The sequence below is a fragment of the Acartia tonsa genome, chromosome 15, assembly GCF_053477335.1.
Source record: "Acartia tonsa isolate MP-2025a chromosome 15, ASM5347733v1, whole genome shotgun sequence".
Taxonomy (NCBI): domain Eukaryota; kingdom Metazoa; phylum Arthropoda; class Copepoda; order Calanoida; family Acartiidae; genus Acartia; species Acartia tonsa.
The window spans coordinates 15,433,815-15,577,993 of NC_137274.1; the positions used below are offsets into that span (position 1 = coordinate 15,433,815).

The 144,179-nt window shown below is 35.9% G+C and overlaps 5 protein-coding genes and 1 long non-coding RNA gene across 23 annotated transcripts in view; 3 read left to right on the forward strand and 3 right to left on the reverse strand.

Annotated features, from left to right (window-relative positions):
* LOC145306763 (uncharacterized) overlaps positions 1-31,222 on the reverse strand; it is a 74,434-nt gene extending 43,212 nt beyond the window's left edge. The window contains exons 1-8 of one of the 2 annotated variants that reach the window (XM_080149058.1): positions 31,170-31,222; positions 15,427-15,526; positions 14,950-15,039; positions 9,294-9,343; positions 8,976-9,030; positions 4,242-4,373; positions 3,883-4,068; positions 3,328-3,555 (exon numbers count right to left, since the gene is read on the reverse strand). In XM_080149058.1, coding sequence (XP_080005184.1) covers positions 3,328-3,555; positions 3,883-4,068; positions 4,242-4,373; positions 8,976-9,030; positions 9,294-9,343; positions 14,950-15,039; positions 15,427-15,526 — 841 coding nt within the window. In that variant the 5' untranslated portion in view covers positions 31,170-31,222. Of the gene's footprint in view, positions 1-3,327; positions 3,556-3,882; positions 4,069-4,241; positions 4,374-8,975; positions 9,031-9,290; positions 9,344-14,949; positions 15,040-15,426; positions 15,527-31,169 lie in introns of both variants that reach the window. The other variant, XM_080149059.1, reaches the window with a different exon arrangement.
* A 17,002-nt stretch (positions 31,223-48,224) lies between these two features.
* LOC145306796 (transformer-2 protein homolog beta-like) lies at positions 48,225-64,775 on the reverse strand. 2 transcript variants are annotated; one of them, XM_080149094.1, is made up of 10 exons: positions 64,641-64,775; positions 62,973-63,020; positions 61,829-61,917; positions 61,179-61,250; positions 60,733-60,779; positions 52,312-52,337; positions 52,151-52,221; positions 50,562-50,633; positions 49,413-49,506; positions 48,225-49,087 (listed from the first exon to the last, which is right to left on the reverse strand). In XM_080149094.1, the coding sequence occupies exons 1-10, from the start codon at positions 64,679-64,681 to the stop codon at positions 48,934-48,936; spliced, it is 714 nt and encodes a 237-aa protein (XP_080005220.1). In that variant the 5' UTR covers positions 64,682-64,775; the 3' UTR covers positions 48,225-48,933. The 2 variants fall into 2 exon arrangements, with proteins under 2 accessions (XP_080005220.1, XP_080005219.1); XM_080149093.1 differs by lacking the exon at positions 52,312-52,337 and having other exon boundaries at positions 52,151-52,247; positions 64,641-64,774.
* Positions 64,776-67,663: 2,888 nt separating this feature from the next.
* Positions 67,664-105,704, forward strand: LOC145307623 (uncharacterized). 14 transcript variants are annotated; one of them, XM_080150089.1, is made up of 24 exons: positions 67,664-67,770; positions 68,722-68,787; positions 69,751-69,840; positions 70,932-70,995; positions 72,669-72,707; positions 73,375-73,434; positions 74,237-74,269; positions 74,719-74,811; positions 75,345-75,392; positions 76,115-76,205; positions 77,257-77,332; positions 78,121-78,260; positions 79,485-79,588; positions 83,248-83,352; positions 84,056-84,117; positions 84,815-84,919; positions 85,742-85,793; positions 86,342-86,409; positions 96,128-96,145; positions 96,240-96,293; positions 97,715-97,758; positions 99,170-99,246; positions 104,714-104,761; positions 105,535-105,704. In XM_080150089.1, the coding sequence occupies exons 1-24, from the start codon at positions 67,714-67,716 to the stop codon at positions 105,687-105,689; spliced, it is 1,749 nt and encodes a 582-aa protein (XP_080006215.1). In that variant the 5' UTR covers positions 67,664-67,713; the 3' UTR covers positions 105,690-105,704. The 14 variants fall into 14 exon arrangements, with proteins under 14 accessions (XP_080006215.1, XP_080006216.1, XP_080006217.1 ...); XM_080150090.1 differs by lacking the exon at positions 97,715-97,758 and adding an exon at positions 97,880-97,923; XM_080150091.1 differs by lacking the exons at positions 96,128-96,145; positions 97,715-97,758 and adding an exon at positions 82,158-82,210 and having other exon boundaries at positions 83,301-83,352; positions 96,222-96,293; positions 99,126-99,246.
* An 876-nt stretch (positions 105,705-106,580) lies between these two features.
* LOC145307248 (uncharacterized) lies at positions 106,581-107,604 on the forward strand. The gene is made up of 2 exons (XR_013875366.1): positions 106,581-106,635; positions 107,218-107,604. It is a non-coding gene; the product is annotated as an uncharacterized LOC145307248 (long non-coding RNA).
* Positions 107,605-108,898: 1,294 nt separating this feature from the next.
* LOC145307083 (uncharacterized) lies at positions 108,899-112,668 on the reverse strand. Of its 3 annotated transcripts, XR_013875293.1 has the most exons (8): positions 112,299-112,668; positions 112,003-112,059; positions 111,525-111,565; positions 111,050-111,187; positions 110,586-110,669; positions 110,108-110,192; positions 109,856-109,921; positions 108,899-109,034 (listed from the first exon to the last, which is right to left on the reverse strand). XR_013875293.1 is itself a non-coding variant. In XM_080149420.1 (6 exons), exons 1-5 carry the CDS (start codon positions 112,486-112,488, stop codon positions 110,610-110,612), a joined length of 486 nt encoding a protein of 161 aa, XP_080005546.1. In that variant the 5' UTR covers positions 112,489-112,668; the 3' UTR covers positions 109,025-110,192; positions 110,586-110,609. The 3 variants fall into 3 exon arrangements, 1 of the variants encoding a protein (XP_080005546.1); XR_013875292.1 differs by having other exon boundaries at positions 109,025-109,921; XM_080149420.1 differs by having other exon boundaries at positions 109,025-110,192.
* Positions 112,669-136,004: 23,336 nt separating this feature from the next.
* Positions 136,005-144,179, forward strand: part of LOC145306938 (octopamine receptor beta-2R-like) — a 28,320-nt gene continuing 20,145 nt past the window's right edge. The window contains exons 1-6 of the mRNA XM_080149277.1: positions 136,005-136,086; positions 137,287-137,385; positions 141,125-141,185; positions 141,735-141,823; positions 143,141-143,240; positions 143,860-143,975. Coding sequence (XP_080005403.1) covers positions 136,049-136,086; positions 137,287-137,385; positions 141,125-141,185; positions 141,735-141,823; positions 143,141-143,240; positions 143,860-143,975 — 503 coding nt within the window. The 5' untranslated portion in view covers positions 136,005-136,048. The remainder of the gene's footprint in view (positions 136,087-137,286; positions 137,386-141,124; positions 141,186-141,734; positions 141,824-143,140; positions 143,241-143,859; positions 143,976-144,179) is intronic.

Consider the following 144,179-nt stretch of genomic DNA (forward strand, 5'->3'; position numbering starts at 1 on the left):
TCCATCAAAATGATCACAGCAACATATAAAATTTATTTTTAAATCCCCCAAAAAAAGTTTATTGGGGACTTAATTCAAATTTGGGCTCTGCAGTCTGATTCTACTGGTGTCATAGTATATTTTTGATATATGATAAAAAAAATAGGTTAAAAACAGTTTAAGTAAGGAATTTGTAGCAAAAATGAAAGATATAAGTATGATATCAATCACAAAAATGGCTTGTTTAATTAAGGATTTTGTAGCAAAAATGGAAGATATAAGTAGGATATTAATCACAAAAATGGCTTATTTAAGTAAGGAATTTGTAGCAAAAATTGAAGATATAAGTAGGATATTAATTACAAAAATGGCTTATTTAAGTAAGGATTTTGTAGCAAAAATGGATGATTTAAGTAAGTAATCAACCCCAAAAATGGCTTATTTAAGTAAGGATTTTGCAACCAAAATGAATGATTTAAGTAAGTAATCAACCCCAAAAATGGCTTATTTAAGTAAGGATTTTGCAACAAAAATGGATGATTTAAGTAAGCAATCAACCCCAAAAATGGCTTATTTAAGTAAGGATTTTGCAACAATTGAAGATATAAGTAGGATATTAATTACAAAAATGGCTTATTTAAGTAAGGATTTTGTAGCAAAAATGGATGATTTAAGTAAGTAATCAACCCCAAAAATGGCTTATTTAAGTAAGGATTTTGTAGCAAAAATGGATGATTTAAGTAAGTAATTAACCTCAACCCCAAAAATGGCTTATTTAAGTAAGGAATTTGTAGCAAAAATGAAAGATATAAGTAGGATATTAATCACAAAAATGGCTTATTTAAGTAAGGAATTTGTAGCAAAAATTGAAGATATAAGTAGGATATTAATTACAAAAATGGCTTATTTAAGTAAGGATTTTGTAGCAAAAATGGATGATTTAAGTAAGTAATCAACCCCAAAAATGGCTTATTTAAGTAAGGATTTTGTAGCAAAAATGGATGATTTAAGTAAGTAATTAACCTCAAAAATGGCTTATTTAAGTAAGGATTTTGTAGCAAAAATGGATGATTTAAGTAAGCAATCAACCCCAAAAATGGCTTATTTAACCCTTAACGGTCAGAAGGGGGGGGGGGGGTGGGGGGGGGGGCGTTGAACGCCCCCCCATCCGGTTTTTTCTATCTCATTTTCTGTGTGTGAAAGACAAAGAGCCCAAACTGCGTGACTTTTTAAGTTTAGGTATGACACATAACCGAGAGTTGGAATTTTTTGAATATCTCCATCCTGGCGGGCACAGGATGCCAGCAAACCTCTATATTACTCATATTGAATACAGGTGTTCAAGTCAATTTCAGGTTCCAGGTATGATCCTGCAGGTCCTGATCCTCCAGGTCTCCAGAAATCGTTAAATGGCTCCTGTGGCCTCAATTTTTTACTTAGAAACTTCAAATTTAAAACTTAAGCTTTTCTTATATGTCTACATAACGTATTAAAATTTCATAAAGATCCGCCGCCGTTTTCCCGCCGACCGCCGACTGCGGCGGCTGGCAGCTGCCAAGTACAGCTGCGGCCGCTGTAATTTATATTTTGATATTTGAAATATAAAATTTACATAAAGATTAACATTTTCTGCAAAAAAAATTTTATTCTAGCTTTAAAAATTAAAAAATTACAGCCGTTTGAAATTTTTAAGTAAAAAAGGACCTAAAAACAAAGGTTGTTAAATAAAAGGGTGAAGGAAGCGAAAATTGACCTTGACTTACTTAAGGTCGGAAATTCATCATAACACAGGGGACTTACACAAAAATTTTTAGCCCTCTAGCTCTAATAGGAACTGAGATAACATGGGAGATACCCCCCCCCCCCCCCCCCCCCCGACTGATTAAGGTGCGGCAAGGGGCCCGACTGTTAAGGGTCAAGTAAGGATTTTGCAACAAAAATGGATGATTTAAGTAAGTAATAAACCCCAAAAATGGCTTATTTAAGTAAGGATTTGGTAGCAAAAATGGATGATTTAAGTAAGCAATCAACCCCAAAAATGGCTTATTTAAGTAAGGATTTTGCAACAAAAATGGATGTTTTAAGTATGTAATCAACCCCAAAAATGGCTTATTTAAGTAAGGGTTTTGCAGCAAAAATGGAGGATTTAAGTAAGCAATCAACCCCAAAAATGGCTTGTTTAATTAAGGATTTTGTAGCAAAAATGGAAGATATAAGTAGGACATTAATCACAAAAATGGCTTGTTTAAGTAAGGATTTTGTAGCAAAAATGGAAGATATAAGTAGGACATTAATCACAAAAATGGCTTGTTTAAGTAAGGATTTTGTAGCAAAAATGGAAGATATAAGTAAGCAATCAACTACAAATATAGCTGACAAGGGATTAAGTTTGAGGAAAAATAATCCGGATTAAAATCATTCTATATGTTGATGAGGTCTTAAAAGATATACCATGCACAAACCTATTTAATTTTCTTTAAATATCTTCTTAAAATTAAAGGATCTGGTTAGCTTACACTTATTAAAATATTACATGTCAGTTCTTAATTAACAAATATTTGATTACTTTTTAAAAGAGATAATGTTGGAATCTAAAATAATTTTCTTATATGCAGAGTAAAATAAATTAAATTTTAAAACTACCTTACCTGTTTTTTCATTCTTTTTTAACAGAAAGATTTTAGCTGATTCTAATAAGGTTTTAACTGTTACAAAATTCTTAATAAAGAAACCATCTAATAGTTCCTTTTTAATTATGACCAATTTCTTGTCATTTAGTTTTGAAAGAGTTTAGATTTGAAAGAGTTGCCAAAACTTAATTGATGCTTTTGACAAATTATTTTTTTCATCTGAATAATGAATTAATTACTATTTAATCTTTGATTCAGTTATCTAAAATGGAAAATTTTAATTTTGACCTCTGACTGAAAAGGATTGAAATGTTACCATATTTGTGCGGTATGTTTTATAATAGGCCTATTTCAACATACTGAATGATTTTATTATTTAATGATATATCATACTTTTAATTATACTTTAACTTTTGCCCCAAAAATAGCTATTTTTGAAATAAATTGTAATGCATATAAAACTGACTTTATCATTGTATGAAGATTGTCCAAAAGTGTTAGGGTCATGTTCATTGATTCATTTTTACATTCTTGTAACGATTATAGAGTTGCTTTGCTTTCTAAATTGTTCCTAACTATTACAGGAATCACCATGCAAAGTTTGAAATATATAGGACAATTCTAACATGCCTAAATTAACAAAAAAAAAGCTATTCATTACGGACGAACGTACGGATTGGCCCAAATTATAGAAAAGTTTGCTTTTAAAAAGTATTACATGCACAGTATCTTCTTGAACAGCTGGGAACATCAGGTAGCAGATACACAAAGAAACTACCACAGTTGGTCACTTTTCCAGGTTTGTTTGAGACACAGGTGTTGCCTTCGTCATAGCAAAGAGTGATATCCTTAGAGAGTCCAGTAGTTTCAGGAAGAGCAGATGGAGAGAATGCGCCAACATTGGTTCCACATCTACCAGAGCTAGGGACACTTGTTGCCAGTTTTGCTTAAATAACATTGGATTTAATCAATAGATGGTCAATACAACACAATATTTTAAACTTAAAGATGATTTCCTATTAATCTAGTAATATAAGATTCAATCTATTACTATAACGAACAAAAATTTTAATGGTACAATATCCTAAAATCTAGCTTTATCTTAAGAAATGCACAGTTTATGTACGCTTTCTATGTTATAATTTGACTAGTTTGTTCTTCCACTGTTTTCTTAGTCAAAATAGTTAATAAAGCTAATTTTGGACTTTAGAAAAGCAAAAAAAGTTTAAAGAAATGGATTATTGAGATTGGATGAGAAATTTTATGATCATACCTAAGCCTGTTGCTCCAAATCTGTACCATTTTAAATCTCCTTTCCAGTCCAAGCTCTTTTTTGTCCAACTTGGGGCAGTTGTAATATCACAATTGCCAGTTCCACCAGTCTTCGATGTTAATCTACTAGAGATATCAAGAACAGCATAACCATTAGTACCATCACCAGCTAGACATTCTGCAGGACCTATATTTATTTCAATACAATTTTCCATGTTTTATATATAACTCATTCCTATTTTGTGAAATAACTGATATAAAGCAAGAATTTAAAAAGAATGTCATTGTATATGCATATGAAGAATGTATGCTTAAAAAAATACTTGTAAACACCCAAATTATGGCTGTAGATATTCTTACTTGTTGTTAAAGGTGAAGTAGTAGTGGTTGTTGTTGTAGTGGTAGTTGTAGTTGTGGTTGTAGTAGTAGTTGTAGTAGTTGTAGGAGTAGTTGTAGTAATGGTTGTTGTAGTATTGTTTAAAACTTCCTCACCTGCAATGAAAAATACCATATGAAAAAATCTAATATAGTTTCTATTAAAGTTAGAACAAATTAGAAAAGAAGATGTTAAAATTTTTTAAAGATTTTCAATATTGCTTCAAAAACTATTAATATCTGGTGGATTAGAACCAGTTCTCAGCCATTATGTGTAGCATTCTGTGAGAACCAGGCAGACCTGCTATTGGGTAGAAACTGTACACATTTTGGTATGAAAAGCCTTATTTTTTTGTTTCCAATAAAAAAGTCGGCTATAAACAGTAGAATTTCTTAATTAACCCATTAGTGCCGAACCGGGTTTTAAAACCCGGTGCCAGAAAATGTAAAAAAACCGGTTTTCGGCTTCATAATTGCATCATTCTCAGTATGAATCCCCCCTCTACTACCCTGGCTTTCATTTCCCCCTGGAGCAGGTAGTTTTGCTTACTTCCGTTTGCCGGTATAGATCAACAAAGTTTGAAAATCATGAAAATTCAAAATACCCCATCTAACTTTTTTGTTTTTATAGTAAAGTCGCTGATTTTTTTCGTTAAATCTAAAGTTTATTGACAAGTACATCTATTTGTGAATTCGTTTTATTTAAATTATTATTTTTTATATGATTTTTTAATCGTTTTTTTACGCCCTATATAGGCCCGGTTCGGCATTTCCATTTTGAGTCTGAAATTTTTATTACCCGGTTTCACTAATAGATCTTTTTTGACAACAACAACAAAACAGGGTTTTTTTACCCGAAATCGCCGGCTAAACACGAAATTTGAAATAAATCGCTTCGTATTATACTTGTAGCTCTTTAGATTACATGAGGTTGTGTAGTTTTCAATTACGGATCGTATCAAAGTTCTAAAAAGTGTTCATCTCACTTTTGGCGTTCAAAAATTACATTTTTCGATTTTTGGTCAAAATAACCGGGTTTATACAGGTCAACCGGGTTTTAAAACTGGGGGAAAGCACCAAAAACGGGTGTTAATGCCTGGTTGGTATTTATGGCCAAGCCGAACCGGATTTTTTTGCAACTTTCCTGTGCACGCCACTAGAGCAAAACAAAAAAATACAAATTCCGTTTTGACCATTATAAAGCTTCCCTGAAACTTACAGCTCGATCGGCCAATAAAAGTGGCGTTCGGCACTAATGGGTTAAAACCCATAGATCAATTACTATCAATAGTTTTCAAATTTAGTGAGAGATTGATGTTAGTAACACTACTCTTTAGTTTTATTATAGATTTTTATACAATTTAAAAAAATAGAAAAAAATAGGGGAAAAACTATCAAACTTAAATAATAAAAACGAGTCTAATCCCTTTCCATTTTTATAAGTGCAATTTTAATTTTGAAATTAATTTTAAAAAGTGCTTTCAGCATGAAATAAATTTCTTGGATACATCTTTATATAAGTTTTATAAAAAGTATTGAAACTGTGAAGAAAACACGTCATTTCACTTTAAAAAAGCATTTTTCTTAAAAAGTTACTTTTTCCTTAGCCACTTTTTCAAAACTTTAGCTCTAAAAATCTCAGCTGTTAATTGATGTAAAAAAAATTATTTTTATATCTACTTATGTGGTAATCTATAGAGAGCAAGGACATATACATTTTTTAATAATTCATTGAGAAATATGGGCTGCAGATGCTAAAAAATACTTTTTTGAGGGTCAATCTGTAGAAAATGCATCCTCACATCCTGACAAATTAAAAATCTTACAAGAATAGCTTTTATCTTATGGAGAAATTAAGTAAATTAAATAAAGTAGATAAATCGATTGGGGGGGGGGGGGGAATTCCGAACCCTCTTGTTTTGATTTGCTAGATTTGTGCATGAAGAGCAACTAGCAAATTTTACACCCCTTTTAAACTAAAATCAATTAAAGGGTGACTTCTTAGAAAAATCCGAAAATACACACTGACGTAGATGCATGAGTATAAAATTTACGAAAATTCTGATCTCAATATTCACGTTTTTTTTGAAGATGCAACATATAAAAATAGCTATCGAAGCATAACTTTTATCTTATAAGGATTACAATTAAATAAGAAAAATATTTACCATAAGCAATTCGTTATCAAACACCTTATAAAAAAAATGCAAGACATAGCTTTTATTTTAAAGGAAGCCTGCAAGAAATACCACGCTTTAACTGCTGAAAGACTGCCACAAGTAGACCAAATACCCCAAATATGAAGCCTTCAGCTTCTATAACAAAAAAGTTCTAGGCATTTTAAAATGACATTTTATGTACAATGGAAATTTTGAAAGAATTGCAATGCTCATGTTGAAAACTTTAAAATTAAACTACGTGGCCTAGAAACAAAATTATAAGCTTATTTTTGTCATAAATTTAGGTTTCCAGTAACTAAATATATTTTTACAATAAAAATACCCATTTTTATAGTCAAAATCATTAAAAAAAATTAAGTTTTACTTGCGTTGTACCGAATGTACTGTAGCCAATCAGAAGGCTGAATCAGCTTAACAACCAATCACAGCTAAGCTTGTATTAGTTTACCCCTTTGTTTCCGCTATGATTTTTGTTTAAAAATGCAATTTAAATCGAATTTTTTTCATAGATTTTGACTATGAAATGTGGTGTTTTTATTGTAAAAATGTAATCAGTTACAGGCAATCTAAGTTTCTGACAAAGATAAGGTTATAATTTTATGTCTAGGCAACGTAATTTAATATTGTTTTTTCTTTTATGAGCATTGGAAATCTTTCAAAAATTCCATTGTACATAAAATGCTATTTTGAAATGCCTAGAACTTTTTTGTTATTGAAGCTGAAGGCTTATAATTTGGGGTATTGGGTCTTCTTGTGGCAGTCTTTTAGCAGTTAAAGCGTGTTATTTCTTGCAGGCGTCCTTTAAGATAGCCTAGGGGCAACGCCCCCTAGAAGCCTCTAGGTGTTCTTAAGGTGGGAGGGGGATAAGTCAACCGCCCTTCTACTTTTTTAATTTGAGTTTTAATAAGAAATATTAAAAAAAATTGGGGGGGGGGGTTAATTTTAAATTGGGAGGGTGGAGATACGCTCTCTCAAAATAGTTAAAAAACCTTCCCTGTATCTAAAAAAAGCTTAATTGCAAACAGAGGTCATTTTAAAAATTTTGTTATAAAACAAAAATTGGCACATTTGTATAAACACCAGAATGATAAACTTTATGGGGAAAGGAATAAAAGAGAGAGGTTTGAAGAATACTAAAGTATCTAATAACTCCAACTCCTGTCACCAATTAAAGACAACAAGATTGGTGTTATTTTATCAAGTCAGGGGTATAGTGTTGTGTGCTTAAATCAGGATTTTTAATGTAAATTGCCAGAAAAAAAACATGTCTTTTAGTTAAGGGAATGTACACTAACAAATGATGAATATGTTAAAAATACTTATATATTGTTATTCATTTAGTCAGACTTACAGTTTTGAGAAAAAGACTTAGATAAATGTCAAAGCAGTTTGAAATGAAGTTGTAAAATGGCGTGCAAAGCTCGCCAATTTTTTTTCACATAAAGGAACTTTTGGTTTAAATATTTGATGTGTACAAATGTTTTATTTTATAGAAATAACAACAAAACATACCATGTGATGAAAAGCAGAAATTATTTGAAAGTGCATGAAGCGAAATTTTTTTATTCAAATATGCAGGGAGGGTGTGGACTTTGGGCTATTTATTATACTAGTCCCTAAAGTTTCATAAAAACATTTTCTTATTAGTTGGCTAAACAACTTTGGGGACTTTAATTGAATTTTGATTGGTTGGTTCATTTAGTTGAGTTTCCATACGTACCATCAACTAAGTTTAATCTATATAAGGTTTAATTTTGTATATTATCATGGGGGATGTACATCAATTAATCGGCTATTTTCTTATCACTTTAGATCACTGCAAATATGTATCTTCTATTTGGTAAAGTTTATATTTTAAACAAGGAAGACAACATCCAAAGCATAAAAAAATAGTGGATGATTATTTTAGATTTATTTGAGAAAATAAGCACAAAACCCTATTTTGTTTTTTTATGATGACTGTTAGACCGACAGTCAAAGTAAATTACATAATGGATGCTTAGAACAATGGAAAAAATTATTTTGATACTGTCGTCCGAAAAAAGTTTGAAAATTGACACACAGAAAACTGTCCCGAATTTGTATTAATTTTGAGGAACAAGACTCCAGTTACGTCATATTTTTCTTTCCCGAAAAAGGGAAGGGGGAAAGAAAAAAAAGGGAAGGATGGAAGAAAAAAAAGATGGGAGAAAAGGGGGTTTTCCCCATCTCTTTTGAAGAGATTTTCTTCCCCCCTTCCCTTTTTTGGGAAAGAAAAATATGACGTCACTGGAGTCTTGTTCCTCAAAATTAATACAAATTCGGGACAGTTTTCTGTGTGTCTTGAAAATTAGACCAAAACACCAAAGATAAGAGGAAACATGTAAAACATAAAAATAGCCCAAAACCTGCTAAAAGACAGTCCGCACGCCATGGAAGTTTTATAGTATTTTATGCTCCTTGTCTTCTACCTTTTATAGGAGCAGAGAAAATTACGTTTCCCCCTATCCATGTCAAAAATTTTCTACGCTACTAAATTATTTAGGAAAAGAGGACTTACTTTTCTTCAAAACCAACCAAGGATTATTTTCTCCAAGACCAGCAGTGACAAACTTTAGTAATAGTTTTATTAATTCATGGAAAACAAGATAATTGTTAATCAACAAGAGGGTCTGAAGAGTATGCATTTATTCTAATTCAAGACTCCAAGAGGAGTGTTGGGTAGTTTTACACTTATGTGGCCTTTTTAGAAAAATTTGCAAATTCTATTTTTATATAATAAATATATTGAAAATTGCATCTATTAAGAATGTGTATGCCTTATATTGCAAAGATTAATCCAATGAGCAACTTAATTAAATTATCAAAACTATTCCTCATCACAATAAGAAAATACTGTTTCACAAGTTTTCTTATTCTCTGGCCATCCTGAAAAAAAACATATAATGCAATTCAATTACTAATTCATCACATATCATTTTTGGAAAGTAAATACTTTCTTGAAGCCAATCTTAACGAGGAAGGTATTTTTGGAAAGGGGAAAATGTGCATAAAACACCTATGTAAATTAGAAAATCCGCAGAAACCATTTTCAAAAGTTATTTCCAAACATTTGCAATGTTAATTTGCAAAATTAATTTCATGCCTTAAATGACATATTTTGAAATAAATGTTCTTATGAAAGTTTTTATCTATGAGTTTAATACATGTTCAAGACATACATTTTATTTTCAGTGTTAATTTTTTCGCCCTACGTGTGAAAAAGGCATTTCTCACATTTTATTATATAAAATTGCATATAAACACAAAAATAATTTTTTTCTGCAGTAAACATAATAATTGGTATAAAATCTATCATTTTAAATGCAAAAGTCAGATACTGAATCCTTTTTAGAGCGAATATATTGCAAAAAGTTACCAGGGCATTTTAGCAAAGTATGAATATTTAAAGAAATAAATACTTTTTATTTTTAATATACATATTATATAAATGAATAAAAAGAGAGAGAAAAAAAAACTATAAAACAAGGTATATGTTTTTTTCACTCTATCATTGAATAAAATGCACTTTTAGGTTTGATTATAAGCAACGCATCACATAAAAACTCATTTTTTACTGTTATGAAACAAAATCAATGCAATTCTACAATCAAGGTAGTTTTATAAAGCAGTAATCCTTTTTGTAGCTATATTTTTTGCCAAATTTATTCTTTATTTTTATAAATAAACTTAATTAAAATCTAATGATTTAAGATTTCGTAATAAAGAACTTCATATTTTTACTGTTTAGACATATAAATTTCAAAGAAAAAGATTAAATCCTTTAAGTTTGAATAAAACTTTATTCATTTACATAATAAAAACGTTAAAATCATTAAAGAATCTAAAAAAAGAAAAAAATAAGTAATTTTTATAAATGTTTTTGTGTCGTCTTTATAAACTCTTTCCGCTTTTATTATTAGACTGATAGAATTTAAAATTATAAATTACACTTGTTGGGCCTATCCTATTATATAAACTTAGTAAGATATTTTGTCAGTATCTTAAGGTTTGATACTGCTAAACTGATTAAGTTCTCCATTTTAGGGAAACTTTACATTGGTCCCGGTATGGGTTTAAGCTATTTTACGTTCCCTTCTTAACCCTTCAGAAAACAGAGCCCCTAGAGATAAATAAATTGAAATTATTTTAACCTAAACAGTCGGACCCCTTCCAAAGCTTAACCCTTAACAGTTGGGCCTCTTGCCGCACCTTTATCGGCCAGGGGGAGGGGGGGGGGGCGTTCAATGCCTCCCCCCCCCTCTATTATCTCACTTCCTATTAGAGCTAAAAGGCTTAAAATTTTTGTGCATGCCCTCTGTTTGATAATGAATATCCGACTATAAGTGAGTGAAAGTCAATTTTCGCTTCCTTCGCCCTTTTATTTAATAACCTTTGTTTGTAGGTCCTTTTTTACTAAAAAATTTAAAACAGCTGTCATTTTCTTATTTTATCTTTTTCATACAATGTTTATTTTTATGTAAATTTTATAATAGAAATCTCAAAACATAAATTTCGGCAGCTGCAAGCCGCCGAAATCGGCGGTTGGAGATAAAAACCTGGATAACCCTTCCAGGTTTGCTGGCATCCTGTGCCCGCCAGGGTGGAGATATACAAAAAAAATCTAACTCTCAGTTAGGACTGTTAAGAGTTAAGTGGATGGGTTGGGACTTGGGGGGGGGGGGGTTAAAATAACATTATAAAACCTACTAGAGGCTGCACCTCTTGCATCTAGGGGCTCTATAATCGAAGGAATATGAAAGTGCAGAAAAAACAATACCCAGACTTATTTATAAAACTGAAATAGCCTAAAACTATTTCAGGGCATATATTAAGGTTTACTACAAAAAGCTTAGTACTACTTTATGTAATAGGATATAAATGGTTAAATACATACATACATTATTATATGGAAACATAGATATGTTAATAAAGATACAGATATTTTTATATATGTATAAAAAGAAGACAGACTTTTGGTTATAAATAAAACTTTAAATAATTAAAGTAATCAATTTTCCTAAGAATATTCCTTTTATATGTGAAAGGATGAGTAGCTTGCAACAGCTGATAATAGTTTTTGCTGATAACTTTTGCTGTGCACTGGCACTTGAAAATTTTGCCATGTTTTTGAAAAGTCAAAATGAATGGCCATATGATCCAACAAACTATTACATTGTTTTTATCAGGTGGAACTATATTGTATTCAGAGCCATGATCATGGACATCAAAGCTTTTTTATTTGGGTGGGGGAGATAAAAAGACAAAATTCTTTAAAATCCTATTTTATTTGGGGAAGGGAGGGTAAATACTTCCACCAAAATGGTTGTTGGTAAATTTTTTGGTTGGGGGAAGGGGGGGGATGAGTAAAATAACATTTTTTTCTTCTTAAATATACATGGTGCCTATGACATCCCCAAATGCGTTTTGGGTGTGTGTATGTGGGGGGGGGGGGGGGGTAAACAATAAACACACCCTTGGACATACCTGACAAAACAAAGTATTTTCATTTTTAACCTTTTTAGGGTGTCCCAAAGTGAAAAAAAATTATGCATAAATAAGACACAGTTTTAATCAGTAATTAAAGGCCTGTTTTATGTCACTTGGAAACATAGTAATCAAAAATTAAAAATTCTCAGTACAAAAAAAGTTTATCTAACAAGATTTAATACCAAGAAGAAGAATTGGAGAGAGCCAATAAAAATACAGACATAGTATACAGTATTGGAGCCATTACAAATAAGCTGCTGAAAAAATTAAAGGCATTTAATTTTCATAACAATGCTTAGCTACTAAATGAATGACTCTCCCACAAAAAAAACATATTTAATTATTTGGGAATCGTCCCTTTCTTAACATGGCCCCATAAGGGGTGATTCGTCGCATTTTTAAAATGGCTTTTTATAGGTTATTTTAGGTTAGGTTAGGTTATATTTGGTTAGGTGATTTCCCCACAGGGTTAGGTAATTGGCTCCGCAGGGTTAGAGCCTCCCCGCAAGAGCTAGAAATAGGAGATAAGCTACTGTTTTAAATACAAAGAATCGCCCTATAAGGTGCGATGTTACGAAAAGGACTACACCCGATTATTTTTATATTACTATGTCACCTCACTTTTTAATAATTCACTATATTTTTCAAAAACCTTTTTTTCACCCTTATAATTAAAAATTTCTTTTGCCCACAGGGAGAAAATATTTTTTTTTCTTTCTAGGTATATCAAATGGCTGGATTTTTTAATCATTACGACATGCATGTTTAAATATAAAACAGAGACAATGCGGGTTTTTTTAATGTACAAAAGTAATTTTATTACAAGAAAAAAAGAGTATCTTTCATTAGAACTAAAAGAAGCTTTTTGTTCATGTTAAAAATCCTTTTTATGTTTCTCAGAAAAGAATATTATAAAATACATGCATGCCTGAAAATTACTTTTAAAAATTCGTATTAAACAGGAAAAAGAAACTAAGTCGTCGTTATATTTATTGTTTGTTCTTTTTGGTGTAAGGTTTTTTTTAATGAAACTTTTTTGGATCTCGTTAATTCGATTTCTGCGGATTTTCTGGTTGCCAGAAATGAAATCTACGCATCTTTTTTAGCTAGATGGCATTTGTCTGGTTAAGATTGGATAAAAAATTCTTTGGTTGGTTAAATTTAATAAGTGTGTCATATTATATTAACAAATAACCATGAACCCAACTTCATTAATGTTGATTTTAATGCATCAAGAGTTGTTTTTGGTAGATAGGTATTTTGTGTTTGATAAGAATAAAAGGGCGATTTCAAGAGGACAATGGGCTGTTCATTAAGAAATATAAGCTGGAAAGAGGGAGATTTGAAATCCAGGGGCGTCCAAGCTTTTTTGGGGGGGGTAAAAATTTTTTAAGGGGGGAGGGGAAATTCGTTTTTGGGAGGGGTAAAATTTTTTTTATCCCCCCAAAATTTTTACCCTGGGAGTAAAATTTGCTTGGGGGGGGGGGGGTAATTACCCCCCCTGAAATCTGTTAAATTTAGTTTATCCCCCCCAAAATTTACCCCCGGGGTAAAATTTTTGTGGGGTTAAATAAAATTTTATTATTTTTAAAGTATTAAAAATGCGTGCAAAGCGTGCAAAAATATGCTTTATTAGAGATTTTTTATTTCTGGGGAGGTATTTACCCCCCCAAAATTGTTTGGGGGAGGGGGGGTGAATACCCCCTCCTAAATGGTTGTAAATGGATGTTAGGGGTAAATTTTAAATGGGGGTTGGGTAAAATGAAAATAATTTTTTTTTGGGGGGGGGGTAATCGTCCCATTACCCCCCCCCCCTTGGACGTCTATGTTGAAATCTGCAATAAATTATAAGGATTTTTTTATAAAATTCGTTTTTTGTATAATTATTTATCTAAAAGCGGAAATACAATTTAATTAAGTTAATTATTTTTTACATCCATGATAGGTGGATTGAAAACTACCTGCGCTCTAATTGGTTGAATGATGTACGACACTTAAGCTTCTCCAATCAGAGTGCAGATTTTAACTTAAATTGTATTTCTGCTTTTAGATAACAAATTATACAAAAAACAAATTTTATAAAAAATCTGTAGTAGCCGCCGCCGCAGGCAGCTACTGGGCTTCGCATGGAGTTCCCATAGTGTAGTGGTTAGCGTACTACGCTTTGGTTGGGAGAAACCGAGTTCAAGTCCCTCCATAGACTATGCACTTGGTTGACAAATGCTGTCGCAATTTGTCAAATTCACGCAACCTTCCCTGAGATGCCCTAAGGTTGTAAGGGGGGAGATTTGTAGAAAGTTAGGATTCTACATATCAAGCAAATTATATCATGCTTTCCCTCGTCCATGCTCCTCATTCATATGAGAGCGCCATTAATTAGGGTGGCTTAATATGGAACACCTGCCAAAACTCTAGGCCAGGGTGATGTAATAATTGAGTAGCTTCCACGAGAATTGCGGGTCAGCTTATAACGTATCATAGAATACACCCAGCTGTGCGCGAAGCTTACCAATCTATGATTGGCCAAAGGATTCTCACCTCCAATCTCCGTGTGCATCTGAATCCTAACTTCAGAGAATCATGGCTACAAACAAACAACAAACTGGGCTTCGCCCCTCTATACAGGGAAATTACTTGGACGGGCCTAACTAGGAGCGAAGCGACTCTACAGCCAGGGAAAGTAGGGAGGGGATACCACAAATCCTTAAAATTTGATGCAGATTTCAAATCTCCCTCTAACATTAAAATTCTTTCCAACTTATACATCTTACTGTTCATTACATTAGTCCAAAAGTTTTTAATAATATTTTCTTATTCATTAGATTAACTTTAGGTTTTTTAATGAATTTTGATTGGGTGATTCATTTAGTTGAGTGTCCAAACGTTTTAACATATAATTGGATATCTACAGACAAGGGAATTTTGTGTATCATCATTAGGGATGTGCATCCAATTTATCAGTCATTTCTTATCCCTTTAAATCCCTGAAATTCAAATAAACTAACCTGACGCTTCCCAATCTGTACAGGCAAAGAAGTAGTGAGCACAATCATCCATGTCTTTTGGTGGATTTCTTGCCAAGAAGAAGTGCCATCCTACATAATTAATATTGATATTAAAATTATCAAAAAGGCTCCTTAAGTATTCCTTGTTTTTTTCTGAGACTCTGCTAATGTATTCTTTCATCAATTTTAAAAACTATTATGTCTATTAATTTTATTTATCTAAATCTTCAATTTGAAAAAAAGCTTAGCATATCTTTTTCCAAATAATCTAAATCAACTCCTCTTACTACTTTTGACCTTTAATAGTTGTTGAATTTGTTTAAATATTATATTGTAAGAAACAGTTAATTTCAAACTTAGAAGCATGCCAATTTAAAATATATGTCTTTCCAAAAGATCTTTTGATATTATGTTATGAAAATATACAATGTCATTATTTACCTACTGATCATGAAACAATAAATTTTAATTACTAACCTTCCATTTGAAGATTATTTGGCTGTGGCACATAAACTTGAATTTTGGCCTGAGAAGACCCAAGCCCAAGCAAGAGAATAAACACAGAAAATATCTTCATCTAAAATTCAATAATCTGTAGAACCATTTATTTTGTAAAATATCTCCTAGAACATTATAAAAATTTTTTTTTGCAGCCATAGAGAGCCCATTTACTATGATTGTACTGTTTATGCAGTAAATGTATCATAAACCCATAATCCTTACGGGTTCTCCTTTACAGGGTAGCTTCTCATAGGTCCTGAGAAGTTTTATAACTATTTTTGGGGAGGGTACCACTACCCTCCAAAGAGAAATCGCCCGTAGAAAAAATTACCCCCTCAAAAAAAAAATATTTAATTTTTTAACTAAAAATAAATCAGCCCCCCCCCTCCCCCGCCAAAAAAATTTCTCCCTACCAAAATTTTTTTTCTATCTTATATCTAAAATAAAACTTTAAAAAAAATAGTTTTGAAATTTAACTCCCCACGCCTCAAGTGCCCCTAAAGGCCTCTAGGAGCGTAGCTGCTAGTAAAAATATAAGAGTCTATCCAAGATTAAAGATGCAAAGATATACAGGGTGTCCCGCAAAAAAATACATTTTTTCGATTCTAGGAAACAACCACATTCTTTGTAAAAATATGCATTAGGTGTTTTTAATGTCTTTTAAAATAAAAATGCATGTTAGAGGACAAAAAATTAAAAAGGTGAGTGTGTTGCTTTATTCTTGTGGAATTTTGTATTATAAAGTTTAATTAAAACTATTTTTTTGTTCTACTATTTATTTATTTGAAACCAATAATAAGTTTTTCTTTTTGCTTGAATTATGATTCTCAGTTCGTACCTCACAACTCCCCCGGCCCAATACATAATTAATTTCTTAACCCTTAACAGTCGGGACCCTTGTCGAACCTTAATCAGTCGTGGGGGAGGGGCGTTTAACGCCCCCCCCCCCTATTATCTAAGTTCCTAGTAGAGCTAGATTTTTGTGCAAGTCCCCTGATTGATAATGAATTTCCGACCTTAAGTAAGTCAAAGTCAATTTTCGCTTCCATCACCCTTTTATTTAATAACCTTTGTTTTTGGGTACTTTTTTCCTTAAAAATTATAAACGACTGAAATTTTCTTATTTTTGAAGCTAGAAGAACAATATTTTTCAAAAAGTGTTTATCTTTATGTAAATTTTATATTAGTAATATCAAAACATAAATTTCAGCGGTCGCAGCTGTTCTTGGCAGCTGCCAGCCGCCACAGTCGTCGGTCGGCGGGAAAACGGCGGTAGATCTTTATGAAATTTAAATACGTTATGTAGATATGTAAGAAAAGCTTAAGTTTAAAATTTGACGTCTCTAAGGCGGCCACAGGAGCCTTTTAAAGATTTCTGGAGACCTGGAGGATCATACCTGGAACATAAAATTGACTTGAACACCTGTATTTCATATGAGAATGTACTACTAGAGGATATTTTAGTATTTTGGTAAGATAAAATGCTTTGTTTAAGTCAAAAATAGTTTTGCTCTTTACCTGGATGACCCTGCCAGGTTTGCTGGCATCCTGTGCCCGCCAGGATGGAGATATTAAAAAAATTCCAACTCTCAGTTATGTGTCATACCCATACTTAAAAAGTCACGCAGTTTGGGCTCTTTATCTTTCACACACAGAAAATAAGATAGAAAAAACCGGAGGGGTGGGGACGTTCATGGACCCCCCCCCCCCCCCCCCCGACCGTTAACCCTTACAGCTCGGGCCCCAATTCCCACCTTAATAGATCGGGGGGGGGGGGGGCTCCAAGAGCCCCCCCCCTCTATCTCGGCTCCTGTTACAGATAAAGACGTAAAATTTTTTTCTGGTGGTTCATGTGTATTTTTAGAGAAAATTACTTTTTCTAGTCATAGCAGCCAGGCCGCTCCTTAGCCGCTTTTTAGCGGCCAGCCGCTAAATTTTAAAACAGCTGTAGAGCGGCCAATTTTGCAGCTAGGATGACCAAATTTTAGGACGAACTTTTATTTTTCATAACAAAAAAATTCCTTTTTCTGATCATCGCCAAAAAACGGCAAATAACGGAAACAGCCATTTTCGGCGGTTACGGCGGTAAAACGGCGGTTGGCGGCGCTGATTGATATTTTTATCTGTTTGATGTTGCTCAAGGATTTACCAAAAAAATTTATAGGACTCTAGCCGGACAAAAATCGGTCATAAAGTCGGTCAGGGAGCGGTCAAACGGTCATTACACATTTTTTCTCAGAAGGTCATTGATATCTAAGTATTCACCAAAAAAATTTTAGGTTTCTTCTTATACACAAAATTCATAATGTAGAAATTAAGATTTTTTTAGAATTTTTTTCTAATTTTGGTGCTACCCAACCGACTTTGACCGGACACCACGACCGACACAGACCAGATATCCTAATAAAATCAACTCTTGCTGACGTATAATTACTAAACCTAAAAAGTCATGAAGTCACAGCACTCCATCTTACCTACAAAAAAAAATGAGATTGAAAAAACTAGAGGGGGGGGCTCTTGGAGCCCCCCCCCCCCTCCCGATCTGTAAGGGTTAAGGGTTAATAAGCTAAATTCTCAAGAATATAAAAAGTTGTTTGCATGGAGCCCCCCAAAAAATATGGTAAAATCTCAAATGGGACGTTAATTTAACCTTTTAACACTTTAATATTGTACTTATAAACAACTAGCGGCTTCGCCCCTAGCCTCTAGAGACTTTGCCCAAAGAGGTTTAATCAAGACAATTTTTCATATTTTAGATTTAAAAGAAAAATTAAAAATTTTTGGGGGGAGAAATTTTTTGTTTTGTGGGTCGACCCAACTTTTTTAATTTTAGTTTTAAAAAGAAAATTTGTGGGGGGGGTTGAGGGTGTCCCACCCCCAAAAAAATAGTTATAAAACTTCCCGGGACCTATGAGAAGCTACCCTGTAAATGAGAACCCGATCGGTTCAGCGGTTAGGGAGATCCTTCACTACAAACAAACAGACAGACAGACAAACAAACAAACAGAGAGACATCGTTCTACTTTGTATTATAGATATATTTCAAAACAAAATTAATTTTTATCCTTATAATAAAATAAGAGGATGTTTGTTTGCCTGTTTGTCTGGACCTTAGGATCTCGCTAACCGCTGAACCGATCGGGTTCTCCTTAACAGGTTAGCTTCTCATAGGTTCCGGTAAGGTTTATAACTATTTTCTTGGGTGGGACACCCCCAACCCCCAAAAAAATTTTTCTTTTTAAAACTAAAATTAAAATAGTGGGGTCGACTACCCCCCCCCCAAAAAAAAAAAAAACTATTCTGGGGGAGGGTACCACCACCCTCCTAATAGAAATTGAATTTTTTTACGTAGAGACTGGAATGCATATCAAATTAACTATTTGTGCCACTAGAGGCCTCTAAGGGCGTAGCTGCTTTCTAAAAATATAGCATCAGGCATTTTAGTACAGCTGCATTTTTGGAGATATTAAATAATGCTGATGTACACTTTTTTTTTTATAGAATATGGACCTCATTTTTCAACATTTCTTCTTGTTGTTTCTCAAAAAAGGAAAATGTAGTTTTTGGAATCACCCTTTTAATCTTTTTTTTAACACCTAAACTGGAACTTAATAGAATAATTATAGAACAAGGATGACAACATCCATAAAAGCAGGGCACTGAAACAGTAGGACAAACGAACATTAACAAAAGTGTTAGAACTGGATAATCAGTATATAAATGTTTATATAAGAGTCGAAGCAAAATTGTGAGTAAATTTGTTGAAAAATTGCTTAATACAGGATAATTATGGACATACTCACCTTATTAGGACTTGATTATAGAGTTGCTTCGAAGATAATATTGTACTTTGTTGTCAAAGAAATCAATATACCAAAAATCAGATCAATCGAATAATTAGAACACATAAAATTTTTTGGTAATATACTCTTAATTTTTTTTTTCAATTTTGAAAATTTGAGTAACAAAATACAATTTTATAGAAGAAGAAAAAAGTTATTGAAAAAGGAATGTTGGTAGTTATTGTTATATATATGTCTATGTGGTATTCGGCAACCCTGGGCCATGCTTCATGGCAACCCTGATCCCGACTCGTAGGAGGTCCGTGGGACCTCCCTTGAGTAAAGGGGGGATGGGTACACCTGACCCCTCCCCCATGCTTTAAAGGTATTTATAGTTTTTGACAACCCCATTATGGTTAATCTGATTTGCTTGGTTCCCCACCCCTTTCCAGGGATGGGGGATAAATGTTGCCCATGCTGTTTATTGTATGTATATCTATTTTTAACCTTTGATTTAGTATTAATTATTCCAATCTGTGTATTGATTATTTGTTGTATTATAAATCAGTAACCTTTAGACTCTGAATAAAGTAACACCCAATTGAATTCTGTTTGTTATTTGGTGATACATAGAGAAGCCCAGCTTCTCTATAATTATACTTGTCCACGTCTGTTCACACTGCCGTAATACCTGAACTTGGGAAGCGGCTGATAAACTGCGGCCGCTACCACAACTGTTGGTGACAGCTGTGTGAGATTACGGCAAACACAAGTGTAGAGCAGATGTGCAGCTGAGACTAAGGTACTCCCAGCAGTAAACTGGCAAAACTGACACAAGCAATCTGAATTACCCACCCTGGATAGCAGTGTCTAACTCTATATCCGGCAGTTGTGGAAGTTAGAACCTTAGTTACCTGCCCTGGGTAATAGTATCCAGCCGGCAGAAGACGAGCAGAAGGAGACCAAGTGGGCCTCCAGAAACATGTTCACTGACTGGCTGAAGCAAGCCAAATAGCCACGAGCTGTGAATGAAGTTACAAGTATAGTGTATAAGTGAGAGAAAAACCACACTAGCCTTGAGTATCCCGGGAGGCTACAGCGCAGCCGCCCACTGAGAAAAGCAGATATTTTATCAGAATTATGTATTGTCACCTTGGTGTGAGAGACAAACAAAAGATTTAGGGCAGGGACTGGTAAACAATTGCCTGGACTTTTGATAAGCCGAAAATAGAACCCAGGTGCGAGATAACAATGCATTGTTAAAATTGGAGCCACAACCCTGCAGCACGGCAACTACACCGCCCCTACCCCGACAGAAGGGGAGGGACCCCCATAAATTAAAGTGAATATAATCCAATGTGACATTTTGATAAGCCAAGGATTAAGAAGAAGCCCACCTACTTCTCATAACTCAGTCACCTGAGGCCCGCGGCGCCCCCTCCCCCTCTGGGAAAGGGCAGCATCTCCCCGTCCACTCACGCATTCCCCCCCCCCCTTCTCCACGCACTCAGATAATTCTGTCCACTATGCAGAGAGAGAGACCGGGAAAACGGAGCGCATAGCACGGTTTGCGCGGAGAAGCTCGGAACGCAACGAAATCCGTTGGACAAAAAGGCAGAAAACGGACCAATGAGAGAGTGGATTGAGGGATAAGCAAGAGTTTTACCTGTGTGTGCGCGCTCGAACAGTGCATGGGCGCGTTGTGAAGGGGTAGTGCACACACACCCAGGGGGGGAGCTACTCTATAGCACACAAAGGATAGATCACAAGGAATTGTAAAGCTCCACCCCCTGTCTACAGTGTGATAGGGAAAACCAAATCAGTTCCTGACATCAGCTTAGACCCTCAACATCTTCCTAGATCTGCCAGCCTACCTCAAAGCTGAGTGACTAGTAAGAAAATCTATAACAGTGTATACATCTTTATATTCGTGTTCCCAACTATCAACCAAGTGATAAAGGTAGTGATTGTTGGTGGAGTGATTGCAAGCTTAAGTGAAAACAACTAATAGCTCTTGCTTAAATTTGTGACACGGCGCTGAACTTTTGGCCGTATGGAGCAACCACAAGCTCAGGGAGGCAAGCAGCCCCAGGGATGGCTCCAGGATGACCCCCAGCTGAGTACCGCAAGCTGATGCTAAGCAACCTGCCGGAGTACAGGGGGCCGCCCAAGCAGTCCTGGAACTCCCATATAAGGCATCTCGAGATGGCATGGGCAGCCTATAGAGTGCCCGCCCACGATATACTCAATCGCCGCAACGCCCTCCTACTATCCCTGGCAGGACAGGCGGCTGAGATGGCCTCACATCTGTTTGGGGAGGCAGGCCAGGCCTTGACCTACGACCAGGTCAAGGCTGAGTGCGAGATGTTGTTCAGGCTGGCCTATGAATCCCAGACCTTGAAGCAAGCCTTCAAGGATTACAGACAGCACTCGACGGAGCCCATACAGGCCTACATCTCCACTAAGTGCCCCCTCTAAAGGGAGGCCTACAGCCATGAGGACCTTGAACTCCTCATAGACAAGCTGAATCGAGGGATCCACAACGCCAACGTGAAGCGCATTATGATGGGGCACGAGGTCACCTTGGTCCCTGAATACACGCGCCGCGCCATGTTTACCGTGACCATGGTAACCAAGCAGCTGAAGGAGGGAGTGTGCCTGGTGGACGCAACTGATGGACTCACCGGCTCGGCTAGCGTCCAGTTGCCCAACTATGACGACTCTGAGCCCATGGAGACGTTGTATGGGGTGACCCCCGTCGCCGCCACCGAGATACCTGACCCCAGGGATGAGCCCGCAGCCGCAGATGAGGGGGTGACAACCGTCACCCCTAGCCAGCTCGAGCCCCAAGCCAGCAGAGAGTGTCCGCCCCTTGGCCGTCCAGCTGTCCCTCACCCTCAACTGAGTCAGGATAATTTAGAATTAGTAAATATATTGTATCAAACATTTTGTGCCCCCCAAGCTTTGCCTGTGCCCCCTGCACCAGAAGCTGGGGAGATTGAGATTTGTGGGTATCAGGACTCGCCTGTGCCACATGCACCTGAGTTCCTAGGGCTGGGGAGGGATGTAAAACAGGGTGAGCCCGTGCCACCCGCACTAGAGCCCCATGCCACTAGGCATGCACTTGAGGAGGGAATGGCTACTTTGAAGCTAGGGGAGCCGACGCCCCACCAGGCGCCCGTTGCCTGTCAGTCCGTCATTGGGGAGGGTATAGGGAAGCCCCGGGCATCTAAGGATAATCCTCAATGGAAATTAGTAGATAGCCAAGAACAGACAACTAGGTCCCCTCCCCAGGGCACCGCTGTGGCCAGAGACGAGAACCAGGCAGCCGAGAGCCCGCAGCTGCAAGCGATGGGATGGTGGCCGTCCAGCCGGTGCTCCCACTGGTGGATGGTCCTGTGGGGCCTACTGCTGGCTGCTGTGTGGCCCACCGCCAGCTACGTCCTGACAGGGTGGGACTGTGCCAACCCCACTCATGTCACAGCCTTCAACAAGGAGCGGATGTGTAGCCAGGAGCCGCTGCACCAGGAGGTGTCCCTGGGCCATGAGGTACACGTCCTGCAGCAAGTCAAGATCCGGGAGACTACTGGGTACTGCTGCCAGCTCACAGTGTCCCAGTGGACCTTTCGGTGTGGCGTCTGGGGCCACCTGAAGGTGACATCGGTCCCCACCCTCATGCGGCCAACCAAAATTGACCCGGAAACTTGCCGGGACCTAGCTCGGAACCAAGTCTACACCCTGCCAGGCAAAACAAAGCCATTGACATTTCAGCTGAACCACCCCCTGTTTTTCACCCTAGATATGGTGGGGGCGCTGGTAAACAGCTCAGAGGGTGTGGGCTGTGAAGGAGAGGATGTACACTTTGGAGGCCAGCTGTATCGCAATGAGTTGGTGCTCCAGGAGAGAAGGCTGCTAGTCAAGGAGGAGACCTATGTGTGGAAGACGGACGGGTGGAGTCCCAGTCCGACCACCTGACCCTGTCCTGCCCCCAGTCAGAGCTGTCCTGCGTCACCGGAGAGGCCACGTACGTGTGGGACCACCTGGGAAGGGATTGCCCCTTGAGAATGATCCGCAGCCTTCAGCCTAGCCTGGTGTTGGATGCATTCTTAATGGACCATCAAGCACAATTCTTCATTAACATGACTACATCCACCTCTATAGTGAACTGCGACTTTGAGGCCAATGCCACCAACCACCCGGCATTGTTCGTGGCGGCTGACCCGGCCGCGGCGATGCTGCCCAGGGTGTTGGCCAGGGACGTATATGTCCCCCTCCAGGCCCAGATACACTCAGCCTACATCAAGTTCACCCTGGAGACCCGGATGCAGAGCGCAGCTGCCGAAGAGGTGGCTGCCAACTGTTGGAAGCTCCAGCAGCTGGACCCGGCGCACCCGGTGCGCATCCAGGGGAGCACGTTCTCCATCTTGAGGGGAGATGTGTTGCTCCAGCTTAACTGCCAACGAAACAAGTATGTGGTGCGAGAGAGCAACGAGTGCTGGGACAAAGTGCCGGTGGAGCCCACTGGATTTGTAGATGCCGTTACGAAGGTGTACAGCAGCCACGCCACCTAAGAAGAGGCCGCCCCTGCTGGAGATGCCCAAGCAGCTGCTGACCGAGCCCCTGGATGACTTTAGCTCGGGAGGGTTGTATTCCCAGGCTGAGCTGAATGATTGGCAGCAGCTACTGTTGTTCCCAGCGTACAAGGCCGCCATGCTGACCGGCCTCTCGTACGGCTCCTGCGTCCAGCAGGGGAGCTGTGCGGCCACAGGAGACCATGGAATTGTATCCTACAATATAGACAGATTGGCGGAGGAAGGGGAGGAAGCACTGGACCTCTGGGCTGGCTTCAGACAGGCCATCCATGAATGGGGAGATAGCGCAGCCATACTGTGTTTGTTGCTGTTGATCCTCAAGCTACTGGGTGACCTGACAATTATCTCACTGGTGGCAGCACAAGGAGGTGTGCGTGCCGCCCTAAATGCAATGTCCCAAGTGTTCCTGTACCACCCAACCCTCTACCACAAGGACTTGGCCAGGGCCAGGGCCAACCACACCAAATCTCGAGACTTCTCGGTAGACTGGGATGCCATTCCTATTGGCCGGGAAATGGCCGAGGAAATGGTGTCCATGAAATCCTCCAATAGCGGAAATGATCGCCCAGGCAAGCCTGAGCCTAACTCTGGAAATGTGAGTGGAAACCCCCGTGGCCGCTCGGGATGCCAGGCTGCCGCCCAGACGGTTAACCTTGTAGCCAGCGCCACAGCTCACCAGAATGCCCCGTTGCTGACCGGCCCCGTTGCTGGCCTGGCACCCGCTGGCACCGATCTACGGACCCAGCAGAAGCCGACCTCTACCCCACGCTGGGAGCTCATCAACCTTGAGAGCCGCAAACCACCACTAGGATTCCATTGATTTGTTAACCCTTGTAAATAACTGTCCCTACACCCCTGAGGCCGATAAGGCCACCCTTCCATGAACACCTCCCCCCCCCCACTGTTAGGGTGGGGGAGCCGTTCCCCCCAAGGAGACCCCACTTGTTGTACAGGGAAAGCTGATGGCCTCAACCACTGTCGGAAGTATGGCGGTGCAGAAAACCCCCAGCCTTCCGAGGGGAGAGTTGTGGTATTCGGCAACCCTGGGCCATGCTTCATGGCAACCCTGACCCGGACTCGTAGGAGTTCCGAGGGATCTCCCTTGAGTAAAGGGGGGATGGGTACACCTGACCCCTCTCCCATGCTTTAAAGGTATTTATAGTTTTTGACAACCCCATTATGGTTAATCTGATTTGCTTGGTTCCCCATCCCTGGAAATCTTGCCCATTCTGTTTATTGTATGTATATCTATTTTTAACCTTTGATTTAGTATTAATTATTCCAATCTGTGTATTGATTATTTGTTGTATTATAAATCAGTAACCTTTAGACTCTGAATAAAGTAACACCCAATTGAATTTTGTTTGTTATTTGGTGATACATAGAGAAGCCCAGCTTCTCTATAATTATACTTGTCCACGTCTGTTCACACTGCTGTAATACCTGAACTTGGGAAGCGGCTGATAAACTGCGGCCGCTACCACATCTATACTATAGATTTATTGGCAAATTTTTTGGTTCAAAATAAATTTCTGTTTCGATATAATTCTATTGTTAAGAGTTGTAGAAAAGTTGAGTTAAAAGGATAACTATTTAACCCTTACAGATCGGGCCCCAATTCCCACCTTAAAGGAATCCTGCAAGAAATACCACGCTTTAATTGCTAAAAGACTGCCACAATTAGACCAAATACCCCAAATTTGAAGCCTTCAGCTTCTATAACAAAAAAGTTCTAGGCATTTTAAAATGACATTTTATGTACAATGGAAATTTTGAAAGAATTGCATTGCTCATGTTGAAAACTTTAAAATTAAACTACGTGGCCTAGAAACAAAATTATAAGCTTATTTTTGTCATAAATTTAGGTTTCCAGTAACTAATTATATTTTTACAATAAAAATGCCAATTTTTATAGTCAAAATCATTAAAAAAAATTAAGTTTTACTTGCATTGTACCGAATGTACTGTAGCCAATCAGAAGGCTGAATCAGCTTAACAACCAATCACAGCTAAGCTTGTATTAGTTTACCCCTTTGTTTCCGCTATGATTTTCGTTTAAAAATGCAATTTAAATCGAATTTTTTTCATAGATTTTGACTATGAAATGTGGTGTTTTTATTGTAAAAATGTAATCAGTTACAGGCAATCTGAGTTTCTGACAAAGATAAGGTTATAATTTTATGTCTAGGCAACGTAATTTAATATTGTTTTTTCTTTTATGAGCATTGGAAATCTTTCAAAAATTCCATTGTACATAAAATGCTATTTTGAAATGCCTAGAACTTTTTTGTTATTGAAGCTGAAGGCTTATAATTTGGGGTATTGGGTCTTCTTGTGGCAGTCTTTCAGCAGTTAAAGCGTGTTATTTCTTGCAGGCGTCCTTTAATAGATCGGGCAGGGGGGGGGGGGGCTAATTTGATCCCCCTCTATATCGGCTCCTGTTACAGTTAGAGACATAAAATTTTTCTGGTGGTTCATGTCCATATTGAGAGAAAATTACTCTTTCTAATCATAGCAGTCAGACCGCTCCTTAGCCGCTTTTTAGTGGCCAGCCGCTAAATATTAAAACAGCTGTAGAGCGGCCAATTTTGAAGCTAGGATCACCAAATTTTATAGCAAAAAAATACTTTTTCTGACCGAAAAACGGCAAATAACGGAAACTGCCATTTTCGGCAGTTAAGGCAATAAAACGGGGGTTGGCGGCACCAATTAATATTTCTATCTGTTTCTGATCACAATAAAAGACTATATAAATTATTTGTTTGGTCTATAGCTGTTTTGAAATTCGGCGGCTGGCAGCTTACAAACGGCAAAATTACAGGTAGGAAATAGAAAATCGGTCAATAATCGGTCAAGGAGTGGTCAAACGGTCATGACCTTTCTATTCACGGAAGTTTATTATTGCTCAAGGATGTACCACATAATGTTTTAGGTCTCTAGCTGTAATAGAAGCCACGATATACATGATATAAGTCCATATTAAAAGCAGGACACAAAATCGGTCAAACGGTCATAACACCACTATTCTCAGATGTTCATTGATATCCCAGTATTCACCAAACAAATTTAGGTCTCCATCTTATACACAAAAGTAATAATGAAAAAATTAAGATTTATTTAAAAATTTTTCTAATTTTGGTGCCACCTTACCGACTTTGACCGGTCGCCATGACCGACACAGACGAGATATCCTTATAAGATCAACTCTTGCCGACGTGTAATTACTAAACTTAAAAAATCATGAAGTCACAGCCCTCTATATTATCTACAAAAAAAATGGCATTGTAAAAAATAGAGGGTGGGGGCTGATTTAGCCCCCCCCCCCCCCCAATCTGAAAATGTTTATCTTTATGTAATTTTTATATTAGAAATCTCGAATTATAAATTTCAGCATCTGCAGCTGTACTTGGTAGCTGCCAGCTGCAGAAGTCGGCGGGGAAAGTTCAGCGGATTTGTGTAAAATTTCACACGACCTGTGGACATGTTAGAACAGCTTATAATTAAAATTTCAAGTATCTATGTCAAAAAATTTAAGTATCAAAAATTGTGGTCACAGAAGCCTTTTAAAGATTTCTGGATAAAACCTGGAACCTGAAATTGACTTTTTACAGACCAACCAACCAACTAATTATATAAAAGCTTGGATTATTTACAAATTTATCATAAAAAAAGCTAAAGATTATAGACGCACAGCCTTTCTGGTAAAGATTATAGATTTGCTACGGTTTCTTAATCGTTCCTAACTAAAACTTGTGTGAACTTTTTATAATTCCTTTACATTTCAAAATGATATGTTAAATATTCATTTCAAAAGCGCCGCTTTCCTATAATTAGGGTCCGTAGCTTTTTTTGTTAATTTAGGCATGTTAGAATTAAATTATCATCATAAAATTTTTATGGTGATTCCTTTAGTAGTTATGTATGATTTAGAAAGCGTAGCAACTTTATAATCATCACCAGAATGTCAGTACTTCCATTTTAAACATGTTGTTTTTAAACTTTTTTAACAACAAATTATTATATGATAAAATTATCCGATTGGTCTGATTTTTGAAATGCTATTTCCTAGGACAACACAGTACAATGTATTAAGCGAAGCATTTCTATAATCAAGTCGTTAAGATGTAAGCATGTCCTTAACCCTTAACGGTTGGGGGGGGCCTTCCAGTTTTTTCTATCTCATTTTCTTTGTGTGAAAGATAAAGAGCCCAAACTGTGTGACTTTTTAAGTATGGGTATGACACACAACTGAGAGTTGGAATTGTTTGAATATCTCCATCCTGGCGGGCACAAGTTGCCAGCAAAACTGGCAGGGTCATTCAGGTAAAGAGCAAAAATATTTTTTTTACTAAAACAAAGCATTTTATCATACCAAAATACTAAAATATCCTCTAGTAGTACATCCTTATATGAAATACAGGTGTTCAAGTCACTTTCAGGTTCCAGGTATGATCCTGCAGGTCCTGATCCTCCAGGTCTCCAGAAATCTTTAAAAGGCTCTTGTGGCCGCAATTTTTGACTTAGAGACTTTAAAGACTTAGAGAATTTTAAACATAAGCTTTTCTGACATGTCTACATAACGTATTAAATTTTCATAAAGATCCGCCGCCGTTTTCCCGCTGAACACCGACTGCGGCGGCTTCCGGCTGCAAAGTTCAGCTGCGGCCGCTGAAATTTATATTTTGATATTTCTAATGTAAAATTTACATAAAGATAATCATTTTCTGAAAAAAAATTGTTGTTTCGACCAATTAAGGTGCCCGACTGTAAAGGGTTAAACACTATCATCTATTAGTGCAGTTTTTCAACAAATTTACAATTTTATACATTTATTTCTGATTAGGCTCATTATTTATGAAAAAAACATTTTTCTGCATGAGGTGTCAGATTTTGATAAAAACTTCCAGTCTCCTTCATTTGGTCATAAAACTAAGGGCTGGATGATTTTAAAACTTTTTAATCCATTAAAAGTCCGATTTTTAGGGCATTTTCTCACTGTGGTGTTTTTACAATGAAAAAAGGCATTTTTTCGTGATTTTAAAGTTTAAAATTTTTACATAAATTTTCAACTTACAGACATGTTTGATATATCAAATTAATCCCCCAGATGGGTACAATATAGAAATTTTCTTAAAAATCACAAAAATCAAGAATTACAGGGTGTCCCAACTAAAATGTCAAAACATGTTTTTTGAACTTTTTACACTAACACACAAAATATTTTGCCCATTTTTCGCCTTGAGAGTGAATATCATCTATTTTAGAATACAAATGAAGTAAATTTGGCGTGGGCACTCCATATTTGGACATTTTACCAATTTTTGAAACACCCTATAAAAGTGATTTTTGTGTCTGTAGAGCTAAAATTGGTCCAAATTGATTATTTTTTTTCAAATTAGTCTACAAAGTATCTAAGTATGTTAGGCCATAGTGTTTTCTGACCAGATTAAAATTTTTATATTTTTTGGACACTCTGTATTTTCAAAAAAAAGAGAAATTTTTTTTTGTTTCTTTAAATCTTTTATTCTTTTTTTAAGTTACCTAAAACTGTCATATAGATACAGATATTGACTAATGACAATAATATTTGCCTATTTTACAAATTTATACACTTTTGGGACACCCTGTGCATGTTTTTAAAAAATGGTGGTTTTTGCCCCTTTTTTGGGGGAAGGAGTCGTTTTAGGGCAATAGACTATTTCTTCATTTTTGTATAACTTTTTAAGGCACATCATTTGTTATTTATACATTAACCGCCTTCGGCGATCCCTTTTGCCGTTTTTCACCGCCAAAGGCAGAATTTTTGACGTTTTTTGCCGTTCGAAAGGTTTTAATGGGCATTATTGGTAAGAAGGCGTTGATTTATCAAAATCACACTCAAGTACTTTTATTTAGGTAATTTAGTTTACTAACTTTCATGTGAATTAAAAATTTTTGTGCATCTAACCGTTTTTCGTCAAGATGGATTTCAATTGTTAAAACAAGAAATGAAGTGAATATAATATATTGATAATTGATATAACATACATACATAGTAATAAAAGAAACATAAATCACGTCCATTTGAAATTCTTTTTGACAAAAATCGGTTAGATGCACAAAAAATTTTACTTCACATGAAATTTAATAAATTAAATTACCTAACTAAAAGTACTTCAGAGTGATTTTGATAAATCAACGCAATCTTACCAATAATGCCCATTAAAACCTCTGGAACGGCCAAAAACATAAAAAATTCTGCCTTTGGCGGTGAAAATCGGCAAAAGGGATCGCCGGAGGCGGTTAATGTATAAATAACAAAAGATGTGCCTTGAAAAGTTATACAAAAATGAAGAAATAGTCTATTGCCCTAAAACGACTCCTTCCCCCAAAAAAGAGGCAAACACCACCATTTTTTGAAAACATGCACAGGGTGTCCCAAAAGTATGTAAATTTGTAAAATAGGCAAATATTATTGTTATTAGTCAAAATCTGTATCTATATGACAGTTTTAGGTCACTTAGAAATAGAAAAAAAAATTAAAAAAACAAAAAAAAAATTCCCATTTTTTTGAAAATACAGGGTGTCCAAAAATATAAAAATTTTAATCTGGTCAGAAAACACTATGGCCTAACATACTTAGATACTTTGTATTCTAATTTGAAAAAAAATAATCAATTTGGACCATTTTTTAGCTCTACAGACACAAAAATCACTTTTATAGGGTGTTTTAAAAATTGGTAAAGTGTCCAATTATGGAGTGCCCACACCAAATTTACTTCATCTGTATTCTAAAATAGATGATATTCACTCTCAATGCGAAAAATGGGCAAAATATTTTGTGTGGTAGTGTCAAAAGTTCAAAAACATGTTTTGACATTTTTGTTGGGACACCCTGTGATTCTTGATTTTTGTGATTTTAAGAAAATTTCTATATTGTACCCATCTGGGGGATTAATTTGATATATGAAACATGTCTGTAAGTTAAAAATTAATCTAAAAATTTTGAACTTGAAAATCACGAAAAAACGCCTTGTTTTCATTGTGAAAACACCACAGTGAGAAAATGCGCGAAAAATCGGACTTTAAATGGATTAAAAAGTTTAAAAATCACCCAGCCCTTAGTTTTATGACCAAATGAAGGGGACTGGAAGTTTTTATCAAAATCTGAGACCTCATGCAGAAAAATGTTTTTTCGTAAATAATGAGCCATTATTCAGTTTTGTAACTCTACAAATGTTAATGTTTATTTGACATACTATTTCAGAGCTTCGCTTTTATGGATGTTGTCATCCTTGTTTTCATATACCTTCATACTAGAAAAATATCTAAATTATTGTTAGTACAATTCTTTTTAAATAAATACCTTGGTGTTCTATCCCATATCCTTTTAGAACGAGGGGCAAAACCAAACTGAGGTAATAATTTTCTTCCTTTTAATTAATTAGCTTTTAGAAAGTTTATGCAGTGATGAGTAATTAATAAATTCTGAAAGGAGTTAGGAATACGTTTTTTGCAAATTTACTCACATTATGCTAAGAAACAAAATAAGTTAACTGTTAAAATAAGGAGCAATTATAGTGTAATTTTTTTGATAAAAATATTATTTTATGACTTGTCTTATGTATTTTTCTACCCTTTTCTTTAGAGTGGGTCATGATATTCATGTGAAAAGAATAATTTCAAAATTTTCAGACTTTTTTTTCAAAATCTCAACAATTTGGGGAGGGGGAAAGATGGCACACGAAGCAAGCTGAATTCCTTTTACCCTCTAGATTTAGGTTGATATTTGCCTGAAAGGGTAATTAACCTTTAAAATCTGTTAAAGGGGGTAATTTACTCTGTAGAGGGAGTGATGACGTAAAAATGTACCTCCATAATAATAAAGTTGGTATTAAATAAATAGAAGTATCTCATTCATACACATGAAAACACTTAAATTAACTCAAAAAAAGGTGTCCTAACTTTTTTTTTTTTTTTTTTAAATAGCAAGTCCATGTTTTTAATAAGCAGTAGATGTAAAATGATCCATAGAATTTAGATATGCAATCGTTTTTTTGTAGTTCCATTATTTTTGAAGTAATTTAAGTTTTTAAAAAATTAAGCTGGTTTTAGGGTATTAAAGCGCAACAAAAAGAAAAAGAAAATTGTCATTATGAACAAAAATAGTAAGATCTTTAATTTGGCACCTTACTTTTTGAATTCTGTTTAGTAATTATTGAAAATATCTATTTTGCTGAACCCTGTTCACTGTGTTCCAGAAAAGCCAAAAAATGACAAAAAATCATAGAGAGTGTATATTTTAAAATTTTTATGAGATTTTATTTAAATAGCAATAAGTATCCATATATCTTTCAATGTAATGGCGAAATTTTAAATATCTCCATCCTGGCTGGCACAGGATGCCAGCAAACCTGGCAGGGTCATACAGGTAAAGAGCAAACATATTTTGTTTGCCTCAAACTAAGCATTTTAAGTTACCAAATACTAAAATATTCTATACCAGTACATAACAATATCAAATTTAAGTGTTTAAGTCAATTTTAGGGTCTAGGTATGATCCTGCAGGTCCTGATCCCTCAGAAATCTTTAAACAGCTCTTGAGACCACAATTTTTGACCTATAGACTTCAAATTTTAAACATAAGCTTTTCTAACAAGTATGTATGACCTACTGAAATCATATGAAAATCTGCCGCCGTTTTTCCGCCGACCGCCGCCGACGAAATTTATATTTTGAGATTTCTAATCTAAAGTTGACATACAGATGAGCCTATTTCTTATCTATTTTCTGTGTGTATATGTAGGGAGGGAGGGGACAATGGGCTGTTTATTATAATAGTCCCCAAATTCACCAAATAGCGTTTTCTTATTTGTAGGCATAACAATTTGCTGGACTTTTATTGAATTTTTATTGGTTTGTTTATTAGTTGAGTGTCTAAACGTTTCAATCACTAATTTATAGAAGGGGCAATTTTGTACATTAGCATTGGGAATGTACATTAATTTCTCGGCCATTGTCTAATCCCTGTAAATCTCTGATATGTAAGACTTTAATTTTATTTTCAATTTACTTGAAAGGAAGCATTTTCTTTCTTAAACAATACAAATTCTACTTGTCTTTTTTTAATAAGTATGAAAGCACCTTTGGAAAAAGGTTGCTTAATAAAAGGGTGAAGGGAGTAAATAATGCTAACGAATTAAATAAGAATATATATTTAAACTAGGAAACAACATAACAAATTTTAAACTTCTAGCTTTAATGGGTTTAGATGTGGATATAAGTGGGGCATCCCCCCCCCCCCCCAATAAAAAGGTAAAATGGTTCCTATAAGAGCCTAGACATTTAGGGATAATCTTTATTTAATACTTTTCTGTACTTTTAGTTTAAATGAATATGTGTTTAAAATAAGTAGAAAATAAATTACTTTTATATCTTAAAAAAATGTTATTTTTTGATAGACCCAGTACCTTTAGGGCTTAAAAAAACATACTTCGCATACTTTCGCATACACAGGGTAAAGTTCTCTGATATTATACATACATCTAATATCACCATGTAAGAGGATTTGCTTGCGCTCTTTTGCGCTTAAGAGATCTGGAACCAAACGTAAAATTTTCATTAGAAGAAAATTGTCTATTTTACAGAAATCGGGTATGCTAAGAAAACCATCTACAATTACAACAAAAAATGGAGATTTGACTTCTTTTAAAGGCTAAACGTATAAATTATTACATACTGATTCCAAAAATGTATAATACTTAAAAATAGCTTTAAAAATAAAGGGTCCACACTGATTTGAAATGTAGTTTAGTTGACCTTAAAAATAGTTGTTAACAATGATGAAAAGGAACTTAATTCCATACCTCTGGTATAATTACACATAAAATTCTTATTTTTCATAGTAAAGAGCTAATTCTTTCGACTTTATTTCCAAAAACTTGTGTGTATTACTAAACAATTTTTTAAAAGTGTATTTTCTAAAATGTAAAAAACGATTATTTGTCACTCGCTGGAACATAGTGAGCTGTTGAACAAAACTTTGAACTTTGGGAGCTCGTCGCGAATGGGTTAAAAAAAAAAGTTAGGACACGTTCTTTAGATGATGGGCATGGCAATTATAATAAAAGTATTTATATAAAAATAACAGGATCTATATGTGTCTGTACTAAATGATTTTGTGCTGAACTTTTATGGTTCTGCTTTTTTTGTCCATTTTGGGGGAGGCTACCACAAAGCCCCACAAAAAAATATTTTTAATCGCTAAATTTAAAACAAACATAGAAAAGTAGACAGGGGGGTGGGTCTCTAACTCAACCCCCCCACTACATAAAGTGCCTGTAGAGGTGTAGCCACTAGTAGATAAAGTTAAATAATAAGTATTGGTAATAATTACTAATAAGCACATGCAAAGCAAAAATTTTAAATCATTCCTATTTAAAAGTAGGAGGATTTCTATCTGAATGATTATGATTCTCCATTAAAGTTTAGCTTCTCATAGGTCTTGTGAAGGTTTATAGCTAGTTTGGGCAGGGTATCACCACTCTGTCAACCTCCCAAGAAGAATCAACCCTAGAAAAATGCTCAGCCCCCCCACTTCCAAAAAACTACTTAAAAATATGTTAAATAAAAGTGGGAATTGAGCAAAATATAACTATGATTGAAACATAGTCGGAAACTCTATGTCAAAGAAAGGACATGCACAAAAAAATCAGCCCTCTACCTTTAATGGGAACTAAGATATTTATTGAGGATGTTCAGCCCCCCCCCCCTTTCAACCCATTACGGTCTGGAAGGGGTACTTACTGTTGATATACACTAAAAATATTTAACCTAAAACTTTTATGATTTCTAGCATAGTGTTTTCCTAAATAGGTAAGCACGCAAAAGAGACCTTATTTATGCATATATTAACATCATTTTAGCAGAGTTGTAATTAATGCATATATTAAACATGGAGCTAGTATTGGCTTACAAAACTTTTGTTTGACTAGAAAAAAAAGATGTTATATGCTTTAACCTTATTCCAATTTAAAGTTATTCTACTACATGCTTAAATTTAAGAATTTCAAAAAAAAGTCGGTGGCTGATAGGGTGGGTAGATTTTAGAATTGGAAAGTGCTACCTGAAAAAACATCATATAAGAAACCCATAAATGAAAAATAATAACTTTCGGTCAGGGGGTGGGCGCACCCATGCATTTCAATTTATTGGAGAAATCCTCTGTCTAGGATTCATATTTTTAAAAATGATTCGATCCTCATTCTTCTTGTCAAGAAAATTTGGGAGGGTGCATAAAACTATACCCTGTCCCTCAAAGTATGCCATTTTCGAGTTTTTGGTATTATCTTCTTATTACTTTTTACTTTAAAGATTGAAAATTAATATACCCCCCCCCCCCAGAATGTAATGAGGCGGCCAGCTCCTCTTGCCAGCGGGCTACCATTCCTGTAGATGCGTTGAGTGACTTCATTTGCAGCAGGGCAGAGGAGTCCGTGTTAATCTGGAAACTACAGTAGGACAAGATCCCAGGGAACTTGCGGATCCCGTACATGATGGCAGCCGTTTCTCCCTTCCAGGACGGGTACCTTGTCTCAGGGTCGGTTGTCTTGTGTCCCACGGCGGCAATGAGCCTTTCTTTCCCATCCTGGCACTGGCTGAGAATGGCGGAGATGGCCTGGCACTGGCTGAGAATGGCAGAGATGGCCTGGCTGCTGTAGTCGGTGGTTAGCTGGAACACAGCCGGCAGGTCGAACCGGGGGGGGGGGGGGCCGGAATGGGGCTTGGCGAAACTCATCCTTGAGCTGCGCCAGCTGGGCATACATCTCGGCAGTCCACGTTAGTTCCTTGGCCGTCTTTTGCCTATTCATGTTATAGGTTAAGTCAGCGTACTCAGGAATAAACAGCCTATAGTAGCCGAAAAACCCCAAGAGGGCCAGCAGGTCCTTGGGGGTACTGGGGGCTGGCCAATCTAGGATGCGATTGATGTAGTCCTCCTGCATCGCTATGCCCTCGCGGCTGAGGGTGTGGCCCAGATAGTCGACTTTAGCCCAAAATAGCTTGGTTTTGGCGGGCTTGAGGTGAATCCCTCCCTGACGGTGGGCTTCCAGTACTTTACATAGCCTGGCCAGGTGGGCCCAGGTGGACCCAGGTAGGACTGAAGGTTTGCTGTGCCCAGGGGGTTGAGGACCCCGGCAATGAATCTGGAGTAGACAGAGGGGGCAGTGGCTAGGCCGAAGGGCATCCGCTTCCATTGGTACAGGGACGGCTATCCTTGGCTACCCGGATGGCATAATAAGCGGTCACCGTGTCTAGAGCGCTGTATAGGCGGTATCCGCCAGATCGCTCTACTAGCTGCTGGATCTTGGGTAGAGGGTAGCTGTCTAACTCTAGGCACTTGTTGAGGGCCGGTAGTCAACAGCCCAGCGGGTGCTCCTATCCTTCTTCTTGATGGGGACCAGGGGGCTGCTCCAGGCTGAGTCAGAGGGCTCAATCACTCCTTCCTTCAGCCAAGTCTCCAGCTGGGCTTCTAGCTCGGCTTTCTGCCGAGGATTGAGATCGCGAAATTTCTGCCTGATAGGCTGGGTACTGGGCTTCAAGCGGAGCTGTAATTCCACGATGTCGATCCAGCCTGGGGTAGAGTTGGAGAAGACATCCCTGTATTCTGATATCAACTTCCAGACTTCCTTCTTGAGTAAAGGGTCCTTCCGTAGGAACTCGTTCTCCTCCAGCTCAAGATCTGTCCACAGCTGCTGCATGTCTGGGGGTTCGACAGGGTCTTGGATTGAGTGCATGCTAGGGGGAGGCTCATCAGATACCTCCATGACATAAGGTTTCACCAGCTCCCCCGCCACGTGGAGGCTGGCGTCCAGCAGGAGGGGCTGCTCCCCCTTGTTCACCACCAGCACATGGAAAACGCTGGTGGAGCCGGGCCGATGCGCGTACAGGCCTTCCAGGATGATGAGATACTCCCCAAACCGCTGGATGGTGGCCTTCGTGCGCTGCCCAACCAACTCGACGGGCACTGCTATGATGCTGCGGCCAGGTAGTGCCACCTGCTTGGCCGTTCTGAGTTGGGCCAGCTGTCCGTCGGTTGGGGTGACCGCGTTCAGAGTATAGGTGGCCGGCCACGACTTGACGGGCTTGGACCCGGCACCAGGGGCATCCGGCCGTGACTTGATGGGCTCGGGCCTGGCACCGGGGGCGTCCGGCTGTGACTTGATGGGCTCGGTCTCGGAGTTAGCCGGCCGCAACTTGATGGGCTCAGCATCCGGGGGCCCCCCTTGGATGGGGCCGGGAGGACATAGCTGCCCGTTGATGAATGTGTCTGTGGAAAAGATGGCCTCTGGCGGGCAGGCAATCTCCAGGAACATGGTTGGCAGCTCAGGCAGGGTTACCTCTGGCACTGGGGGCAAATCCATGGCCAACAAGTTGGTCCCCTTGTGGGCATTCAGGGCCGCATCCACAACTCGCGGAAGTTCGGGCAGGGGGCCCGGCAGCGGCCACTCGTAACTTAGTTCTCGCTGGGCGGTCTCGCTGTTTACTGGGATGCCACGGAGGGGGATAAACTCCCCACGCACCCACAGATAGGGGTCTGCATGTCAAAACAAAGCCTAGTTCCGAACTCACGCAGAAAGTAACCCCCCCAAGTTCAGTGGGTGCAAGAGATTGCGGACCACAGTCATGTGGTACAAATGTAAGATTAACGTATGGCTGACTGCCATATAGAGCTCGTGCAGTTTGCCGATTACCTGGAGGGGCTGCCCCTCTTCTTTGGCAGTCATGATGTGCGTACGTGTGAGAACTAGTACACGGTTACTGGAGTCTATGTGTCGACCTGCACATGCTCGGCAGGGTCGCGGGTGGGGAACTGGACTCTGATGTGGCAAGGGAAATGTAAATCCTGACCACTAGAGAGGGGGTTCTTGTCTTCCGCCGTGGGGCAGAACTGCGATGGCGGTCGGGCCGCAGCTATGGTGCCCTCGCATACCATGGTGAGGGGGCACAGGGCTCCAGGGGCTGGACTGGAGGAGGTGGCTGCAGGGGAAACTCATCCTACAAGCCAGATGGCAGGTGCGAAGCGGCGCCATGGGTTCGTGTCCTGGGGCTTGTTCCCAGCTACATGACAACACAGGGGGACCAGCTGCTCAGCTGTCCGTCGAAGGGGGGCACGTTGCGTGCATACTCGTTTGTGTCCTGGGGGCTCATGCCCAGCTACACACTAACTCAGGGGGACCAGCTACTGGAAGTGCCCCACTGTTGGGTCCTACCTTCGCTGGCCTAGACGCTAAGGCATTCAGCAAGTCTAGGATGAATCCGCAAAGCGGCTTGTACGGTCACTAAGGGTGCCGTGTGTTGCATTCAGCAGGAAAAATTGCCCGCAGCAGGTAAAAATACCCGTGTTGTGCGTTCAAAATGATGGAATAGTTGCCTAAAAAGGCAATCTCTCTTGTCAGTTGGCTTCTTGAAGTCTTGTTGGGTGTCAGTTGACTGTCCCTTACTTGCAAATGGGTCCAATCTCTAGGCCAGGAGTGCTTCTCAGGTTGTCAGTTGACTGTCCCCTTACTTGCAAAAGGGTCCAATCCCTCGGCCAGAGATAGAATTGGCTATTTTAGTGGGGCTCGATTGAAACACGCTGACACCAGATTTGTAATAGGGGTGAAGCAGTTCAAGCTCTATTTGGTGAGTCCGGCAAAAGAGCCCCTAGTCTTAATGATTCTATCAATAAAATACTCCAAGTAGTTACAGTTTGAAGATTTATTTAGAACTGATTACACATAACAAAATAATCGCTTTATATACAACAGATTATAGATATTGGGTTAGGTAGCAAATAGGTGTGGAGAGAATGGGGAAGTGCAGGCCAGGTGAATGGCAGAAGGGCAGGCTCGTGTGGGGGTAAGGCTGGCGTCCCCCAGAAAAGGGTAGGTTATCTGGAACATGAGGGGGGAGGGGCAATCCCTTTCCCCGTCAGCCGCTGGTAGAGTTGACCGCATTAAGCTAGCGGTCAACAAAAGAAAAAGGGTTTGCTGAGGAATGTGATGGGTAGGGATTAAACACCTGTGTGTTTTATCATTTCTGAGTTAATCATATAAAGTTTTAACACTAGATGTTGGTAGCACATCCAAAATGAAAAAAAACCTACCACCTTCCTGTAGAATCAACTGCAGATTTTTTGTTAAATATTTTTTTTATCACCAGAGGGTGAGAACAAAATATTTTCCATTCATTATTAAGTCCATATTATTTTTAATTGTGACTCAGGGAGAAAGGGAAATTTTTAAAAAATAACTCTTTTTTCCACAACAATATTTATAATGAAAAATTAAAGACAGTATGGAAGAATATTATTTTTTTTTTAACCTATCACTATCACCTTGATTTCAAAGACCAGATTGAAAATGTCTTAACTCTTATCATTTTGTTGTTCAAAAATGCATGAATATTGGCTTAACGAGTTTAAATAAAACAAGAATGATGATTTTCAAAAGTATGAATGCATAAAATCGTAAATAACATAGACTATTAAAATGCGTGTTTTGCTTGTTTCAAATATTAAAGCAACATAAAACTTCCTCTTTAAAGCTAATAAGTATTATGATGTTTGTATGCATGTATGTATGTCTAAAAGATATAAAGTTTTAGCAAAAGAAAGTCCAAGTATAAGTTTGTGGCTATTTGCCAAAAAGCAAGTATTTCATGCTCTACCCTCCCTCTGAAACAAATGGTCAAATGTAAAAATTGCAACCACCCTTGAATAATTTGCAAATATAAGTTGTTGATTATAGATTAGAGTTGCTAGTTTTAGTTTAATATTAGTAAATGAATTCAATTTCCTACAGGGATGGAACAATGGATATCAAATTTTATCTTTAGCATACCTATAGAGTGAAAATATTTCCTTTGGTATGGGTTGCTTATTTGGATGAAGAAATGGTTGTAGATTAATTTTCCTTGTCCCCTTCCTCCCTGCCTCATGTCAGACTAATTAAACATTGCTCTGATTAACACTTAATAAGCACAAGCAGACATCTAAAGGGATAAGACAATGACCGATAAAATTGTGTACACCCCCAATGATGATAAACAAATTTACCCATTCTGTAGAATAAAACTAGTGGTTGAAAAGTTTGAACACTCAACTTTGTGAACAAACCAATCAAAATTCACGTAAGTTTTAAATCCAATGAAAAAGAAAACGTTATAAAACTTTGGGAACTAGTGTAATAAACAGCCCATTGTCCCCTCCCTCCCTGCTTAACCAGGGGTTCGGCATCCTATCATATCAAGTTTGTGTAGATTAAGATTTCAATAACTACTTAGACAATTGAAATATATATTTTACGGAAGCTTTACATAAGTCCGTTGATGTTTCTTTGCAATCTAATTTGTAAATTTAAGTCTTGAAATGGTTTTAGGCTACAAATCTGCTTTCCCTATCTCTAGCACAGTCGCTATAATATAAAGTAGTAAAATATTTTTATATCGTGGGATGGTTTTACGCTATTTTTCTGACCTCTCCCTGGGGGGGGGGGGGGAGGGGATCAACTAGTATCTTTATAAAAAGTTTTAATAAAATTATAATGTTGCTGAATCAATGTTAATAATACACTAGCTACTCTATAATTCTGGTATGTCTGTAATCTGTATATTTCGTTTGATTGTTAGAATTGATATAACAAGGATGGTGGCTGTGGATCGGTATGACAAACAAACATTAACTTGTAGAGTGTCATAACTGAATTGTAAATATTTTTTTAAACTACAGGATATTGTTAAGGACATACTTACATTTTTATGACTCGATTATACAGATGCTTAGCCTGTAACACTCAGAAAATTGTTGTAAAAAAAGTTTCAAAATCAACATGTTTTAAATGGAGATGTACGAACTTTCTGGTAACATTTGCTAAATTGTACCAAACTGTTACAGAAATCAACATTCAAAGTTTGAAATCGATAGGACAATTCTGGCATGTCTAAATTAACGAAAGGATCTAACCGTTACACTAGCTTATGGACGGACGGACTGACCCTATTTATATAAAAGCTTCGCTTTTAAAACTTAACTAATATCAGTATTTTGTGCAATATACTTGCAATCATGGCTCAACACGTAGCGAATTCGCTCGTCGTCGAGAAGGTGATAGGTTCGAATCTCGGGCTGACACCGCGTCATAACTAAAGACGTTAAAAATGGTTCCTACTGATGTTATGTTAGGTGCGCGACATATATAGGGGGGAATGCCTTGGCCCATAAACAGGCGCAGCTCACTACCATGCACAGTTAGGACTTATCAGAAAAAGATCTTGCAATCAAAGGGTTGGTAGTATGATGGATGTTACTTAACGTAATATTCTTGGGTGTAAGAGTATCTCATCTCTTTTCAAGTGGATGGTGCTCTGAGTTGGATCTTTAAATGTGTAGCCGTTGCCGCTGCCAGAGGTACAGCCAATAACCTAAAAGCTATCTTTAAATCAAATTGGCTACTCGTAGCCGTGGCCAAATAAAATTAAATTTAAAGAAAAAAAAAATTATTTTTGGGTGGGCTCTAGAAGATTTTAGAGATCCATATTTCTCGGATAACTGGCATTGCTGTAAAATCTTTTAAAAATCCATGTTATATTTGCAGCACTGGCGACAGCTACGGCAGCGGCTACACATTTAAAGATCTAGCTCTGGATTCTCTAGATGATCACTTAAATCAAAGGAGAATCCCGCCCTTATGAGGAAATGGTAATAATGTTGTGCAAATACTCACAGCATTTGTTTAAGAAAATTATTTGACAAAAGCCATCGTATTATAGACAGCTTTCTGCGGATAATAAAATAAAGTATTAAAAAGATTACAACCAGTTATGTTAACCGCCCCGGGCCTTTGGCCCCTCAGCTCTAAGAAAACTGGTTTTGATTTTTATTTTATTTTTCGTTGAAAATTGTCTTAAATAAATGATTTTTCAGTGTGGCTGAGAATTGATTTCTAGGCCATACTGGATAATAATTTACACACGACTTAGATAAACAAAATTAACCCCACTTAGATTAAAGTCCTGACTCCCTCCCTGGCTGTCACTCAACAATTGTTTATGTTCGTTTGTCCTTCATCTTTGAGCTTCGCATTTATGGATGTTATCATCCTTGTTAATTAATCTATTTTACCTTAGTTAATTCTTATTACATTTCCATTTTTCAGATATTAAAAACTAAACTTTAATCTTTAAAGTTCAAGGATTTTTCATCTTAAATTTGACGGATTTTTTAACAAAAATAAAATCAATTAAAGGGATACATTTTTTAAATGATCATGTATAATGTATATTTAATAATTAAATGTATCTATTGCATTAGTTAATAAATTCTATTCTAAATCAAATTTTTTAAACCTTTCTAGTCTTTCATCACTATTTTATATCAAATTTTGTCCAAAACTATCCTCCAATTAACACTATATTTGTTAAAAACGAAACGTTCTATAAATGTTGTTTGTACGTTCGTCCTTCCGTAACGGTTAGGTCTTGCCTAAATTTAGAATTGTCCTATCAATTTAAAACTTTGGATGATGATTCCTGCAACAGTTAGGTACGATTCTATTCGTCTTCTATTTTTGAAAAAATAATTCCTAGGACAACAATATTTTAACATCTCTATAATCAAACTTTTTTTTTTATACAATTTTGTTTAAAACTTTATATTGATATGCTTATTAGACTATAAAAGTTGGAAAGATTTTTAATCAATATAATAGATTTGAAATCTGCATAAAATTTTAAGGATTTTTTATAAAATTAATTTTTTACATAATTCTTTATTTAAAGGCGCAAATACAAATTAAGTTAAATAATTTTGAGATCTGTGATTGGTGGATTGAAAACTATCTGCGCTCTGATTGGAGAAGCTTAAGTGACGTACACCATTCAACCAATTAGAGCGTAGGTAGTTTCCAATCCAGCTATCCTATTGGTCAAAATTTATTAACTTAAATCGTATTTGCGCCTTTAAATAAAGAATTATATAAAAAACGAATTTTATAAAAAATCCTTAAAATTTTATGCAGATTTCAAATCTATTATATTGATTAAAAATCTTTCCAACTTTTATAGTCTAATGCTTATAAAGTTTCGACACACTATAGGTGTTCATGTTCGTTTGTTCTATCGTCTGATTTAAGGGCTTTACTTATACACTAGCGGCTGCGTCCCTAGTATCTAGGGATATTAGAAGGGACATGAAAGTGCAGAAAAATAACTTAAAACCTTACAACGACTTTTTTGTTAAAATTAAACAGCCTAAAACCGCCCTGGGACCTATAAGAAGCTTCACTCTAAAGGAGAACCATATCGGTTCAGCGGATAGCGAGATCCTTCGCTACAGACAAAAAAGGTTACTACTTTATATAATAGGATATGTTATCATCCTTGTCTTGTCTAGACAAGAATATCGAGTTACAAAAATTTTGAACAATTATCACCACAGGAATCAAAATTTAAACAAGGATGACAACATCCATAAAAGCGAAGCTTTGAAACTGTATGACAGACGAACTTCAACTCTTGTAGAGTGTCAAAACTGAATATACAAAATATAAATATATAAGTTTTGACAAAATTATACATAGGTAAATTTGTTGCAATACAGAATACTGTTTAAGGACATACTGACATTTTTAGGACTTGATTATAGAGATGTTTCGCTTATAAAATTGTACCTTATTGTAATAGGAATCAGTACTCCTAAAATTAGATAAATCGGATGATTATATCACATGAAAAATTGTATTAAAAAGTTAAAAATCAACATGTTTAAAATGGACGAATGGACATTCTGGTAATGATTATAGAGTTGCTATGCTTCAAAAACGTACCGTACTACTACAGGAATTATCATGCAAAGTTTGAAATCGATAGGATAATTCTACCATGCCTAAATTAATGAAAAAAGCTATCCATTACGGACGGACCAACCCTAATTAAAGAAAAGCTTCGCTTTAAAAAAAGTTATTTTTGTCTAATGTAAGCGAGTTATGAGCTGAGCATAAGGTATCAGGGATATAAAGAGACTAGAAATGCCTGGATGTACCATCCAGGTTTAGATAAATTGGTGAAAATAATTGTTTCCTTCTGTTATGATACATTATTGATATTGATTCTTATAAAAATCATCATCCTGAAACATTAATTTTAACAAAAAAAAGGGTTTTAGCTTTTTTGTTTAATTTCTTCTATGGTTGATTTGAAATCTGAATTTGCGTCACCCTTCAACATTGAATATGACTGCGTATGACTTAGAGAACGACATCTATAAAATCCATCATAAAATATAAATATTAACATATTCATAGAAAAACATATTTTCTGTATATCCTATTATATAAAGTAATGTTTTTTTGGTCTGAAGCTTAATGGATCAATAACTACTGAACCGATTGAGTTCTCCATTTGAGGAAAGTTTCACAGAGGGTTTAGGATGGTTATAGGCTAATGTAATTATTAGTTTTAAGATATGGGATGGTTTTTGGCTACTTATAAGATATTCCAATAGAAAGCCTCTAGATGCTAGTGCATGAAAAAGCATTTTACTTCCAAGCTTTTGTATTAAATTTTCTTAATTATTAGCTTAAAATTTGAGTGAAAAATCCTTTCCTAAATAGCGCATGGGTTAACACGCTGGTTTGTCATCCTTAAAATCCAGGTTCTAGTCTTGCTTGGTTACACATTTTTTATCCAAAATTCCGTTGACAACAAATTATTCTTTCCTTATTACATATCAATTTCACGAATCGATTAATTCATTTATGAATCAAAAATATTTCAAGGGGGTTGGAGAGGGGGGAGTAATATAATAGTTATTTAGCATCGTATCATTAACTATTATTATATAACACTGGCTTTAATCTCAAATGATTGTACATTTTTATATTCATAGAAAACTGGATATAATACGATGCATATATATATTTTTCAGTATGGCTAAGAACCGGTTCTAATTCGGATTCGAAGCAATACTGGAATATTAAAGTGAGAATGTATTTAGGGTCAGGGAATATCAAATACAAATTTTATTATATATTATTAAAAAATTGCACTGAAATATGTATCCTGCATGTCTTAGTGTTTTACACTCTAGCTTGCCATTTCTAAATTCCAGGTTCTAATCTGACTGGAAATCCACGAAAAATTTTCTCAAAATTATTTTTTTTTAAAAGTAAGAACTCACTCAGGAATCGATCCTAAATATTCTCAGCCATAGACAAACACGTTACCTCTGTGCCACGAACGCTGTTTAGAGGCCTATTAAAAATTCGTGAGTATATAACAGTCCATTGTCTGAATATCAACCTTTTTCTTCTATTGTCCTTACCTGAGAGAGAGAGAGAGAGAGAGAGAGAGAGAAAAAGAGAGAAAGTGAAAAAAAATTTCATAACATTCACCGAGATTTTAACATGCTATATTCATATTTAAAAGCAAATATGATAACCATCATACCAAGAATGCCGGTATAAATTGTGTAAAATTAATTATTAATTATACAAATTAAGAGAGAGAGAGAGAGAGGAGAGAGAGAGAGGAGAGAGAGAGAGAGAGAGAGAGAGAGAGAGAGAGAGAGAGAGAGAGAGAGAGAGAGAGAGAGAGAGAGAGAAAAAGAAAGTGAAAAAGAGAAAGAGAGAGAAAAAGAGAGAAAGTGAAAAAGAGAGAGAGAAAGTGAAAACAAAATTTACAGAATATTTGCCAAGAATTGAACCCGATATCTTCACATTAAGAAGCAAGTGCGATAACCACCCTACCAAGAACACCAGCAAGAATTATATAAAAATTAAGGAGGTGGGGGGAGGAGATATAAGGAGGAAATAGGGAAGGAAGAACATATGAAGTTGGATAAAAAGGGAGAGAGGGGGTAACATTTATTTCTTTATCACGAAACCTCCGTATCTAAAATATTTGTATTTAGTAGATTTAAAATTTTTTTTCAATTTGATTCTTTAGGCCATAAATTGCTTTTTTTGTGCAAAAACTTGTCTAAATTTTTAAATCTTCAAAATACATATACCCCAAAAAACAGGGAGGTTTGGTGAGAGTTTGGTGAGAAAATGAAATTGATTTATTCTATTGTCTTTTTTTCTTTACTGTTTTTTGATGTAAATTGTTAAAAGAATATCGTTTTTAGGATTATTATATGTGCATGTACATTAGATATAATGTTTTATCTGTTTTTAAATAGTTTTAAGTAATATTGCTTAATTTATACGAAATATTGCTAAATCTTTTACAGAGGAAATTTTGTCCATGTACTTTTCGACCAGGAAGAACATATGAAGTGGGATAAAAAGGGAGAGAGGGGGGGAACATTTATTTCTTTATCACGAAACCTCCGTATCTAAAATATTTTTATTTTGTAGATTAAAATTTTTTTTTTTTGATTTGATTTTTTAGGCCATATATTGCTTTTTTTGTGCAAAAACTTGTTTAAATTTTTAAATCTTCAAAATACATATACCCCAAAAAACAGGGAGGTTTGGTGAGAGTTTATGAAAAAAACTTCGAGGTTTGGTGAATAATACTTTTTTTAAATACATTTTCTTTTTTTACAATACATCTTTGAAGTTTCGTGTAGCTCAGTATATAGAACGCGAGTCTTCTTACCCGGTTGTCCCGAGTTCGAACCTGTCCGAGAGGGCCAGGGATTTTGTACATGTTAAAAATTGGAAGATTTCATTAAATAAAAGTTGTTGCAAATATAGGTATTAAATAATACAATGGCCGATAAATTGATGTACATCACCAATGATGATACACAAAAAAATACCCCAACTGTAGATAACAATTATTGGTCGAAACGTTTGGACACTCAAAATAATCAAAATTCCAAAAGTATCCAAGGTTGTTAAACCAACGAATAAGACATCTTGCTTATAAAACTTTGGGGACTAGTATAATAAACAGCCCATTGTCCCCTCCCTCCCTGGACTTTAAGTCCCCTACCTCTCTGAATTTAGTTAGTTCAAACTAAAAAAAATAAAGGTTTCGTGATTTAAAACTGAAGATTTATCACATATTCCTTCTTTCTTTTTTGAGTCAACTGAGGTGGATTCTTAAAAAAAAATTGCCCAACTAATCGCTTAGTGGGGCAAAATTGTTTTCGTGAAAATGACAGTGAGAATTAGGGTTGGCAATCCGAATCCGCCCAATTTTGGAATCCAGAATCCGTTTTTTAATTGCGGATTCGGATTATTAATTGTTAAGACTAAAATTAGCTTTTTGAGTTTTTTTTGGTCCGATTATATGTATATTTTAATTTTTAACAAAGTCATTTTGGCCGCTGTAGGGTCTAGAAATAGGAGAAAAACAACTGTGAAAATATGAAAAAACGCAGTACCCGGTAATCTCTTTTATTTATTTTTTTAAAAAGACTTTTAAATTATTGCTAGAATCCGTCAAAAAATAAGAATCCGGAATCCGCAGAGAATCCGTTTTATTTTTGGACGGATTCTTGTAAGAATCCGAATCCGGTACAAAAATTAGACAGATTGCCAACCCTAGTTAGAATATTATAGACTGACCGACGGACAAAGTTAAATTTCTTTTTAATTTAGCCACACTAGCATCTTCGCTTCTAGTTTATTTTGTTAGGGAGGGGGGGATGAAATAAATAACTATTAACATAACTAAAATAAAGAAAAGAGCAGTGAGTGAGGAGACATTGGGATGTTTATTACTAGTTTAATAGTAACGTTTCCTTATTCGTTAGTCAACCAATTTTGGGGATATCTTATTTATTTTTGATCAGTTTGTTCATTAAGTTTAGTGCCCAAACGTTTCAATTACTATTTGTAATCTACAGAAGGGGTAGTTTTATTTATCATCATTACGGATGTACACTGTGCGTCTATTTATCGGCCATTGTCTTATCCCTTTAGATCCCTGCCCTGATCAGAAAAAGCATCCCATTACAGACAAACCAAGTGAATTATAGAGTAGCCAAGCTAATAAAGAAAAACCCGCGACCGTGGCTCAACACGTAGCGCACTTGCTCGTCGTCGGGGAGGTGATAGGTTCGAATCTCGGCTCAACACTGCGTCATAACTAAAGACGTTAAAAATTGTTCCTACTGCTACTATGTCAGGTGTGCGACATTAATAATTAGAGTAGGGGGAATGCCTTGCCCAAAACAGGCGCAACTCGTTACCATGCACAGTTGGGACTTCTCAGACAAAGGTCGTGCATCACAGAGAGTTGGTTGTCTGTTGGATGTTACTTAACCTAATATCCTTGGGTGTTTGGACAGAGAAGGGTGTGTACCAGTCATCCTTAGTTATCCTGGATTGCTGGACCAGAACCTGGACGGTACATCAAGTCGATAAGGTCCTTGACTGCAATCCCGCCCGTACGAGGTAATTAAAGGTAAGAGGTAATAAAGAAAATACACTTACATTTTAATTTTATTACGTTTATTGAAAATTATCCTTTAAGTCAAACAAAAAAATTATGAATAAAGTACATAATCTGAAATAGTTCAAATCCAAATGATGCACATGGAGCGCTTGGCTAAGGAAAATGTGTGAAAAAGACGAACATAATGCTAAGAGGGAGGGGACGTTGATTTTTGTATAAATCTTGTAACTTTAGCATAATAAAATTACAAAAAAAAACATGAATAAGGTACCTATAGCCATCGAGCGAAATAAATCTAAATTGATATTTGGGGGCATACAAAAAGGTCGTCAATTTTACCCCCTCCCTTTCTAAATATTTTTTTCAATATTTAAATTGCAATATAATATGCTTACGTTTGGGTTCTAGAGTCTTTTTTATTGCTTCAAAATTAGAAAATTAGAAATAAGAATTCAAAGATTTTAAAAAAAAAATTTGAAGATTTTTTCTTTAAATTGGCCAAAAAACAGAAACATCACTAATATTAATTTGATAAGAAACCGTATTAATAATTCTTAGGTTAGGTAAAGTATGGTTTGGGCGAGCCTTGTAGCATTTAAAATAGCACTCCGCAGGGAAAAACAATGTGCAAAAACTTCTGCATGTAACATTATTAAAACCGTAATGCCAAACAGGGCAAAAAACATAGGTATGATCTAATGGACAAAAAGTTTAATTTAGATTGTTGTTGCAAAACTGTAGGTTTAATATCTTCGTGGGGAGTAGGATCTTTCACGTCGGCGGGGGGAGTAGTCGCCCCCTCCCCTGCGTGGCGGGGGAGAGTGGTCCCGGCGCCCCCCTCCCCGAGAATTTGACCTTGAGCGGGATCTGTAGCTTCTCCTCCCACCACCTCCACCCCTGAAATATATTTGGAATTTAGTATTTTTTTTTCTTGGATGAAAGGAGGTTGACCTAGAGAGAGAGAGAAAAGAGAGGGAGAAAAGGGGTGAGAAAAAAGAAAGAGAGAGAGAGGGAAAGAGAAAAAGAAAAAGAGAGAAATTGAGAGAAAGAAAAAGTGAGAAAAAAGAGAGAGGGAAAGAAAGAGAGAGAGGGAAAGAAATAAAGACAGATAAAGAGAGAGAGAAAGAGGGAGAGAGAGAAAGCAAATTAAAAAGGCGAAAGCGAGAGAGAAATAGAGAGAGAATGATGGAAAGCAAATTAAAAAGATAATAAAATCCATTACCTATAAGGACTATTGCTCCGCCTACTGTCTCTGTCTCTGGAGCTACCTCTTCTAGAGTTCCTGGATCCTGTTGTTGGTCTACCCATGTACATACCTACACAAACACAAATACATATGGCATTGTTCAAGACCTCCAGGTTCAGGAGCTACAGGCCTCAAGGTTTAGTAGCTGCATACCTCCAGGTAGTCTCTGGACAGGTAATTTTTTTTAAGAATTAGAAGTCACCTAATAAAACAAAATAATTACCTATACATCTTTATGTATGTAATTTACATATTTGAAAAAAAGATGCATATTTTGTTTTATAAGTTGACCTGTAATTCTTAAACTTTTTTTTACCTATCCAGAGACCAAATGAAGGCCTATCAAAAATCCTTAAAACAAGGGAAAATTAATCATATAACAATGATTTTATCTTCAATAACCTATCCTCTCAGCCCAAAGATAAAGCCTATAATCACTGTTAACGCAAAAGTGTCAAACCTCCCCCCCCCCTCCTCTTGTATTCACGAGAAAAGCAAGAATGTCCAAGTTTTTTTTAAATCTGGATAGGTATGGAAATTTTCATTGAAAGGGTAAAGTGGCGCGAGAAACGGGGAGGTAGGTTGTGCAAAAATTCCATAAAAGGTGTGAGTTTTAAGGCTTGAAAACAGTAGAATAATAATATTCACTAAATATAAATACATAAATTTTTGGTCTACCTATGGTTCTATTCAATAAGGAATACACTTATTTAATAAATATTATCGTCATAATATTGTTGTTAAGCCTAAAAACTCACCCCTTTACAGAATTTTAGCACAACCTACCTTCCCTTTTTAAAGTATATATTCTAGTTGCTACGCACTCTAGGGCCTCTAACTAAATTCATTTTTATCATAAAAAGAAGACAAACTTTTTCTTAAAGGGGTAAAATTACCTTCTTAAGATTTGATCTCAGATGGGGTATGGTTTTCTAAATTTCTTTTAGGGACCCTCTCCAATATAGTTATAAACCTTCCTTGGACATATAAGAAGCTTCGCTGTAAAGTAGAACCATTTCGGTCCAGTGATTAACAAGTTAAATCTTAAACTACAGACACACACAAGACAAGACATCCTGTAACTTTTCCAGCCATTTCCGAGATCCTACTAAACAATGCCATTGCCTGGAGTAGGGGTGTGGGCTCTCTTTGTGATGGAAAAATCAACTCGAATCTTCTTGCCATCCAGATCTGTACCTGAATTAGAAATTTTTCTACAAATCCGATGCATATCCGCTGGATTAAAACAGGTTGTCAGCCCCATGCTAGCCGCGGACAAATGTCTGTGATACGATGAAACGATGTATTTTGTGGCTCAGTTATTGTTCTTTGAATGAGAAATATTTTTACTAGCGAAGCTACTCTATAATTAACTTAGTCTGTCCGTACGTAACGCTACAGTTAAAATGTGATATTCTCAGCTGCATTTTAAGATAGAGAGCTGAATTTTACAAATGAGAAAATCCAATACCTATAGAATTATTTTTCACTCAGTCTATCGGCCATGCTTTACAAGACATAATGTTTTTTTTATATAAAGGTTCCGTGTTTATAATATTGTATATATCGTTTATAATATCCAGGGATCTAAAGGGATAAGACAATAGCCAATAAATTGATGTACAATGTACATCCCCAATAATAATAGACAAAATTACCCCCCCCTCCTGTAGTTAAAAATAGTGGTTGAAGCGTGTGGACACTTAACTGGATGAACAAACCAATAAAAGGGGGGGGGGGGGGGGAAATGTGGTGACTCGTCACACGATATACCAGCAATTTTATTTTGGGTGCTACTCCCTTAGTTTTAGAGATAATTGGATGAAATCTTTTTGATTGTGTCACAGATTTTTCCCCTTACAAGCACCCCTGCCCCCCCGCAAAAAAGGGGAAAATTTTTGAAAAAAATAACATGGTCTCAAATGATTCCAAATTGCCTAATTCGGCGAGAAATGCAATAAAAAAAATTGTTTGGTGGCGGCGGAAAACGGCGGCGGCCGGCGGGAGCGGCGGTCCCGCCGCCGTTTTTTTTAAGATACCAAAACTTGGGGTAATTAGTGACACAATCAAAAAGATTTCACCCAATTATCTCTAAAACTAAGGGAGTAGCACCCAAAATAAAATTGCTGTTATGTCGTGTGACGAGTCACCACATTCCCCCCCCCCCCTTTCTATAAAAGCTTTTAAGATAATGAATAAGATCATTATGTACTTTGGAGACTAGCGTAATGACCATCAAATGTTTTGTTGAGTTCAAAGGTTTATATTAAATAATACGCCAAAACCTAATCAAATACTGTAAATAACGAAAGTACACTAATAAAACTGTTTAAAATATTACAAGTTACCATCCCTTTTTCTAAATAATATATTTCATTGAAAAAGTTTACTTTTGTGTCACAGCAGTTTGAACTCCGTAGTAAAAAAATGCCTAACATTTCAAAGTTTTTTTCATATAAAACTTATTTCCTAAATTGATAATACGATATTAAACATAAACCTAGTTATTCACAAAAAAACATTTAAAATCACTGCTGGAAGGTGCTTAGAATCACTTGCTCTCGTTCGTGCATACTCCCCTACCTATGAGAAGCTACCATGTTATGGAGAACCCGATCGATTCAGCGGTTAGCGAGATCCTTCGGTACAAACATTCAAACACACACACATCCTGTTACTTTATTATAAGGATTTGATGTCTATCTTCTGCATACCTGTCATCTTATTTCTCGCCTCTGTAGCATCCTCTATATCCTCGTAGTAGATGAATGCAAAACCACGTGACCTCCCAGAGTGACCGTCAAGCACCACCTAGATAGATAGATAGAATAAATAGATAGATACATTGTAGTAAATAAATGCAAAGCCACGTGACCTGCCAGAGTGTCCGTCTAGCACAACCTAGATAGATAGGATAGATAGATAGAATAGATAGATAGAAAGGATAGATAGATATCCTCGTAATAGATTAATTCAAAGCCACATGACCTGCCAGAGTGTCCGTCAACCATACCTGCATTACTTGGGTTTTCGCCACCCAAGTGCCACCGAAGACTGGCCATTGATAAACGTGACACGCGATCATAAGCGTAGCAATAAACATTTTTCACCATAAATATTAGATTCTCAGATAGCAAAGTATTCACTTATTTTATCATTTAAATCATAAAATAATACTTATTATATCTTAATTTTACTTCATGGAAAATCTATAGTTCTAATCTGTAAAATATTTTAAATCTTGTTCATTTTTCAAGCACGTATCTTCAGTTTAAAAGCGTATATCTTCATTTTTTAGCATGGATCTTCATTTTTTATACGTCAATCTTCATTTTTTTAGCACCAATCTTCATTGTTTTAGCGCAAATCTTCATTTTAAAAGCATGGATTTTCATTTTTTAAGCAGGAATCTTCATTTTAAAGCGTCAATCTTCATTTTTTAAGCGTGTATCTTTATTTTTTAAGTGTCAATCTTCATTTTATTTGCGCCAATCTTCATTTCAAAAGCCTGGGTCTTCATTTTTTAAGCACGTATCTTCATTTTTTAAGTGTGTATCTTCAATTTTAAGCATGTATCTTCATTTTTTACGCGTCAATCTTCATTTTTTAAGTGTTAATCTTCATTTATTTAGCATCAATCTTCATTTAATAGCGCCAATCTTCATTTAAAAGCATGGATCTTCATTTTTTAAGCATGGATCTTCATTTTTTAAGCATGTATCTTCAATTTTTAAGCATGGATCTTCATTTTTTAAGCGTGGATCTTCATTTTTAAAGCAGGAATCTTCATTTTTAAGTGTCAATCATCATTTTTTAAGCTTATTTCTTCATTTTTAACACGTCAATCTTCTTTTTTTTAGCTCCAATCTTCATTTTAAAATTTTAAAATCTTATTTTTTATGCGTGGATCTTAATTTTTTAAGCATGTATCTTCATTTTTTAAGCGTGGATCTTCATGTTTTAAGCGCCAATCTTCATTCTTTAAGCGTCAATCTTCATTTTTTTAGCATCAATCTTTATTTTGAAAGCATGTATCTTGATTTTTTAAGCATGTATCTTTATTTTTAAGCGTGGATCTTCATTTTTTAAGCGTGGATCTTCATTTTTTAAGCGTGGATCTTTAGTTTTTAAGCATCAATCTTCATTTTTTAAGCGTCAATCTTCATTTTTTAAGCGTCAATCTTCATTTTTTAGCGAGTATCTTGATTTTTTAAAGCATCAATCTTCATTTTTGAGCGTCAATCTTCATTTTAAAAGCTTGCAACTTCATTTTTTAAGCATTGATCTTCATTTTTTAGCGTGGATCATCATTTTTTAACCGTCAATCTACATTTTATAAGCATGGATCTTCGTTTTTAAAGCTTAAATCTTCATTCTTTTAGCGTGTATCTTCATTTTTAAAGCGTGTATCTTCATTTTCTAAGGGTTGATCTTCATTTTTTAGCGTGGATTTTCATTTTTTAAGCATAAATCTTCATTTTTTTTAGCATGGATCAACATTTTTTAAGCTTCAATCTTCATTTTAAATGCATGAATCTTCATTTTTTAAGCGCTAATCTTCATTTTTTAGGCATCAATCTTCATATTCTTAGCAGCAATCTTTATTTTTTAAGCATGTATCTTCATTTTTTAAGCATGTATTTTCATTTTTTAAGCATTAATCTTCATTTGAAAAACTTGGATCTTCATTTTTAAAGCGTGGATCTACATTTTTAAAGCGCCAATCTTCATTTTTTAGCGTGGATCTTCATTTTAAAGCATGGATCTTTATTTTTAAAGCGTGGATCTTCATGTTTTAAGCGTGTATATTCATTTGAAAGGCATGTATCTTCATTTTTTAAGCTTTTATCTTCATTTTTAAAGCATGGATCTTCATATTTTAAGCGTGGATTTTCTAAAGATATTAAAAAAATTTCTGACACAAATTGAGAATTTTACTGATTACAATTACAGATTTGCCATGAAGTAAAATTAATATATAAAAAGATTATTTATTAATTTAAATGATAATGCAAATGAATACATTTTTTATCTCTGAACATGATATTCAAGGTGTAAAAAGTTTATTGCAATGATTATGATAGCCTGTCAGTTTAATCTTTGGCCACAACTTCAGAGGTTGTATTACAAGCTGTATCTTTTCTATTACAAGCTTTGTCTTTTCTCTTGAAAGTTGTGTCTTTTGTGAGGCCAGAATTCACAAAAGACAGAGCTTGTAAGAGAAAAGACACGACTTGCAATCACAAAAGATAGAGGTTGTATTACAAGCAGTGTCTTTTGTCTTACAAGCTCTGTCTTTTCTCTCTCAGCGCCTTGATACCCTGGTGAAGACTAGACGTCAATATCTCAACCCTTACTCCCATAGTAGAGCGCCAAAGACGAGGAACCAGCACAAGCTTGAGTGTCAAACACTTTACAGTAGTCAAGAGCAAGAAAAGTGGTGGCGAGGGTTGACAAAACGGGTCCAGTTCAGGCCACAGATGTGCTACAGAAATTCTTTTGGTGTCTATGGATTCGTTTTGAGATTCTACTAGCAGTCACCATTTGAACCCATAGTTTTAAGTCACTCCAAAGACAGGCAACCTTAACCGGCAGAAGGAGTGACCCAATCTGAAACAGTTATTAATAAAAGATGCTCTAAATGCTGTCAAGAATGTTCACACCAAGTTTGGTGTTGATATCTTAACCCTACCTCTGCTAGTAGTACGCCAAAGAGGGTATACCGGAGCGAGTATACGGTAGTCTACTTGACTAAGGAATGGTGTACGAAAGAGCAAAAAAAGTGTCTAAAATGTCTACACTAAGTTTGTTTTGATATCTCAACCCTAGCTCTGCTGGTAGACTGCAAAAGACGAGGAACTGGAGTGAGTATATGGGTAAGTCAGTTTGACTACTGTGTAGCGTTTAACACTAGCGCTCATATTGATACCTCGACTTTGGGAGTCTACCAGGCAGCCTAGAGAAAACTAAGCTTAACCAAACTTGGTACAGGGCACCATTAGGTATCAGAGAGCATATCACATATCATAGAGCACTTAGGGCGCCCTGAACTGTGGTACTCCAAAACTTGGACTCCGGTATCTCGACTTCAACCAATCACAGCTGAGATTGTATTAGTTTCCCCCTTTGTTTCCGCTATGATTTTTGTTTAACCCATTAGTGCTGAGCGCCACTTTTATGGGCCGATTGAGCTGAAAATCTCAGGGAAGCTTTATAATGGTAAAAACGGAAATCCAATTTTTTTGTTTTGCTCTAGTGGCATGCACAGGAAAGTTGCAAAAAACCCGTTTCGGCCTGGCCATAAATACCAACCAGGCATCATGACCCCTTTTGGGCGGTTTCCCCGGGCATTAAAACCCGGTTTTGTAGTAAAAACCTGTTTTTTTCGACCAAAAATCGAAAAATATAATTTTTGAACGCCCAAAGTGAGATGAACACTTTTTAGAACTTTGATACAATCCGTAATTGAAAACTACACAACCTCATGTAATCTATAGAGCTACAAGTAATATACAAAGCGATTTATTTCAAATTTAGTGTTTTGGCTATAGGTACCACCCTTTTCGGTTAAAAAAACTCGGTTTAAAAGACACACACTACAAAAAAAGAACATATAAAATTTGGGTGTTACATATCAGAAAACGAGCATAAAACTATTGGGTGACACATATAGAGATTACTAGGGTTATTAGGGTGGCTCAAACCCTTACTAATGACGTAAACTGTTACTTTATTGGTTGAAAGTTAAAACCGGGTAATAAAAATCGGTAATTAAAACTGTCGGGTATTTATGGCCAAGCCGAATTGGGTCATAATAGGGTGTAAAAAAACGATAAAAAATCATATAAAAAATGATAGTTTGAATAAAACGAATTCACAAATAGATGTACTTGTCAATAAACATTAGATATCATGAAAAAAATCAGCGACTTTACTATAAAAACAAAAAAGTTTAGATTTTCAAATTTGTGAGCTATACCAGCAAACGGAAGTAAGCTAAACTGCCTGCTCCAGGGGGAAATGAAAGCCAGAGTAGTAGAGGGGGGATTCATACTGAGAATGATGCAATTATGAAGCCGGAAACAGTTATTTTTTTCCATTTTTCAGAACCGGGTTTTAATGCCTGGTTCGGTACTAATGGGTTAAAAATGCAATTTAAATCAAATTATTTTCATCGATTTTGACTATGAAATGTGGTGTTTTTTTTGTAAAAATGTAATCAGTTACCAGCAATCTAAGTTTCTGACAAAGATAAGGTTATTAAGGGGGGGGTTTTTAATGCAACCATCTCGTAATCAATGTATAAATGGCACTTAGAATTCGAATTTTTATCTGAAATTTTGTATGAATAATCCTTGGTAGGTCTATTTTCCCTAAATCGAACAAAAAGTTGGAAAAGTCAGACTACAGTTGAGATATAGACCTCTAGTCTTTTGTATAGTGTCTGTTAGGCATCTGACTATCATCTCCTAGCTTGGTAAAGTCATATCTCAAATAAAAAAAAATTGATCAGGCCAAAGGCATTAAATTTTAGTTTTGGGTCCATTGAGATGATTTATGATGATTTTTAGGACAAAATAATTTTTGATGAAAATCAATGATTTTTTCATTTTTTTTTGCCAAAAATGGCCATTATGGAGGGTTTTTGTAAAAGTGCTGTAAAACATTTTAAAGTTGAGATAATGACTTCAAATTTGATACAGATACTCTTGGGCATTTGTCTGAGCACCTCCTAGCTCAGACACAGCTCAGCTTGGAAAGTCTCTAGTCCAACTTTCAAGGGGAGGGTGCCCCCCCCCCCCCCAAAGTCAGAGACTAAAAATCTCAAAATCTGGGTTTTGGGTCAAAATTTTGACATCGCAATTTTTTTTATCTAATATGAACCAGCATAGTTCCCTGACACCAAAAACACTTGAGAAGTGGTTTTGGTTGCCTAGAACTGATTTTATGGGCAAAAATATTCATAAAAGAACTCAAGTTTCGAAAATTTCTCGGTTCTTGTCTTGGGGGTCACTAACCCCCCTAAGGAGTCAAAAATTGTCCAAAAGGCTTTTATAAAAGTTGTTTAGCTTGCCATGCTGAGCATTTAGAGTACTTAAAAGTTACCATTTGAACCCATAGTCTAATGTCACTCTAAACTGCCCTTAGGGTACCCTGAAAATGGTAGGCTGACACCAGTATTTCCAAGATTTCAGCTTAGAGTCCTCGGTTTGACTACAGTTGTCTGAGAGGGCACTTTACTTCGACGTGATAATATCTATGATGCCTTGAGATACCACATACAAAGTTTGGATAAGCTGAGTCTACTATAGGCAGCCTAGTAGACTCCCAAAGACGAGGAACTGGAGCAAGCATACTAGTAGTCACATTGACTACGAAATGGTGTTCAATAGTGTTCAAGTGGCTAGGGTTGACAAAACGGGTCTAGCTCAGGCTACAGATGACATACAGAGATCGTTTTGGTGTCTACGGAGAGCTTATAGAATTCTACTAGCACACAAGAATGTCCACACCAAGTTTGGTGTTGATATCTCAACCCTACCTCTGCTGGTAGAGCTTAAGGACGAGGTACTGGAGCAAGTACGGTATAGTGGTTGTGTATACAGGGGAAAAGGTAGGGAGCGAAAAAAGTGCTACCAAGGGTTGACAAAACAGGTCTAGCTCAGGCCACAGATGAGATACAGAAATTCTTTTGGTGTCTATGAATTCTTTATGAGATTCTACTAGTAGTTACCATTTGAACATATAGTCACTCTAAAGTCACTCTTAGTACTCGTATGGGTGCCCCAAAGTCAGGCAACCTTAACTGGTAGAAAGAGTGGACCCAGCTTAAGCTTGCTTTAATAAAAGATGCTCTAAATGCCGTTAAGAATTATCTCAACCCTACCTCCGCTGGTAGAGCACCGAAGACGAGGAATCGGAGCGAGTACTGTATAGGGGTTGCGTATATGGGGGATAGGGTTGGGAGTGAGAAAAGCGCTACCGAGGGTTGACAAAACAGGTCGAGCTCAGGCCACAGATGAGATACAGAAATTATTTTGATGTCTAATGTCTATGGATACCATTTAAACCCAAAGTCTAAAGTCACTCTAAGTACTCATACGAGTGCCCCAAAGTCAGACAACCTTAACCGGTAGAAGGAGTGGACCCAGCTCAAACTTGCTTTAATAAAAGATGCTCTAAATGCCATCAAGAATGATCACACAAAGTTATATCTCAACCCTAGCTCCGCTAGTATTCTGCCAAAGACGAGATACCAGAGCGAGTATACAGGTAGTCTGACTTACAGTCAGATTGACTACTGTATCAGATTTGACACTAGCACTAGTGCTGGTACCTTGTCTTTGGTGCTCTTCTACGGGAGTAAGGGTTGAGATATCAATGTCTAGTCTTCGCCAGGGTGTCAGTCAGGCATCTGGTAGTACTCTCCTTGCTTGGGGTGCCGGTATTTAAACTATCAAGACACAGAGAGAAAAGACAGAGCTTGTAAGACAAAAGACAAAGGTTGTATTATAAGCTGTGTCTTTTCTCTTGCAAGTTTTGTTTTTCTAATACAAGCTCTGTCTTTAGTGGATTCTGGCCTCACAAAAGACACGACTTGTGAGAGAAAAGACAGAGGTTGTATTACTAGCTGTGTCTTTTCTCTTGCAAGTTTTGTCTTTTCTATTACAAGCTCTGTCTTTTGTGGATTCTGGCCTCACACGACTTGCAAGAGAAAAGGCTTGTTATAGAAAAGACACAGCTTGTAAGAGAAAAGACAGAACTTGCAAAAACAGGTTCATTTGTGGTCCTGTCTTTTCTTACAATCTCTGTCTTTTCTCTTGCAAGTTGTCTATTTTGAGAGGCCAAAATCCTCAAAAGAAAGAGCTTGTAATAGAAAAGACACGAAAAGATTGTATTACAAGCTGTGGGTTTTCTCTTGCAAGTTTTGTCTTTTCTATTACAAGCTCCGTCTATTGTGGATTCTGGCCTCACAAAAGACATGAACCTGTTTTTGCAAGTTCTGTCTTTTCTATTACAAGCTCTGTCTTGTACTGACATTGAAAAGACACAGCATGTATGTGAAAAGACAGAACTTGCAAAAACAGGTCCTGTCTTTTCTTACAAGCTGTGTCTTTTATCTTGCAAGTTTTGTCTTTTGAGAAGCCAAAATCTACAAAAGACAGAGCTTGTAAGAGAAAATGACACAACTTGCAATCACTAAAGACAGAGGTTGTATTACAAGCTGTGTCTTTCTTTTGCAAGTTTTGTCTTTTGAGAGGCCAAAATCCGCATAAGACTGAGCTTGTAAGAGAAAAGACAACTTGCAATCACAAAAGACAGAGGTTTTATTACAAGCTCTTAGAAGTTTTGTCTTTTCTATTACAAGGTCTGTCTTTTGTGAATTTTGGCCTTTTAAAAGACAAAACTTGCAAAGAAAAGACACAGCTTGTAAGAGAAAAGACAGAACTTGTAAAAACAGGTTCATTTGCAGCCTGTCTTTTCTTACAAGCTCTGTCTTTTCTCTTGCAAGTTGTGTCTTTTGTAAGGCCAGAATCCACAAAAGACAGAGCTTGTAAGAGAAAAGACACAGCTTGTAAAAGACACTACTTGCAAAAGACAGAGCTTCCTAGGGGTAGTGGAACTACACCCCCATTATACAATCATAAACAGGGTTATTTAAGTTGAGTGTTGAGTTGTAATCAAATAATCTTATTAAGTTATTTTTCTTAATGATAACCCATTGTATAATAATGAAATGGTCCATGATTAAGAACAGCTTGACTTAATAAGAGCATTTGAATACAACATCTACCTATGACCTTTTTTTTGTACGCGAAAAAAATTACCCTTATATACGCGGAAAAAAATGAAGATCAAGGTCTTCATGAAGATCTTATTATTTTGGTGCCACTGAAGATTTTGAAAAGTAATGCAGGTATGAGCACAACCTACAGAAATCACAATGATACGATTATCAAATTTTAATACTTTAAAAACTACATGGTAGAAAATTGAAATTCTTTCAAATATATGCCCTATAAATGTAGTTTACATAATATTCATCGCATCGTATTATAAAACAGCTTTCCGCGGATATTAAAATGTACAATAAGATAAAAATAAGTTTTTCAGCCCCGAGATGCCGAAGGCATGGGCTAACAAAACTGTTTTTATTCCTATGATTATACATTTTAATATTCATATAAAAATGGATGTAAAACGATACAATAAATGATTTTTCTTTATGGCTTAGAACAGGTTCTAATCCAGAGGATATTGATCGGTTTGGAAGCTAATACTGGATGAAACATACCTGGACTTTTTCCATGGGACCAAACCTGCCAAACTCTTTTTCCAACTCTAATACAATCAATCAATAATCATTCTGGTAGTGTCCAATATTTTCAACCAATATAAATCTTATAAGAAAAGTCTCGCCAGTTGCCACCGGGTGGTAACAAGAAACTCAATGGCCCATAAATTTGCATCCTCAATATTGATACACAAAATTATCCTTTTTTTAGAAGATTACAATTAGTGGTTGAAACATTAGTACACTCAACTTGATCAGGGTGGGGAAAAACCCAGGGTTTTTTCAAAAAGCCCAACCCAACCCAAAAACCCTTAAAAACTCAACCCAAAAACCCTTAAAAACCCAGGGTTTTAAGGGTTTTTATGGGGGTTTTATTGAAAAACCCTGGGTGGTTTTTTTGGGTGGGTTTTTTGTATGCCCACCCTGAACTTGATGATTATGAATTCCTTTTTCAGTTGTGTAGAGACTGAGACCAAATATTCCCAGACAACGACTTGGTGTTGGGTTGTCACGATTTCCTGAAAAATATAATCTATAATACAAAGTATAACGATGTTTGTCTGTCCGCCCGTTCGTCTGTCCCTTAAGATCTTGGTAACTACTGAACCGCTCGGATTCTACTCTTCAGGGTATATACCTATTAATCCTCTGGTGTTTTTAAGCTATTTTCTTAGGGGGTGGGACAGCCCCAACCCCCCAAACATGAAAATCCCACCCCCCCAAAAAAAAATATTTTTAGGCAGTTACTTCACAATAAATGGCAGCACCAGAAACTTATTTTTTTTCTAAATCACCTATTGGGGAAAAAGCCTCTAGAGGCTAGGGGCGAAGCCGCTAGTATTATAATAAAGTAACAGGATGTTTGTACCAAAAGATCTCGCTAACTACTTAACTGATCGGGTTCTCTATTTTAGATAGGATTCACATAGGTCCCTTGGTGGTTTAAGGCTATCTAATTTTTAGATTTAAGTTTAATAAACAGCCCAACCACTAATTTTATGCTAAGGAAGGGGTAATTTTGTTTATAAGCATTCGGTTTGTACATCAATTTATCGACCATTGTCCTATCCCTTTAGATCCCTGGATGCTTGCTTACCAGTATGTCTGCGGCGGGATGACATTGGGGAGTATCCCCTCCTTCCTCCGCCTCCACCCCCACGAGACCGGGATCTGGATCTGGTCCGCCTGCAAATAATCGTATTATAGACAACTTTCCGCGGATAGTATAACTAAGAACAAGTTTTAAACCAGCGGATATTACTCGGTTTCAAAGCCATATTGGAAACAATGATGGTAATATCCATTAGTTGCGATTATTTCTGATGCGCCAGTAATAATCAATCATGTTATAGACAGCTTTCCGCGAATATTAAAATGATAAGTTTACAACCAGTTTTGTTAGACAGAGGCCCGGGCTAATGAAACTGGTAGGTATTAATTGTATGATTTTTATTTTAATATTCGTGGGAAATTGTCTGTAATACGATGCTATACATGATTTTTAGGTATATTGCCTAGAACGGTTCCAATCCAGCGGATATTAATCGGTTTCAAAGCCATACTTGAATAGTTATATATCGCATCGTATTATAAACAGCTTTCCGCGGATATTAAAATGAAAACTCTTCCAACATTTAACAATGTATCACGAAAATACTATAAATAACTATTCCAGTATGGCTTCGAAACCGATTAATATTCGCTGGATTAGAACTGGTTCTCAGCCATACTGTATATCTTGTATAACTTCATATTACAGGCAATTTTCCACGGAAATAAAAATTAAAAGTTCAATTAAATCTAATTTTGTTATCTACTAAGGGCCGAAGGCCCGGGCTAATAAAACTGGTATTAATTTCATATTTGTGGAAAATTGTCTAAAATATGTTGCTTTACATGATTTTTCCAGATTGATGAGAACCGGTTCTAATCTAGCGGATATCAATCGGTTTCGAAGCCATACTGGAAATGTGTATAGCGGCTACAATCCTCTTCTAGATAGTTGTATAGAGGTGGACTCCTATGGGAATTACTGTGTTGTGTACCCAAATAATCATAATAATAATTTTTAAAGCTTACGATTAACGAGATACCTAGTGGTAATAAAAATATGGGTAGTAGTTCTTTTTATATTTCATTGTATCCTCCCTCAAATCATAATACAGATGTTAGAGTAACTTGGTGCCTGACTGTCTATCCTTAATTTCAAATGTTCATATGTATGTCCCGTCTAAAGATACCTGGAACGGCTGCGAGACCTGGAAGACCTGCGGGATCGGGACCGAGACCTAAAAAACAACTAAGATTAGATTTCATGTGAAAATAAATGAAACTCTCTTAGAAGGTTTTAGACTATTTTCTCGGGAAACTTTTAAATCTACCTACCCCCAACCCTAGGTAGTAAAATTCTGACTTCATTGATGACTAATATTAAAAGTAAAATCAAATGTAAGGGGCTTGAGACGAGGCCAAAAATTGCTTATAAAGGGGGGGGGCGAAAGTGACACTTTTTGAAACCAAAACTAAAAGTCAAAGGAACTCAACTAAAAAAAAGAGTTACAGGTCTGACATTTTGCATGGCAGTTGCTTTATAGGGGTACAATATGGAACTGTGAAGAAACGGCGGCGCAACCGCCGAAAACCGCCGAGAAAAGGAAACAAAAATTACGGCGGGAAACGGCGGTTTTCGGCGGTTGCGCCGCCGTTTCTTCACAGTTCCATATTGTACCCCTATAAAGCAACTGCCATGCAAAATCTCAGACCTGTAACCCTTTTTTTAGTTGAGTTCCTTTGTTGACTCTTAGTTTTGGTTTCTAAAAGTGTCACTTTCGCCCCCCCCCCCCCCTTTATTATTAACCACCCCCCCCCCTCCCCCGAAAAAATAATGAAATCTCTCTCCCACCATTTCTTACACCATTCTATATAGAAAATATCTTTCCCTTCTACCTCCTCAAAAGAAAAGGGAGGTGGAGATTTTGTAAAAATATACCTACAGTCTACACCCCAGAAAAAAATAACCAAAAAGTTCATACATTTCTCTGCATGTCCGTATGTCTTTCCCTGACTAATACTTAAGATAGGTAGGTAGGTACTATATGAATTTTAGACAAAAGTCATAAAATCAAAGGGTTGGTTGTCTGATAGGTAAGTTTTAACCTCATATGGTGATAAACAATGTCTTTGGAAGGCGAAAATAGAGAAAAACTTTAGGAAGTGACAATATTTCATAGGATGATGAAAGGGTCAATAACTATTTTTTTTCTTTGGTGGGGGGGGGGGGGGGGTCGTCAAGGCCCTTAAAAGAAGATTCTGTTCAAACCATTTTACTCAAGGACAGGCAAGCTTTTTTGAATTGAGGGGGGGGGGGGGGGGGTTAAGTTTTCAACGGTAGAAAGAGGTAATTTCGATGTTTGAGGGGTGATAAAAATCCCGTTGGACGGCTATGCTTATATTAAAGAACTGACGGACATGTTATGTAAAGATTAGCATCTAGCGAATTTCCCTAGGTATGACAAACTAAAATTGACTCTTGTATGTATAGTGGTCATAACTGAATAAGCAGAAGATAAATGTATAAGTCTAAACAAAATTGTAAGTAAAATTTGTTGCAAAACTATTTATATACAGGATACTGTTTATGGACACACTAACATTTTTAAGGACTTTATTATAGAGATGCTTTGCTTACAACTACCTAGTTTCAATAGGAATTATTCAAAAAATTAAATGAATAGGTACCTAACTGTTGTTAATAAACAGCAAGTTTTAAATGTATAGACATACAGACGTTGTGGTAACGATTATAGACTTGGTACTCTTTCTAAATCGTGCCTTACCATTACAGGAATCACCATATATGCAAGGTTTGAAATGGATAGGACAATTCTAACATGCCTAAATTTGCTTACCTTGATCTCTCACGTGTGCGACTGCGGCTATGTGACCGCATAATTTAGCTCTGAAGTTAATAGTTTATAATATCCGCGCGCGGCTGACAGATAGACAGATGGATAGATACATAGAGATATATAGACACAAATAAACAGAAAGATAGACAATTAGATTATCATACAGATTGATAGATGAACAGAGACAGATTGACAGACACATGGATAGATAGACGCACATATCATACAGACAGAAATATATATTCAGTTTTCACAGTTGCTTTTGTAAAGATTGTTGTAGGTAAGGTTAAGTCAGGTAAGGTGATTGCCGGCATGGGCTAGAAAAATAGGAGAAATGCTACTGTGAATATATCATGACGAAACCCACAACTTCGTTTCCTTCACGCGACCCAAATATACTCGATCTCATTCTTAAGCGTGTGGACTCTTAAGAAAGTGTTGTTTAAATTTTTCAATTAACAATTTAAATATATATAAAAAACGTAGTTTACATCAACTTATCGTCCATTGTCTTACCCCTTATTAGCCCTGGTAAGATAATTAATAACAGCAAATATAAAAAAAATTACCGGCTTCATTAAAAGGAAAGAAAATTTTGTCGACATTTTGAAAACTTCTTTTAGATTTTCTTTATTAAACATCTTTATTTATATAAATAAATAAAACACGATACTGATAATTTTCTAAATTTTGGACAAAAACTGATAAAAATAAGTCATTTTATCACTTAAAAGCACTAAATAATAAATATTATTTTTTCAAGCACATTCCGCTCATAATTAATGGCAAATGCTAAGAACAACACGCGCCATTAAAAATATTGTTTTTGTTTTGACAGGCTTTTAGTAAAATTTGAAATTGTATCATAAATTTTATTTATTTTGTGATGTTATTTGTTCCTAGTTTACTTTAAGCCGAATAGAAAGTGTACACAAAATCTTCGAATTTTTTCAAACTTCGTGGATTTTTTTAAAGGCAACTTTGTGTAAATAGAAATTATTTTCCAGTACGGCTTCGAAACCGATTATTATCCGCTGGATTTAAACCAGACCTCAGACAAACTGAAAAATCATGTATAGCAGTAAGGCAAAGGTCCCCAACAATAAGTTGTCTGGGTTATTCATCTATCCTATTACATAAAGTTGTAAGCTTTTTTATTGTCTGTAGCGAAGGATTTCGTCTATAATACAAAGTATTACGATGTCCGTCTGTCTGCCTGAAGCTTAAAATCTAAGTAACCACTGAACCGATTGGACTCTACTCTGCAGGGAATATACCTACTGGTCCTGTGATGGTTTTAAGCTATTTTCTAGGGGGATGAGACAGCCCCACCACCCCCCCCCAACCAATTATTTTTTTTAAACTAAAATTTAAAAAGGGGGGTCGACTACCCACCCCCTCGGGCCCTCCCCCCCCCCCAAAAAAAAAAAAAACAATTTACTTTTCTTTTAAAATCTAAATAACACAAAATTAGGTTGATCAAACCTCTTAGAGCAAAGCCCCTAGAGGCTAGGGGAAGAGCTAGCAGACGAAATTGGTCCCCAACAGTAAGTTATATACCTATATTTATACATTTAATGATTAAACAATAAATTAAAGAAAAAAGCTGACTCTTGTACTTTTGTAAAATACTGACTGCAGTGAAAACAAAAAACACAGTTCATAATATACAGGTCGAGAAAATCAAAACAAAAACATTGAAAATTTAATTTCAAAATTAATTTTAAACTTTTTAAAATAATTTACAAAATAAATTAAAAGCTAAAGTAGCGAAGCTACTCAAAATGTTGATTGTCTGTCCGTCTATGTTGTCAAAATTTGATTAAGGATCGCACAATTCAGATTCTGATATGTACGTTTAGGAATGACCGATTGAATTTTGATATTAAAAATATTGATGGAAATATTTTTTATTATTCTAACATCTACTTTATAAATAACTATGTCCGTCTGTCTGTCGGTCATTAACATTTTTATATACTATATTTTGCCCATGCCTGTGACATAATGTACAAAAATATCTTATTGCTTAGTAGTATATAAGGTATTTTTTTGTCTGTAGCGAAGGATCTAGCTAACCGCTAAACCGATCGGGTTCTCCTTAACAGGGTAGCTTCTCATAGGTCCTGGGAAGGTTTATAACTATTTGGGGGGAGGGTACCACCTCTCTCCGAAGAGAAATCGTCCCTAGAAACAAATCCCCCCCCCCCCCCCTTGGGATTTAACCCTCATCAAGTGCCCCCTAGAGGCCTCTAGGGGCGTAGCCGCTAGTATACTATATTATGCCGCACCTGTGGTCTAACGTACAATAAAAAAATAGTGAAGCTATTTTTTGTCTCTGTATCTTATTAAGGATCTCGCTAACTGATGAACCATTATGTTTCTCGATCTTTTACAGAAAAGCTTCTTACACGTCCTTCGAAATGGTTTTAGTCTATTTTATTTAGATAAATAAGTCTGAATATGGTTTTAGGTTAGCAAATACATATAAACTAGTAAGGGTTTTAATTTTATGTCTAGCTTAAGGTTTCAATTAATAACCACTTGACTGATCAATTTCTCCTGTTAAGGGATGCCCTCGGGTTGGTTTTTCATATTTAGATTTAGGCCTTGAGATTGTTCTAGGCTTTTTTTCAACATTCATCACCATTGCACAGTGTGTTAGGACTTACAGACAAAAGTGGTGTAATCAAAGGGTTGGCAGTCTGCAAGGTTTTAGACCAAGTAATTATTTGGTTCAAAGATATCTCGTGGTGTACATATATACCTATGGGCTAAGGGGTTTAGAAAAATAGCTTAAAACCTGCCTCAGTAGTGTATTATGAAATTTAAAACACCCTTATGAATCTAATTTGGCCAAGTGGTTAGCAAGATCTTAATGGACTTATAAAAACCTTTGATTATACGTTTTACAATACATATTGTTTGGAATGTTGACAATTAGTTTCAGCCTTCTATCTTAAATAGGCTCAAAGAAAATCGCGTTTCCCCCAATTCGTGTTAATGTTATAATCATTATTCTATTCATTTTCAGATTACATATGTGGTTGAAAAGTTTAAACACATCTTTATAATGAATTTTGATAATTGGAGCCGAAATAATATTTTTAAAGACATCTACAAAGAACAGGTTTGTACTTTGTATAATATCCTTATAATAAAGTAACAGGATGTCTGTTTGTCTATGTGTTTGTATGTTTGTGCCGAAGGATCTCGCTAACCGCTGAACCGATCGGGTTCTCCTTAACAGGGTAGATTCTCATAGGTCCCGGGAAGGTTTATAACTATTTGGGGGAGGGCACCACCACCCTCCCAAGAGAAATCATAAAAAAATCGAATTCGTTTTTTACCTATCAGAGACTTGAACGCAACATTGCAAGGTATCGTAGAGACTTGAATTGTATTATTAAAAAGATATATTCTAGAGGCCTCTAGGGGCGTATCCGCTAGTATATATTTATCCTACCTAACATTTACAGGAATCACCATCTAAAGTTTAATATATATCGGACAATTCAAACATGCTCAAATTAACGAAAATACCATACGGACGTACGTACGTTATTATAGAAAAGCTTCGCTCTACTTTGGTAGGGAGGGAGGGAGGGGACCTTAGCTGTTTATTACACTGGTCCCCAAATTTTTGTAATAAAGTTTTCTTATTCTTCGACTTAATAACTTTTGCGACTATGGAATTTGATTGGTTATTTCTTTAAGTTGAGTGCTCCATCTACAAAAGGGTTGTTTTTATATATCATCATTGGTGATGTACATCATTTTATCGGCCATTGTCTTATCCTCACACATACCTGGATATAACAATTGTATACCTAGTATAATTGTTATTTCTAATCGACATAGAATTTACCATTTTAAACTTCAATAAATTATTTAGGTATGTTTTATCTACCTACGAATTATAAATAGCATTGAACCTTCCCTGAAAATTGTAAAATGAACAAGCCAGCGGTTTAAGAGACCTTAGCAAACAAAGATCATGATACTATAGTATATATTATACAGGAGTCTTGATGCAAAGTTTAAAGTGAAAAGAACGATTTTAACATATATTTTTCCATAGGTTTGGTTGAGTATCTGTTCCGAACTTGAGAATGATTTGTATCATGATACAACAATTCAGTGTAAAGTAAGTCGTAACTACCTTTGTCTGTCTGTCTGTCCGTCTGTCTATCTTTCTTTCTATCCGTCTGTCTGTCCGTCGTCTGTATCTCTGTGCTTGTGTGTCCGTCTGTCTGTCTGTCTGTCTGTCCGTTCGTCCGTATAAAGTAAGTCTCTCTGTCTGTCTGTTTCTCTATCTGGCTATCTATTCTATACTATGCTGTACAATTTCATTCAGTGTAATGTAAGTAGTAACTACCTTTGTTTGTCTGTCCATCTATCTATCTTTCTGTCTATCCGTCTGTCTGTCCGTCGTCTGTATCTCTGTGCTTGTGTGTCTGTCTGTCTGCCAGTCTGTCTGTTCTTCCGTATAAAGTAAGTCTCTCTCTGTCTGTCTCTCTCTGTTTTTGTCTGCCTGTCTGTCTGGCTGTCCTTCCGTCTTTACATTGCTGTACAATTACATTCAGTGTAAAGTAAGTCGTATGTCCGTCAGGAAATCGGTGTAAATTAACTAAAAATTTCCATCTGTATGTCTGTTTGTGCGTTTTTCGGGCCGTTTGTATGTTTGTCTGCAAATAAATATATTATAGGTACCTACTTAAATATCTTTTTTATTATTTGTGGCAGAAAAAATCCTCCAACAAATGTTTCATAAATCTTTGAACATATTTTCAAGCAACATTTCTTAAGAAGCGAAGCTACTCTATAATATACCTTGGTTGTTAGGCCAACGAATAAGAAATCGTTAGCTTAAGAATTTGGGGACAAGTGTAATAATCAACCAAATTCATATGCGTTGGCTAAACATCTTTCGTGACTTTAATTGAGTTTTGATTGGTTGGTTAATTTAGTTGAGTGTCCAAACGTTTCAAACATTAATTTTAACATACAGAAGAAGTAATTTTATGTATCATCATTTGGGATGTACATTAACTATAGGTTATTGTCTTATCCCTTTAGATCCCTGATAACTAATATTATTATAATTAAGGATGGAGAGAGAGTTAGAGTTTCTTCCTTCCTTCTGGCCACATTATCTCCGTACTTACACAGCATACTAAGAACTTTGGGCACATCAGAGGTACCTCATTAATTACCTCATACGGGCTGGGATGCTGTCCATAACACTCAAACGCCATGGTCCAACAGCCCAGGATAACTAAGGGGGGTCAAATGTCTCCTTTTCTGTCTAAAAACACGAGGTATTAGGTTAATTAACACCCTTCAGACAACCAACTCTGATTACACAACCTTTTTTATGATTTCTTTTTGGTGGGTGGTGGAGCCCTCCCTCAAAATAGTTTGTTATAAACCTTCCCGGGACCTATGAGAAGCTACCCTTTTAGGGATAACCCGATCGGTTCAGCGGTTAGCGAAATCCTTCGGTACAAACATACAAACACAAAGACAAACAGATATCCTGTTACTTTACTACAAGGATATTTGCATTTTGTCCGTCCATCCGTCCGTTTGTAACACTACGGGGGAAATGCGTTTCATGACTGACATTGAAGACAAACGGCTGAAATTTTAAGTGAAGATTTTTATTTTTTATGAACATCTGCACTATTCATTTTTTGTCCGTCTGTCTGTTGGTCATACTTGAAAAGACAAAAACCTTATCATTTCAGTTCAAAAAGGCATAAGTTTTTATGAAAACTATTGAGGGGGGCACCGTAGCTCTGTGGTAACGCACTGAGTTACGGTGATGAGAATTCGAGTTTAAACCCAATGTGTTGCAATCACAACATATTGTCTCAAATTCTCCTATCAATTCACGCAACCTCTTACCCTAGTTGCGGTAGAAGGGATATTGTTGGGTAGTTTGGATGCTTAATTATCTATAATAAAAAGTAGCATTACCTCTTGGGGCAAAGCCCCTAGAGGCTAGGGGCGAAGCCGCTGGTCAAATATATAATACCAACACATCCCTTTATCCCAGGCTTCTCTGAGGAGAGTGTTATTCATTACGGTGACTTAATCTGGGACACCTGCCATACTCAAAATCGGCGAGGGTGAGGTAAAAGAGACAGCGTGTTAAGTTATACTAGAACGTGGAGCTTAAGCTGGCCCTTTTGGCTATACAAAAGTGTCTCAATATACACCAGGAGTCTTAGCTCTAAACTCTAAGAAACTATGGCTAATCAAAGAAATTAACTATTATTGTTTTAGGATTATTACTTGGTGCTGCTGGATATTGACTCGGAACAAGTGAAAGAGATGCTGAACCTTACTTTTAGGAAAAATATAATCAGTAATTAGCCAGGCGGGGAGGGGACATGGGGCTGTTTAAATTATTATACTGGTCCCCAAATCTTATAATTACGTTTTCTTATTGTTGGTTGGCTTAACAACCTTGGAGACTATTATTGAATTTTGATTGGTAACAGGATCTGTTTTTGTGTGTGTACCGAAGGATCTCGCTAACCACTGAACCGATATAATTCTCCTTAAAAGCCAGGGGCGTCCAAGCTTTTTATTTTGGGGGGGGTAAAATTTTTTTAGGGGGGGGGTAATTCGTGTTTGGGGGGGGGTAAAATGGCGCGCGAAGCGCGCCGCAAATTTTTTTAACCCCTCCAAAATTTTTACCCCGGGGGTAAAATTTGCTTGGGGGGGGGGGGGGTAATTACCCCCCCTGAAATCTGTTGGCAGGGATAAATTTAGTTTACCCCCCCCAAAATTTACCCCCGGGGTAAAATTTTTAGGGGGGGTAATCTAAATTTTATTAAATATATAGTGTTAATATGCGCGCAAAGCGCGCAAATTTTTTTTTTATTAGAGATTTTTTATTTTGGGGGGGGTATTTACCCCCCAAAATTGTTTGGGGGGGTAAATACCCCCTCCTATATGGTTGGGGGTGCCTACGGCTACCCCAGGGTAGGGGTAAATTTTGATTGGTAACAGGATCTGTTTTTGTGTGTGTACCGAAGGATCTCGCTAACCACTGAACCGATATAATTCTCCTTAAAAGCCAGGGGCGTCCAAGCTTTTTATTTTGGGGGGGGTAAAATTTTTTTAGGGGGGGGGTATTTACCCCCCAAAATTGTTTGGGGGGGTAAATACCCCCTCCTATATGGTTGGGGGTGCCTACGGCTACCCCAGGGTAGGGGTAAATTTTGATTGGTAACAGGATCTGTTTTTGTGTGTGTACCGAAGGATCTCGCTAACCACTGAACCGATATAATTCTCCTTAAAAGCCAGGGGCGTCCAAGCTTTTTATTTTGGGGGGGGTAAAATTTTTTTAGGGGGGGGGTAATTCGTGTTTGGGGGGGGGTGCTACGGCACCCCCAAAATCGTTTGGGCAACCCCATCCCAAGAGAAATAAGGAAGGGTCGAATTCAACCCCTCACACTCCAACTTCAAGTGGCGTAGCCGCTTGAATGTTTGAAAGTTTTCTTAATTTAAATTTTCGTTTTTTAAAATCATTAGGTACCTATTTACAAAAGAAATCTTCCAAAATATTTGTAAAAATCCTTTAAATCTTATATTAATTTTTAACTTTAGTTTCACATTGACATCTGAAGAGAACAAACATAAGCGAAACTTGGCCTGGGGGACATTTTTTTTCGCGTATTTTCCGTTTTTTAAGACCATAAAACAGGGATAGAACTCTGATATTTGGCATGGCAGTTTCTTTAATATGGAACTGTGAAGAAACGGCGGCAAAACCGGCGCTGTCGCTGAAAACCAGTATATATCCCGCCATTTTTTTTTGCTTCTTGCTAAATTATACATTCCTAATTAAAACATTTAGGACAAGCAAGTTGACCTTTCATTTGCTCTTGACACTGGTGATTTTTTAGGATTTTAATTTTAAAACATGTCCCAGCCAACGCTACCTACAGATATTGTCATCCTTTTTTATTATTTACCTAAACTTGAGCTATCATCTGATTATTTTGAACTTTGTTAGAACTTTGAGAGGTGAATGGGGCTTAGAGACGAAAGGTAAGGCAAATGTATTAGTAACACCCAACAGACAATCAACCCTTTGATTGCAAGGCCTGTGCCTGGAAGTCCTAACTGTGCGTGCTTATAAGTTATGGGCCAAGGCATTTCCCCTTTCATGGATATCTCGTTCTCGTGTGACTGACATAGCAGCAGTTCATAACATTTTTACATCCCCTACATACCTTGGTGTGGACTCGAACCCGAAACCTTGTACTTTCAATATAAAAAAAAGGGTTTAAAAAATTTGGGGCACATTTTTCTCACATTTGGATGACGATGTATCCTCCCCAAAAATAGTTATTAACCTCCCCAGGACCCATAAGAAGCTACCTTGTAAAGGAGAATCATATCTGTCGAGCTGTTTTGAGATCTTAAGCTATAGACATACAGACAATGACATCCTGATACTTTTATATTAAGATAGAGGTTGCATATTAGGTTCTTATATCAATGTAACTAGCGGCTACGCCCCTAGGGGTGTTTTCTCTTGAGAGTGTGGATGTATTCTTCCCCAAAATAGTTAAAGTCCTCCCATGACCTATAAGAAACTTCACTGTAAAGGAGAAACATTTTGGTTTCAGCATTTAGCGAGATCCTTCGGTACAAACAAAAAGACAAATACACAGACAGACATCCTTTTACTTTACTATATGTAATATTTCAGGTATAAATGATCTGGAGGACCTGTTTGCTCATATTGCAGTATTGAGAGGGGATAAAACAGGTCAATTCTTAGTAACTAGCGGCTACGCCTCAAGGGGCACTTTTGTTGTGTGTAAGGGGGGGGGGGGAGAGAGTTTGGAACCCCTACCATCTATATTTAATCTTGATTTTAAAACGGAAAAGTAAATTTTTACTTTGAGGATCATTTTTCTATAGAGACGATATCTCTTTGAAAGGTGGTGTTACCCGTCCCTAAAATAGTTGTAAACCTTCCGAAGACATAGGAGAAGCTATATTTTAAAGGAGAACCATATTGGTTTAGCAGTTAGCAAGATCCTTTGGTGCAAACAGACAGACATACAAACTGATAGACATCCATTTATTTTTATATAAAGATTCCTTATAATAATAAAGGATGTCTGTGAGTCTGTCCGGCTGTTTGTACCAAAGGATCTTGCTAACCGCTGGACCAATCTGGTTCTCCTTTACAATGTAGCTTTTCCAATTATTTGCTTTCGTTAGTGCATAGTTCCCTTTACGATCAAAGAGTATAAAACCAAATATAATAAATTAATAATCATTCACTTTTTCCAATATTGCTTCGAATCTGATCAAAATCCGGTGGATTAAAACCGGATCTAAGCCATACCAAAAAATCATGTTTAGCGTAGAATTACAGACAATTTTTTGAATATTAAAATAAAAATCATAAATTTAATACCTACCAGTCTTGATTGCTCGGGCGTTTGGCCACTCAAAGCTAACAAAACTGGCTTTAATCTTAAAACTTTTTATTTTAATATCCGCGAAAATCTGTCTATAACACGATGAGATATATAACTAACAATTGTTTTTATTTTCAGATTTGAAAGAAGAAGTAAACTTGTATGTAAAAGGTAATTTTTTCTCTCCCTAGTATGGCCCCGAAACCTAATAATATCCGCTGGATTAAAACCGGCTCTTAGCCATACCTAAAATCACGTATCGCACTGTAAATTGGAAATCTTTCAGGGCCAGCAAAACTGGAATTATTCTTGATTATTTCATTTTACGGAAAGTTGTTTAATACCTGACATGAAGTTTGAAACGTGATTTTTAACTAACCTAAAACTGTGACAATTTTTTCATCGCAGAACTTTTTATTTTCAAAAATTACAAAATTATAACTGGAAGACAAATGAAGGGTGTGGGATTGGATATTGGACAGTAAATTCTCATGGACCTGGCGGGTACCCAAAGTTTATTTAAGCATCTATTATTACTTGGCCCGAATGTTAAATCTTGATCAGCTGGTTAAATCTTCAAGTGTCCCAACTTTTCAACCAATAATTTAAATTATGTTTAGCTGAAGTGGATGAAGACTGCCTGGTACCTGAATCCCTGGACAACAACTATTCCAGAAACGAGACCTCATCTCCGGCACATAATCAAAGCCAAGGTGGGTCAAATGCTCAGAGACCCCAAGGGATAAGACAAATAATGACATACATCCCCATTGATGTTTAACAATATTACCCTCTTCTGTACATTAAATTATAGGTTGAAAAGTTTGGACACTACTTTGTAGTTTCATTTGTAACCAACCAATAAAATCAAATGCAAGCACCCTTTGTTTTTTGAAAGGGTAATTTTTTGTATTATAATTGGGGATGTACTGTACATCAATTTAACGTCCATTGGCTTATCCCTTTAGATCCCTGACTATTATGTATGAGGATAAGATACAGCCCGGGGAGGGAGGGAGGGACATTGAGCTGTTTATTACACTGGTCCCAAAAGTTTTATGATAATGTTTTCTTATTCGTTCGTTTAACAATATGGGGACTTTTGTCAAATTTTGATTGGTTGGTTCATTAAGTTAAGTCTCCAAACATTATAACCACTAAATGTTAAATACGGAAGAGGTTTACTGTTCGTTTGTCTTTCCTTCTGATTTTATTGATGTTTTCATCCTTGTTTTTATATTTTTAGATGAAAAGTGTGATTTAGAGGATAAAAAGTTTATACATGATATTGAGGGTAAGCAAGTATTAATAATTATATAGGTGGTATAGGATTGGCAATCCGTCCAATTTTCGGACCGGATCGGATTCTTACAAAAATCCACAAAAAAAACCGGATTAATCCGTGCATTCCGATTTTTTGACGGATTTCGGATTTTTGGTTCCGGATTTCGGATTTTTGGTTCCGGATTCTAGCAGTATTTTAAAAAGCCTTTTTTAAAATGAATTACTTAAGGGATTATAGTTTACCGGGTACTGGTAAGAATCTAAAGCTGCGTTTTTTCATATTTTCACAGTAACTTTTCTCCTTTTTCGACCGTACATCCGTCTCTAAGAAACCGTCAGGGGAAATCGTGAATTTTTTTGGCTATTATTCAAGATAGATAGCTAAAATTTGCTATGGAGAATCCATGGCGCTTTATCTATCAGCTTTCAGTAAAAAAATTGGGTATAGTCCCTTTCGTGACAACGCCTTTTGGGCGTTTCGTCGTATTTTCAAAGAAGCTTTTGTAGGTTAGGTTAGGTGAATACCCAGCAGGGTTAGAGCCCCTCGCATTGGCTAGAAATAGGAAAAAAACAACTGTGAAAATACGAAAAAACGCCCTTTAAGAGGTGTTGTCACGATAGGGACTATACCCAAATAATTTACTTGCTCCGTCAGTCTTTCGGTCATGCTTCAAAAGACAAATACATATATTATACAAATAGGTTTCGTGATTTTAATTTTTTTTTTTTTAGAAACTGAAGCTAAATCTGGTTTAAATGGTTCCTTACAGAAGCTATCTACTTCTAACGAGACTGACCATGATACCTGTACCAACAAGAAGGGGTGAGTTAACATGGCTACGAAACTGATTAATATCCGCTGGATTAGAACCGGTTCTAAGCCACACTGAAAAATCATGTATCGTATTATATCCAGTTTTCTATGAATATAAAAATGTACAGTCATAAGATTAAAATCAGTTTTGTTAGCCCGTTCATTCGGCATCTCGGGTTTAGCAAAACTGGTTTCAATTTTATAAATTGTAAATTTTTATATCCGCGGAAAGCTGTTTTTAATACTATGTGATAAATAACTAGGTATTAAGAAGTTGTGTTATTAAAGTAAAAGAATAGATAGAGGGGTAGTGAGCTATATATATAACTCTGCTCACAACAAGATAGCATATCCGCTCGTCGTCGTGGAGGTGATAGGTTAGAATCTCGACTTAACGCACGTTAAAAAGGGTTCCCTACTGCTTATATGTCCGCTATTTCTCTCTCTTTCTCTCTTTTTCGCTGTCCATCTCTCTGTCTCCCTCTCTCTCTCTCTCTCTCTCTCTCTTTCTTTCCTTCATTCTCTCTCTCTCTGTCTTTTTCTAACTCTCTCTTTCTCTCAATCTCTTTTTAGTAGCGCAGCTTCTCTATAATTAACTGTTTGTCTGTAAGTTCGTAACTTTATGATTTTCTTTATTATTCAACAAAGACGACTGAAACTTTTATCAATATTCCCTATACTATGATCTTCTAGTATTTAATTTACTTTATCCGTTGATCTGTCAGTTATGCCACAAAAATATAAATATTAAAATATATGTGAAAGGTTTCGTGAATTTCATTCACGATATTTTATGCTTCGCTATCTATGGACGTTGTCATCCTTGTATATTGTCTCAGAGAGAGAGAGAGAGGACAATGGGCTGTTTATTACACTAGTCCCCAAAGTTTTATAATAATATTTTCTTATTCGTTGGCTCATTAAGTTGAATGTCTAAATGTTTTAACCACTAATTTTAATCTACAGAAGGGACAATTTTGTGTCTCATCATTGGTTATGTACATCAATTTATCGGCCATTGTCTTATCCCTTTAGATACCTGATATTGTCTTCTATTTAGAATATTCTCAGAAGGAGAGAAGAAAGTGAATGGAAAGATTGCTTCGAAATTGAAATCAAAAAAGAAACTAAAAAAGGTATTTCTTTAAAAATAATAGAAGCTTACTATCAAATTCAAACTTAGCATTAGGGTTGGGCCGGATACTTTTTTGGCCGGATAACCGGATATCCGGAGTCAAAAATCAGCCGGATATCATGTTAGCTGATAGTTTTAATATCCGGTATCCGGCCGGATATCCGGCCCAACCCTATTTAGCATAATGATTTATGTATCAGTAGGGTAGAGTAAGGCGATGCGAAGTCGGTAATTTTTGCGGTTTTTATTTTTTTAAAAAGGGGGAATGGTTTTAGGCTATTTCCTTAGTAATTTAGCCTTTTAGACTTTTTTTCTTAGTATTTTAACATTTTAAGTTTAATCTCGGATAGTTTTAGTCTATTTTTCTACCTCCCCTAAGGAGATTAATTTGACATATTAAGTGGATGAATTTATGCTATTTTTCTTTGTAATTCAGCATTTCAGGTTTATGGTTTTAGGCTATTTTCCTTAGTAATTTAGCTTTAAAGTTTAACCTTGGATGGTTTTATGCTATTTTCTTTAGTAATTTAGCATTTTGAGTATAACCCTGGAAAGTTTTAGGCTATTTTTCTAAGTAATTTAACATTTTAAGTCTAAACTTGGATAGTTTTAGTCTATTTTTCTGCCTCCCTTAAGGAGATTAATTTGACATTTTAAGTAGATGGTTTTATGCTATTTTCTTAGTAGTTTAGCCTTTAATTTTAACCTTGGATGGTTTTAGGCTGTTTTTCTTGGGTTTTTAGCGTTATGAGGTATTTTCTTGAATGGTTTTATGCTATTTTTCCTTAGATCCCCGGCAAAGCTGGAGCCGGAGCAGGCTGGCCGAAGGGAACCTTCCCCAAGGGAACTTTTCGCAAGAAAACCCGGCACTTTTGTGATCAATGCGACTCCAGCTATACAAAAATACACGACCTCAAAATGCACATAAGGTCAACTATTTTTAAAAGCGAAGCTTATCTATAATTAGGATAGGTCCGTCCGTCTGGATCGGATGGCTTTTTTCGTAAATTTAGGCGTGTTAGAATAGTCCCATCGATTTCAAACCAGTGTGACTCTAGCTATACAAAAATACATGACCTCAAAATGCACATAAGGTCAACTATTTTTAAAAGCGAAGCTTATCTATAATTAGGATAGGTCCGTCCGTCTGGATCGGATGGCTTTTTTCGTAAATTTAGGCGTGTTAGATTAGTCCCATCGATTTCAAACCAGTGTGACTCTAGCTATACAAAAATACACGACCTCAAAATGCATATTCGGTGAGCTATTTTTGAAAGCGAAGCTTTTCTATAATTAGAATCGGTCCGTCCGTCTGGATCGGATAGCTTTTTCGTTAATTTAGGCATGTTAGAATTGTCCCATCGATTTCAAACCAGTGCGACTCTAGCTATACAAAAATAGACACCTCAAAATGCATAGGTATTCGGTGAGCTATTTTTGAAAGCGAAGCTTTTCTATAAATTGGGTCGGACTGTCTGTCCATACGTCCGTCCGGAACAGGTAGCTTTTTTGTTAATTTAGGCATGTTAGAATAGTCTTATCGATTTCAAACTTTGCATGGTGATTCCTTTAGTAGTTAGGTACGATTTAAAAAGCGTATCAACTGTATAACTTTTACCAGAATGTCCTTACGTCTATTTTGATAGATTGATTTTTTACTTTTTTAACAAGAAATTTTTATGTGATATTATTATCCGATTGATCTCATTTTTAGAATACTAATTCCCAGGACAACAAAGTACAAAAGTATAAGCGAAGCATCTCTATAATCAAGTTTTAAAAATGTACGCATGTCATTAAATATTATCCAGTATTTTTTCAACAAATTTTGTTTCGACTTTTTAACATTTATTTCCTGATAGTTCTGACACTATAATTGTTAATGTTTGCTTGTCCTATCGTTTCAGAGCTTCGCTTATATGGATGTTGTTATACTTGTTTAGTAACGAAACTACTAAATAATTCACTATGTCTGTCAGTCCGTCAGTTAGTCTGTAACATTACTGAGAGAATTACGATTTTCTCAGCTAATATTCAAGATAGACGGCTGATTTCTTAGTAAAGATTCACCAATACCAATGAGCATCAGGATTAAAACCGGTTCATAGCCCTACTCTCCGTGGTAAACTGTCTATAATCCTTGTTATTGTTAGGATAAAACATGACGGGGAACGATTCAGCTGTGACGTGTCAAGCTGTAGTTACACAGCCTCCAGACCTTACCTGGTTCAGGAACACAAGATGGCGGAACATAAAGGTACAAATTAGGGTTGGGACGGATATCTGGCAAATTACCGCATATCCGGCAAATTATCGGAACCTTTAACACCAAGGCACAAATATTTTTTGATGAAAAATCTTGTAGGTAATTTTAAAATATATTATAATGTAAAAATTCATAAAAATCCGCCAAAAAATAACAAAAAAAATCATGATGAAACTCAGCGTTACACTCAATCGTGTTTGGTTCGCTTCTTGACCACACCGTTTATATACTATATGTATCTGTCTACATATGCACATATGTATCTGTCTACATATGCACCCATATATATGTCTACATATGCACATATGTATGTATCTGTCTACATATGCACATTGTATCTGTCTACATATGCACACATATATATGTCTACATATGCACATATGTATCTGTCTACATATGCACATATGTATCTGTCTACATATGCACATACATATCTGTCTACAAATGCACATATGTATCTGTCTACATATGCACATATGTATCTGTCTACATATGCACATATGTATCTGTCTACATATGCACATATGTATCTGTCTACATATGCTCATCTGTATCTGTCTACATATGCACATATGTATCTGTCTACATATGCACATACATATCTGTCTACATATGCTCATCTGTATCTGTCTACATATGCACATACGTATCTGTCTACATATGCACATATGTATCTGTCTACATATGCACATATGTATCTGTCTACATATGCACATATGTATCTGTCTACATATGCACATATGTATCTGTCTACATATGCTCATCTGTATCTGTCTACATATGCACATATGTATCTGTCTACATATGCACATACGTATCTGTCTACATATGCACATATGTATCTGTCTACATATGCACATATGTATCTGTCTACATATGCACATATGTATCTGTCTACATATGCACATATGTATCTGTCTACATATGCTCATCTGTATCTGTCTACATATGCACATATGTATCTGTCTACATATGCACATACATATCTGTCTACATATGCTCATCTGTATCTGTCTACATATGCACATACGTATCTGTCTACATATGCACATAAGTATCTGTCTTCATATGCATGTGACATATGTATCTGTCTACTTATTCACATATGTATCTGTCTTTATATGCACACATGTATCTGTCTACTTATGCACATACGTATCTGTCTACATATGCACATACATATCTGTCTACATATGCACATATGTATCTGTTTACATATGCAGATATGTATCTGTCTACATATGCACATACATATCTGTCTACATATGCTCATCTGTATCTGTCTACATATGCACATACGTATCTGTCTACATATGCACATATGTATCTGTCTACATATGCACATATGTATCTGTCTACATATGCACATATGTATCTGTCTACATATGCACATATGTATCTGTCTACATATGCTCATCTGTATCTGTCTACATATGCACATATGTATCTGTCTACATATGCACATACATATCTGTCTACATATGCTCATCTGTATCTGTCTACATATGCACATACGTATCTGTCTACATATGCACATATGTATCTGTCTACATATGCACATATGTATCTGTCTACATATGCACATATGTATCTGTCTACATATGCACATATGTATCTGTCTACATATGCTCATCTGTATCTGTCTACATATGCACATATGTATCTGTCTACATATGCACATACATATCTGTCTACATATGCTCATCTGTATCTGTCTACATATGCACATACGTATCTGTCTACATATGCACATAAGTATCTGTCTTCATATGCATGTGACATATGTATCTGTCTACTTATTCACATATGTATCTGTCTTTATATGCACACATGTATCTGTCTACTTATGCACATACGTATCTGTCTACATATGCACATACATATCTGTCTACATATGCACATATGTATCTGTTTACATATGCAGATATGTATCTGTCTACATATGCACATACATGTCTGTCTACATATGCACATACGTATCTGTCTACATATGCACATACGTATCTGTTTACATATGCAGATATGTATCTGTCTACATATGCACATACGTATCTGTCTACATATGCACATACGTATCTGTCTACATATGCACATACGTATCTGTCTACATATGCACATCTGTATCTGTCTACATATGCACATCTGTATCTGTCTAGGTGTGCTGTACTATTGTGATCAGTGTAGTTACTCAGCTGGAAGAAAGAATTCTCTAGATTCACACATATATATCTGTCTAGGTGTGCTGTACTACTGTGATCAGTGTAGTTACTCAGCTGGAAAATAGATTCTCTAGATTCACACATATATATCTGTCTAGGTGTGCTGTACTACTGTGATCAATGTAGTTACTCAGCTGGAAGAAAGAACTCACTAGATTCACACATATGTATCTGTCTAGGTGTGCTGTACTACTGTGATCAATGTAGTTACTCAGCTGGAAGAAAGAACTCACTAGATTCACACATATGTATCTGTCTAGGTGTACTGTACTACTGTGATCAATGTAGTTACTCAGCTGGAAGAAAGAATTCTCTAGATTCACACATATGTATCTGTCTAGGTGTGCTGTACTATTGTGATCAGTGTAGTTACTCAGCTGGAAGAAAGAACTCTCTAGATTCACACATATGTATCTGTCTAGGTGTGCTGTACTATTGTGATCAGTGTAGTTACTCAGCTGGAAGAAAGAACTCACTAGATTCACACATATATATCTGTCTAGGTGTACTGTACTACTGTGATCAATGTAGTTACTCAGCTGGAAGAAAGAACTCTCTAGATTCACACATATATATCTGTCTAGGTGTGCTGTACTATTGTGATCAATGTAGTTACTCAGCTGGAAGAAAGAATTCTCTAGATTCACATATGTATCTGTCTAGGTGTACTGTACTACTGTGATCAATGTAGTTACTCAGCTGGAAGAAAGAACTCTCTAGATTCACATATGTATCTGTCTAGGTGTACTGTACTATTGTGATCAATGTAGTTACTCAGCTGGAAGAAAGAACTCTCTAGATTCACATATGTATCTGTCTAGGTGTACTGTACTATTGTGATCAATGTAGTTACTCAGCTGGAAGAAAGAACTCTCTAGATTCACACATATATCTCTGTCTAGGTGTACTGTACTACTGTGATCAATGTAGTTACTCAGCTGGAAGAAAGAACTCACTAGATTCACACATATGTACCTGTCTAGGTGTACTGTACTACTGTGATCAATGTAGTTACTCAGCTGGAAGAAAGAACTCTCTAGATTCACATATGGATCTGTCTACATATGCACATATATATCTGTCTACATATGCACATATGGATCTGTCTACATATGCACATATGGATCTGTCTACATATGCACATATGTATCTGTCTACATATGCACATATGTATCTGTCTACATATGCACATCTGTATCTGTCTACATATGCACATATGTATCTGTCTACATATGCACATCTGTATATGTCTACATATGCACATATGGATCTGTCTACATATGCACATCTATATATGTCTACATATGCACATATGGATCTGTCTACATATGCACATCTGTATCTGTCTAGGTGTACTGTACTACTGTGATCAATGTAGTTACTCAGCTGGAAGAAAGAACTCTCTAGATTCACACATATATATCTGTCTAGGTGTACTGTACTACTGTGATCAATGTAGTTATTCAGCTGGAAGAAAGAATTCACTAGATTCACACAAGAAGAGAAAGCACACTGGGGTTAGATACTACTGCGACCAGGAACTTACAATCTTCTTCATATCAGGGATATTAAGGGATAAGACAATGGATGATAACTAGATCTACATCCACAATGATGATAATAGTTATTTCTTACATCTTAATATAAACAGCTTTACGCAGATGTAAAATTTGGTTTTATTCTTATAATTGTACATTTTTATATTCGTAGAAAACTAGATATAATACAATACTAGACATAATTTTTCAGTATGGCTGAGATCTGGATCTAATCAACCAGATATTAATCAGTTTCGTAGCAATATGGGAAACAAAATTAGCCCTTCTTCAAATTAAAAATTATGGTACTACTATTTTAGAAAAACAAAATACCCAAAGTTTTTTAGGCAATAATATGTTGATAAAGTAACAGGATGTTTGTTTATCTATTTGTCTGTTTGTTTGTACCGAAGGATCTCGCTAACCACTGAACCGATATGGTTCTCCTTTACAGAGTAGCTTCTCATAGGTCCTGGGAAGGTTCATAACTATTTTGGGGGATGGTACCACGAAAAAAATATATTTTTTTCAAATCGCTTATCTAAAAATAGATTAAAAAGAAACAATTTTAATGTCCCTAGAGGCCTCTAGGGTCGTAGCTGCTAGTATAGTTATAAAACATTAGGTACTTGTATAATTTACAGTCTAAAGTCCCCTCCCTCCCTGTGATGTAAAGCATATTGTGAGTATTGATCATCTTTAGTGTGATTATTCTGTATCCAACATTACCACACTCAAGAGTCATATTGATTCTGTACACAAGGCACGGAGAAAAACATAAAAGAGTTGAAACCAAGCAATTTGGGAAAGCCTTGTAGAGCTGAAATCTAGGGATCTAAAGGGATAAAAAATAGTTAGTATGGATGTCCAAAATTACAAACTACTAAATTATAATAACAATAGACATATATTTGAAAAAGGGAAGCTTGTTCAACCTGTTATAATATTTGCTCATGTCGGAGTCATGTGACTACTAAGGGTATAAAATACAGATATGATTACTTGCAAAAGAAATGGCTTTAAACATAGTTAATACAGATGTTTAAAATTATAAACAACTAGCTAATTATAACAGTGGACTTGCCATTTATTTGAAAAAGGGAAGGATGTTCAACCTCTTATAATATTTACTCATGTGACTACTAAGGTTATAAGATTTGCAAAAGAAATGGCTTTGAAAAATTGTTAGTATGGATGCTTAAAATTATAAACTAAGTAATTATAACATTGGACATTTATTTGAAAAAGGAAAGCTTTTTCAACCTCTTATAATATTTGCTCATGTGACTACTAAGAGTATAAAATACAGATATGATTAATTGCAAAAGAAATGGATTTAAAATATTGCTAGTAAAGATGTTTAAAATTATCAACAACTAGCTAATTATAAGAAAAGAAATATACTTGAAAAAGGGAAGAATGTTCAACCTCTTATAATATTTGCTCATGTGACAACTCAGGGTATAAAATACAGCTGTGAGCTGTGTGACTATGAAACTGGAGATGTACATTTACTAAAGTATCACAAGAAGGCTAAACATGGCGGAATTTTTCGGTGCACTAAGGTTAGTGATTTTCTCAGCTAATATTCAAGATAGACACCCGTTCGTCAGTCAGTCAGCTATGTTTTAGAAGAATCCTGATATTCTCATTTGCTATTCAAGATATATGGCTGATTTTTTTGGTGAAAATTCCCTTAACAATGACCTTTCCCAATAATTTGAAATGTTCGTCCTTCCGTCAGTCAATTATGTGTTTGGGGAAAACGTGATTTTCTTGCTTGCTATTGAAGATAGACGGCTGATTTTTTTAATGAATATTCTCTAAACAATGACCATACCCTTGTTTTCAAATTGTCCGTCTGTCCGTTCGTTTGTCAGTCAGCTATGTTTTTGGGGAAACCTGATTTTATCATTTGATATTCCAAGATTGATAGCTGCTATTTAAGTTAGATGGCTTAAATTTTTGGTGAAGAATCCCATAAAAATTTCATTTCCAATATATTGAAACATGATTTTTTGAGTAGCTATTCAATATAGTTTGTTTTTATATTTCCAGGTTCTAGACAAGGGACAATAGATGAATAGTTATTTATCTCTTCGTATTATAGACATTTTTCCACAGATATTAAAATGAAAAAAGTATTAAATTTAAAACTGGTTTTAATCTTATAATTGTACATTTTTATATTCGTAGAAAGCTGGATATAATACGATGCTAGACATAGTTTTTTCGTATGGATGAGAACTGGTTCCTATCCACCGGATTCGAATGAATACGAGAAAATACATTTCTAATGATCGAAAACTGAACAACTGCCCTATAACGCACTTGTCCATGTTTTTTTTTTAATTTTCAATTTAATAGATGATATTATTATTTTTCAGTGTGATTTTACAGCCAATAGTGATTATGATCTCAGAATACATTCTCATACAGGTCAATATTTTAATTACTTAGACAATTAGGTAAAGTATTGCAATAGATGGGGAATTGAGGGGTATGTCCCACCTTGTGGACCCTGTGCCGACTTTCTATATCAGTCAATAGCATTGGAATTAACAATACAGCCATTGTAGAAAAGCAATTTGCTAGTAGACGAAAAAGGTCCCCAACACTGGATTGAGGTAGTTGTCTGGATCATGCATCTATACTTATACATTTATTCTTTGACGGACAGAGTAAGGAATTGACCCACAGACAATCCTTAATCGTAGAGTAGCTGCGCTGCTAGTAATCCTATTATATATTATCACCCCTATACTAAAAATGAATGACCCCCCCCCCTCCCCCCCCCAAAAAAAATATTTTTTACTTTTTCTTTTTTAAATTGAAAATGAGTGTGGGGTCCATTCCCCCCCCCCCCCTCAACCTTACCTCAAATGCCCCTAGAGGCCTCTATCGCCATTTTCCGCCGCCACCCAAATTTTTGCTTAATTAAAAAAGCTTGGACGTCATTGGTTGTCATCCTAGTTATTTGTTTTCAGTGCACAAGGAGACGAAATTATCCTGTGATTTTTGTGAATATACTGCCACCCTACCCAACTCTTTAAAAAGGAACAAAACAATATTGTACTCAGCTAATTATAAAGCATGGTACAGCTGGTGTGCGATTGCCGCGTACCTCATAATGTCGTCGTCTTGTGTTGAAATAATATTATGAGTCAATAATTTAAACAAACATAATTTTGTTACATAGACATTGAAAATAATACCTACTGCTGCTATGTTAGGCGCGTGATGTTTAAAGTAAGAGTGGGGGGGGGGATTGTCTTGGCCCAAAAACATGACCAACTCAGTACCATGCACATTTTGGACTTTTAGACAAAGGTCGTGCAACGAAAGGGTTGGTTGTCTTTTCACCATTAAGTTTAATTGTTGACCATAATGAGGTGTAAATCAATATTTATTCTTTATTATCTTATCCCCTACTGTCCCTGTATAGATTGAAATATTAGGGAGGGAGGGGACATTGGGTTGGTTATTACACCAGTGTCCAAAGTTTTATAATAACGTTTTCGTTTTTGTTGGCTTAACAACTTCAGGCTGGCCACAAACATACTATTTCCACTATTTCCACTATTTCAACTATTTTTGCATACTATGCAAACTATTCCAAAAAAATATGCTATTTCCACTATTGTCCAAAATTGCATACTATTTCCACTATTTCTTTGGATTTCAGATAAATCTTCAATTTTTAGGTAACTAAAACAAACTGATTTTTTTGATCATGAAAAGAAAGCCAAGTAGCAGGTTTCATCGCATTTTCACAGTATCTTTTCTCCTATTTCTAGTCCCTGCGGTGGGCTCTAACCCTGCGGGGCAATCATTAACACTTACCTAACCTAAAATAACCTATCAAATGCTACTGTGAAAATACGGCAAAATCGCTACTTTGTTTTCAATTTTTTTATAGAAATGTTTCCAGAAGAAAGTAGTCTTTCAGTTCAGATTGTTGTACCTTTATTGAAAGTTATTGGTATTTCTACATTCAATGTAAAGATTTTTTTTTGAAAGATACCAAAACTTGGGGTAATTAGTGACACAACCAAAAAGATTTCACCCAATTATCTCTAAAACTAAGGGAGTAGCACCCAAAATAAAATTGCTGGTATGTCGTGTCACGTGTGACGAGTCACCACATTTCTCCCCCCCCCCCCTTTTGCAATTAGATGATAGGGTTGATTTATCAATTACATAACACTTGTTGCTTCGCCCCTCGCCTCAGGAAAATAGCTTAAAACCAACCAAGTTTTTTATGAGCTTAGCTGAAAAGTATAACCGATTAGGACCAACATACTTTTGGCTTTAGAAAAACAAACTTACCTACTACTTATATTATAGGATAAAAATTAAACTAAAAATAATCGTTCATAAAATTGTGGTTAATCTTCCTTTGAATCATAATTAAATCATACTGACAATAATTATAAAGTATCTAACAGTTTCGGACATCATATAATGCAGTTTGAAAACAATAGGACAACTTTAACATACCTAAATTATCGTCAAGAGCTATCCGTTACGTACGGACGGACATACATGAGAACCTATTTATAGAAAAGCAGCACTTAAAAAACTCCCAGCTGTAGTAAAGGTAAACAATATACTGACACTGAACATAACCTGTCGCGACAATATATTGACGTAAAAAGTATAAATTGAACATACACAACTTGAAATAGCGCAGCTACTGTCTATATGAAAAATGTTAAAAATGCTACGTACTTTCTAATCATAGATAGGCTGGTTTTAAGAATTTAGAATCAATTGTATACTATTGGAATGTGTCGATCTACTTTAAATAAATATGCCATATCTAGTATATCAGTTTTATTTCAGTATTTAGTGTTATCGCTGCGCTACATACTTTTGGACCGGATTGTCCTATATATGAACAACAAGGATGACACATCCATAAGTAGCGAAGCACAAACAAATAAATAAGAATTTAGATATTAGTTGTTTAAAGCATGTATATTAGGAAAAAATCACGAAACCTTTTCAACATTTGTTTTTAATTTCTTAATATTTATATTTCAGTACTATGACTAACAGACTGACGGTCAAAGTAAATTACACACTGGATGCTTAAACCAACGGAATTTTAATTTTGATATATTTAACTACAAAAATTTTTAAAAACGGACCATAAACACCAAAGATAGGAGGAAAAATGTGAAAAATATAAAAATAGCCAAAAACCTGCAAAAAGGCAGTCTGGCCGCTATTGATGTTTTCTTGAAACGACAGGAAATTTAATTTTGATATATATAACTGAAAAACTTCGGAAATCGGGCCATAAACACCAAAGGTATGGAGAAAAATGTGAAAAATACAAAAATAGCCTAAAACCTGCTTAAAGGCAGTCTGACCGTCATAGTTGTTTTCTTGAAACGACAGGAAATTTAATTTTGATACTATAACTGAAAATTTTTTGGAAATCGGACCATAAACACCAAAGATATGGAGAAAAATGTGAAAAATACAAAAATAGCCTAAAACCTGCTAAAAAGCGGTCCTACCACCATTGATGTTTTTTAGTTAATTGTGCTCCTTAATAATGGGAATGTTGTCTAAAAATTTCATTCTTTTATCTTTTATAGGAGCCGAGAAAATCACGTTTCCCCCAAACTAAGACATACGGACAGACGGACATTTTAAATTACTGATAGCTAACCAACATTTTAAGGCCCTATAGTGTTTTAAATGCTTGCTATTTCATACTATTTTGTTTAAAATGCATACTATTTCATACTATTTTTAAAAAATTTACATACTATTGCATACTATTTTTAAAAATTTTACATACTATTGCATACTATTTACTTTTTTTTTGCATACTATTTTATACTATTTTGAAAAAAAGTCTGTGGCCACCCTGCAACTTTGGGGACTTTAATTGAATTTAGATTTTTTTTTGAAAGTTGAGTGTTTCAACGTTTAATTATGATATACAGAAGGGGTAATTTTATATAACATCATTGGGAATGCACATTAATTTATCAGCCATTGTCTTACCCCCATATATGTGATGTGTGTGTTTGTGAGTGTATGTGTGTGTATTACCCCGTCCCGGATTTGAAAAATGTTGTTAAAATTTTTGCCCCCAGCCAAAATATGGTTGATTTATGCATAGAAATGACCCATGCAAAATATTTTTTCTGTAATGCAAAAATTGCGACGGTACAAGCAGTGCAAAGTTTTTAAAATCTGCAAAAAACCCTGTTTTTATGGCTTTTTTGGGGCTTTTGTACCATCCCAATTTTAAAGATTTTTACAAAATTTCAATTCAAGTGTGTTGATATATACCTGAAATTTACCAAAAAAAATGGGGGCAGTCTCAATTATAAAATATGAAGGTGTAGCAAGTAATATTCCAAATACAAAATTGTCAAATTGCATACATATATAATAGGATTGGACCGGATACTTTTTTGGACGGATACTGGATATCTGGCTGATTTACAATGCTGGATATCCGGCAAATATATGTTATTTGGCCGGATATCCGGCAAATATATGTTATTTGGCCGGATATTCGGTTATTTGGCCGGATATCCGGTTTTTTGGCTGGATATCCGGTAATCCGGCCAGTTATCCGGTTATTCGGCCGATGTTTTTTTATTCGGCCAGATATTCGGTAATTTGCCATTTAACGATTATCTGTCATTAGAAATCAACCGGATATCCGGTATCCAGCCAAAAAAGTATCAGCCGAACCCTATTATATATGTATGCAATTGTTTCTTCTTTACAGTAAAGTTTCTGATAGATCCAGGGAATGTTTCAGTTATTACCACTTAGATAAAATTAGAGGATCGACCCTTCTCTAAAGTGCCCAAGAGTCCTTTAGAAGTGTTACCGCTAGAAAGTACTATGGGTAAGCTCTTCTTGTGAAACTTAGATAATTTTTAACATTATCTTTTTATGTGTCATTATTCATTGTTTATCTCTGTTAATTTTGTACTGACCTAATGGAAAGAACTGTCTTAGCTTATAAAAGATGTTCGGTGCTTTCCCTCAAAGTGTCTTTTGATCCCTGATAACCGCTCCCTCCTTATATTAACTTGCAAGGGTCCCTGGTACCCAATATAAACTATCCAAACCAGACCTTATATATAAAAAAAAAAAAAAACTAGAAAGTATCCCTTCCTTTTTTCAAGGTCGGTAGATGGGGGGGAGGAGGGTATGTGCTCGACTTGGCACTTAGGAAACTGGCAATAATTTCAATTAAACTTACGTCTTCAATATATCAAAAACGAAAGCTATAAAGCAGAAGTACCGATTGCAGAGTTGCTACACTTTCTAAACCCTTATTGTTACAGGAATCATCAACCAAAGTTTTCAATCAAAAAATTTCAACTTGCTTAGATTAAATAAAAGAGCTAACCTTTACGGAGTTCGTTCAGACTGATATTATAGAAAAGATTTGCATTTAATAAGTATCAGAAATAGATGGGACAAAATAGGACGTTTAATACACTAGTCCCAAAAGTTTGAAAATAACCTTTTCTTATTCGTTGACTTAATAACTTTGGGGACTTTCAATAAATTTTGATGGATTGGTTTATTAATTTGAGTGTTCAATCGTTTCTACCACTAATTCTAACCTACAGAAGGGTTAATTTTGTGTATTATTAATGGGGATGTACATCTATTCATTAGCCATAGTCTCATCCCTTAGATCCCTCAGTAACATGTTATTTCTTGTTATGTAATAAAAATGAAAGTGTTCAAGTTATTATAAGACTTTGGGTACAGGGATCTAGAGGGATAAGACAATGGCTGATAAATTTATTTGTATATCCCATGATGATACTCAATCTGACCCTTTTTTGTTGATTACATAGTGGTTGAAACGTTTGATCACTAAACCTAATGAACCAACCAATTAAAATTCAATAAAAGTCTCCAAAGTTGTTGAGCCAAGAAATAAAAAAAATGTTATTGTAAATCTTCCGGGACTAGTGTATTAAACAGCCCAATGTCCCCTCCCTCCCTAGTTATTATTAGACTTGTGATACACTCTTGTATAGTTCAGGGAGGGATGGAACATTGAGGTGTTTATTAAATTAGTCCCCAAAGTGTTATAACGGTGTTTTCTTACATTTGGGTTAAAACATTGGAGAAATTCAGTAAATTTTATTTGGTTGATTTATTAAGTTGAGTGTTTAAAAGTTTCAACTTCTAGTTTTAATCTACAGAAGGGATAATTTTTTGCATCATTATTGGGGATGTACATCAATTTATTAGACATTGTCTTATCCCTTTAGATTCTTGAATAACTTTGAATAACTTTGGGTACAGGGATCTAGATAGAGAAGACAATGGCGGATAAATACTCCATGATTATACACAAACTTACCCTTTCTGTTGATTACAATAAGTGGTTAGACCGTCTTATTAAACGAATTAAAATTTCAAACAATCTAAAAAGTTGTTGAGCAAACAAATGAAAAAGTTTTTTAAACTTCAGGGACTAGTGTAATTAACAGCCCATTGTGCTCTGCCTCCCTAGTTATTATTAGACTTTTGGTACACTCTGGTATAATTCAGAAAGGGAGGGGAAATTGGACTGTTTATTTCACTTGTCCCCAAAGTTTTATAATTGTGTTTCTAATTCATCAGGTTAACAACTTTTGCGAATTTTATTGAATTTTGATTGGTTGGTTTATTAAGTTAAGTTTATAAACGTTTCAACCACTAAGTTTAATCTACAGAAGGGATAGTTTTGTGTATCAAACAAATTTCATACTATTATAATAGAGGTAGGCTGGATACTTTTTTGGCGGGATACTTTTTTGGCCGGATACCGGATATCCGGCCGAATAACCAGATATCCGGCCAAATTACCGGATATTTGCTAGATATCTGGCCAGATGCCGGATATCCGGCATTATAAATCAGCCAGATATCCAGTATCCGTCCAAAAAAGTATCTGGCCCAACCCTATTATATATGTATGCAATTTGACAATTTTGTATTTGGAAGATTACTTGCTACACCTTCATATGTTATAATTGAGACTGCCCCCATTTTTTTTGGTAAATTTCAGGTATATATCAACACACTTGAATTGAAATTTTGTAAAAATCTTTAAAATTGGGATGGTACAAAAGCCCCAAAAAAGCCATAAAAACAGGGTTTTTTGCAGATTTTAAAAACTTTGCAGTGCTTGTACCGTCGCAATTTTTGCACTACAGAAAAAATATTTTGCATGGGTCATTTTTATGCATAAATCAACCATATTTTGGCTGGGGGCAAAAATTTTAACAAAATTTTTCAAATCCGGGACGGGGTAGTGTGTATGCATGTATGTGTGTAAGTGTGTATATGTGTGTATGTGTGTAAGTGTGTATATGTGTGTATGTGTGTGTGAGTGTGTGAGTGTGTGTGTGTGTTTGTGTGTATGTGTGTGTGAGTGTGTGAGTGTATATGTGTGTGTGTATGTATGTGTATGAAATATTGTTTTGTACTGTGTAGACATATCCAGAGTGTCCACGAAGGCATCAAATATCTATGTGTGTGTGTGTGTGTGTGTGTGTGTGTGTGTGTGTATGTATGAAATATTGTTTTGTACTGTGTAGACATATCCAGAGTGTGCATGAAGGAATCAAATATCCATGTGTGTGTGTGTGTGTGTATGTGTGTGTGTGTGTGTGTGTGTGTGTGTATGTATGTATGTATGTATGTGTATAAAATATTGTTTTTTACTACATAGACATATCCAGAGTGTGCATGAAGGCATCAAATATCCATGTGTGTGAGTGTGTATGTGTGTGTGTGTGTGTGTGTGTGTGTGTGTATGTATGAAATATTGTTTTGTACTGTGTAGACATATCCAGAGTGTGCATGAAGGCATCAAATATCCATGTGTGTGTGTGTGTGTGTGTGTGTGTGTGTGTGTGTGTGTGTGTGTGTGTGTGTATGTATGAAATATTGTTTTGTACTGTGTAGACATATCCAGAGTGTGCATGAAGTAGGGGATTTTTTTTTCCCGGCTTTTTTAGAAATTTAAGTAGTGCCGCTCAAATAAATATACCTTTAGGTTAGAAAACCCTTGTGTTAAAGTTTGAATCGCCTAGGACAAGTCTTTCGCCCAGTAAAATCACATTTTTTTTAAATGGAGAGGTTTCGTGATTTTTTACCATTTTTTTGTTTATTTTTCTTCTATAATCTGAAAAAAAACATATAAAATGACATATAGAGTGAAAAAATTAAAACACAGATTATTTGTAATGGTATAAACTAAGTTTTAGGCATGAAAAAGGCAAAAAAAATTAACAAAAACAATACAAGTTGTGAAAATTATTACTGTTTTATAAAAAAATATTTGATATTTTAGCACAAAATACACATTATTTGAAAGATATTTTGGTCATGTTTTTGGGGTAATCTTTTCTGTTCTTTTTTACCACTTGAAGGCAATCTTGAAGCTTATCTTTCTTATAATTTTTTAAGGATGAAATCAGAAATTAACCTTATATTTCTTTCAGCAGTAACATTCGTTACAGAAAGGTTCTTAACTTTTTTTCTGAACTGATGGTATATAGGAGAAGCTGAATCGAAATTAGATTCATGGAGCTGCTTCAGATTTTCAGCTTTAAAACCCGAAGCTTCAAACAAAAGATAAGATTCCTGGTTGACAAGATCTTCCAGCTTCGTGTTGATATCTGGTTCAACTATAGGAGTTGATATTTCTTTATCAAACTCATCAGATTCAGGAACATCAAACTGTAAAATCTCATTTAGAATTGCATGGCGAGATTCTACCTCCAAATCTTCATCAGCCAATGATAGACCAATAAGCTGGGGAACTAAATACCAAGTATGTCGTATTGTACTGTCCAACAACGCCTGTGCCAACCCACCATACCTGCTGTCCAGCTCTTTGTCATTTTTCAAAGTTATTGCTATCTTAATAGCTCTCAAATCATTGGCAGGAGCAACAGCTGGTAATGAAGCCTGGAGAAAGAATTTGGCATAAAAAAAGCTACATATTCAGCACCAATCTCCATCTGCTTTTTGACATCAGGCTCTAGCTTTTAATAATTGCCAGTCAATGTTATAACTAAAAAGTAGATGGCACAAGCAAACCAACGGGCTTGATGACAGGCTTGAGGCTGGTGAAACCTGAATTTGCCGGGAACTTGACCACCCAAAAAAACTACCACCAGCTGGCACAGGTATTTGTGATCTGAACGGCCACTTTGCCAAATGTCTTGCTTTAGAGCCTGTCATCAAGCCTGTTGGTTTGCTTGTGCCATCTACTTTTTAGTAATAGCTCTCGCCATGCAATTCTAAATGAGATTTTACAGTTTGATGTTCCTGAATCTGATGAGTTTGATAAAGAAATATCAACTCCTATAGTTGAACCAGATATCAACACGAAGCTGGAAGATCTTGTCAACCAGGAATCTTATCTTTTGTTTGAAGCTTTGGGTTTTAAAGCTGAAAATCTGAAGCAGCTCCATGAATCTAATTTCGATTCAGCTTCTCCTATATACCATCAGTTCAGAGAAAAAGTTAAGAACATTTCTGTAACGAATGTTACTGCTGAAAGAAATATAAGGTTAATTTCTGATTTCATCCTGAAAAATCACAAGGAAGATAAGCTTCAAGATTGCCTTCAAGTGGTAAAAAAGAACAGAAAAGATTACCCCAAAAAACATGACCAAAAAATCTTTCAAATAATGTGTATTTTTTGCTAAAATATCAAATATTTTTTTATAAAACAGTAATAATTTTCACAACTTGTATTGTTTTTGTTTATTTTTTTGCCTTTTCGTGCCTAAAACTTAGTTTATACCATTACAAATAATCTGTGTTTTAATTTTTTCACTCCATATGTCATTTTATATGTTTTTTTCAGATTATAGAAGAAAAATAAATAAAAAAATGGTAAAAAATCACGAAACCTCTCCATTTTAAAAAAAATGTGATTTTACTGGGCAAAAGACTTGTCCTAGGCGATTCAAACTTTAACACAAGGGTTTTCTAACCTAAAGGTATATTTATTTGAGCGGCACTACTTAAATTTCTAAAAAAGCCGGGAAAAAAAATCCCCTAGCATGAAGGCATCAAATATCCATGTGTGTGTGTGTGTGTGTGTTTGTGTGTGTGTGTGTGTGTGTATGCATGTATGTGTGTAAGTGTGTATATGTGTGTATGTGTGTGTATAAAATATTGTTTTGTACTGTGTAGACATATCCAGAGTGTGCATGAAGGCATCAAATATCCATGTGTGTGTGTGTGTGTTGTGTGTGTGTATGTGTGTGTGTATGTGTGTGTGTGTGTGTGTGTGTGTGTATGTGTGTGTGTAAAATATTGTTTTGTACTGTGCCGACATATCCAAAGTGTCCATGTTTATGTTTGTGTATATGTGTGTTGTGTATGTTTGTGTATATGTGTGTGTGAAATATTGTTTTGTACTGTGTAGACATATCCAGAGTGTGCATGAAGGCATCAAATATCCATGTGTGTATGTGTGTGTGTGTGTGTGTGTATGTATGTATGTGTATAAAATATTGTTTTGTACTGTATAGACATATCCAAAGTGTCCACGAAGGCATCAAATATCCATGTGTGTGAGTGTGTATGTATGTGTGTATGTGTGTGTGTGTGTGTGTGTGTGTATGTGTGTATAAAATATTGTTTTGTTCTGTGTAGACATATCCAGAGTGTCCATGAAGGAATCAAATATCCATGTGTGAGTGTGTGTGTGTGTGTGTGTGTATGTGTGTATAAAATATTGTTTTGTTCTGTGTAGACATATCCAGAGTGTCCATGAAGGAATCAAATATCCATGTGTGAGTGTGTGTGTGTGTGTATGTGTGTATAAAATATTGTTTTGTTCTGTGTAGACATATCCAGAGTGTGCATGAAGGAATCAAATACCCCTGCAGTGACTGTGAATTCCAAGCCAGCAGCAAGGTACCTAATTATATTTAATTAAAGCGAAGCATTCTCAAAATTAGGGCCCGTCCGTCCGTCCGTCCGTCCGTCACGGACAGTTAGCTCAGTTCGTGTAACGGTTAGCTCTTTTCGTTAATTGAAACAAGGTACCTATTTCCAGTAGGGCTTACAAACTGGTGGATAAGAACCGGTTATCTTCAGTCATACTGAAAAATGATTCAAAGTATCGTATTATTTATATCCAGTTTTCAACGAATATAAGAATGTACAATCATTAAATTAAAATCAGTTTTGAAAGCCCTTGCATTCGGCAAATGGCTTTAAAACCAGTTAATATCCGGTTCTCTTCAGTCAAACTGAAAAATCATGTATAGCATCTTAGTATATCGTAGTTTATATAAAAATGTACAATTATAAAATTAAAACCAGTTTTGTTAGCCCGTGCCTTCGGCATCTAGGGGCTAACAAAACTAACTATTTCAGTATGGCTCAGAAACCGATTAATATCCGCTGGATAATAAACTTAAAAATCATGATGTATAGCATCGTATTGTATCCAATTTTTACGAATATTTAAATAAAAATCATAAGATTAATAGGTATGCTGTTTTGATATCCTGGGCCTGTGGCCCCTGGGGCTAACAAAACTGATTATAATCTTAATAATTTTAGAAGATTTCACTTTCCGCGGAAAGCTGACTATAATACGATGCGATAAATAATTGTTCAATTTTTTTACCCTTTATCTACTAACTACCTAATTCTATATATTTCTTTTCTATCTATCTCTCTATCTATCTGTGACTTTGAGGTTCAAGCAAGGTAGCTAATTATGCTTTTTAAAAGCGAAGCTTTTCTATAATTAGGGTCGTTCCGTCCGTCCGTCTCTGATTGTTAGCTCAGTTCGTATAACGGTTAGCTCTTTTCATTAGCTCTATATATTTTATCTTTATTGATTCTATATATATTTTGACTATCTATCTTTCTACTTTCTATTTGATGGGGAAAGATGAAGAAAAATAATAGCCTTGAACCATCCCGGGACCTAAGAGAAGCTTCTTCAAAATGGAGAACTCAATATGTTCAGTTTTTTAGATGGCAATAAGTGGTTGAAAAGTTTGGATACTTAACTAAATGACCCAACCAATCAAAATTCAATAAAAGTCCCCAAGGATGTATAGGCAACGAATAAGAAAACGTTACTATTACACTTTGGGGACTAGTGTATTAAACAGTTTAATGTCCCCTCCTTCCTGCACCATGTAATATTTAGGTACATCTGAACAAGCACCGTGCAGTGAAACACGAGGGGATAAGGTATAATTGTATCCAATGTCATCACACCTCAATATTTAGGTACATCTGAACAAGCACCGTGCTGTGAAACATGAGGGGATAAGGTATAATTGTATACAATGTCATCACACCTCAATATTTAGGTACATCTGAACAAGCACCGTGCTGTGAAACATGAGGGAATAAGGTATAATGGTATCCAATGTCATCACACCTCAATATTTAGGTCCATCTGAACAAGCACTGTGCGGTGAAGCATGAGAGATAAGGTATAATTGTATCCAATGTCATCACACCTCAATATTTAGGTCCATCTGAACAAGCACCGTGCAGTGAAACATGAGGGGATAAGGTATAATTGTATCCAATGTCATCACACCTCAATATTTAGGTACATCTGAACAAGCACCGTGCAGTGAAACATGAGGGATAAGGTATAATTGTATACAATGTCACTATACCCCAATATTTAGGTACATCTGAACAAGCACCATGCTGTGAAACATGAGGGAATAAGGTATAATTGTATCCAATGTCACTATACCTCAATATTTAGGAACATCTGAACAAGCACCGTGCAGTGAAACATGAGGGAATAAGGTATAATTGTATCCAATGTCACTATACCTCAATATTTAGGAACATCTGAACAAGCACCATGCTGTGAAACATGAGGGAATAAGGTATAATTGTATCCAATATCACTATACCTCAATATTTAGGTACATCTGAACAAGCACCGTGCAGTGAAACATGAGGGGATAAGGTATAATTGTATACAATGTCACTATACCTCAATATTTAGGTACATCTGAACAAGCACCGTGCTGTGAAGCATGAGGGATAAGGTATATTTGTATACAATGTCATCACACCTCAATATTTAGGTACATCTGAACAAGCACCGTGCAGTGAAACACGAGGGGATAAGGTATAATTGTATCCAATGTCTCTATACCTCAATATTTAGGTACATCTGAACAAGCACCGTGCGCTGAAGTATGAGGGGATAAGGTATAATTGTATCCAATGTCATCACACCTCAATATTTAGGTACATCTGAACAAGCACCGTGCGCTGAAGTATGAGGGGATAAGGTATAATTGTATCCAATGTCATCACACCTCAATATTTAGGTACATCTGAACAAGCACCGTGCAGTGAAACATGAGGGGATAAGGTATAATTGTATACATACAATGTCATCATACCTCAATATTTAGGTACATCTAAACAAGCACCGTGCTGTGAAACATGAGGGGATAAGGTATAATTGTATACAATGTCACTATACCTCAATATTTAGGTACATCTGAACAAGCACCGTGCGGTGAAACATGAGGGATAAGGTATAATTGTATCCAATGTCATCACACCTCAATATTTAGGTCCATCTGAACAAGCACCGTGCTGTGAAACATGAGGGGATAAGGTTTAATTGTATACAATGTCACTATACCACAATATTTAGGTACATCTGAACAAGCACCGTGCGCTGAAGTATGAGGGGATAAGGTATAATTGTATCCAATGTCATCACACCTCAATATTTAGGTACATCTGAACAAGCACCGTGCTGTGAAACATGAGGGGATAAGGTATAATTGTATCCAATGTCATCACACCTCAATATCGAAGGCTGGACTCAAGAAACACATCAAAGTTGTTCATGAAGGTTGGTTTTTACCTGATAACCTCGGGTGAGGTGGTGATCTTCCTGGGCTGCACAGCCAACTTGATAATCACCAAGGCCAGACTCTAGGTCCGTCACCTCATACCTCATCTTCTCCACCTTCCCCGCTCTCTCTCTCTCTCTCCTCCTCTCTCAATAGAGCTTACAGTATATACAGTATTTACCTAAAAATAAGTGTGTATATATATTTACATTATGGTTGCTAATACTTATTCAAAGTAGCTAAATCTTTTGGTTTTCTTGAAGAATTTTACTAAATCCCTCAGATTGAGTTCCCAAAAGTGTTTAGCTAATATAATGTTATTACCGAAGATGTTTACTCTTATTTGATTGTATTTGGGACAATCTCCTAAGATGTGTTCAATAGATTCAATGGGGTCATTGCAATGTTCACATGCTTTTGTGTCAGCAAACCCCATTTCTTTAAGGTGTTTGTTAACACATGCATGTCCTGTTAGAATTTGAGTTATGTACATGACATCTCTTCTTGTCCAATTTTGGATAAAATTCCAGGCTTTATTACGTATGCTGGGTAGCATCATTTTTGTCTGCCTGCAGTCTGATTTTTTCTTCCTGGTTCGCCATTTTTTCTGATGTTCTCTGAGTCCCCATTCCTTAATGGTAGAATTAATGTACGTTAGCGACACAGGTAAGTATGGTTCTGGCCTGGTCCTATGGCTGTCGCCTCCATAGGAACCTAGCTTGGCAAGTCTGTCCGCCACCTCGTTGCCAAGGTGGCCGACATGACTTGGTATCCAGTTTACATTAACAATATTATCTTTGCTAAGAATATTAAGAGCTTTCTTTGCATTAAGAACACTCTTGTTGACCACTGTGAAATTACTTACTGCCATAATGGCGGCCTGACTGTCAACAAAAAAGTTGATAGTGTTGTCCGAAATATTGAGTTGAATAAGTTTTGCCGCGGCTTGTTCCAGTGCTGATAATTCAGCTTGGAAAACAGTGGCGAGCTTACCTAGATGATCAAAGTTTTGTGCCTTGATATCTGTTGTGCCTTTACAAATGTAACCATAGCCGCTACCTGCTCCTGTTTTGGAACCATCGGTGAATACATTTATTGTATTTGGGGTTCTGGGTTTCATATGAACTTTAATACTTTCCATTTCTGTCCTGGATTTAATGATGGTGTTAAAATCACAGGTCTCCCTCTCTTTAAGAAGAAGTTTGTCCGTTGGCATTGAAATATCTTGTATTTCTTTGCTTAATTCAGTTACAATAACTGAATGATTATACTTACTATGGGTTTCTCCAGGTTTATGTTTCCAGTTTCCATTCCTTACTAACCTGATGTAGCTTTTTAGGGCCACTTCCTTGAGATGAATCTCAATGGGTCTGATGTCTAGGATGGTCTCCATTGATTCTGACCCTGTGGTGCACATTGCACTAAGGGTGAGGCGGCAACCTTGTCTTTGAACTTTTTCAAGTTTACAAAACTTACTTTTTTCTATGGCAACCTTTAGCCATACAACACTTGCATAGGATAATATAGGCCTAATAAGGCTGATATAAATCCATCTACATACCTTAGGTTTAAGTCCCCAATTTCTGCCAATGGTTGACCTGCACATGGCCAGAGTCTTGGTGGCCTTGTTTGTGATGTTCTCAACATGTTTACACCAGGTCAGTTTACTGTCTAGGGTGACACCTAAATACTTAAAATGTTGTACCACCTCTATTTGTTCACCTTGTAAAAACAATATGGGGTTTCTGTACTTTCTTTTCAGTGTGAAAACCATTACCTTGGTTTTTTGGCCACTGAAACTGAGGCCGCTGTCTGTGGCCCATTTTTCTAAAATTTTTATGTCTTGCCTGAGTCTGCACTCTATGGTGCTCATGTCAATACCTGATATGATATCCACAATATCATCTGCAAAACAGTTTATAAGACTGGGATGTACCTGTGGGAACCTGTCCAGAAGGTCATCTGGCTCCAGGTTCCAGAAAATGATACTTAAGATACCTCCTTGGGGAGTGCCTCTAGTTGGTACCTTCATTACTGTTTCTCCATTTAAGGTTGCAAAACATTCTCTGTGTACTAACATGTATTCAGACCAGCGTACTATACCTGGATCAATACCTTTCCTTTCCATGTTTTTGAGAATACTCTCAATACTTGCCTTTGAAAAAGCAGCGTCTATGTCTAGAAATAGAGCAACTGCAAATTCTTTTTTCTCCAAGGCCTTTTCAACCTTATGAACTAGAGAGTGCAAAGCATCCTCTGTACCTTTACCTTCCTGGTATGAGAAAAGATTCTGGTGAAGCTTGTTGTACTTGAAGGTTGTCTTGTTAAGGTGCCAGAAAATTATACGTTCTAGACCCTTTAACAAGAAGGATGTAAGACTGATGGGTCTGACCGACTTGGGATCACTGAAATCTACTTTACCTGGTTTACTAATAAAGACAATTTTTACCTTTAGCCATGCCTTTGGGATAATTCCCGTCTGGAGGCTTTTCCTGTAGATACTAACTACCTTTTGTACTATAGTGTCTATACCTTGCTGTAGCATGGCTGGGTAAATCCCGTCTGGCCCACAACTTTTATATGGTTTGAAGGATTTAAAAGCTGCTTTTACCGATTGGGTATTTATTACCTTGTTGACATCTAGATTACTTGGTTCATATGTTCTTGGAATATGATCTATATTTACCTCACTGTCTGGAAAATGAGTGTCCAGTAACAGTTTTAGAGTTTCCTCAGGTGTCTCTGTATATGATCCATCTGGTTTTTTATATGTACCCAACATTTGTTTTTTACCTTGTTTTAATGTTTTCTGTAGTCTGGCTGCAGAGGTCAGATCTTCTAATTCTGTGCAGAATTTTTGCCAACCCTCCTCCTTTGCCTTCCTAATTTTGTACTTATAATCCCTTTTGAAGGAATTATGTTCCTCCTGGTTTTCTGGTGTTTTATACCTGTTACACTTTATCCTAGTAGAATGGACCTTTTTTTGGAGTATAGTAAGGTCTTTGTTCCACCAGGGTGGCTTTTTATTTTTTTTGAATTTAAGTAACTTACTACTACTTAAATAAGACTTAATTATGGCCTCTTCAAGCTCTGTGGCCATTGTATCAATGTCCTCGCTACCTGAGTCCTGAAAATTTCCCTTTAATTCATTTTTAAAAGTTGACCAATTGGTTTTTTTAATATTTCTGTAGGTATCATCTGAGTTATCTGCATGTTCAAGAATAAAGTCAAACTCTATTCTGTTGTGATCAGAGAGAGTGACGTCATTGCTGACATGCCAGTTTTCAATGTTATCCACAATATTATTACTACATAAGGTTATATCTATAACCTGTTCCCTCCTAATATCATTAAAAGTTGGTTTATTACCTTTATTTACAATATGTAGTTGAGTCCCCAGGATCCAGTCCAAGAGGGCTGTCCCCCGGGGGTTATTGTCTGAGGAGCCCCAGACCTGGTTCCAGCTGTTAGCATCAGATCCTATAATGATACCCCAACCCTTAACCCTACAATGATCCACCAACTTAATTAGTGAGTCACTGGGGGGCGGGGATGGACTATCATATGGTAAATAGACAGAGCAATAAATGTTAATATTATTGTTTTGTTTGATCCCTATTGTTACCATATCCTCATTTGAGAATTGGTTAATAAGCCAGGCATCAATATTTTTACTTACAACGATACAAGCACGGAGTTTGCTGTTATTAGTACCAACAAAGAGTTTTAAATCCTTTGAAAAGCCTTGGACCTTAAAGTTTCTTGCATTAAAATAAGGTTCCTGTATGAGAGAAATGGAACCAGAGTATTTAATTTGCGATTTACCTTTATTATGATTTCTATGTAAAAATTGATCATGTGTAGTCATAGCTGTCACACAGTGATGGAGATTTAACTGTGAGATTTTTATGGCTTCACCTGACCTATCCCTACGCCGATTATTGAAAAATAAATTTTTACCTATTCACCATTTTCCATGGCAGATTCCATTTGGATTTCTGCATGATCCTGGTTGGTGTCCACATCCTTTACAATCATGTCCTCTATATCATCCTGCAGCTTGGTGTCAGCCAGGAGATCTTCGAGGCTAGTGGCGCCCTCCCTTTCCTTTACACCCATCAGCCTCATGGCCTTTTCGATGCCACCGCCCACAGCTTTAATCTGTGAGAAGAGTGCTACCGAGATGAGGTTGTCCTCCTTTATCAAGTCCTTGATCATGGCTTCATCAAGTTCCAGAGTGATTGAAAAATGACCTTTGCCATTTATCTCCTTCCTCTTGTTGAGGAGTCCGTTACAGACTCTAATGTGGGTTGGTCTTTTAGAGCCATCCTGGAAATCCTCTACAATGTAGTCAAGATGAGGATTTAGTGCTCTGATGAGCGTGACAAATTCCTCCCTTGTTCTCCAGAGCTCCTGCTTGATACCTTTGATTAGGAAGTATCTATAGGGCCTTTCACCTGGACCAAAGACCTTGTATCCATAGTCTGTTCTTCCTTCAGGTATACCTGCCTTTGGGATGCACTCCAAGATCCAATTAAGGTAGTTTTTGTTCTTTACAACATACCAGACTCCACCCATAGAACGTCCACGTTCTACCATATCTTTTACAATATGAAAAGTGGGTTTTTCCTTGGTTGCGATGTACGTGTTGGTCATGTACAACTCCAGGTGATTAAAATCAGTCTGATCAAGATCAGCGTTGCTCCTGGTTGATCTGATTTCAATCCCCATTCCCTTCTTAAGTGCGCTGGCGAAAGATGAGGTGTTATCAAGCTTTGCTTTTTTAGGCTTCTCCCTCCCCTGCCTATCCTCATCCCCTCCATTTTTCCTAGCCAGATTCTTTCTTTTCTCCTGAAAATTAGCAGGATTAGATTTTTGCATATTATTGACTATATCAGAGGCTGGCTCTGCTGGAGAATTTTGTCTGCTGCATTTCCCCTTTTTAAAAAACTATCCCTTATTTAGACCAATAGGAACTCAGTATTAGAATTGAAGGTTGGTAATCCGCCCATTTTTTAGAACGGATTCGGATTCTTACACAAATCCGCCCCAAAAAAAATGCGGATTAATCCGTGGATTGTATCATTGCGGATTGCGGATTCTAGCATATTTATTAAGTTCTTTTTAAAAATAAAAAAAATTGTACACCGGCCATTTGTTAACCACTTCTTTACCTAACCTAACCTAAAATAAGCATGAAAAGCTACTGTGAAAATAAATAAATAAACACTTTGGATGCTAACTTCCATTTTACCTAAAGTTAATATTCAATAAAATACGTTTTTAGTTTTGTGTGCTATATTTTAAATAAAAAAACACTTTGCTACAAAAGTCATAAAAATTAACAATCCGAATCCGCAATTAAATTTCGGATTCTGGGTCCAAAAATTGCAGATTTCTGATTGCAGATTCGGATTGCCAACCCTAATTAGAAAAATAACTTATTTGACCAATATTAATTTTCAGGTTTGAGATATTATTGTGATAAATGTGATTATTCAGCTGTGGATAAAGGTAATTTTGTTTGTGATGATTTCCCTCAAAGTGCGTTTAGTGCCCCCCCCCCTCCTTCCTTTTATTTTTTTATTTTCCTATGCCTAACCCCTGAGGCGAATTTTTTTTTTTTTTTTAATTATTTTGTGATGATTTCCCTCAAAAGGCCTTTCGAGCTCCACCCTATTGTTTTTTAAATAAAAGTTTATTTTAAAGTATTCATCTCGTAATAAGTTCTCAAATGGCACTTAGAATCCGAATTTCGTTATGAAACTTGTCCTAAGTAATCCTTGGTAGGTCTATTTTCCCTAAATCGAACAAAGAGTTAAAAAAGTCATTTGTTCCCTGATTACAAGATGGTTGCATTAACCCCATCCACCTCCTTCACCCTTAAAAGGCGGAGGGGATTTAGTGTCATTTTTCAATGCCCTTTAGATGTCTGTTAGGAATAAATTTCCCATTACGTAAAATGCTAGGTGATAATTTAAAGTAATTTACCATAAAAAAATTTGAAAATATTAAGGCTTATACTGTTGTGAAATTGTTAAATATATGCATCTTAAAGATTAATATTTTCATAAAATAAAATTTTTGGATTTATCTTTGTCATTTCTGCTCGCAATCATATTTCTGAAATTTTAAAACAAGTTTATTACTCCATGTACCTCATCTAATTAAATGCACCCTATATAACTATCCCTTTTGCTTGTTAGTAGTGAAGCTACTCTTTAATTCACCGTCACCGTCAGTCCTCTTTAAATGCACTAGATGCAACTATCTCTTCTTCAATCTAGGTAACCTAACTAAGCATTACAAGCAGAAGCACGAGATTATACCTGGAGGCTTGCTAGAGACACCCGGAGGACTGCTGGAGACACCTGGAGGCCTTCTGGAGGCACCCGGAGGAAATGCGGCCACAGGAACCATTAAAGGATTATTTTGTTACTAGGATTTTCGACAATTTTGTGGTTTTCCCCAAATTTAGCGTGAAAATTGCCAAAATAGCTGTGAACGTTCGGGACCTATGGAAAGCAACCCTGTTAAGGAGAACCATATCGATTCAGTAGTCAGTGAGATCCTTCAGTACAAACAGAAAGACAAACATACATTCTGTTACTTTATTATAAGGATATCCAACCATATAGTAACTAATCTCTATACATACATGTATGTATATCTATCTACCATTTCATGAGCGTAGTTTCTATTCAATTATCACTAAATGGTTGTCCCTAAGGTTTTTTTTTATTGCAACCATCTCGTAATCAATGCGCAAATGGCGCTTAGAATTTAAATTTCGTTATACAACTTGGCATGAGTAATCCTTGGTAGGTTTATCTTCCCTAAAGCGAACAAAAAGTTGGAAAAGTAACGGCTAATAGCTGGCGGTTCTGCCGTTAAGTAATTTTTTTGCTATTTACAAGGCAAATCCGTCACAAGCCCTATCTACACATCAAACTCTTTGCCGCTCCCAGATGTTTTCAACCGGTTCTTGCCGGTAGCTGCTGGTACTAGAAATCTAAAAAATGAATTTTGGTATCATTTCACCTGAGTTAAAGCAAAAATATGTTTCAATAAGATGATTCCTACGTAATTAATGATAGATTTGCCCTAAAGATAGCCACAAAACGGCTGATCAGTTAGCCGTTACTTTTCCAACTTTTTGTTTGATTTAGGGAAAATAGACCTACCAAGGATTATACTTGCCAAGTTTCATAACGAAATTCTAGTTTTAAGCGCCATTTGCACATTGATTACGAGATGGTTGCATTAACAAACCCCCTCCCCCCCCCCCCCTTTATATACATGTTGCCCAAGAATCCTTTAATATATTGTATGTTCCAGGACCAAATCATATTACCTCACAGCCATCAACCCTCATGCTCAACTCCCAGGCGCATACACACATTCATTTGAACAGGGATCTAAAGGGATAAGACAATGGCCAATAAATTGATGTACATCCCTAATGATGTTACACAAAATTTTCCCTTCTGTAGGTTAAAAGAAATGATTGAAACGTTTGAACACTCAATGAACCAACCAATCAAAATTCACTGAAGTCCCATAAATTGATAACAAATAAGAAAATGTTATTATAAAACTTTGGGGTCTCGTGTAATAAACATGCAATTGTCCCCTTTCTCTATGCATTTTAATAGCAAAGCTTTTTTGGTAGATTTGTTCTAAAGCTTTCAAACTTGGCATAAAGTCCTTTTATGAATTGAGAAATTGTAATTGGTAAATAATAAGGTATGGCCAACAAGCGAAATAAATCTAAATGATATTTGGGGGGCAGTTGAAAAGAGCATCAATTCTACCAAGTGTTGCCCCCCCCCCCCCCCCAATGACAGCTGAAAATCACATATAGGTTTCGTGATTTTTTCCCCTGAATTAATTTCATTGTTGGTATAAGCTGAATTATCATCAACATCCCTTGAGAACATTCTGTAGAATAAATTGTGTGTATTTGTTAGGCTGCCGTGTTTGCACAGCAGTTGTTACAACAACAACAGCCGCCAGCAGCCACAACCACAGCAGCCGCAGCTCATCATCCACTCAACCTCAACTCAAGAACATTTGCTGTGTTCCCTCCACCACCATCTTAGTGAAAAGACGACTTTCCATCTTTATAAAAAAGACGACATTACATGATTAAAAAAAGACGACATCGTACTTTTATAAAAAAAAAAAGACGACATTACATTATTAAAAAAAGACGACATTGTACTTTTATAAAAAAGACGACATTACATTATTATAATAAAGACGACAATATATTTTCATAATGAAGACAACTTCCCATGTTTACATTAAAGAAGACATTACATTTATTAAAGAAGACAAATTTACATTTTCATAAAGAAGGCAACATTATATATTTGTTAAATAAAGACGACTTTCTATTTTTATAAAAAAAGACGCCATTACATTATTATAATAAAGACGAGATTATATTTTCATAAAGACGCCATTAGACAGTTAGGGAGTTGAATCCATTTTTATAGAAGCAGAAATATAATCTATGATTATGGTTTGGACCCTCTAAAACTGTAATCTACCCTTCCACTTTCCCCTCTCTTGGTGAAGAAATCTTCAACGCCGATACGATTTTTGAAATATAAGATTCCACTTTTGTCTCTCTTGTTGAAGATATCTTCACCAAGAGAGGCAAAAGTGGAATCTTAAATTTCAAATATCGTATCGGCGTTGAAGATATCTTCACCAAGAGAGGGGAAAGTGGAATCTTACATTTCAAAAATCGTATCGGCGTTGAAGATATCTTCACCAAGAGAAGGGAAAGTAGTGTCATATATTTATGTTGTGATGTCATATATTTAAGTTTGCAGACATATGTTAGTTGTTACTCTTAATTACTCTTTAATTGCTCTCAGAAAGAATAAAGAGAAAATATATTTAAGTCAGTTGATATTGAGAGTCCTAACACAGAACATTATCTGGTTTGGGTTCGAGTCTTTATTAAGACCAATACAGCTATTTACAGACATCCTACTACTTTAGATAGTTTGCATAGGCAGATATTCTACCCCTTCAAAGTGCATAGTTAATTAATACATTGTATTAATTAAACAGACAGTCATCCTGTTGTTCGGTGTCCTGATATACAGACAGACATCCTGCTACTTCAGAACTATCCAGCTTTGAATAATCAGTAGTTTTGACTTATTAACATATTTAATCATTTCTAAATATAGTATCAATATATAATCTTATTTACTCAAAAACTGCATTTAATCCAATATAATAAATACTTAAAAATCTGTTTGCATTTTGAATTGAACATTAAGTCTACTCTATCATTAACTTATGTAAGTCTGTCTATATCACATTTGGCGCAGTCTTATTGTGCTACGTGTTATTTAGACCTGCTGCTGAGTTAAGGGTGGGGGAAGTGGTGTTTAATTTGAAGTCAATAACTTTTTGAGATATTTTTTATCTCGGATTTTTCACAGTTTTGTTTTAATTTTTATATTTCTAACTTGATTTATATTTCAGGTTTCTGTGGAATTTCATTCTTTAACTCTTTTGATCTAAATTTCACGGCGGATCTAGTTCCAGTGCTCGGATATGGCTGATGGAGAAAAAGGAGAGCGGGGTAAAACTGAAGGCAAGCGTGGATGGCCGCCTAAACGTCCTCGGGAGAATGACAGTCAGGATGATGATGGAACTCCCGAAAATTGGGAGGAGGAGGATGCTGCGGCTGAGGATGCTGGTGCAGGTGCTAATGCGAATGTGGAGTTGGCGTTGGGCGAGGTGGAGAATGACGTTGTGCCTGAAAGCATAAAAAAATATGTTAGGGCAATGTTGCAGGAGCATACGACTGTCAAAGGTCAGGTGGATAAGTTAACGGCGGCGAATAAACGGCTGGAGAATAAGGTGAAAGAGTTTAAGAACTCTGATGAGCATAAGAAGTTAGGTTATGATGTTGATTTGGCTACTATTAAGAAAAAGGTGGCGCAATTGCCAGTGGATGGGGATATTAGTGGTTTTTTGTATGAGACAAGTATGGGGGCTAGTGTATCTGCAGTCAAAGCGACGGGAGATGATTCGTTTAATACATCTTTCATTAATCGTTTGAGTGTGGAGGCTAAATTGGATTCTACCAATTTTGAGGCTAAAAGAGGGAAAAGTGCTCCTGGTCATTTGAAGTTTTCGCAGATTGAGTTTTTAGGTCCTGTTGGAAATGGAAATTGGATGAATGTTCGTGAGAGTTGTCTGACCGAATATGAGAATCAATTGTTGGATATATTTCCTTTAATTGAGGAAAGGGCTGAAGTGCTTAAGGCCTATAAAAAGGTGGCCGGCGGTAGTGTAAGCCAACAGACTGTAGAGGAGCAGTTTAAGGAGTTTTGTCTTGTAAGAGGAGTCAAGTGGGATAGTGATTTTGTGCGGGATGCTCCATTTTGGGATGGAAACATTGATTTTGAGGATTATTTCTTATCCTTATGGAGGGTTGCTAGGTTCGCAAAGTTGGAGGATCCTATGCTTTTCAAGGACGTCCTGTACAATAGGATTTTTGAGTGCAAAGGGAAGAAGATGGGGAGGCTTATTACGCCGGAGGCTAATGCTTCCTTAAGTGCTTTAGGTTATTACCTGTTGATAAGAAGGTTGGTGATACCCTTTGCTGATACAGAGTCGGCTACCGAATTCTTTTACGCCCTGAAACAAAAGAGTGGTCAGAATGTGGATGTGTTTTTCAATGCTAAGTTGCGGCTGTTTAGGCTTATGCATCCTGGTCAAATTTCTAGACAATCTTGGCGTGATTTTTACAATAATGTGGCTAAGAATTTGCTGTTTTCTGATTTAGCTAGAGATATGGCTAATTTCATTGAATCTATGCATTACCTGGAAGATTACAGTGCTTTCTTGACTTATTTGATTCGCAGAGGTCAGCATTATATAAGCTGGGCTCGTTCTGGACACGTGTCACCTGAAAATGTAACGTCCTGTTATTCTCAGGCTATGGAAGGGTTGAGGCTAGAGGATTCTAGGGAGGTAAAAGCTAGGCCTGTAATCAGTGAAGTGCATGTATCTGATATGGAGGGCAGGTCAGAGATTGGCGATAATAATGCGTGGATTGAAGGGGATGATGATATTCCTTGGGATCAGGTTGAGAACGTGATTGGGGCTCTGAATTCGAAGGCTAAAACTATGATTTGTTGGTATTGTGGGAAAAAAGGTCATGTAGTGGCTAGTTGCTGGCAGAAGAGAGACGGCAAGCCGCCAGCTCCTGATTCTCGCATAGGAAAGACCAAAGCTAAGTTTTTCTCAGCCGGTAGCGAAAAGAAAGAGGGTCCTGGAGTGCCTAATAATAGGGTAATACCTGAGCAGTTTCTGAAGAAGACAGTCAATCAGGTGGGGCCTGTTGTGGATAGGTGGGGCAATCAGGTGGGGCCTGTGGTGGATTCTGAAAAGAGCAGAGATGAGAAACAGTATGAGGCTATGATTGCTGACATAGCCAGAAACAATTTTCAGCAGTATCCTATGTAATGGATATGATTGATTCGATGTATAAATCTCATTTTAGGATGAAATTTATAGATCGTTCTTTTATTCATATTCATTATATAGGCTATAGTACTGTAAATAGTTAATTTTGCTGTTGTGTATTCACATTATTGCTCTCAACTTTATAAAGTATTACTGTCTTGTTTATTCTTCAGTCAAGGTGTGATCGTGTTAATGAAAACATTATATATATATATTTATATATATATATATATATCTACTATATATTATATTTTGATAGGTACCTATGCAAGGTTGAATACTTCGAGAGGTACTTACTTGTATAAGAAAAGGCTTGGAGTGTAGCTGTGTGATGCTGGTAGTCTGGGAGATGTACAGGATTTCATAAATTGAACAGTATGTTGGCGGCTGGTGACAGATGGGGGGCTGACTGCTGTGTAGTGGAATGATGTATATCTAAAATATATGGATATATTAATTAATTATAATGACTAGTGTTTTCGAGAGATTGTGAAGTTTTTGAAGATAACGAAAATGCCTATTTGTGCGGATTTAGAATTTCTTGTGCCTGGGGCTGATATTCCGGTGAAGGAGTTAGGAATTATTGATACAGGAAATAATTTTAATTCTTTGATATCTAGAGAAATTCTTGATAAACATGGAATTGAGTTTTGTCCTGCTAAATTATCAGCATATTCAGTAGATTTAAAGAAAGTTAATATTATTGGATATGTTGAGTTGAAATTTAGATTTGCTGGAACTCAAGCTGTGTTTACGGAGATATTTTATGTACCTGAGGTGACGAGTAGGTTGGTAAATCTTGGATCTGATTTCCTGAAAAAGAATAAAATTAATATTTGTTTGGATGAAGATATGTTTGAATTTTGTGGGGAATCTGTTCCTATTAATTCCTGTTTACAGAAACAGGTGGTGGCGGAGATACAGAAAATTCCTATTTTGTCCGGACGAATGAATTCTGAAATTCCATCTAAACCTACCTTGCCAGGGATAAAGGAGGGGGGTGGGTTTGGAGAGTTATATTCAACGAAGTATAATGTGAAGTTGCTGGATAAAACTATTTTTTATCCTGGAGGATCTACCGCTGTGGTGCATGTGACTGGATTAAAGAATGATGGGCTTTGGTACGTGTCCCCTAATTCTTCTAAGATGACAAGTGGCAATGGGATTATGATTATTGAGGGGGTGTATCAGCCACGGAAAGATGGGTCCTGTGTGGTTAATGTGGTTAATGCGTCAATAAAACCTATTACCTTGCTGAGAAATGTGAAGATGGGGCATTGTTTCATCATGGATAATCAAGATGTTACCTGTAATAAAACAATTAATGAATTGGATAAGCCAGAAAAGTTGTCGGGGCAAAAAATGCATGAACGGGTACAGTTTATTATTCAAAAATTGAAGTTAGATGAAAACCAGATGATTAAGGAAAATCCAGAATTGAAACCCAGGATTATTAAAATTTGTTTGGAAAATTTTGATATCTTTTCAATGAATGATTCAGATATTGGTGATTGTAGATTAATGACATATAATATAGAATTGTTACCTGGAGCTAAACCTGTGAAGGCCAGAAATATTCCTTTGAATCCAGAGTACGATGCTAAATTGAAGGAACAGTTAACCAAATGGCTGGATGCTGGCATTATTGAGGAGGGTTTCTCGGATTGGTCTAGTCCTATTTTTGCTGTGAAAAAGAAGGCTGCACCTGGAGCAGAGGCTAAGTTGAGGTTTGTCATCGATTTCCGCAACCTGAACAACGTGACTAAGCGGGTGGCGTGGCCGCTGCCACTGATCTCGGATAATCTGACGAAGCTGGGTTCTGGCAAGGTGTTCAGTACTCTTGACTTGACAGCTGCCTACCATTCGATGACTATGGATGAAGACTCTAAACCGTTGACAGCTTTTAGTGCAGCAAACAGGATGTATTTGTTTAACAGGTTGCCATTTGGGTTGTGTAATGCACCCAGCCTGTTCTGTGCTCTGATGGATAAGGTGCTGTCTATCCTGCCAGGTATGTATGGATTCTGTATCAGCTACTTGGACGATCTGATCGTGTTTTCATCAAGTCCAGAGGAACATGTAGAGCATCTGCAGGCACTGTTTCAAGTTCTTAGGCAGGTCAACCTGAAATTGAATTTAGATAAGTGTGATTTATTGACTAGAGAATGCCATTATTTGGGGCATATTATTAGTGCCGATGGATTGAAAATGAATCCTGCATATTTGGAACGGATTAAGGATTGGGGCAAGCCTAGAACAGGGAAGGAGTTGCAGAAATTTTTGGGATTTACTAATTATTACAGAGGATATTTTGCTGATTATGCCAAGAGGTCGTGCATGTTGGATAGTCACAGGAATGACACTATAATAAAGTGGACAGAAGAATTGGACAGAGTATGGACTGAATTTATGGAAATGTTCAAGACTGAAATGTGTAAAGGCTATCCTCAATGGGATAATCCTAATCTTTTTATCGTGGATGTAGATTATAGTTCTCAGTATTTTGCAGGGATTATTTCGCAAGAACAGGATGGTGTAGAGAGAGTGTTTGGTGTCTGTAGTAAAAAGTGTAATGCTGCAGAACAAAATTATCCTTCCTATAAAGGAGAATTAGGTGCATTAGTGTATGCATTAAAGAATTTTTTACACTTTTGTAGGTTTCGTGAATTTTTGGTTCGGACAGACAGTATTTCACTAGTGCATTATAAACGTTGGGCTAAAGGATCAATAAACGGTGTCACCTATCGATGGATAACTTTCTTGCAAAGTTTTGACTTTACAGTTATCCATCGACAGGGGACTAAGCACGTGAATGTAGATTATTTGTCGAGAACTGAGTTAGATTGTAAGGACCATCGACTGAAGGATTGTCAGGAGTGTAGAGAGACAGATAATAAAATTTTGGATCCTTACCTGGATGATTCACCATTTCTGGATCAAATCTATTCTATTATGCAGGTACATTCTGCAGAGGATGAGGCGGATGTTGAGTTTGTCTGGCAAAGTAGTCTTCAGCAGGATGAGATCCTAAATGAAATAAGGTTATGGATATTGGAAAGGAGGCAGTTGTCGTCTTATGAGAGGGCGGAGCTATCGGGCAGAAAAGAACTATTGTACAATCTTATTGGCCATATGTATGTGCTAGAGGGGGTTGTAATTTTCAGACAGCCTTTGGCCGAAGGGGGTTTTGTCGAGAGGCCTGTAGTGCCTCTTTCTTTATACAATGATATATTTGATTCAGCTCATGGTGGATATGGTTCTGGACATAGAGGTGTGCAGGAGACAATACGTAAGATAAATGAGAGATTCTTTATGCCTGGCGTGAACAAGTTTGTGGAATCGAGAATACGAAGTTGTATTACATGTTTGAAAAAGGCTGGAAGTAATCCTAAACATGTTTCACCTATAACTCATTCTGTTCAAAGTAGTGAAGTTTTTGCTAATATGTCTGTAGATCTAGTTGGACCTTGGACTCCATGTTATCATCAGGGACAGACGGTTAAATTTGTCTTAATCATGGTTTGTCTATTTTCTAGATATGTTTTTACATGTCCGTTGGTTGATGCTAAAACTGAAACAACTGTAAAGGCTATATTGGAAAATTTTGTACCTACCTATGGTTTATTTAGAGCTTTGAGATCGGATAGAGGTACAAATTTTACAAGCAGTGTGTTTAAAGGCGTGATGAAAGGATTGGGGGTGGATACTGTCCTAATTCCCCCCAGGAATCCAAATTCGAATCCTGTAGAGAGGCAAAATCAAAGTTTGTATGCTGCTTTGAAAGTAGATGAAAATCATGGAACAAAGGACTGGGCTAAAAAATTACCTTTGGCTACGTTGGTGATTAACTGCTCCAAGAGTACTAGAACTGGATATTCTCCATTTTTTCTAGTTTTTGGTCGGCAGCCACGTATTCCCCTCGATTTTCTATCACCAGTCTTGTCTGTTGAATCTTCATCCTCGCGGTCGTATCTGGAATTTCTGAAAAATATGGAGGATGTAATTAAGAGAATTTCTACAAAATCCAAGTTATATTTAGAGGTTCAAAATAAACACAGAGTACAGAGGGAAGCACTAAGAGTGACAGATGTTTGTTATGCTTTCTTTAATATTGTAAAAACTGACGTGTCCAAGAAATTACAGTCTTTCTATGGAGGGCCTTTTATTGTAGTTAAGAAATTTTCGGATGCATTGTATGAGTTGGCACCTTTTGGGAATAATCCCATCAAGAAAAATCAGGTTGTGGCTAGGGATAAAATTCGAAAAATTCATGCTCGAACGGAAGTTTTAGGGGAGGAGGTTAATTTTAACGTTTTTCCTTTACCTGAAATTTGTCCGTCCGATGAGATATTTCTGGAGGTTGACAATATGCCTGTAGAGAGAGAAACTGTAGAGGAGAGAGAGAGTGAAGATGTTGTGTATTTGTCATCTGAAAATGATGGTTTTGAGTTGGCAGAGGAAAGACAGAGTGACGAAATTCAGGAGAAGGAGAGTGAGGTTGAGGTTGATAATGACAGAGTTTCAGGAGATGGAAATAGAGAAATTATACCTGTAGGTGAAGGAGTAGAGGTGGGAGTGACAGATGAATCTGTGGTGCCTGCTCCTGTGGTTGAGGGTAATTTTGACGAGGTTGAACTTCCATCGGAACAGTCGTTTTTGACTACGGCGCCGCCACAATCTTCACCTGAAAGATTAGTTACAATTAAGAAAAGTGGATCACGGGTGGCGAAATATTTATGGGACACTGGGAGGAGGTTAAGATCTCAGGTAGGGGGTCCTGTGGTACATGTTCAGATAGGAACTCGAGGACGGAGAAAGTAGGGAAAGGAGAGCTGATAATAATTATTTTTGAAAAAAAATATTATATTAATACATATAAATATTTAAAAAAATATATTATAATAAGAGTTCATGAATTGTTATTTGATTATTTTAATAACAAATATGTGCTGACAAAGCTAGTAGGTAGAAAGTTGTCCTGCAATGAAAGGCTAAATCAGTTGATATTTGCGGGTGAATCGGTGAACAGTTATCAGCTAATAATGTCTGGTCATAATAATAAATTCAAATCAGGTAAATATTTTTTAATTTGGGGATTGTGTTTGATACCCTGTGGGGCTGATATGATACCTGTGCTAGTAAAGGAGTGTGTTGGCGACGGTCCTGAGTTGAAAGCTTCAGAATGTACAGTATTTGGTCAGCATGAGTTTAATGGAACAATCAGCGGTCATCTGTTAAAAAAGGTGGGAGTGAGATTTTTGCCCGCGGTACAATGTCACGTCGACAGAACGGTTCACACCTGGTATTGTGGCAAATATAGCCACCTACATTTAGGGGCACCAGCTGTTGTTAGTAGTGATGAGTTAATTTCTAGTGAAGATTGTAAAAGGATGGAGGAACAGAGGGTGTTAGACATAGATGGACGACGGTTGCCTGTAGCGTTTTATGACCGGTCACTGACTTATTTCATAAATGGTACCATCCTGTATGATGATATGATGACGTATGGGATTGACCCTCAGTGCAGAGGGGATGGTATTTATTTAAATAATACCTTTGTGCCTAATACTTTTCAAGAAGTTCAGATTACAAGTTATTTGAAAAATATACAAATTTCAATGTTACCTGATAACAGTTGTTTTCTTGAGGACCAATTCATTGGTGCACATTGTCTGGAGTCTGATCTGCGGCTTGGGCTTGATCGAGTGATAGTTCACAATAAATCACAGGAAGATAGACGTTATTTTAGTTATTTTCGGACTGTTGAAATTGTAAATTTAACTTTGTTTACATTTTCTAATATGGCGGATGATGCTAATAATCAGGGTGGCCAAAGTTGGTTGGCGATTTCTCCACAGTTTTCGTTGGGATTAAAACTGGGGAAAAAAGTGGAGTTTTCTGACTTTCTGACTGATTTGCATTACTTTCATACCAACGTTCTTGATGTATTTTTGTGGATTACAACTGCTAAAAAGAATTTTTTTCCTTGGATGCGGAAAAAGGAGGAGGATGGTGCTTTATTATTACAGTTAACCTCTTCATATCATCAGGTGGAAAGGATTTTGCAGGCAGAACAGGGGTGTTGGGAGAATAATTTGTTTCATTCCAACATCAAACAAGTCGGAAATTTGTTGGTACAACATCTAGGGGAGATGGAGCTTGTGTCTGTATGTAAGAAAAGATGGTTAAATGTGACTATAGGAGCAAATTTGCCGTGTTATCTTGGTCATTTTTCTTTGTTTATGGATAATAGAATTGTTGCTGTAGAACCATTCACAAGATTAGTTAAAAATGTTTCCTTGTTGATGGTTGTCGAGTGTAGGAAAAATCCAGTATTTGTGAGAGTTAAACCTGGATTATATCTAGGCAACAAGGGGGCAGGAATGCAGCTGGTTCAGACTAAACGGCTGGAGGATAGTTGGTTGGAGGTACCATTGAATTTTGAGCATCTGCTGGATAAGGGAGAGAAAGGACAGGTGTTGGAGTCTGTGGAAGAGGCTAAACTTTCGGAATTGGCTGCTAATTCAAATGCGTTTGTTGTAGAGGTGACAGAAGATTGGTTTGTACATTTGTATAATTCCTCAATTGATTGGTTGACTAATAGTTGGCAGCATTTTGTTATGGCTGTGATGGGTGCTGCTGGGGTGGTTATTGGATTGCTGTGTGTTGGTTGTTTAGGCAGACTGTGTAATTGCGTTAAATTTTCGCGTTATCGGGAAAACAGTAATTAAAATTTGGCATCCCTGATAAATATAATTTATATAAAAGTATTTCGTTTTGAATGTCGTCTTATATATGAAAAACGTTAAAATATTAAAATATTAAAATGTTAATATTTAATTATTGATTATTATCAGGAAATGGAGACGGAAACGAAAGGCGGTATCAGCGGGCGTCTGGTCGGCGGGAGGAGCGTGAACCGTCTGTTGAGATGTTGGATGCTGGTAGATCTAATCGGCGGCATGTTGTGTATAGAAGAGATGATAGGAGGCAGTATGATGTAGAATCGCCCAGGTATGAGCCTGGATATGATGATGAGGACGATGTTGGCAACGTGAGTCTTGAAGTTGAGCTTGATTCCAGGGATCGTCTGCCTAGTGAACAGAGTGGCTCAGAGGTAGACAGTTGGACTGAGCCTCCAACGGACAAACCTGGAAAGGTGGCAGATACTGGTTCTGGTGAGGGACGGCGCAGGTTTGGTAAGTTTGTGCCAAATCAGGCTGCTGGGTCGGTCAGGACTAAGGGAGCCAGTAAGGCTTATGATGATGCTGGGGAAGGTACTTCCAGAAGGGGAGCCAGCAAGGCTTATAATGATGCTGGGGAAGGTACTTCCAGAAGGGGCGTGGTCAAGCGGCCTGCTGGGGCAGATTCTCTTGGGCCTAAACAAAAGAGGGAGTTACCAGATTTACGTGCTGAGGTTGAGAGAAATAAGGCTGAACGCAAGAATGACAGACAGGGCTTAGCGCCGCTCAGTGATGAAGATATAGGTAGAATCAGTAATTCTGTTGCTGTGACTCTAAAGCCTATGATTGAGGAAAAAATTCATGAAGCTGTAAGAGAGTCAGTCAAAAGTTTGAACACTGCACAGAAACTTTGGCAGACGGACAGTCATAATCGGGTTAAAGATATGTTGGCCTCGCATAAGAGGGATCTAATGGACTGTATAAGGAAGGTCGATACGGAGATGCAGCAAATGGTGGCTACTACTGCACAGCAAAAGGCTTCTTATATGGTACAGAGTGTACAGACAGCAATGACTGATAATTGGGAAAGTAGTTCAACCAAGTTGGGACAGCAGGTGGGCCAACAGGTGGAAAGTGTTTTGGCAGGACAGGGAACTAAGGTTCAAGAGGCTATTTCTGAGATGGCCAAAAAAGAGGCTGAAGTGCAACGGCACCTGTCTAATATTTTTAGTGAGCTTAGCGAGATCCGGCGCAGAATAAACAATGACTTACCGGCGGCGGCATATTGGCAGTTGCAACAGGCTGGAACTTCTGGTGGTGCTGAGGCTAACAACGGGGTGATGTTGGTTTCGGGAGGTGTTCAGGTTACTGGTGGTGTTGACATGGAAGTAGCAATGCCGGCAGATGGACCAGCGGTTGCTGCAGAGGTGGCTGTTGCGAATGATACCGCCTCAGCGGTAAATGATGCTGTGATGGTTGCTGTAGGAGGGCCCGTAACTGCCGCAGCAGGTAATGCTGTCATGGCGGCAACAGTGGGTGTCTCGGCTGAGGTTGGTGGAGGGGCGCTGAACACTCCTCCTCCAGTGGGTGAAGGAGAGGAAGGACTTGAGGCCGGGGTTAATTTCGATGTAGGTTCACCCAGTGAAGACATTGATCCTAGTCTATTGGATCAACCTGATGGATGGTGAAACCATGCTTAGCTGGATGGTTTCAGAAGGGGGTAAATGTCATATATTTATGTTGTGATGTCATATATTTAAGTTTGCAGACATATGTTAGTTGTTACTCTTAATTACTCTTTAATTGCTCTCAGAAAGAATAAAGAGAAAATATATTTAAGTCAGTTGATATTGAGAGTCCTAACACAGAACATTATCTGGTTTGGGTTCGAGTCTTTATTAAGACCAATACAGCTATTTACAGACATCCTACTACTTTAGATAGTTTGCATAGGCAGATATTCTACCCCTTCAAAGTGCATAGTTAATTAATACATTGTATTAATTAAACAGACAGTCATCCTGTTGTTCGGTGTCCTGATATACAGACAGACATCCTGCTACTTCAGAACTATCCAGCTTTGAATAATCAGTAGTTTTGACTTATTAACATATTTAATCATTTCTAAATATAGTATCAATATATAATCTTATTTACTCAAAAACTGCATTTAATCCAATATAATAAATACTTAAAAATCTGTTTGCATTTTGAATTGAACATTAAGTCTACTCTATCATTAACTTATGTAAGTCTGTCTATATCACAGTAGAATCTTACATTTAAAAAATCGTATCGGCGTTGAAGATATCTTCACCAAGAGAGGGGAAAGTGGAATCTTACATTTCAAAAATCGTATCGGCGTTGAAGATATCTTCACCAAGAGAAGGGAAAGTAGAATCTTACATTTCAAAAATCGTATCGGCGTTGAAGATATCTTCACCAAGAGAGGGGAAAGTGGAAAGGTAGATTACAGTTTTAGAGGGTCAAAACCATAATCATAGATTATAATTCTGCTTCTATAAAAATGGATTCAACTCCCTAACTTCCCTAAAAGAAAATGATATTACATTTTCTAAGAAGACGACTTGACAGCTAGCAGCCTTAAAAGTTTATGTAACTTTTAAGATAATAGTTACCAGGAACATTTTACTACATCCAACATTTCTAATTCTAGAGTACCTGTGCAAATATATCAATATTTATTCTTGTAAAATTGTTTATTTTTATACAAACTTTTTTATGTCCTGTTCCAAAAAAGTCGGGAATAGTCCCTTTCGTGACATCGCACCTTAAGGGGCGATTTGTTGTATTTTTCACAGTAGCTTTTCTCCTATTTCTAGTCCCTGTGGGGAGCTCTAACCCTGCGGGGCCAATTGCCTTATAAAGTGGGGCAATCACCTAACCCAATATAACCTAACCTAAAATAAATAATAATCAAAAACCATTTGAAAATATGTCGAACCGCCCCTAAAGGGGCGTTGCTATGAAAGTGACTATTCCCTAGTTCTCTCCTCTGTCTGTTTGTATGTCCGTCAGTCCAATAAAGCTTAGCTTTGTTAGGGCTATATAAATGGTTCTTATATTTTTTTTATAATCCCTTAACCAACCCCAATCAATTCAATCAACACAAGGATTTTATGTTTTTCAACGGAAAGGATAGTAGGCAGTCTCTTTTACATGAAAAATGCATAAGTTTTCATGAAAACTAATTATGTTATTAATTCAGAAATTTTACTGTGATCACTTTTATACAAATAAATAATAGAAAATGTAACATTTTGAATTATTATTTAGTAGCGAAGCTACTCTATAACTTACTTTGTCTGTGTGTCCGTAATGCTATGGGGGATATTGTGATTTTATCAGATGTTATTCAAGATAGTCGGTTGCTTTTTGTGTATGTAGAGATTCCCATTAAGCTTTCAGTATATAATTTACTTTGTCATGCTACAAAATAAAAATAATAAAATATACGCGTAGCGCATCCGCTCGTCATTGGGGAGGTGATAGATTTGAATCCAGCCCAAACTAAAGATGTTTAAAGTTTTACCTACTGATTCTATGTCAGAATTCCTTGGCCCAAATCAGGTGCAAATTTATTACTAAGCACATGTCGAACTTTCAGACAAGGGTCGTGCAATCAAAAAGACGGTTGTCTGCAATATTCGGGATGTAAGTGTTTAGGGACTTAATTGTTTATGAAATATCCGCATTAAGAGATATAAGTTTTCCGGAATTTTAATGTAGGGAGTAGATTTGAAATCTGCATCAAATTTTAAGGATTTTTTATAAAATTCATTTTTTGTATAATTCTTTATCTAAAAGCGGAAATGCAAATTAAGTTAATTAATTTTGGCATCCGTGATTGGTGGATTTAAAAAATCTGCGCTCTGATTGGATGTCGTACATTATTCAACCAATTAGAGCGCAGGTAGTTTAAAATCCAACTATCCTATTGGTCAAAATTAATTAACTTAAAATGTATTTCCGCTTTTAGATTAAGAATTATACAAAAAACGAATTTTATAAAAAATCCTTAAAATTTGATGCAGATTTCAAATCTACTCCCTACATTAAAATTCCGGAAAACTTATATCTCTTAATCCGCATTTATAAATTGTTTTAAATTGTTCAATGCATGGTAATTATGAGTTGTGCCTGTTTACGGGCCAATCTGACATAGCAGCAGTAGGAACCGTTTTGAACGTCTTCAGTGGAGTTAGGATGAAATAAACAAAATGACAACATCCATATGTAGCAAAGCACAAAACAATTATGTATGGAATTGGACAATTGGACAAATTTTCTTTTGAAGCATGATTTACTGTCTGAAAGATAGACTGACAAACAAAGCTTATTTTATTCTGGATGCTCATTGGCAAACATATGGAATAATCAGCCAAAACGGACGGACAAACATACAAAGTAAATTATAGAGTAACTTCGCTACTAAATAGACAAGTAAGAAATATCAGGAATAATCTAAAAGGATTGGACAATGGCCGATAAATTGATTTACATCCCCATTGATGATACACAAAATTACCCCTTCCGTAGATTACAAATAACGTAGATAGAAACGTTTGGACAATCAACTTAATGAACCAACCAATCACAATACAATAAATTTTTCCAAAATTGTTAAGCCAACGAATAAGTGTAAGTTATTGTAAAACTTTGGGGTTTAGTGTAATAAACAGCCCAATGTCCCCTCCCTCCCTAGAGAGAGAAAGCAGGGAGGGAGGGGACATTGGGCTGTTTATTACACTAGTCCTCAAAGTTTTATATTAACGTTTTCTTATTCGTACCATTCCTGAATTTGATTAATTGGTTCATTAAGTTGAGTGTTTAAACGTTTTAACCACTAATAGTAATTTACAGAAGGGATAATTTTGTGTATCATTATTGGGGTGTTATCAATTTATCGTCCATTTTCTTATCCCTTTAGATCCCTGGAAGGAAGAGAGAGAGAGAGAGGGAGGGAGAGAGAAACAATGAGAAAAAAAGAGAGAGGGAGAGAAAATAGGAGAATATTCTGTCTTCAGTATATTTTACTCGTTCATACGATAAACAGTGTTTTTATATATATAAGCAGAAGGGAGCGGACATTACACTCTAAATTACACTGGTACCCAAAGTATCATAACCACGTTATTTCTTATTTGTTGGCTAAAACTTTTAATGTTTATTTGTTAGTTCCAAACTTTTAAACCAATAATTTTAATCTACCGAAGAAGTAATCATGTTTCTCGTATTCATTCGAATCCGGTGGATAGGAACCGGTTCTCATCCATACGAAAAAACTATGTTTAGCATCGTATTATATCCAGCTTTCTACGAATTTAAAACTGGTTTTAAACTTATAATTGTACATTTTATATCCGCGGAAAGCTGTTTATAATACGATGCGAGAAATAACTATTATGATTATTGGGGATTTTTATCAATTTATCGTCCATTGTCTTTTCCTATAAGATCTTTAAGTTATATTAGAAATCTAAAGGGATTAGACAATGAAATATAAATTGTTGTACATTCCAAATAATGAAAATAGTTATTTCTCGCATCGTATTATAAGCAGCTTTCCGCCGATATAGAATGTACAATTATAAGATTAAAACTAGTTTTTTTAGCCCCGTGGTGCCGAAGGCACCGGCTAAAAAAACTGGTTTTAATCTTATGATTGTACATTTTTATATTCGTAGAAATCTGGATATAATACGATGCTAGACATAGTTTTTTCGTATGGATGAGAACCGGTTCCTATCCACCGGATCCGAATGAATATGAGAAAGTGTTTTTATAAAACTTTGGATACCAGCATAATTTACAGTCCAATGTCCCCTCCCTTTCTGCTTTGTAAGCAAACATTTTCTACATGTAAGATCGGTCCGTCCGTCTGTACGTCCGTCTGTAGCTGAAAAAAAAGTAACTTATTTGTAATCGAAATAAAACAAGGATGACATCATCCATAAAAGTGAAGCTCTGAAACGGTAGAACATTAACACTTGTAGAATGTCAGAATAATCATAATATAAATGTATAAAATTCGAAACAAAATTTGTTGAAAAACTGAATAAATACCTACAGGATATAAATGTACAATTATAAGATTATAACCATTTTTTTTAGCACCGAGGAGATATAATACAATGCTATACATAATTTTTCAGTATGATGATAAAACTTACATACTAGCTAGTAATAGCAGCCGGGAAATTACACGTTTCCACGACAAATCAATAAATATTAAATTTAATTGCCAGGTAAAAAAAATCTTAAAAATAAAAAAATAAATCCTCCAGTGAAAAAAAATCGAAAAATGTTAATGCTAAAGCTAAGTGTAGAAATGGATTTTTCCTTCAAATTCTTAATGGTATTATAATTTTCGTTTTTCTGTTTGTCTGATTTTATCAGCTTTGCTTTTATTGATGTTGTCATCCTTGTTATTTTATTGTGTCTTTTATTAAGCTTTTATTAATATTATTATCCTTATAATAAAGTAACAGGATTTCTGTGTGTCTGTCTGTACCGAAGGATCTCGCTATGGTTCTCTTTTACAGCGTAGCTTCTCATAGGTCCTGGGAAGGTTTTTAGCTATTTTTGGGCAGGGTACTATCACCCCCTCAAGAGAAATCGTCCCTAGAAAAATATTACCCCCCCCCCCAAAAAAAAAACTTTACAATTTTATTTTAAAAACTTTAATTGAATTGGTTATTAACCTTCCCAGGACATAAGAGAAGTTACATTGTAAAGGAGAAACATATCGGCTCGGCGGTTAGCGAGATCCTTCAATACAAACAGACAGACAAACTCATAAACATTCTTTTTAAGGATAGTCGACATATATTAACATGTTTTTTTTTAAATAATGTTTCCTCGATAAAAAGAAAACATTAACCTACTTCAAAATAGTAAAAAACCTGCCTAAAACCTATAATAGCTATATATCGCATCGTAGAATAGACAGCTTTCCGCAGTTATAAAAATATAATTTTTCAGTATTAAGATTAATTCAAGTATTGTTGGTTCTGAGATGCAACAAACCTATGAACGGCCCGTCATTCTGTCGCTCATGCTTTTTATGACCACTGGATATTTGCTTTATTAGATTAACTATTGACTCTAGGGTCGTGGTGACGCTTCGGGCACAAGGACTCTCCACGTCATCTTTGAACATACTCTGCGTTATAAAGTGCAGAGTAACGCGCTCAATCCTAGGGTATCAACACCCATCAGACAACCAACCCTTTGATTATTGCACGACCTTTGTCTGGAAGTCCTAACTGTGCATGGTAATGAGTTGTGCCTGTTTTAGGCCAAGGCATTCCCCCTACTCTAACTATTTACGTCGCGCATTTTTAATGTCTTCAGTTATGACGCGGTGTCGGACCGAGATTCGAACCTATCACCTTCCCGACGACGAGCGGATGCGCTACGTGTTGAGCCACGGTCGCGGGTTGCTTTATTAGATACTATGTCCGTTTTTTTTAATTTGTGATTTGTTACTTGTGGATGTTGTCATCCTTATTTATATTTTATCCATATTGGAAAATGTCAGAGATCTAGAGGGATAAGACAATGGCCAATAAATGGATTTATATCCCCAATAATTATACACAAAATTATCCCTTCTGTAGAATAAAATTAGTGGTTGAAATGTCTAGAAACTGAACTAAATAAACCAACTAATCAATATTCAATAAAAGTCCCCAATATTGTTAAGCTAACGATTGTGAGAACGTTGTTATAAAGCTTTGGGGACTAGTGTAATAAACAGCCCAATATCCCACCCCTCTCTGAGAAATTTTGCTGATTCTTCAGTTTTAATATTATTGAAATTTAGCTTCAATTTTTTCCTACTCTCTCTCCAGATTTTACAATTTAAATTAACTAGCGAGAGAGAGAGAGGGGACAATGGGCTGTTTATTACACAAGTCCCCAAAGTTTTTAAAATAACGTTTTCTTAATCTTTGGCTTAACAACTTTGGGGACTTAGTGAATTTTGATTGGTTGGTTGATTACGTTGAGTGTTCAAACGTTTCAACCACTAACTTTAAGCTAAAGAAGGGGTAATTTTATGTATCATAATTTTTTTTTTGGGGGGGGGAGATAAATTTAGCTCCATTATACTATAAATATATGTTGATCTTGTAGCTGGACAAAGTGTCTCAAAAAATCAGACTTGTGACGTCATAAAAATGAGTGATTATCCATCTCTTTTTTTTTTGAGTTTTCTTCCTCTCACCTCCCTCATTTTTATGACGTCACATGGCTGATTTTTGAGATACTTTATCCAGCTACGTTGTTGTTACTTGGTATGGATGTAAAACTATTGGAATATATTGAAAATACATTAAGATGCCATCAATATTTAAAATCATCAACCACAGATGGAGGGAGCAAAATTTGGGTTTTTTAGCAGGGATCTAAAGGGATAAGACAATGGTCGATAAATTGATTTACATCTCCAATGATGATACACAAAGTTTCCTCTTCGGTATATTACAATATTGAAACGTTGAGATACTCAACTTTATAAACTCACCAATCAAATTTCAGTAAAGTCTCAAAATTTTTCGAGCCAACGAATAAGAAAACGTATATATAAAACTTTGGGGACTAGCAATATGCAAAGATCTAAAGGTATAAGACAATGGTTGATAAATTGATGTACATCCCCAATGATGATACATAAAATTTCCACTTCTGTATATTACAATTAGTGGTTGAAACGAGTGGATACTCAACTTTATATACCCACCAATCAAATTTCAATAAAGTCCCCAAATTTTTTGAGCCAACGAATAAGAAAACGTTAATGTAAAACTTTGGGGACTAGCAATATGCAGAGATCTAAAGGGATAAGACAATGGTTGATAAATTGATTTACATCTCCAATGATGATACATAAAATTTCCACTTCTGTATATTACAATTAGTGGTTGAAACGAGTGGATACTCAACTTTATAAATCAAAAATCACTTAAGCCCCCAAAGTTGTAAAGTCAAGGAATAAGAAAACGTTATTATAAAACTTTGTGGACTAGTGTAATAAACAGCTCATTGTCCCCTCTCTCTCTGTGGTTAATGAGCTGAAAAAAAACCTATACATAGCTTAAAACAACTGCGCAATAAAATGATTTTTCCCTATTCTACTAGCAACATCAGAGGTTGATTCTTAAAAAAAAAATAGGAACGCCGAATCGGCTACAGTAGCCAGAGCTGGATCTTTAAATCATTTCAATGGTGCGCCAAATCGGGGTGCGCAGAATTTCAGCCAATCACAGCGCGGCATTTCGTAAAATGCTGTGCTCTCATTGGTGGAAAGTTGGCTCACCCCGATTTGGCGCACCATTGAAATGATTTAAAGATTCAGCTCAGATCACCATAATTGTTTTTGTAAAAAAAATCCTCCAAATAAAATTTTGTGATCTGGCAACCAGACCCGTTATAGACATGATTTATTTTTTAAGAACCCACCTCAGCTTTACCATAAGCTTCTGTAGATGCAAGAAAGTCAGAGAGGGGAGGGACATTGGGCTGTTTATTACAATAGTCCCCAAAGTTTTATAATATCTTTTTTATTTGTTTTCTTAACAACTTTGGGTACTTTTATTGAATTTTGATTGGTTGGTTCGTTAAGGTGAGTGTCCCAACTTTTAAATTTTAATTTACAGAAGGAGTAATTTTGTGTATCATTGTTGGGTATGTACATTAAGTTAGATCCCTGAAGAAATTGAATATTTTTTGTTGTTGAATCACTTTACTAGAGGCTTTTATTGGCTTTCTATGTAAAGAATGGGGGGGGGGGGTTGTTAGAATAACCCTCAAGTTATTCCTGAGGGCGATTTTTCTTGAAATGGAGAATGTACTTGTGTGTGTGTTTGTGTGTGTGTATAGCCATTGTAATTAGTGTTTGGACCTAAGTAGTCATGGAGAAGGACGAGACACTTTTTGTATAGCCACTAGGGCTATCAAGCTCCACGCTCAAGTACAAGTACTTGACCTGCTGTCTCATTGAAGCTGATCTTCATTATATCATCCTCGCCGAGTATAGCAGGTGTCCCAAATTAAGCCATTACCGTAATAAATTAAGCTCTTCGCAGAGGGACTTTCTTCGTCTTCCTCTATATGTAGTTCATTTTTTCCACAAGTCCATCCATAATTTTTGAGCTTCCGTAAGTTTGTGACGGATAGCTTTTTTCGTTAATTTAGGCATGTTAGAATTGATTTCATCGATTTTAAAGATGATTCCTGTAGTAGTTAGGTACGTTTTAGAGAGCGGAACAACTCTATAATCGTTACCAGAATGTCCGTACGTCCATTTTCAACATGTTGATCTTTTAACTTTTTAACAACAAATTTTTATGTGATATATCATCCGATTTTTCTGATTATTGGATCAATAATGATTTCTGAGACAACAAAGCGCAATGTTTTAGGCGAAGCATCTATATAATCAAGTCCTAAAAGTGTTAGTATGTCCATGAAAAATTATCCTGTATTTAAACAGTTTTTGACCAAATTAACTAACAATCTGTTTCTACTTTTAATCTTTTATATTATGATTTTTCAGTTCTGACACTCTAAAAGTGTTAATGTTCGTTAGTTCTACTCTTTTACAGCTTCGTTTTTATAGATGTTGTCATCCTTGTTTTTTTTGTATTAACCAATATCGTACAATTTAAACAATACCGAAAATGTAAAGAAAAAAAAAACTTTTAAAAAAGTTTTTTCTTTAAAAAAAACTTTACTTACCTACCCACTTAAGTTAAAAGAAATAAAAAAATAATTATACATAAAATCATGAATGACAACATCCATTAAAGCGAAGCTCCGAAACTGTAGGACAAACGAACATTAATACTTATATACTTATACTTTAAGAGTGTTAGAACTAAACAAGCAGAATATTCATTTATAAGTCTAAACAAAATTGTAAACAAATTCTGGCAAAATTGCTTAAATAAATATGTGTATTCTTTGAGGATGTACGTTTTTTAAGAAACTAGTAATAGTGTCTAGCTGGATCTTTAAATCATTTTAGTGGTGAGCCAGATCGGGGTGCGCCTAATTTTAGCCAATCACAGCGGGGCATTTTATAAAATGCTGTGCTCTCATTGGTGGAAAGTTGGCTCACCCCGATCTGGCTCACCACTAAAATGATTTAAAGATCCAGCTTCTAACTTTTTATCTTTGTGACATAACAAAAATCCCTTTTTAGGGGTTTCCTTTCCCACCTCCCCTCTCATCCTTCAATTTTTGTTACGTCACAAAGATAAGAAGTTAGACACTATTGCTAGGTTCGTTTTTTAAAAATGATTATAGAGATGATTTGCTTACAACATTATACCTTGTTGTCATTAGAATTATTATTTCTAAAATCTGATGAATTATGATATGTTTCTCCTTTACAATGTAGCTTCTCATAGGTCCTGAAAAGGTTTATAACTATTTTAGGGGAGGTTACCACCACCATCCAAAGGTAAGTTGCTGCTAGAAAAAAATTGGTCCCCCCCCGCGCCGCCCGAATTTAATTTTTTACATCTTCACTTTTCTCCAGGCGCCTAGAGAGAGAGCGCGCAAGAGAGAGAGAGAGAGAGAAGGAGAGAGATAGATAAGTAGATATATTTATATATATATATATATATATAGAGAGAGAGAGAGAGAGAGATAGAGAGAGAGAGAGAGAAAGAAAGAGCGCGAGAGAGAGAGAGAGAGAGAAAGAAAGAGCGCGAGAGAGAGAAAGAGAGAGATAGAGAGAAATAGATAGAGAGAGAGAGCGCGCGCGCGAGAGCTAGAGAGAGAGAGAGAGAAAGGGAGAAAGGGAGAGAGAGAGAGAGAGAGAGAGAAAGAGATAGATAGAGATAGAGAGAGAGAGAAAGAGAGAGAGAGAGAAAGAAAGGGAGAGAGAGAGAGAGAGATAGAGAGAGAGAGAGAAAGCGAGAGATAGAGAGATAGAGAATTCTAGCATATACATAAATAAATAAAACCCACGACTGTGGCGTAACACGTAGCGCATCCGCTTGTTGTCGGAAAGGTGGTAGGTTCGAATCTTGGCCTAACACCGCGTCATAACTAAAAACCTGAAATATGGTTCCTACTGCTGCTATTTCATGTGCGTGACTAAATAGAAAAAGTAGGGGGAATGCCTTGGCCCAAAATACGCAACTTATTACCAGTTAGGACTTCTCAGACAAAGATCATGACATTTGGCCGCGTAATCATGCACTTAAGTAGCAAGATTTTGTTCAGGTATACATCAAAATAACACCTAATGGTGTATTCCGTCTTCTAGAGGTGTTACATATACATATACATATATAGAGAGAGGAAGATACTATACATAAGTTAAGATAGAAGAACATCTTTTCAATATTCCATACACAAGAAAAAAACCTCCTTTCTATAATATATTTAATAGTTACTTCTCGCATCGTATTATAAACAGCTTTCCGCGGATATAGAATGTACAATTATAAGATTAAAATTAGTTTTTTTAGCCTCGAGGTGCCGAAGGCACCGGCTAAAAAAACTGGTTTTAATCTTTTGATTGTACATTTTTATATTCGTAGAAAGCTGGATATAATACGATGCTAGACATAGTTTTTTCGTATGGATGAGAACTGGTTCCTATCCACCGGATTCGAATGAATAGGGAAAATATATGGTTTAGGTCTTGTGAAGTAAACATTTTTTTTTGGGGGGGGGGGGGACGGGAGGGGTTGTATTCGACCCCCAAATATTCATATTTAAGCTTGTTGGTTCAACAAAGAGGACGAACCCAGTAAAAGTGTCGAACTATGACGTCAGAAAAAATTAACAATTAACCAATGAGAGACCGCTATATATTTTACCATTGGTCAATTACAGTGAATACTGGCTTCTCATTGGTTAATTGTTAATTTTTTCTGACGTCATAGTTCGACACTTTTACGAGGTTCAAGAGGACATATAATGTAAATTACTGTGGTAAAATACGCTCACTCATTTATTAGTTTCAAACCTACTTTAAATATTGATCAGATTGTTCAAACTATACTAACCTATAGACGGGGTAATTTTGTTTATCATCACAGGAGATAGACATCAATCTATTATCTTATCCATTAAGATATCTGGAATCGTGGGGCGGGGGGGAAGGGGGTGGGGGGACCAGAAAAAACCTTGAGGATATTATTACATTTTTTCTAGTAATATCATTAAAGAAAATTGTATTAGGTATACTCGGCAACTTACTCCATACACATAAATTGATTGATAGATATATAGATAGATAGATAGATAGATAGATAGATAGATAGATAGATAGATAGATAGATAGATAGATAGATAGATAGATAGATAGATAGATATATAGATAGATAGATAGATAGATAGATAGATAGATAGATAGATAGATAGATAGATAGATAGATAGATAGATAGATATATAGATAGATAGATAGATAGATAGATAGATATATAGATAGATAGATAGATAGATAGATAGATAGATAGATAGATAGATAGATAGATAGATAGATAGATAGATAGATAGATAGATAGATAGATAGATAGATATATAGATAGATAGATAGATAGATAGATAGATAGATAGATAGATAGATAGATAGATAGATAGATAGATAGATAGATAGATAGATAGATAGATAGATAGATAGATAGATAGATAGATAGATAGATAGATAGATAGATAGATAGATAGATAGATAGATAGATAGATAGATAGATAGATAGATAGATAGATAGATAGATAGATAGATAGATAGATAGATAGATAGATAGATAGATAGATAGATAGATAGATAGATAGATAGATAGATAGATAGATAGATAGATAGATAGATAGATAGATAGATAGATAGATAGATAGATAAATAGATAGATAGATAGATAGATAGATAAATAAAATAATATAATGTTAATTAGATAGATAGATAGATAGATAGATAGATAGATAGATAGATAGATAGATAGATAGATAGATAGATAGATAGATAGATAGATATATAGATAGATAGATAGATAGATAGATAGATAGACAGATAGACAGATAGACAGATAGATAGATAGATAGATAGATAGATAGATAGATAGATAGATAGATAGATAGATAGATAGATAGATAGATAGATAGATAGATAGATAGATAGATAGATAGATAGATAGATAGATAGATAGATAGATAGATAGATAGATAGATAGATAGATAGATAGATAGATAGATAGATAGATAGATAGATAGATAGATAGATATATATATAGATAGATAGATAGATAGATAGATAGATATATAGATATATAGATAGATAGATAGATAGATATATAGATAGATAGATAGATAGATAGATAGATAGATAGATAGATAGATAGATAGATAGATAGATAGATAGATAGATAGATAGATAGATAGATAGATAGATAGATAGATAGATAGATAGATAGATAGATAGATAGATAGATAGATAGATAGATAGATAGATAGATAGATAGATAGATAGATAGATAGATAGATAGATAGATAGATAGATAGATAGATAGATAGATAGATAGATAGATAGATAGATAGATAGATAGATAGATAGATAGATAGATAGATAGATAGATCGTTGTTATTTTTCGAATTTTCTGCAAAATATAAAACTCAATTTTATTGAATTAATCTCCGTTATTTGTTCCTTAGCTCAAAAAAATAAATATGGTTGCGTAATTTCAGGGATCTTAAGGGATAAGACAATGGACAATAAGTCGATTTTCGTCCCCAAATATGATAAACAGAATTAACCCGTTTTAAAATTATTCGTGGAAAAGTTTGGAAACTGGTACCCAAAGTTTTAAAACCACGTTTTATTTTCGATGGTTTTAAAACTTTGGTACTTTTATTTAAATTTAGTTCTAAACTGTTCAAGCAATAATTTAAACTATTAATTTTAATCTACAGAAGGGACAATTTTGTTTATTATGAGAGAGACTAAACTACATAACTTTTGTGTCACTTTTGAGGAAGACGATTCTCTTTACCCATCTCTTTTGAAGAGATCCCCCCCCTTCACTTTTTCTTTTCCCTATATATGACGTCATATGGAATCGTCTTCCTTAAAAGTTATGTAGTTTAATCTATCTCTTTATTATTATTGGATACGTACATTAATTTATCGTCCATTGTCTTATCCCTTAAGAACCCTGATTAGAAATGATAAAATGACAAATTGTTGGGGCTCGGCAACCGTTAAGTCAATTAACGTTTAAAATCCTGTGGCAGTTTCTCTTAAAAATGTCTTGTTGAGCATTGAAGTTCCACCTTCACCTTATTTTTAAAATAAATTCAAAATAAATCCTTATAATAAAGTAACAGGATGTCCGTTTGTCTCTGCGTTTGTATGTTTGTACTGAAGGATCTCGCTAACCGCTGAACCGATCGGGTTCTCTTGAACAGGTTAGCTTCTCATTGGTCCGGGGAAGATTTATAACTATTTTGGATGAGTGCCTAGAGGCCTCTCAGGGCGCAGCCGCTAGTTGAGAATAAAGGAGGAAGTTGTCTACGTTTGTGTTTGTTTATTACTTTTCAATTTGTGTTTTGTTAATAATGTACATGGACGAAAAAAATTCCTGATGATGAGGGCAGTTTTGCCCTCGAAACGTTGAATAAATTTAAAAATTTGATGCCTTGAGTTTTTCTGTCTGAGGATTTTACATGTTGGGTCCGTTAACCATTCGTCTTACTTTATTACTTTAGATCAAGTTAGGTTAGATTATATTGGGTAAGAAGTGTATAGGCCCCGTAGGGTTATCCCCCCTCCCTTCCGTTTAAAGGGATTATCAAAGAACTACTCCTCCTTCCTTTTGAAAAAAAAGGGATGGGGATTCTAGTGCTCGATATTCAACTTTAGGTAAAGCATCAAATCCGTCCATCTAATAAACTGCAATGATGTAAAAGGATAAGACAATGGCCAATTAATTGATTTGCATCCCCATTGAAGATACTCCATCTTACCAATACTGTTGATTGCATTTAGTAGTTGAAACGTTTAAACACTCAACTTAATGATCCAACCAATCAAAATTCAATATAGTCCCCCAAGCGTTATTATAAAACTTTATATAGGGACCAGTGTAATATTCAGCCCAATGTCCCCTCTCTTCCTCATGACTGCCAGCTTTCACCCAGCTGCCGAGCTCAGCTGACTGACCGCTGCCGAGCCCTGGGATTTGTTCATTATCAGATATAAAATTAATTGGACAGAAATACTTTTAATTTAGAAGCAGAGCGAGAGAGGACAATTGGCTGTTTATTACACTAGTCCCCAAAGTTTCATAATAACGTTTTCTTATTCGTTTGTTTAACAACTTTGTGGACTTTAGTGAATTTTAATTGGTTAATTAATTAACTTGAGTGTTTAAACAATTTAACCACTAATTTTAATCTACAGAATTGATAATTTTGTATATCTTCATTGGAGATGTATATCAATTTATCGGCCATCGTCTTATCCCTTTAGATCCCATACCAGAAAAACGTGCACGGGGTTTTACAGGGTGTATTTCTTGAAGGAGGGGGGGAAAATGGGGAAGGTATGTCAAATTAATTTTTAATGGGGGTATTGACAACCAACTTCAAAAATAATTTTAATAACTTTTCTTGTATTCATTCGAAGCCGATGGATAGGAACCGGTTCTCATCCATACGAAAAAACTATGTCTAGCATCGTATTATAACCAGCTTTCTACGCATATAGAAATGTACAATCATAAGATTTAAACCAGTTTTTTTAGCCGGTGCATTTGGCAACTCGTTGCTAAAAAAACTAGTTTTAATCTCATAATTGTACATTCTATATCCGCGGAAAGCCGTTTATAATACGATGCGAGAAATAACTATTATAATTTGTTTTAAGTAGCGGTTGCTCCCATAGGATTTGAGAAAGGAAAAGTTTAATTAAATAGACTAAAACCATTCAGTTTCTCTGCAATCAAGACCTTCATTGTGCCCTTATCACCTGACCATGGAGGAATGTATTGACCAATATTTGAGGACTATATTAGTAACCTAAATTGATGACAAAATTTCGCTGTCACAAAATCCATATATTTAATATCCATTATGTGAAATAATCATGGACATAAAGGGATAAGATAGTGGACGAAAAATTATGTTCATACCCTCTGATGATACACAAAATTACCATTTTTTAAGAATAAAATTAATAACTGAAATGTTTGGACGCTTAAATAAGGTTAATAACAGTTTTAAAAAGTAAATTCTCTATTAAACCCTAAAAAATTGCGCGCAACGCAACATGTTATAATATTGGGAAATCTACTCCTTGCCCTTTTTTTGCTCCACTGCGCTTCTGCTCTAAAACTTTGTCCGTTTGTCCATCCATGATATTTTGTGTTTCGCTGCTTATGGATGTTGTCATCCTTGTATATTTCAGACAAGGCATCTAAAGAGATAGGACAATCTTCTATAAGTTGATGTACATCCCCAATAATGATATAATATAAAATGTAGGTTACAATAAGTAATTAAAAAATTTGGACATCTCACTAAATGAACCAACCAATCTGTATTGTATAAAAGTCCCCAAAATTGATAGCCAACAAATAAGAAAATTTTATAATAAAACTTTTGGGAGTAGTGTATTGTTTATATAATGACCCCTACCTCCCCGGCTGCTTATGTATGTTGCTTATTTCAGACACTCTAGAAATGTTTAATGAAGATTTAGAAAATGATGAATATGATGTAACTGATGATATTTCTACTGCCTTTAAGGAATTGACAACAATCATGAGTGGTTGAAAAGTTTGGACGCTGCTAGTCTGTTGAAACCGAATTAGGATTTAGTTAAAGTAACCAAAGTTTTTAATCCAAAGTATGAGGGATGCAGTATAATATTCAGTCCAATGTGCCCTCCCTACTTCCCTCTATGAGATATCCTAAAAATTAGCAGATTCAAAATTTCATCATGGGGTCTTAATGGATAGTAAATTGATTAATCAGTGATAAACAACAAAATAACCCCTTCTGTTAATTAAATTCTTTGTTGGAATAGAGTTTCGTTAGTAAAATTGACTGTTACTCTCAAAGTGCCTAGTGCAGTGAGTACAAAAACACCCCTCCCCTTTTATTTAAACAAAAATAAATTAAGGGGAAAATGTATTTTTTTCTGGATTAGATTATGTTAGGTTAGGTTGGGTACACGTTAGCCCCACGAGGCTAGAGTCTCCCATAGGAGTTAAACAAATGGAAAAAAAAACTTATCTTATTTTAGAAATAAGAGATTGGGGGAGGGGGAAGGGGTTTCTATGGTCACTTGAAAGAACACAGTAATAGTGTCTGACTGATTATGACGTAACAAAAAAAAATTAGCCAATGAGAGGCCGTTATTGACCAATGGTAAAATTTATAGTGGCCTCTCATTGGCTATTTTTTTGTTACGTCATAATCAGTCAGACACTATTACTGTGTTCCACTTGAAATTAGAAGCTAGATTTAATAATTTTAAAAAAGACTTGGCTAAAACCTGCCCAATATGTTGTCAATACGATGTAGGCCCTGGTATTTGCTGTGATAATAATTCTTGCTGTTTGTTCTAATATTATGGTTATCATCAGCGTTTATGCATATAAACATTTAAGGTAAGTTATATGTAAACCGGCGATCGTGGCTCAACACGTAGCGCATCCGCTTGTCGCTAGGGGAGGTGATATGTTTGAATCTTGGGTCGACAACGTGTAATAACAACATTAAAAATGATTACTACTGCTGCTATCATGTGCGCGACATGAATAGTAAGAGTAGTGGAAATGCCTTGGCCCATAAACAGGTGCAACTCAATACCACGCTCAATTAAAACTTTTCAGACAAAGGTCGTGCAATCAAAGGCTTGGTTGTCTGATGGATGTTACTTGTCCTAATATCCTTGGGTGTTAGAGTATTGCACGTGGATGATGCTCTGAATTCTATAGATGATCACTTAAATTGAAGGAAGTAATAGAAATAAAAGTTATATGTAAACATCAGAGGAACTAATTTGCTACCTTGGGGAACTCCATTCTAGAACAAGGATGACATCCAAAAAAGTGAAGCACTGTAACGGTAGAACAAAACGAACATTAACACTTGTAGAGTGTCAGAATATATATGTATAAAAGTCGAACAAAATAAAATTGTAAAAAAACTGTTTTAATACAGGACATTGTTTAAGGACATATTTACATTTTTAGGACTTGATTATAGAGATGCTTCGCTTATAGCAATGTACTTTGTTGTCCGGGGAAATCTGTATTCCAAAATTCATACCAATCAGATAATTTTATCACATAAAAATTTGTTGTTAAAAAAGTAAAAAATCCTTCTGGTAACAATTATAGAGTTGCTTTGCTTTCTAAACGTACCTAACTGCTTTAGGAATCATCATGCAAAGTTTGAATTGATAGGACAATTCTAACATGCCTATATTAAGGAAAAGAGCTAACTGTTATGGATGAATGGACCAACCCTAAATATAGAAAAACTTTGCTTTTAAAAATCAGAGGACCTAATATGCTACCTTGGGGCACACCATTCTGAAAACATCAGAGGTCCTAATATGCTACCTTTGGGACTCTATTCTATAAACATTAAAGGACCTAATATGCTTAGTGTAAATCTGTTATTATTTACCTCTCTTTGTAATAGTGTTCTCTCTCTCTCTCTTTTTTTGTGTACAAGAAAACCACCATGAAATATTATATCAGAGGTGTATTCTTATAAAATTAGCTATCATCGATGGCTAACTGGCCATCTATCACAAAAACTATCATATACAAAATTTGTATCAAACTATCTGTATTTAGGGGAGTAAACAATTATCTGTTGGTATCTCTTGCTGTGGCTGATCTTGTTGTTGCTACCTGTGCTATGACCGGCAGTGCTTCCCAGGACATAACTGGCAGGTAACAGCTATGACTTGTAGATAACACCTAATATGCTACCTTGTAGCACTTTACTCTTGGAACATCAGAGGACCTAATATGTTACCTTGTAGAACTCCATTCTAGAAACACCTTATGATAAAATAATAGGTAACAGCTATGATTAGCAGTGCATCCCATGAGATAACTGGCAGGTAACAGCTATGACTTTTAGATAACACCTAATATGCTACCTGGTCGCACCTCACTCTAGGAACATCAACTGAAAGTTTTAGTTTGGACTAATGATGGATATGTGGGGTTCTTACATACCCTAATATAATGTTTTTCACAGTTGGCTAATATAAAAATATACCCCTCAATTATGATCCCCTCCCCTGACCATGGAGAAACATATTAAACAAGATGTAAGGACTATATTAGCAACCTAATTGTTTTTATAATTCCCCTATTGCAACATCCAAGTATTCTGTTTATTACAATATTTCCCAAAGTTTTTATAATTTGTTGTTTTATTTGTTGGCATAACAACTTTGGGGACTAAAGTGAATTTGATTGGTTGATTAATTTAGATGAGTATCCAAACGTTTCAACCACTAATTGTATTCTACAGAAGGGGTAATTTTGTTTTTCATCATTGGGGCTATACATTAATTTATCTTCTATTGACTTATCCCTTTAAATAATTGGTATAAAAAACTCTATCAATCTTATAAAAAATTTCTAAGATATGTGAAATTTCAAAGCAATACCCTAATTTTGTTAAATTTTAAAATATTAATGAGGGAAAGGTGTCCACTCATGGATTTGTGGGGTTATACAAAGAGATCTATGGGATAAGTCAATCGCTAATAAATATATGACTATCCTCAAAGATAACCAAAATTAACCCTTCTGTAGCTTTCAATAAGTGGTTGAAACGTTTAGATACTCAGCTTAATGAATCATCCAATCAAAATTAAATAATGTTCCCAAAGTTGTTGATCCCACAATTGAAGAAAACGTTATTTTGAAACCTTGAGGACTATTCTAATATAGAGCCCAATGTCCCTGGGTTATACAAGGAAGGGAGATGACATTAGACTGATAATTCATTGACTTCAAAACTTTGGATTCTTTTATTCAATCTTGATTGGTTGGTTCAAACAGGTAATGTCTAAACTTTTCAACCAATAATCTTAATTTAGTTTATCATAATTGGGGATGTACATTAATTTTTACCAATTGTCTTCTCCCTGACTCTCTACTGAAGACTTTTATTGCTGAATTAATTGACAATGTTTCCGCCATTAAGCAAACACCAGGGATCTAAAGGGATAAGACAATGGCCGATAAATTGATGTACATCCCCAGTGATGATACTGAAAATTACCCCTTCTATAGCGTAAGATTAGTGGTTGAAACGTTTGAAAGCTTAATTTAATAAACTAACAATCAAAATTCAAACCAAAGTCCCCAAAGTTGTCAAGTTAAAGAATAAGAAAACGTTAAAATAAAACTTCGGGAACTAGTGTAATCAACAGCCCAATGTCCCCTCCCTCCCTGGGTATTAAAAGAAACACGAACAATTTCATCCATCAGTTGCGCTGCAATAACAAGATATCAAAATTAGCAGAGAGAGAGGGGACATTGGACTGTTAATTAGACTAGTCCCCAAAGTTTTATAATAATGTTTTCTTATTCCTTGGCTCAACAACTTTGTGAACTTTAGTGAAGTTTGATTGGTTTCAACCATTAATTTTAATCTACAGAAGGGGTAATTTAGTGTATCATCATTGGGTATGCACATTAATTTATCGGCCGTTGTCTTATCCCTTTATATCCCTGAAAATTAGGCATTATTTTTGTTAATTCCAAATAGTAAAGTAACAGGATGTGTGTCTGTCTGGACAAAATTTTTTTCCGAATTTTTTAAAAACTAAAACTAGGGGCATAGCTGATAGTATAATAACAAATTACCAAGAACGCCATACCGATATGATTCTCCTTTTCAATGTAGCTTTATATAGGTCCACAAGAGGCCTCAAACGACACAGTAGGCTTAACTGCAAGTATATACTAAAGTGATAGGATGTGTGGGTGTCTCTGTGTATATACTATAAAATCTCTTAAACAGCTGTACCTGTATCAATCTACAAGAAGTTTCTCTAAGGAGGGTTGTCCTGTTATGATAATAGTTATTTCTCGTATCGTATTATAAACGGCTTTCCGCGGATATAGAATGTACAATTATAAGATTAAAACTAGTTTTTTTTAGCCCCGTGGTGCCGAAGGCACCGGCTAAAAAAACTAGTTTTAATCTTATGATTGTACATTTCTATATTCGTAGAAAACTGGATATAATACGATGCTAGACATAGTTTTTTCGTATGGATGAGAACTGGTTCCTATCCACCGGATTCGAATGAATACGAGAAAATCTATTAAACAGCTGTACCTGTATCAATCTACAATAAGTTTCTCTAAGGAGTGTTGTCCTGCTATGATAAACTAAATTGCCCCATCTGTAGATTAAACGTATCAATGCAAAAGACTGAACATTTCTAGTTTGAACCAACCAAGAAAAGTGTGTTTGTCTATCTGTACCATAGAATTTCGGTAACCAGTGGACCGATATGGTTCTCCTTAATAATTTACCCTCTCATAGGTCCTGAACATAAATTTTTCATCTGCTATCAAGGATAGACAACTGAAATATTTTTTTAAAAAACTGTACCTACGAGCATCCTGTATATAGTTTACTTGGTCCGTAGGTCTGTCTGTCAGTCAGGCTACAAAAGACATAAACATATTTAATGTAAACAAGGATGACAACATCCATAAAAGCGAAGCACTGAAACGGTAGGACAAACGGACATTAACACTTGTATAGTGTCTGAACTGAATAATCAGAATATAAAAGAATCGAAACAGTTGAAGCAAAATTGTAAGTAAATTTGTTCAAAAACTGCTTGATACGGGATAATGTTTCTGGACATACTTACATTTTTAGGACTTGATTATAGAGTTGCTTCGCTTAAACTATTGTTCTTTGTTGTCCCATGAATCAATATACAAAAAATCAGATCAAACGGATAACTAGATCACATAAAATTTATTGTTTAAAAAAGTAGAAAAATCAACATGTTTAAAATGGACGTACGGACATTCTGGTAATGATTATAGAGTTGCTACGCTTTCTAAATCGTACCTAACTACTACAGGAATCATCATGCAAAATTTGAAATCGATAGGACAATTCTAACCTGCCTAAATTAACGAATAAAAGCTATCTATCTCGGACGGACGTACGGACGGACGGACCGACCCTAATTATAGAAAAGCTTCGCTTTTAAAAAAAGTTTTGTGATTTTCTACTTTCTACATATTTTGTACGAGACTAAACTGTAAACATATGATCCATAACTGACTTTGCCCATTAATATTTTGTGCTTCGCTTAGTATTATGTTGTCATCCTTGTTATATTTTGTTCAGGTGGATGTTTGGAACTTTAATATGCAAACTTTGGAGCTCTATTTATATTTTGTTCAGGTGGATGTTTGGAACTTTTATATACATACTTTGGAGCTCTATTTATATTTTGTTCAGGTGGATGTTTGGAACTTTTATATGCAAACTTTGGAGCTCTATTTATATTTTGTTCAGGTGGATATTTGGAACTTTTATATGCATATTTTGGAGCTCTATTTATATTTTGTTCAGGTGGAGGTTTGGAACTTTTATATACAAACTTTGGAGCTCTATTTATATTTTGTTCAGGTGGATGTTTGGAATTTTTATATGCAAACTTTGGAGCTCTATCGATGTTTATGCCTCTACAGTAAGTATTTACAATACAACTGAATTTGTGTGGGAGGGAGGGGACATTGGGCTGTTTATTACACTAGTCCCCAAAGTTTAATGATAACGTTTTCTTTTTCATTGGCTAAATAATTCTTGGGACTTTTATTGATTTTTGATTGTTTTGTTATTTGAGAGTCTAACCGTTTAATCATTAATTGTAAACTACAGAAGGGATAATTTTGTGGATCATCAATGGGGATGTAAATGAATTTATCGGCTATGTCTTATCCTTAATTATCACTGGATATCCTGTTACTTTTAAAATCACTAGCGGTTTCGTTTCTTTTGGGGGGGTAAGGGTGTGTTTTGGTGGGATTGAGGTTTATTTTAAACAAAAATTCCAAGGGGCGATTTCTCTTGGGAGGGTGATGGTACCCTCCTCAAAAATAGTTATAAACCTTCCAACAAACAATGAGAACCATATCAGTTCAGCGGTTAGCGACATCCTTTGGTACAAACAAAAAACGGACAGACAGACATCATGTTACTTTATTATAACGATAAGGATGATTATTGTTATACCTAGGTGAGCACTCTGCACCTGTGTTGTATCTCACTGGACAGATACTATGCCATTGTCAGACCTCTGGAATATAAATCTATTATAACAACCAGGTATGTTAAAGTGATCGTGAAGCAATTTTCATTTGTAAAGTGAAAAGCTTTACCACGTATATTTAAGCAATATACTTTTTAAAGTGACTAGTTTTTAATGTTACATAACTAGATATAGATATAAATTGATAAATGTAGAACTCTTGAATATAAATCTATTATAGCAACCAGGTATGTTAAAGTGATCGTGAAGCAATTTTCATTTGTAAAGTGAAAAGCTTTACCACATATATTTAAGCAATAGACTTTTTAAAGTTGACTAGTTTTTAATGTTACATAACTAGATATAAATTGATAAATTCCATACTCTTGAATATAAATCTATTATTACAACCAGGTATGTTAAAGTGATCGTGAAGCAATTTTCATTTGTAAAGTGAAAAGCTTTTCCACGTATATTTAAGCAATATACTTTTTAAAGTTGACTAGTTTTTAATGTTACATAACTAGAAATAAATTGATAAATGTAGAACTCTTGAATATAAATCTATTATAACAACCAGGTATGTTAAAGTGATCGTGAAGCAATTTTCATTTGTAAAGTGAAAAGCTTTACCACGTATATTTAAGCAATATACTTTTTAAAGTTGACTAGTTTTTTAATGTTAAATAACTAGAAATAAATTGATAAATGTAGAACTCTTGAATATAAATCTATTATTACAACCAGGTATGTTAAAGTGATCGTGAAGCAATTTTCATTTGTAAAGTGAAAAGCTTTACCACGTATATTTAAGCAATATACTTTTTAAAGTTGACTAGTTTTTAATGTTACATAACTAGATATAAATTGATAAATTCCGTACTCTTGAATATAAATCTATTATTACAACCAGATAAGTTAAAGTTATCATGAAGCAAATATCATCATTTGTAATAGAGTAAATAATTTTGCTGGGTAAATTTGTTCAATAGATCTTTCAAAATTGAGAGTTTTAAATTTGCTACATAACAAGAGATGTTTAAAATTAAGAATAAGGTATAACCAACAAGGGAAAGAAATCCAAAATAACAATAGGAGGCAGATGGAAAGGTCTTTAATCTTATTATTCTACTACAGCGTAAAAACATGTATAAATTTTGTGATTTTTATCCCAATTAATTTTGTTGTTGGTTTAAACTAATAACTGCAGAACTCAACAGAACAATAATTTTAAGAAAAATATGACTTAAGAACATAAAGAAAATGAATAAATTGACAGATGAAGACATTAATCTACTTTATATTATAGATAATAAGACTCTTTGTATTATTTCTTTATTTTCATTTTCTAGATCTATACTCATTGTAATATTGTAATACGTAAAGATTTTTAGGATTGTATGTGTGATGATGGGAACAGTGTGGCTGCTACCTGCCAGTATCTCCTTCCTGCCAATATTTCTGGGCTGGCACACCACCCCACAACATATCCAGGTGTAAATTCATTGATTTGGAGAATAGTTATTTCTTGCATCATATTATAAACAGCTTTCTGCGAATACTTGGGACATCTGAAACTAACAATGAGATTTGTGGTATGCTTGGCTCATAATCAGGCATAACCATTACCATGCAAAGTTAGTACTTACAGACAAAGGTCATGCAATCAAAGTTCTGGTTGTCTGTTTGGATGTTATTTAATCTTTTATAACTGTGGGCATTTGAGTTTAAACAGCGTATAGTGTCATACAATACAAATGACTAATGATTTGCTAGTATACATTGTAATTGACCATTGGTAAAAAAATCTTATACTGGCCTACCATTGGTCATTGTATTGTATGACATTTTTTATTGGACAATATACGCTGTTTCATTAGAGTATCGCATCCCATTACAAGCAGATGATGCTCTTACTTCTGTACAGTTTCGTCGTATTTTCACAGTAGATTTTTAAAGGTTATTTTAGGTTAGGTTAGGTGATTGCCCAGGAGAGTTAGGCAATTGGCTCCGCAGGGTTAGAGCCCCCCCCAAAGAGTCTAGAAATAGGAGAAATGCTCCTGTGAAAATATGGCTTCGTTTCCTTCACATGACCCCATAAATCTTATTTTAGGAAATGGAGGCTAATCCTGATTCATGTTCATTTGTGGTGAATAAACCCTATGCAATTATTTCCTCAGTTCTTACCTTCTGGATACCCGTGCTTATTATGCTGGGAACATATACTAGGTAATCATTTTACATCACAATCATTTATTTCTTGTTAAAACGTAGGCCATGCACAATGGTTCTTCAATCTTCTTTGGATCTAGCCCGACTTGGGGCATTACTAAGAGATGAGATTTTCTTATCTTATAGAATTGTTAGATGGGATAAGACAACGGCCGACTAATTGAGGCATTGCTGAGAGATGAGATTGACGTTTTACCAGGA

Bases quoted from the DNA above. Each gene is read 5' to 3' on its own strand.
- LOC145307623 (XM_080150091.1), top strand. From the start codon at position 67,714: ATGAATTTTGATAATTGGAGCCGAAATAATATTTTTAAAGACATCTAC. The intron at 77,333-78,120 runs GTATTTCTTTAA...ATTTTTCCTTAG, and splicing joins CAAAAAAGAAACTAAAAAAG to ATCCCCGGCAAAGCTGGAGC. The intron at 104,762-105,534 runs GTAATTTTGTTT...TCTTCAATCTAG, and splicing joins TTATTCAGCTGTGGATAAAG to GTAACCTAACTAAGCATTAC.
- LOC145307083 (XM_080149420.1), bottom strand. From the start codon at position 112,488: ATGACAAACCTCAACTTAGCCTCTGCTCCAGGTGCAGCCTTCTTTTTC. The intron at 112,060-112,298 runs GTAACAATTCTA...GTTTTATTACAG, and splicing joins CTTCACAGGTTTAGCTCCAG to GTAACATCTTGATTATCCAT. The intron at 110,670-111,049 runs GTAAGTACCTCT...TGCTCTTTTCAG, and splicing joins CCAAGCCTTTTCTTATACAA to AATCCACCACAGGCCCCACC.
- LOC145306796 (XM_080149094.1), bottom strand. From the start codon at position 64,681: ATGCGGTCACATAGCCGCAGTCGCACACGTGAGAGATCAAG. The intron at 52,222-52,311 runs GTCACGTGGCTT...TCACTCTGGGAG, and splicing joins CTAGACGGACACTCTGGCAG to GTCACGTGGTTTTGCATTCA. The intron at 49,507-50,561 runs GCAATGGCATTG...GTGTTTGTGTAG, and splicing joins AGCCCACACCCCTACTCCAG to GTATGTACATGGGTAGACCA.